The sequence below is a fragment of the Delphinus delphis genome, chromosome X (genome assembly GCF_949987515.2).
Source record: "Delphinus delphis chromosome X, mDelDel1.2, whole genome shotgun sequence".
In the NCBI taxonomy this organism is placed as follows: domain Eukaryota; kingdom Metazoa; phylum Chordata; class Mammalia; order Artiodactyla; family Delphinidae; genus Delphinus; species Delphinus delphis.
In genome coordinates this window covers 69,182,879-69,327,057 of record NC_082704.1, presented here as the reverse complement: position 1 = coordinate 69,327,057, position 144,179 = coordinate 69,182,879, and the positions used below count along the sequence as shown (strand labels likewise).

The 144,179-nt window shown below is 44.5% G+C and overlaps 6 protein-coding genes across 6 annotated transcripts; all 6 read left to right on the top strand.

The window, feature by feature from the left end:
* Positions 1-4,385: 4,385 nt before the first annotated feature.
* LOC132418760 (OTU domain-containing protein 6A-like) lies at positions 4,386-5,261 on the top strand. Its single transcript, XM_060002743.1, has one exon. It carries the CDS (start codon positions 4,386-4,388, stop codon positions 5,259-5,261), a length of 876 nt encoding a protein of 291 aa, XP_059858726.1.
* Positions 5,262-13,330: 8,069 nt separating this feature from the next.
* LOC132418762 (OTU domain-containing protein 6A-like) lies at positions 13,331-14,206 on the top strand. The gene has a single exon (XM_060002744.1). The coding sequence runs from the start codon at positions 13,331-13,333 to the stop codon at positions 14,204-14,206; it is 876 nt and encodes a 291-aa protein (XP_059858727.1).
* An 8,073-nt stretch (positions 14,207-22,279) lies between these two features.
* On the top strand, positions 22,280-23,155 carry LOC132418764 (OTU domain-containing protein 6A-like). The gene has a single exon (XM_060002746.1). The coding sequence runs from the start codon at positions 22,280-22,282 to the stop codon at positions 23,153-23,155; it is 876 nt and encodes a 291-aa protein (XP_059858729.1).
* An 8,055-nt stretch (positions 23,156-31,210) lies between these two features.
* Positions 31,211-32,086, top strand: LOC132418763 (OTU domain-containing protein 6A-like). The gene has a single exon (XM_060002745.1). It carries the CDS (start codon positions 31,211-31,213, stop codon positions 32,084-32,086), a length of 876 nt encoding a protein of 291 aa, XP_059858728.1.
* Positions 32,087-70,197: 38,111 nt separating this feature from the next.
* IGBP1 (immunoglobulin binding protein 1) lies at positions 70,198-108,317 on the top strand. The gene is made up of 6 exons (XM_060002617.1): positions 70,198-70,417; positions 70,799-71,092; positions 79,458-79,653; positions 81,226-81,305; positions 82,018-82,130; positions 107,911-108,317. Exons 1-6 carry the CDS (start codon positions 70,227-70,229, stop codon positions 108,048-108,050), a joined length of 1,014 nt encoding a protein of 337 aa, XP_059858600.1. The 5' UTR covers positions 70,198-70,226; the 3' UTR covers positions 108,051-108,317.
* Positions 108,318-117,891: 9,574 nt separating this feature from the next.
* DGAT2L6 (diacylglycerol O-acyltransferase 2 like 6) lies at positions 117,892-142,436 on the top strand. Its single transcript, XM_060002046.1, is given in 9 exon segments — positions 117,892-117,982; positions 129,476-129,646; positions 130,116-130,163; positions 130,166-130,183; positions 130,552-130,758; positions 132,166-132,340; positions 141,626-141,716; positions 141,719-141,851; positions 142,288-142,436. Coding segments are annotated over 9 exon segments (1,083 nt in total).
* Positions 142,437-144,179: the final 1,743 nt, after the last annotated feature.

Below are 144,179 nucleotides of genomic sequence, written 5' to 3'. Positions count from 1 at the left end.
AGAAAACCCCAGAAAAACAACTAAATGAAGTGGAAATAGGCAACCTTCCAGAAAAAGAATTCAGAATAATGATAGTGAAGATAATCCAGGACCTCAGAAAAAGAATAGAGGCAAAGATCGAGAAGATGCAAGAAATGTTTAACAGAGACCTAGAAAAATTAAAGAACAAACAAGCAGAGATAAACAATACAATAACTGAAATGAAAACTACACTAGAAGGAATCAATAGCAGAATAACTGAGGCAGAAGAACGGATAAGTGACCTGGAAGACAGAGAGATGGAATTCACTGCTACGGAACAGAATAAAGGAAAAAGAATGAAAAGAAATGAAGACAGTCTAAGAGACTTCTGGGACAACATTAAGCACAATAATGTTCACATTATGTTGTGAATAGGGGTCCCAGAAGGAAAAGAGAGAAAGGACCGAAGAAAATATTTGAAGAGATTATACTTGAAAACTTCCTTAACATGAAAAGGAAATAACCACCCAAGTCCAGGAACTGCAGAGACTCCCATACAGGATAAACCCAAGGAGAAACAAGCGAAGCACATAGTAATCAACGTGGCAAAAATTAAAGACAAAGAAAAATTATTGAAAGCAGCAGGGGGAAAACGACAAATAACGTACAGGGGAACTCCCATAAGGTTAACAGCTGATTTCTCAGCAGAAACTCTATAAGCAAGAAGGGAGTGGCATGACATATATAAAGTGATGAAAGGGAAGAACCAACAACCAAGATTATTCTACCCAGCAAGGATCTCATTCAGGTTCGATGGAGAAATCGATTAGCCCCACAACTATTAAGGAAAACAATTTTGTAATTTTAATGCTCCCCCAACAGCAATCTTTTGGCCCAGATGTTTTCACTGAAGAATCCCACCAAACACTGAAAGCATTAACTCTGTTACATAATCTCTTCTAGAAAAACAGAAGAGGAAGGAAGACTTCCAAATTCATTTTATGAAGCTAGTATTACCCTAATATCAAAACCAAACAAAACAGTACTGAAAGAGAAACCTACAGGCAAATATCTCTCATGAAGGTAGATTTTTAAATCCCTAGTAAAATCTTAGCAAATAGAATTGAGCGACGTATATAAAGAATTGTAAACCATGACCAAATGGGGTTAATTTCAGGGATGCAAGACTGGTTCAATACTTGACAGTACATCAACGTAATCCACCATATTAATAAGCTAAAGAAGAAAAATCACACAAACAATTCAATTGATACAGAAAAAAATATTTGACAAAATTCAATACCCATTCATATTACAAAAAAAAAGTCTCAGAAAAATAGAGAGGGGAATTTCCTCAACTTGATAAAGATCATCTACCAAGAAAACCCAAAAAAACCCTGCAGCTAATTCATACTTAATGTTGAAAGATGAAATACTTTCCCCCAAGACCCAGAACAAAGCGAGCCTGCCCGCCCTCACCACTCTTATTCAATATAGTGCTAGAAGTTATAATCAGTGCAATAAGGCAAAAAAGGGAAATGAAAGGATACAGACTGGAAATATGAAATAAAACTGTCCCTATTCACAGGCAACATGATTCTCTACATAGAAAATTCCAACGAATCTACCAAAAAGAAATAAAATATAAAACACCTAGAAATAGTAAGTCAGTTGAACAAGGTCATAGAATACAAGATGAACATACAAAAGTCAACTGTATTTCTGTATGCTAGCAATGCACATGTGAACACCAAAATTAAAAACACAATACCATTTACAATCACTCAGAGAATGAAATGCTTAAATGTAAATCTAACAAAATATGTGCAGGACATATATGCTGAAAATTATAAAACATTCATGAAAAAAATCAATGAAAATTTAAATAAATGGAGATACATACCCAGGTGTTCATGGATTGGAAAACTCAACGTAGTAAAGATGTCAATTCTCCTCAAATTAATATATGGCTCTAACACAATTCCTATGAAAATCCCAGAAAGATTTGTTTGTAGATATAGACAAGATTATTCTAAAATTTATATGGAAAGACAAAGAATTAGAATAGCTAAAACAATTTTGAAAAAAGAATAAAATTGAAGGAAAGGGTCTACCTATATTCAAGATTTATTCCATAGTAATCAAGACTATGGTGTTGGAGGAGGGATAGACACATTGATCAATGGGAAAGAATAGAGAATCCAGAAATAGACATACACAAACATGCCTAACTGATTTTTGACAAAGATGCGAAACCAATTCAATGGAGGAAGCATAGCATTTCCAGCAAATGATGCTGGAGGAATTGGACCACCACAGGCAAAAGAATGAACCTTGGCTTAAGCCTCAAACTTTACATGAAAATAAACACAAAACAGATCACAGGTTTCAACTTAAAACGCAAAACTATAAAACTTTTAGTAAAAAAAAAAAAAGGACAAATTCTTTGGTATCTAGAGTTAGACAAAGAGTTCTTGACACCAAAACCATGACTTAGAGAGGAAAAAATGGATAAATTGGACTTCATCGAAATTTAAAACTTTTGCTCTGAGAGACACCAAGAGATGAAAAGACAAGTTACAATGTGGGAGAAAATACTTGCAAAGCACATATCCAACAAAGAACAAGTATCTAGAATATAGAAAGAAGTCTCAAAACTCAGTGGTAAAAAACAGTCCAGTTATAAAATGGGCAAATGACGTGAAGATTTTACCCAAGAGGATACAGCACAGATGGCAAATGGGCACATGAAAAGATGAACATGATTAGCCACCAGGGAAACACAAATTAAAACCACAGTGAGATGTCACTACACATCTATCAGAATGACTAAAAATAAAAAATTATGACAACACCAAATGCTGGTGAGGATGCAGAGAAACTGGATTCCGCATACACTGCTGGTGAGAGTGCACAATGGTACAATCACTCTGGAAAATAGCTTCTTAAAAAACTAAACATACACTTACAATATGACCCAGAAATTGCACTCCTGGGCATTTTTTCCCAGAGAAATGAAGCCCTGTGCTCACACAAAAAACCTGTATATGGGTGTTTATAGCAGGGATTGTAACAACCCCAAACTGGAAATAACCCAGAGGTCCTTCAACAGGTGAATGGTTAAATGAACTACAGTACATCCATATCATGGAATACTACGTAGCAATAAAAACGACTGAAGTTTTGATATATGTAAAAACTTGGACAAATGTCCACTTTCCTCCTTTGTAACAAGGAGGAGGTTGTCTCAAGAGCCTTCCCGTTTGGGAGTTCAAGATACAGATGAGCAGAGTGGGGCAGGATGAGAGCATGTTTGAAAGAGCTTAGGGATTTTATTTTACTTTATTTTATTTTATTTTTTAGAACTTTTAGAGATTCAAAATAATCAGAAGGAAGTGGCTTGATGAAGGTCAACTGCCGTGCTTCATGGGAGCCCATTTGGGAAGCTGGGAACCCAGGAGAAGGGGAGTTTAGGGTAGGTGCATTCTGTTGGCACGAGACGAAGTCTGCTCAGCTGTAGTGAACTTTCAGGTTGTTGCTTTCTCACACTGAGATGGGACAGGGTGGATTTGAGGCCTAAACTGAAAGGATTCTGTGTTCCCAGGAACATAAGGAAATATCTTTGTTCTGATACACAAAATTAAGGGTTCAGGGCTTCCCTGGTGGCACAGTGGTTGAGAGTCCGCCTGCCGATGCAGGGGACACGGGTTCGTGCCCCGGTCCGGGAAGATCCCACGTGCCGCGGAGCGGCTGGGCCCGTGGGCCATTGCCACTGAGCCTGCGCGTCCGGAGCCTGTGCTCCGCAACGGGGGAGGCCACGACAGTGAGGGGCCCGCGTACCACACACACACACACACACACACACAAAATTAAGGGTTCATCAGTCAAGGCAGCTAAAGAACTGGAGAGAGCCACATTACCTCCTGAACACTGGGACCAATGACAAGTCCAGTGTCAGAGCACATTCAGCTGGTGTAACAGTATTTGTCATGTGATTCTCAAGCAGGACCAGTGTCTGCATTGTGTTCAGGCTAGGAAGTGAAGTACGCAGTTCAGAGTCCACGAAAACCTCCACAAGCTCAGTTGCTGCACATAACGCACAAAGGTGGGATTTTACATCCGGGACAGGAACCCCGCTGAAACCGGAAGCACGTATTGCCACGTGGTCTAATGGGAGCATAGGTAGGGTCTCCCAACAGCCAATCCTAGTGCCAGGAGTGTTTAGGAGGCGTAGCCGCGGAGAGACAGCGGCCAATGGCAGAGAGGTCCGTTAATAGAGTGAAGGCAACGGCGGGTGAGGGGAACAGAGTACAGCCGCCAGGGGAGGCTGAGGAGCTCTAGGCAGTTCGGTGGTCAGACTGTTCACGTGAAGTGTAGCGGTACTTCAGCCACCAAACTTCGATTCTCGCCCGCCCTTAAACATCATGGGAGATTCACAGAGTGAGCATCAGCGGATGTTACGACGCCACAGCCGCGAGAAGACAGAGCTGCAGGCCCACATTCAGGGCATGAAGAGCTCGATCCCCAAGAGCGACAAGCAGAGAAGAAAGCAGTTGCTCCTCGATGTGGCTCGCCTCGAGGCCGAGATGGAGCAGAAGCACCAGCAGGAGCTGGAGAAGTTCCAGGAGAGTTTCCCTGATAACAGCAGCCTCGATTCTGTCACTGAAGATCTGGCCAAGCTGGATCTCGAGAACAAGCCTCCTCACCTCTGGAGGGCACAGAGAAAGCACAAAAGAAAGGAGGCCTTCAATAGAGAAAGCCAGGATTGGATGGACAAGGCTGAGAGGGAGCATCTGGCCAGCTTGCGCCATGACGAGGAAATGAAGCTCGGCGCCATCCTGCGGGCCAAGCATCTGGAGGTGAAGGATATCCCGGCCGACGACCACTGCATGTACCGCGCCATCCAAGACCAGCTGGTGTTCTCCGTGACCGTGGGGAGCCTGCGGAGGCGCACCGCCGAGTACATGCGGCAGCATGTCGACGACTTCCTGCCCTTCTTCAGCAACCCCGAAACCGGCGACGCCTGCAGCCGCGACGACTTCTTGAGCTACTGCGACGACATCGTGTTCAGCGCGTCGTGTGGAAGCCAGCTCGAGCTGAGGGCCCTGTCGCACGTCCTGCAGACCCCCATCGAGGTGATCCAGGCCAACTCGCCCGCCGTCGTCATCGGAGAGGAGTACACCAAGAAGCCGCTCACCCTGGTCTGCAAGCAGTACTCCTACAGCAGCGCGGAGCACTACAACTCGGTGAAGCCACTCGACACCGGCTCCGGCGGGAGCGTGGCCCGGCGTCTCATCTAGGCCCGCTGCCGCCATCGCCGTGGCGGCCGCCGTTGGAGCCGAATCTGCCGCCGCCGCGTCTCCTCAGCAGGCTCCGCTTTTTTCCTTCGGTTTTCTCAAGGTTTTGTTTATTCATTTTACTTAGAGCTCACCCCTCTCTCCTCCCCCGCCCCCCCCTTCTTCCTCCCTCGCTCTTCTATCCTCCTCGATCGTCCCTGGGTTGCTTCTTTCACGGGGTAGGGGGACCGGAGGCCGGTGACCAGGAAGAGATCTGTACCGTCCTACCCTAGCGGAGTGAGTTTGCCAAGTTCTCACCTTTCTTGCCCTGAAGGGTCTCTGCGCCCGCACCCAAGAGAACTGGTCACGTTGCAAGTAACTTTGGGGTTCAAAAAATGGCAACTTGGTTTGATGTGTTCTTCACTTGGGGAAAAAAATCAGTTTAGCTCAGAATCTTCCGGTTGCCCCGTGAATGTATTCATTACTTAAAGTTGGAGTTGATGTGAATGAAATGATTTGGGAATGCCTTTTGCTTAGTTCTTTGGGGAAAAAAATGTATCGTGGGCTGTTTGGGGGTTTTGCTTTCCACTTCAACAGGGCTACTCAGGAGACGTCTCAAGTTACAAACAAGACCTCCTCTAGTTTTTTTTTTTTTTTTGGCTGCACTGGGTCTTCCTTGCAGTGTGGGGGCTCTAGGCGCGCAGGTTTCAGTAGTTATGGTGTGTGGGCTTAGTAGTTGTGGCTTGCAGGCTCCAGAGCGCAGGCTGAGTAGCTGTGGCTCACAGGCTTAGTTGCTCCGCGGCATGTGGGGTGGGGTCTTCGCTGACCAGGGCTCGAACCTGTGTCCCCGGGATTCTTAACCACTGAGCCACCAGGGAAGCCCTAGTATTTCATTTTGTTTTTTCATAAAACCTTGTATAGTTGCAAATTAATTACAGTTGTTTAGATGTTTCCTGAATTGTAAATAATGTTTGTTAACTTTAGAAGTTAAATGTAAGTGTTAAATGTAGAAAGTAGATTTACCTAAACTGATAGGCTAGATAAGGCTTGCTCTAAGATGTGAACGATCTCAATTTAATTTCCTTTATTAAATATAAGAAAGGACATGACTTTATTCAAGTAGTTGATTCATTTCATTATATCTGCAATTGATGTGAACTAAGAAGAGGCAAACTGATAGGTAGTTTAACTTGCTGTGAGGGGTGACATCAACTACTAAGTTTCCTTTATTCTCAGACATAAAAGGGTATAACGTTGTTCAAGCAGTTGGTCCACTTTGTTCTATCTACAACTGGTATGAATGTGAAAGATCTGAATTTAGTCGTTTTCCTTAATTCTTAGAGATAAAAAGTATTTAAAGAGAGATTTTTAAAAGTATTAAAGTAGTTGATTCATTTTGTTATATCTGCAACTGGTATGAAGCAAAAAAAAAGTGAGCAATAAACTTGTTGATATTTGAGACTTGTTGATATCTTGAATTTGCCAAAAAATGTAAAAGTGAAATGATTTGCAGTAAACAATTAAAAAATTTAACCTTTAGATCCTATATTTCAGTGAGATTACTTAAATTCATTTAAAAATTCTTTGTACACACCAAATGTTCTAAAATGAAATATACAAAGGGGAAAAGGGGAACAGTAGTTTGTTTAAAGAATAAAAGCAGTTTAAAAAAATACCCGGTTTTCCATTTTTGTATAGCTGACTTAGTTCATATAGAGTTTGTATCCCAGGATCGACTTCAGCAAAGGAATCCTGGAGGGTTAGGGAGCAGGAGTGAAGGGGGAGGACACAGTGACAGATGAGGCTTTTGGAAGGAGGAATGGGCCTGCAGTCTTGATGGTGGCCTGGAGTGGAATATCTCCCAGGGAAGGATTTAGGGAGTAACAAGATAGTTGAAGCTATCCTGACTTGATGTTTCACTCAGTGCAAACATCATGAAATGGCTTCAGTTAAGGATGTTCTCATTGCTATGCATGAAAAAGAATTCTCACTTTCAAAAACTTGCCAGTCCAGGGCTAGTTGCAGGAGGGAAAGAAGTGCCACTGTTTTTTTTTTTCTTGAAGGCAGGGGGTGGGGGGGGAATCTGTTTTCAAAATACAAATATAGAAATCCTGCCAGATAGCTCACTGTGTAAATGTGTGCATCACATACATTTTCAGATAGCCAGCTGGCTGAGAAGAGGAAGTCCCTGAGAAAACTAGGTATTTGAATGCATTGTGAGAAGAGAGCCTTTTATAGGGATGAGAATGCTGGCTGGGGAAGGAAGAATAGGCCAGGAAGGGAGGCATAATCTGTAGAAGGGGGCCTGGCCTGGAAAAAGGGTGAAAACTGGGGAAGGGGTCTGTCTAGGGAGATGAATGGGACGTGGCAGGGGAAAGGGGAACAGGCAGAAGAAGGGGAGATGGCTAGGTAAGGACACCTGTGTGGACTGGGGCACAGGGTGAAGAAGGAGGCCAGGCTAGGAAGGGGATAATGGAGAGAGGGCTGCCTATGGAAGGAGGACTTGGCTGGTCAAGGGAAAGAGGCTTAGTTGAGTTAGGAGGCAAAGGATGAGAAAGGAATCCTTGACTGTTCAAGGGGGAAAAGCCTGGGGAATGGCACCTGAGCAGGGAAAGAGATCTGGCTGGGAAAGTAGGCTTAAGCTGGGGAAGAGGGTGAGGCTGGGGAAGGGGCCTGGATGTGGGAAGGGGCCTGTCTTGGAAAAGGAGCACAGACTTGATAGGGTGGCACAAGCTGAGGATGGGAGACTGGCTGGGCTGGGGGAGATTGGGGGATGAAAATATCCTGGCAGGGAAAGGTGGCCTGCCCAGGGAGGGGCTCTGGCAGGGGAATGGGGCCTGGGAGGGAGGCACAGGCTAGGAAAGGAACCTGGTGGCAGGAGACGTACGAATGCTGAGACCGACATAGGCTGGGCATGGGGTAATAGGTGGGTTGATGGACCTGGCTGGAAGAGGGGCATTAGCAGGTGGAGAGGGCCTGCTAGGGCAGGGATCCTGCCTGGGAACGAAGGCGTGTGTCCTGGCTGAGGGAGGGCACGTGGTTGAGGAAAGGGACCTAGCTGGGGCCACAGGCTAGGGATGGGGAGAAGGTCTGGCTGAGGAGGGGGAATAAGCTAGGGAAGGGCTTTGGTTGAGGAAGAGGTATACCGGTTGAGGAAAGGTACCTTACTGGGAAGGAGGCCCGCCTGGGAAAATGAGCTTAGACTGGGGAAGAGGCTGTTAGGTCCCTGGGTGAAGAGAACCTGGCTGTGGGGAGGAGTTTGGCTGGGAAAGAGTTCTCAGCTGGGGGCATGTGTGTGTGAAGGGGTGCCGGCAGGGAAACATCACATGGTTGGGGAGGAGACTTTACCGGTGATGGAGAGCTGAGAGAGGAGGATGCGTGGCCAGGGAAGGAGGCACTGGCTATGAAAGGCCAGTGAAGGGGGAACTCCTTGGAAAAGTGGTCCAGCTGAAAAGGGAGAAGGCTGGGCACAAGCACTTGGCTGTCAGAAGGAGGCCCTTTCTGGAGAAGGGGTCCCGTGAGGGCAAGGGAACAAAGGGTTGCAAAGGGGCTTTGCCCGGGGAAGGGTAGCCTGGCTAAGGAGGCTGTCAACAGGGTCTCAGGTCGGGGAACAGGCCCTGGCTGGGTGAGGGGCCTGCGAGCAGAAGGGTCCTGCATGGGGAATAAGACAGGCTGGGGTTGAGGCCTGCCTGGGGAGGGGAGGCTGGCAGCATAGGATGGTAAAGAGGCTGGGCTGTGGCCCAGGGTGGGAAAACTTCCAGACAAGTGGCTAGAGGCTGGAGAGTTGGACACAGGCTGGTAAGATGGCTGGTTTAGAAAGGGGGCCAATCCAAAGAAGGAGGCATAGGCTGAGGAAGAGGCTCTGGCTGGGGAAAGGGGCCTGGCCAGGCAAGGGGACATAGGCTGGGGAAGGAAAACCAAGTTGGATCAGGGAGCCTGGGCACGGGCTGGCGGGGGTGGGTGGGTAACAAGCTGGGGCAGGGGCCTGGGTAGGGTTGCTGCAAAAGAGGATACTGGCTGGGAATGTGACTCCGCTGGGGTGAGGGTCTAGGTGGGTATAGGGGAAGCCTGCCTAGGAGGGGAAGGGAACCAGGCTGGGGAGCTAGCCTTGGCCAGGGAAGGGGGCATAGGTAGCTGGGGAGGCAGGTATAAACGGACAAAGAGAGCCCGGCTGAGAAGAGGGCCTGGCTGGCTTCGAAGCACAGGCAGGTTAAGGGTTTCTGATGGGGGAGGGGCTTATCTGCTGGGGCAGGGTGCATAATGTGGGGAAATGGGACTACCTGGGGAAGGGGGCTTGGCTCCAAGGGGGTATAGAAAACGACAAATAACGTACAAGGGAACTCCCATAAGGTTAACAGCTGATTTCTCAGCAGAAACTCTATAAGCAAGAAGGGAGTGGCATGACATATATAAAGTGATGAAAGGGAAGAACCAACAACCAAGATTATTCTACCCAGCAAGGATCTCATTCAGGTTCGATGGAGAAATCGATTAGCCCCACAACTATTAAGGAAAACAATTTTGTAATTTTAATGCTCCCCCAACAGCAATCTTTTGGCCCAGATGTTTTCACTGAAGAATCCCACCAAACACTGAAAGCATTAACTCTGTTACATAATCTCTTCTAGAAAAACAGAAGAGGAAGGAAGACTTCCAAATTCATTTTATGAAGCTAGTATTACCCTAATATCAAAACCAAACAAAACAGTACTGAAAGAGAAACCTACAGGCAAATATCTCTCATGAAGGTAGGTTTTTAAATCCCTAATAAAATCTTAGCAAATAGAATTGAGCGACGTATATAAAGAATTGTAAACCATGACCAAATGGGGTTAATTTCAGGGATGCAAGACTGGTTCAATACTTGACAGTACATCAACGTAATCCACCATATTAATAAGCTAAAGAAGAAAAATCACACAAACAATTCAATTGATACAGAAAAAAATATTTGACAAATTCAATACCCATTCATATTACAAAAAAAAAAGTCTCAGAAAAATAGAGAGGGGAATTTCCTCAACTTGATAAAGATCATCTACCAAGAAAACCCAAAAAAACCCTGCAGCTAATTCATACTTAATGTTGAAAGATGAAATGCTTTCCCCCAAGACCCAGAACAAAGCGAGCCTGCCCGCCCTCACCACTCTTATTCAATATAGTGCTAGAAGTTATAATCAGTGCAATAAGGCAAAAAAGGGAAATGAAAGGATACAGACTGGAAATATGAAATAAAACTGTCCCTATTCACAGGCAACATGATTCTCTACATAGAAAATTCCAACGAATCTACCAAAAAGAAATAAAATATAAAACACCTAGAAATAGTAAGTCAGTTGAACAAGGTCATAGAATACAAGATGAACATACAAAAGTCAACTGTATTTCTGTATGCTAGCAATGCACATGTGAACACCAAAATTAAAAACACAATACCATTTACAATCACTCAGAGAATGAAATGCTTAAATGTAAATCTAACAAAATATGTGCAGGACATATATGCTGAAAATTATAAAACATTCATGAAAAAAATCAATGAAAATTTAAATAAATGGAGATACATACCCAGGTGTTCATGGATTGGAAAACTCAACGTAGTAAAGATGTCAATTCTCCTCAAATTAATATATGGCTCTAACACAATTCCTATGAAAATCCCAGAAAGATTTGTTTGTAGATATAGACAAGATTATTCTAAAATTTATATGGAAAGACAAAGAATTAGAATAGCTAAAACAATTTTGAAAAAAGAATAAAATTGAAGGAAAGGGTCTACCTATATTCAAGATTTATTTCATAGTAATCAAGACTATGGTGTTGGAGGAGGGACAGACACATTGATCAATGGGAAAGAATAGAGAATCCAGAAATAGACATACACAAACATGCCTAACTGATTTTTGACAAAGATGCGAAACCAATTCAATGGAGGAAGCATAGCATTTCCAGCAAATGATGCTGGAGGAATTGGACCACCACAGGCAAAAGAATGAACCTTGGCTTAAGCCTCAAACTTTACATGAAAATAAACACAAAACAGATCACAGGTTTCAACTTAAAACGCAAAACTATAAAACTTTTAGTAAAAAAAAAAAAAGGACAATTTCTTTGGTATCTAGAGTTAGACAAAGAGTTCTTGACACCAAAACCATGACTTAGAGAGGAAAAAATGGATAAATTGGACTTCATCGAAATTTAAAACTTTTGCTCTGAGAGACACCAAGAGATGAAAAGACAAGTTACAATGTGGGAGAAAATACTTGCAAAGCACATATCCAACAAAGAACAAGTATCTAGAATATAGAAAGAAGTCTCAAAACTCAGTGGTAAAAAACAGTCCAGTTATAAAATGGGCAAATGACGTGAAGATTTTACCCAAGAGGATACAGCACAGATGGCAAATGGGCACATGAAAAGATGAACATGATTAGCCACCAGGGAAACACAAATTAAAACCACAGTGAGATGTCACTACACATCTATCAGAATGACTAAAAATAAAAAATTATGACAACACCAAATGCTGGTGAGGATGCAGAGAAACTGGATTCCGCATACACTGCTGGTGAGAGTGCACAATGGTACAATCACTCTGGAAAATAGCTTCTTAAAAAACTAAACATACACTTACAATATGACCCAGAAATTGCACTCCTGGGCATTTTTTCCCAGAGAAATGAAGCCCTGTGCTCACACAAAAAACCTGTATATGGGTGTTTATAGCAGGGATTGTAACAACCCCAAACTGGAAATAACCCAGAGGTCCTTCAACAGGTGAATGGTTAAATGAACTACAGTACATCCATATCATGGAATACTACGTAGCAATAAAAACGACTGAAGTTTTGATATATGTAAAAACTTGGACAAATGTCCACTTTCCTCCTTTGTAACAAGGAGGAGGTTGTCTCAAGAGCCTTCCCGTTTGGGAGTTCAAGATACAGATGAGCAGAGTGGGGCAGGATGAGAGCATGTTTGAAAGAGCTTAGGGATTTTATTTTACTTTATTTTATTTTATTTTTTAGAACTTTTAGAGATTCAAAATAATCAGAAGGAAGTGGCTTGATGAAGGTCAACTGCCGTGCTTCATGGGAGCCCATTTGGGAAGCTGGGAACCCAGGAGAAGGGGAGTTTAGGGTAGGTGCATTCTGTTGGCACGAGACGAAGTCTGCTCAGCTGTAGTGAACTTTCAGGTTGTTGCTTTCTCACACTGAGATGGGACAGGGTGGATTTGAGGCCTAAACTGAAAGGATTCTGTGTTCCCAGGAACATAAGGAAATATCTTTGTTCTGATACACAAAATTAAGGGTTCAGGGCTTCCCTGGTGGCACAGTGGTTGAGAGTCCGCCTGCCGATGCAGGGGACACGGGTTCGTGCCCCGGTCCGGGAAGATCCCACGTGCCGCGGAGCGGCTGGGCCCGTGGGCCATTGCCACTGAGCCTGCGCGTCCGGAGCCTGTGCTCCGCAACGGGGGAGGCCACGACAGTGAGGGGCCCGCGTACCACACACACACACACACACACACACACACAAAATTAAGGGTTCATCAGTCAAGGCAGCTAAAGAACTGGAGAGAGCCACATTACCTCCTGAACACTGGGAACAATGACAAGTCCAGTGTCAGAGCACATTCAGCTGGTGTAACAGTATTTGTCATGTGATTCTCAAGCAGGACCAGTGTCTGCATTGTGTTCAGGCTAGGAAGTGAAGTACGCAGTTCAGAGTCCACGAAAACCTCCACAAGCTCAGTTGCTGCACATAACGCACAAAGGTGGGATTTTACATCCGGGACAGGAACCCCGCTAAAACCGGAAGCACGTATTGCCACGTGGTCTAATGGGAGCATAGGTAGGGTCTCCCAACAGCCAATCCTAGTGCCAGGAGTGTTTAGGAGGCGTAGCCGCGGAGAGACAGCGGCCAATGGCAGAGAGGTCCGTTAATAGAGTGAAGGCAACGGCGGGTGAGGGGAACAGAGTACAGCCGCCAGGGGAGGCTGAGGAGCTCTAGGCAGTTCGGTGGTCAGACTGTTCACGTGAAGTGTAGCGGTACTTCAGCCACCAAACTTCGATTCTCGCCCGCCCTTAAACATCATGGGAGATTCACAGAGTGAGCATCAGCGGATGTTACGACGCCACAGCCGCGAGAAGACAGAGCTGCAGGCCCACATTCAGGGCATGAAGAGCTCGATCCCCAAGAGCGACAAGCAGAGAAGAAAGCAGTTGCTCCTCGATGTGGCTCGCCTCGAGGCCGAGATGGAGCAGAAGCACCAGCAGGAGCTGGAGAAGTTCCAGGAGAGTTTCCCTGATAACAGCAGCCTCGATTCTGTCACTGAAGATCTGGCCAAGCTGGATCTCGAGAACAAGCCTCCTCACCTCTGGAGGGCACAGAGAAAGCACAAAAGAAAGGAGGCCTTCAATAGAGAAAGCCAGGATTGGATGGACAAGGCTGAGAGGGAGCATCTGGCCAGCTTGCGCCATGACGAGGAAATGAAGCTCGGCGCCATCCTGCGGGCCAAGCATCTGGAGGTGAAGGATATCCCGGCCGACGACCACTGCATGTACCGCGCCATTCAAGACCAGCTGGTGTTCTCCGTGACCGTGGGGAGCCTGCGGAGGCGCACCGCCGAGTACATGCGGCAGCATGTCGACGACTTCCTGCCCTTCTTCAGCAACCCCGAAACCGGCGACGCCTGCAGCCGCGACGACTTCTTGAGCTACTGCGACGACATCGTGTTCAGCGCGTCGTGTGGAAGCCAGCTCGAGCTGAGGGCCCTGTCGCACGTCCTGCAGACCCCCATCGAGGTGATCCAGGCCAACTCGCCCGCCGTCGTCATCGGAGAGGAGTACACCAAGAAGCCGCTCACCCTGGTCTGCAAGCAGTACTCCTACAGCAGCGCGGAGCACTACAACTCGGTGAAGCCACTCGACACCGGCTCCGGCGGGAGCGTGGCCCGGCGTCTCATCTAGGCCCGCTGCCGCCATCGCCGTGGCGGCCGCCGTTGGAGCCGAATCTGCCGCCGCCGCGTCTCCTCAGCAGGCTCCGCTTTTTTCCTTCGGTTTTCTCAAGGTTTTGTTTATTCATTTTACTTAGAGCTCACCCCTCTCTCCTCCCCCGCCCCCCCTTCTTCCTCCCTCGCTCTTCTATCCTCCTCGATCGTCCCTGGGTTGCTTCTTTCACGGGGTAGGGGGACCGGAGGCTGGTGACCAGGAAGAGATCTGTACCGTCCTACCCTAGCGGAGTGAGTTTGCCAAGTTCTCACCTTTCTTGCCCTGAAGGGTCTCTGCGCCCGCACCCATGAGAACTGGTCACGTTGCAAGTAACTTTGGGGTTCAAAAAATGGCAACTTGGTTTGATGCGTTCTTCACTTGGGGAAAAAAATCAGTTTAGCTCAGAATCTTCCGGTTGCCCCGTGAATGTATTCATTACTTAAAGTTGGAGTTGATGTGAATGAAATGATTTGGGAATGCCTTTTGCTTAGTTCTTTGGGGAAAAAAATGTATTGTGGGCTGTTTGGGGGTTTTGCTTTCCACTTCAACAGGGCTACTCAGGAGACGTCTCAAGTTACAAACAAGACCTCCTCTAGTTTTTTTCTTTTTTTTTTTTTTTGGCTGCACTGGGTCTTCCTTGCAGTGTGGGGGCTCTAGGCGCGCGGGTTCCAGTAGTTATGGTGTGTGGGCTTAGTAGTTGTGGCTTGCAGGCTCCAGAGCGCAGGCTGAGTAGCTGTGGCTCACAGGCTTAGTTGCTCCGCGGCATGTGGGGTGGGGTCTTCGCTGACCAGGGCTCGAACCTGTGTCCCCGGGATTCTTAACCACTGAGCCACCAGGGAAGCCCTAGTATTTTATTTTGTTTTTTCATAAAACCTTGTATGGTTGCAAATTAATTACAGTTGTTTAGATGTTTCCTGAATTCTAAATAATGTTTGTTAACTTTAGAAGTTAAATGTAAGCGTTAAATGTAGAAAGTAGATTTACCTAAACTGATAGGCTAGATAAGGCTTGCTCTAAGATGTGAAAGATCTCAATTTAATTTCCTTTATTAAATATAAGAAAGGACATGACTTTATTCAAGTAGTTGATTCATTTCATTATATCTGCAATTGATGTGAACTAAGAAGAGGCAAACTGATAGGTAGTTTAACTTGCTGTGAGGGGTGACATCAACTACTAAGTTTCCTTTATTCTCAGACATAAAAGGGTATAACGTTGTTCAAGCAGTTGGTCCACTTTGTTCTATCTACAACTGGTATGAATGTGAAAGATCTGAATTTAGTCGTTTTCCTTAATTCTTAGAGATAAAAAGTATTTAAAGAGAGATTTTTAAAAGTATTAAAGTAGTTGATTCATTTTGTTATATCTGCAACTGCTATGAAGCAAAAAAAAAGTGAGCGATAAACTTTTGTTGATATTTGAGACTTGTTGATATCTTGAATTTGCCAAAAAATGTAAAAGTGAAATGATTTGCAGTAAACAATTAAAAAATTTAACCTTTAGATCCTATATTTCAGTGAGATAACTTAAATTCATTTAAAAATTCTTTGTACACACCAAATGTTCTAAAATGAAATATACAAAGGGGAAAAGGGGAACAGTAGTTTGTTTAAAGAATAAAAGCAGTTTAAAAAAATACCCGGTTTTCCATTTTTGTATAGCTGACTTAGTTCATATAGAGTTTGTATCCCAGGATCGACTTCAGCAAAGGAATCCTGGAGGGTTAGGGAGCAGGAGTGAAGGGGGAGGACACAGTGACAGATGAAGCTTTTGGAAGGAGGAATGGGCCTGCAGTCTTGATGGTGGCCTGGAGTGGAATATCTCCCAGGGATGGATTTAGGGAGTAACAAGATAGTTGAAGCTATCCTGACTTGATGTTTCACTCAGTGCAAACATCATGAAATGGCTTCAGTTAAGGATGTTCTCATTGCTATGCATGAAAAAGAATTCTCACTTTCAAAAACTTGCCAGTCCAGGGCTAGTTGCAGGAGGGAAAGAAGTGCCACTGTTTTTTTTTTTTTCTTGAAGGCAGGGGGTGGGGGGGGAATCTGTTTTCAAAATACAAATATAGAAATCCTGTCAGATAGCTCACTGTGTAAATGTGTGCATCACATACATTTTCAGATAGCCAGCTGGCTGAGAAGAGGAAGTCCCTGAGAAAACTAGGTATTTGAATGCATTGTGAGAAGAGAGCCTTTTATAGGGATGAGAATGCTGGCTGGGGAAGGAAGAATAGGCCAGGAAGGGAGGCATAATCTGTAGAAGGGGGCCTGGCCTGGAAAAAGGGTGAAAACTGGGGAAGGGGTCAGTCTAGGGGGATGAATGGGACGTGGCAGGGGAAAGGGGAACAGGCAGAAGAAGGGGAGACGGCTAGGTAAGGACACCTGTGTGGACTGGGGCACAGGATGAAGAAGGAGGCCAGGCTAGGAAGGGGATAATGGAGTGAGGGCTGCCTATGGAAGGAGGACTTGGCTGGTCAAGGGAAAGAGGCTTAGTTGAGTTAGGAGGCAAAGGATGAGAAAGGAATCCTTGACTGTTCAAGGGGGAAAAGCCTGGGGAATGGCACCTGAGCAGGGAAAGAGATCTGGCTGGGAAAGTAGGCTTAAGCTGGGGAAGAGGGTGAGGCTGGGGAAGGGGCCTGGATGTGGGAAGGGGCCTGTCTTGGAAAAGGAGCACAGACTTGATAGGGTGGCACAAGCTGAGGATGGGAGACTGGCTGGGCTGGGGGAGATTGGGGGATGAAAATATCCTGGCAGGGAAAGGTGGCCTGCCCAGGGAGGGGCTCTGGCAGGGGAATGGGGCCTGGGAGGGAGGCACAGGCTAGGAAAGGAACCTGGTGGCAGGAGACGTACGAATGCTGAGACCGACATAGGCTGGGCATGGGGTAATAGGTGGGTTGATGGACCTGGCTGGAAGAGGGGCATTAGCAGGTGGAGAGGGCCTGCTAGGGCAGGGATCCTGCCTGGGAACGAAGGCGTGTGTCCTGGCTGAGGGAGGGCACGTGGTTGAGGAAAGGGACCTAGCTGGGGCCACAGGCTAGGGATGGGGAGAAGGTCTGGCTGAGGAGGGGGAATAAGCTAGGGAAGGGCTTTGGTTGAGGAAGAGGTATACCGGTTGAGGAAAGGTACCTTACTGGGAAGGAGGCCCGCCTGGGAAAATGAGCTTAGACTGGGGAAGAGGCTGTTAGGTCCCTGGGTGAAGAGAACCTGGCTGTGGGGAGGAGTTTGGCTGGGAAAGAGTTCTCAGCTGGGGGCATGTGTGTGTGAAGGGGTGCCGGCAGGGAAACATCACATGGTTGGGGAGGAGACTTTACCGGTGATGGAGAGCTGAGAGAGGAGGATGCGTGGCCAGGGAAGGAGGCACTGGCTATGAAAGGCCAGTGAAGGGGGAACTCCTTGGAAAAGTGGTCCAGCTGAAAAGGGAGAAGGCTGGGCACAAGCACTTGGCTGTCAGAAGGAGGCCCTTTCTGGAGAAGGGGTCCCGTGAGGGCAAGGGAACAAAGGGTTGCAAAGGGGCTTTGCCCGGGGAAGGGTAGCCTGGCTAAGGAGGCTGTCAACAGGGTCTCAGGTCGGGGAACAGGCCCTGGCTGGGTGAGGGGCCTGCGAGCAGAAGGGTCCTGCATGGGGAATAAGACAGGCTGGGGTTGAGGCCTGCCTGGGGAGGGGAGGCTGGCAGCATAGGATGGTAAAGAGGCTGGGCTGTGGCCCAGGGTGGGAAAACTTCCAGACAAGTGGCTAGAGGCTGGAGAGTTGGACACAGGCTGGTAAGATGGCTGGTTTAGAAAGGGGGCCAATCCAAAGAAGGAGGCATAGGCTGAGGAAGAGGCTCTGGCTGGGGAAAGGGGCCTGGCCGGGCAAGGGGACATAGGCTGGGGAAGGAAAACCAAGTTGGATCAGGGAGCCTGGGCACGGGCTGGCGGGGGTGGGTGGGTAACAAGCTGGGGCAGGGGCCTGGGTAGGGTTGCTGCAAAAGAGGATACTGGCTGGGAATGTGACTCCGCTGGGGTGAGGGTCTAGGTGGGTATAGGGGAAGCCTGCCTAGGAGGGGAAGGGAACCAGGCTGGGGAGCTAGCCTTGGCCAGGGAAGGGGGCATAGGTAGCTGGGGAGGCAGGTATAAACGGACAAAGAGAGCCCGGCTGAGAAGAGGGCCTGGCTGGCTTCGAAGCACAGGCAGGTTAAGGGTTTCTGATGGGGGAGGGGCTTATCTGCTGGGGCAGGGTGCATAATGTGGGGAAATGGGACTACCTGGGGAAGGGGGCTTGGCTCCAAGGGGGTATAGAAAACGACAAATAACGTACAAGGGAACTCCCATAAGGTTAACAGCTGATTTCTCAGCAGAAACTCTATAAGCAAGAAGGGAGTGGCATGACATATATAAAGTGATGAAAGGGAAGAACCAACAACCAAGATTATTCTACCCAGCAAGGATCTCATTCAGGTTCGATGGAGAAATCGATTAGCCCCACAACTATTAAGGAAAACAATTTTGTAATTTTAATGCTCCCCCAACAGCAATCTTTTGGCCCAGATGTTTTCACTGAAGAATCCCACCAAACACTGAAAGCATTAACTCTGTTACATAATCTCTTCTAGAAAAACAGAAGAGGAAGGAAGACTTCCAAATTCATTTTATGAAGCTAGTATTACCCTAATATCAAAACCAAACAAAACAGTACTGAAAGAGAAACCTACAGGCAAATATCTCTCATGAAGGTAGGTTTTTAAATCCCTAATAAAATCTTAGCAAATAGAATTGAGCGACGTATATAAAGAATTGTAAACCATGACCAAATGGGGTTAATTTCAGGGATGCAAGACTGGTTCAATACTTGACAGTACATCAACGTAATCCACCATATTAATAAGCTAAAGAAGAAAAATCACACAAACAATTCAATTGATACAGAAAAAAATATTTGACAAATTCAATACCCATTCATATTACAAAAAAAAAAGTCTCAGAAAAATAGAGAGGGGAATTTCCTCAACTTGATAAAGATCATCTACCAAGAAAACCCAAAAAAACCCTGCAGCTAATTCATACTTAATGTTGAAAGATGAAATGCTTTCCCCCAAGACCCAGAACAAAGCGAGCCTGCCCGCCCTCACCACTCTTATTCAATATAGTGCTAGAAGTTATAATCAGTGCAATAAGGCAAAAAAGGGAAATGAAAGGATACAGACTGGAAATATGAAATAAAACTGTCCCTATTCACAGGCAACATGATTCTCTACATAGAAAATTCCAACGAATCTACCAAAAAGAAATAAAATATAAAACACCTAGAAATAGTAAGTCAGTTGAACAAGGTCATAGAATACAAGATGAACATACAAAAGTCAACTGTATTTCTGTATGCTAGCAATGCACATGTGAACACCAAAATTAAAAACACAATACCATTTACAATCACTCAGAGAATGAAATGCTTAAATGTAAATCTAACAAAATATGTGCAGGACATATATGCTGAAAATTATAAAACATTCATGAAAAAAATCAATGAAAATTTAAATAAATGGAGATACATACCCAGGTGTTCATGGATTGGAAAACTCAACGTAGTAAAGATGTCAATTCTCCTCAAATTAATATATGGCTCTAACACAATTCCTATGAAAATCCCAGAAAGATTTGTTTGTAGATATAGACAAGATTATTCTAAAATTTATATGGAAAGACAAAGAATTAGAATAGCTAAAACAATTTTGAAAAAAGAATAAAATTGAAGGAAAGGGTCTACCTATATTCAAGATTTATTTCATAGTAATCAAGACTATGGTGTTGGAGGAGGGACAGACACATTGATCAATGGGAAAGAATAGAGAATCCAGAAATAGACATACACAAACATGCCTAACTGATTTTTGACAAAGATGCGAAACCAATTCAATGGAGGAAGCATAGCATTTCCAGCAAATGATGCTGGAGGAATTGGACCACCACAGGCAAAAGAATGAACCTTGGCTTAAGCCTCAAACTTTACATGAAAATAAACACAAAACAGATCACAGGTTTCAACTTAAAACGCAAAACTATAAAACTTTTAGTAAAAAAAAAAAAAGGACAATTTCTTTGGTATCTAGAGTTAGACAAAGAGTTCTTGACACCAAAACCATGACTTAGAGAGGAAAAAATGGATAAATTGGACTTCATCGAAATTTAAAACTTTTGCTCTGAGAGACACCAAGAGATGAAAAGACAAGTTACAATGTGGGAGAAAATACTTGCAAAGCACATATCCAACAAAGAACAAGTATCTAGAATATAGAAAGAAGTCTCAAAACTCAGTGGTAAAAAACAGTCCAGTTATAAAATGGGCAAATGACGTGAAGATTTTACCCAAGAGGATACAGCACAGATGGCAAATGGGCACATGAAAAGATGAACATGATTAGCCACCAGGGAAACACAAATTAAAACCACAGTGAGATGTCACTACACATCTATCAGAATGACTAAAAATAAAAAATTATGACAACACCAAATGCTGGTGAGGATGCAGAGAAACTGGATTCCGCATACACTGCTGGTGAGAGTGCACAATGGTACAATCACTCTGGAAAATAGCTTCTTAAAAAACTAAACATACACTTACAATATGACCCAGAAATTGCACTCCTGGGCATTTTTTCCCAGAGAAATGAAGCCCTGTGCTCACACAAAAAACCTGTATATGGGTGTTTATAGCAGGGATTGTAACAACCCCAAACTGGAAATAACCCAGAGGTCCTTCAACAGGTGAATGGTTAAATGAACTACAGTACATCCATATCATGGAATACTACGTAGCAATAAAAACGACTGAAGTTTTGATATATGTAAAAACTTGGACAAATGTCCACTTTCCTCCTTTGTAACAAGGAGGAGGTTGTCTCAAGAGCCTTCCCGTTTGGGAGTTCAAGATACAGATGAGCAGAGTGGGGCAGGATGAGAGCATGTTTGAAAGAGCTTAGGGATTTTATTTTACTTTATTTTATTTTATTTTTTAGAACTTTTAGAGATTCAAAATAATCAGAAGGAAGTGGCTTGATGAAGGTCAACTGCCGTGCTTCATGGGAGCCCATTTGGGAAGCTGGGAACCCAGGAGAAGGGGAGTTTAGGGTAGGTGCATTCTGTTGGCACGAGACGAAGTCTGCTCAGCTGTAGTGAACTTTCAGGTTGTTGCTTTCTCACACTGAGATGGGACAGGGTGGATTTGAGGCCTAAACTGAAAGGATTCTGTGTTCCCAGGAACATAAGGAAATATCTTTGTTCTGATACACAAAATTAAGGGTTCAGGGCTTCCCTGGTGGCACAGTGGTTGAGAGTCCGCCTGCCGATGCAGGGGACACGGGTTCGTGCCCCGGTCCGGGAAGATCCCACGTGCCGCGGAGCGGCTGGGCCCGTGGGCCATTGCCACTGAGCCTGCGCGTCCGGAGCCTGTGCTCCGCAACGGGGGAGGCCACGACAGTGAGGGGCCCGCGTACCACACACACACACACACACACACACAAAATTAAGGGTTCATCAGTCAAGGCAGCTAAAGAACTGGAGAGAGCCACATTACCTCCTGAACACTGGGAACAATGACAAGTCCAGTGTCAGAGCACATTCAGCTGGTGTAACAGTATTTGTCATGTGATTCTCAAGCAGGACCAGTGTCTGCATTGTGTTCAGGCTAGGAAGAAGTACGCAGTTCAGAGTCCACGAAAACCTCCACAAGCCCAGTTGCTGCACGTAAGGCACAAAGGCGGGATTTTACATCCGGGACAGGAACCCCGCTAAAACCGGAAGCACGTATTGCCACGTGGTCTAATGGGAGCATAGGTAGGGTCTCCCAACAGCCAATCCTAGTGCCAGGAGTGTTTAGGAGGCGTAGCCGCGGAGAGACAGCGGCCAATGGCAGAGAGGTCCGTTAATAGAGTGAAGGCAACGGCGGGTGAGGGGAACAGAGTACAGCCGCCAGGGGAGGCTGAGGAGCTCTAGGCAGTTCGGTGGTCAGACTGTTCACGTGAAGTGTAGCGGTACTTCAGCCACCAAACTTCGATTCTCGCCCGCCCTTAAACATCATGGGAGATTCACAGAGTGAGCATCAGCGGATGTTACGACGCCACAGCCGCGAGAAGACAGAGCTGCAGGCCCACATTCAGGGCATGAAGAGCTCGATCCCCAAGAGCGACAAGCAGAGAAGAAAGCAGTTGCTCCTCGATGTGGCTCGCCTCGAGGCCGAGATGGAGCAGAAGCACCAGCAGGAGCTGGAGAAGTTCCAGGAGAGTTTCCCTGATAACAGCAGCCTCGATTCTGTCACTGAAGATCTGGCCAAGCTGGATCTCGAGAACAAGCCTCCTCACCTCTGGAGGGCACAGAGAAAGCACAAAAGAAAGGAGACCTTCAATAGAGAAAGCCAGGATTGGATGGACAAGGCTGAGATGGAGCATCTGGCCAGCTTGCGCCATGACGAGGAAATGAAGCTCGGCGCCATCCTGCGGGCCAAGCATCTGGAGGTGAAGGATATCCCGGCCGACGACCACTGCATGTACCGCGCCATTCAAGACCAGCTGGTGTTCTCCGTGACCGTGGGGAGCCTGCGGAGGCGCACCGCCGAGTACATGCGGCAGCATGTCGACGACTTCCTGCCCTTCTTCAGCAACCCCGAAACCGGCGACGCCTGCAGCCGCGACGACTTCTTGAGCTACTGCGACGACATCGTGTTCAGCGCGTCGTGTGGAAGCCAGCTCGAGCTGAGGGCCCTGTCGCACGTCCTGCAGACCCCCATCGAGGTGATCCAGGCCAACTCGCCCGCCGTCGTCATCGGAGAGGAGTACACCAAGAAGCCGCTCACCCTGGTCTGCAAGCAGTACTCCTACAGCAGCGCGGAGCACTACAACTCGGTGAAGCCACTCGACACCGGCTCCGGCGGGAGCGTGGCCCGGCGTCTCATCTAGGCCCGCTGCCGCCATCGCCGTGGCGGCCGCCGTTGGAGCCGAATCTGCCGCCGCCGCGTCTCCTCAGCAGGCTCCGCTTTTTTCCTTCGGTTTTCTCAAGGTTTTGTTTATTCATTTTACTTAGAGCTCACCCCTCTCTCCTCCCCCGCCCCCCCCTTCTTCCTCCCTCGCTCTTCTATCCTCCTCGATCGTCCCTGGGTTGCTTCTTTCACGGGGTAGGGGGACCGGAGGCTGGTGACCAGGAAGAGATCTGTACCGTCCTACCCTAGCGGAGTGAGTTTGCCAAGTTCTCACCTTTCTTGCCCTGAAGGGTCTCTGCGCCCGCACCCATGAGAACTGGTCACGTTGCAAGTAACTTTGGGGTTCAAAAAATGGCAACTTGGTTTGATGCGTTCTTCACTTGGGGAAAAAAATCAGTTTAGCTCAGAATCTTCCGGTTGCCCCGTGAATGTATTCATTACTTAAAGTTGGAGTTGATGTGAATGAAATGATTTGGGAATGCCTTTTGCTTAGTTCTTTGGGGAAAAAAATGTATCGTGGGCTGTTTGGGGGTTTTGCTTTCCACTTCAACAGGGCTACTCAGGAGACGTCTCAAGTTACAAACAAGACCTCCTGTAGTTTTTTTTTTTTTTTTTTTGGCTGCACTGGGTCTTCCTTGCAGTGTGGGGGCTCTAGGCGCGCGGGTTCCAGTAGTTATGGTGTGTGGGCTTAGTAGTTGTGGCTTGCAGGCTCCAGAGCGCAGGCTGAGTAGCTGTGGCTCACAGGCTTAGTTGCTCCGCGTCACGTGGGGTGGGGTCTTCGCTGACCAGGGCTCGAACCTGTGTCCCCGGGATTCTTAACCACTGAGCCACCAGGGAAGCCCTAGTATTTTATTTTGTTTTTTCATAAAACCTTGTATGGTTGCAAATTAATTACAGTTGTTTAGATGTTTCCTGAATTCTAAATAATGTTTGTTAACTTTAGAAGTTAAATGTAAGCGTTAAATGTAGAAAGTAGATTTACCTAAACTGATAGGCTAGATAAGGCTTGCTCTAAGATGTGAACGATCTCAATTTAATTTCCTTTATTAAATATAAGAAAGGACATGACTTTATTCAAGTAGTTGATTCATTTCATTATATCTGCAATTGATGTGAACTAAGAAGAGGCAAACTGATAGGTAGTTTAACTTGCTGTGAGGGGTGACATCAACTACTAAGTTTCCTTTATTCTCAGACATAAAAGGGTATAACGTTGTTCAAGCAGTTGGTCCACTTTGTTCTATCTACAACTGGTATGAATGTGAAAGATCTGAATTTAGTCGTTTTCCTTAATTCTTAGAGATAAAAAGTATTTAAAGAGAGATTTTTAAAAGTATTAAAGTAGTTGATTCATTTTGTTATATCTGCAACTGGTATGAAGCAAAAAAAAAGTGAGCAATAAACTTGTTGATATTTGAGACTTGTTGATATCTTGAATTTGCCAAAAAATGTAAAAGTGAAATGATTTGCAGTAAACAATTAAAAAATTTAACCTTTAGATCCTATATTTCAGTGAGATTACTTAAATTCATTTAAAAATTCTTTGTACACACCAAATGTTCTAAAATGAAATATACAAAGGGGAACAGTAGTTTGTTTAAAGAATAAAAGCAGTTTTCAAAAAATACCTGGTTTTCCATTTTTGTATAGCTGACTTAGTTCATATAGAGTTTGTATCCCAGGATCGACTTCAGCAAAGGAATCCTGGAGGGTTAGGGAGCAGGAGTGAAGGGGGAGGACACAGTGACAGATGAAGCTTTTGGAAGGAGGAATGGGCCTGCAGTCTTGATGGTGGCCTGGAGTGGAATATCTCCCAGGGATGGATTTAGGGAGTAACAAGATAGTTGAAGCTATCCTGACTTGATGTTTCACTCAGTGCAAACATCATGAAATGGCTTCAGTTAAGGATGTTCTCACTGCTATGCATGAAAAAGAATTCTCACTTTCAAAAACTTGCCAGTCCAGGGCTAGTTGCAGGAGGGAAAGAAGTGCCACTGTTTTTTTTTTTTCTTGAAGGCAGGGGGTGGGGGGGGAATCTGTTTTCAAAATACAAATATAGAAATCCTGCCAGATAGCTCACTGTGTAAATGTGTGCATCACATACATTTTCAGATAGCCAGCTGGCTGAGAAGAGGAAGTCCCTGAGAAAACTAGGTATTTGAATGCATTGTGAGAAGAGAGCCTTTTATAGGGATGAGAATGCTGGCTGGGGAAGGAAGAATAGGCCAGGAAGGGAGGCATAATCTGTAGAAGGGGGCCTGGCTGGGAAAAAGGGTGAAAACTGGGGAAGGGGTCAGTCTAGGGGGATGAATGGGACGTGGCAGGGGAAAGGGGAACAGGCAGAAGAAGGGGAGACGGCTAGGTAAGGACACCTGTGTGGACTGGGGCACAGGATGAAGAAGGAGGCCAGGCTAGGAAGGGGATAATGGAGTGAGGGCTGCCTATGGAAGGAGGACTTGGCTGGTCAAGGGAAAGAGGCTTAGTTGAGTTAGGAGGCAAAGGATGAGAAAGGAATCCTTGACTGTTCAAGGGGGAAAAGCCTGGGGAATGGCACCTGAGCAGGGAAAGAGATCTGGCTGGGAAAGTAGGCTTAAGCTGGGGAAGAGGGTGAGGCTGGGGAAGGGGCCTGGATGTGGGAAGGGGCCTGTCTTGGAAAAGGAGCACAGACTTGATAGGGTGGCACAAGCTGAGGATGGGAGACTGGCTGGGCTGGGGGAGATTGGGGGATGAAAATATCCTGGCAGGGAAAGGTGGCCTGCCCAGGGAGGGGCTCTGGCAGGGGAATGGGGCCTGGGAGGGAGGCACAGGCTAGGAAAGGAACCTGGTGGCAGGAGACGTACGAATGCTGAGACCGACATAGGCTGGGCATGGGGTAATAGGTGGGTTGATGGACCTGGCTGGAAGAGGGGCATTAGCAGGTGGAGAGGGCCTGCTAGGGCAGGGATCCTGCCTGGGAACGAAGGCGTGTGTCCTGGCTGAGGGAGGGCACGTGGTTGAGGAAAGGGACCTAGCTGGGGCCACAGGCTAGGGATGGGGAGAAGGTCTGGCTGAGGAGGGGGAATAAGCTAGGGAAGGGCTTTGGTTGAGGAAGAGGTATACCGGTTGAGGAAAGGTACCTTACTGGGAAGGAGGCCCGCCTGGGAAAATGAGCTTAGACTGGGGAAGAGGCTGTTAGGTCCCTGGGTGAAGAGAACCTGGCTGTGGGGAGGAGTTTGGCTGGGAAAGAGTTCTCAGCTGGGGGCATGTGTGTGTGAAGGGGTGCCGGCAGGGAAACATCACATGGTTGGGGAGGAGACTTTACCAGTGATGGAGAGCTGAGAGAGGAGGATGCGTGGCCAGGGAAGGAGGCACTGGCTATGAAAGGCCAGTGAAGGGGGAACTCCTTGGAAAAGTGGTCCAGCTGAAAAGGGAGAAGGCTGGGCACAAGCACTTGGCTGTCAGAAGGAGGCCCTTTCTGGAGAAGGGGTCCCGTGAGGGCAAGGGAACAAAGGGTTGCAAAGGGGCTTTGCCCGGGGAAGGGTAGCCTGGCTAAGGAGGCTGTCAACAGGGTCTCAGGTCGGGGAACAGGCCCTGGCTGGGTGAGGGGCCTGCGAGCAGAAGGGTCCTGCATGGGGAATAAGACAGGCTGGGGTTGAGGCCTGCCTGGGGAGGGGAGGCTGACAGCATAGGATGGTAAAGAGGCTGGGCTGTGGCCCAGGGTGGGAAAACTTCCAGACAAGTGGCTAGAGGCTGGAGAGTTGGACACAGGCTGGTAAGATGGCTGGTTTAGAAAGGGGGCCAATCCAAAGAAGGAGGCATAGGCTGAGGAAGAGGCTCTGGCTGGGGAAAGGGGCCTGGCCGGGCAAGGGGACATAGGCTGGGGAAGGAAAACCAAGTTGGGTCAGGGAGCCTGGGCACGGGCTGGCGGGGGTGGGTGGGTAACAAGCTGGGGCAGGGGCCTGGGTAGGGTTGCTGCAAAAGAGGATACTGGCTGGGAATGTGACTCCGCTGGGGTGAGGGTCTAGGTGGGTATAGGGGAAGCCTGCCTAGGAGGGGAAGGGAACCAGGCTGGGGAGCTAGCCTTGGCCAGGGAAGGGGGCATAGGTAGCTGGGGAGGCAGGTATAAACGGACAAAGAGAGCCCGGCTGAGAAGAGGGCCTGGCTGGCTTCGAAGCACAGGCAGGTTAAGGGTTTCTGATGGGGGAGGGGCTTATCTGCTGGGGCAGGGTGCATAATGTGGGGAAATGGGACTACCTGGGGAAGGGGGCTTGGCTCCAAGGGGGTATAGAAAACGACAAATAACGTACAAGGGAACTCCCATAAGGTTAACAGCTGATTTCTCAGCAGAAACTCTATAAGCAAGAAGGGAGTGGCATGACATATATAAAGTGATGAAAGGGAAGAACCAACAACCAAGATTATTCTACCCAGCAAGGATCTCATTCAGGTTCGATGGAGAAATCGATTAGCCCCACAACTATTAAGGAAAACAATTTTGTAATTTTAATGCTCCCCCAACAGCAATCTTTTGGCCCAGATGTTTTCACTGAAGAATCCCACCAAACACTGAAAGCATTAACTCTGTTACATAATCTCTTCTAGAAAAACAGAAGAGGAAGGAAGACTTCCAAATTCATTTTATGAAGCTAGTATTACCCTAATATCAAAACCAAACAAAACAGTACTGAAAGAGAAACCTACAGGCAAATATCTCTCATGAAGGTAGGTTTTTAAATCCCTAATAAAATCTTAGCAAATAGAATTGAGCGACGTATATAAAGAATTGTAAACCATGACCAAATGGGGTTAATTTCAGGGATGCAAGACTGGTTCAATACTTGACAGTACATCAACGTAATCCACCATATTAATAAGCTAAAGAAGAAAAATCACACAAACAATTCAATTGATACAGAAAAAAATATTTGACAAATTCAATACCCATTCATATTACAAAAAAAAAGTCTCAGAAAAATAGAGAGGGGAATTTCCTCAACTTGATAAAGATCATCTACCAAGAAAACCCAAAAAAACCCTGCAGCTAATTCATACTTAATGTTGAAAGATGAAATGCTTTCCCCCAAGACCCAGAACAAAGCGAGCCTGCCCGCCCTCACCACTCTTATTCAATATAGTGCTAGAAGTTATAATCAGTGCAATAAGGCAAAAAAGGGAAATGAAAGGATACAGACTGGAAATATGAAATAAAACTGTCCCTATTCACAGGCAACATGATTCTCTACATAGAAAATTCCAACGAATCTACCAAAAAGAAATAAAATATAAAACACCTAGAAATAGTAAGTCAGTTGAACAAGGTCATAGAATACAAGATGAACATACAAAAGTCAACTGTATTTCTGTATGCTAGCAATGCACATGTGAACACCAAAATTAAAAACACAATACCATTTACAATCACTCAGAGAATGAAATGCTTAAATGTAAATCTAACAAAATATGTGCAGGACATATATGCTGAAAATTATAAAACATTCATGAAAAAAATCAATGAAAATTTAAATAAATGGAGATACATACCCAGGTGTTCATGGATTGGAAAACTCAACGTAGTAAAGATGTCAATTCTCCTCAAATTAATATATGGCTCTAACACAATTCCTATGAAAATCCCAGAAAGATTTGTTTGTAGATATAGACAAGATTATTCTAAAATTTATATGGAAAGACAAAGAATTAGAATAGCTAAAACAATTTTGAAAAAAGAATAAAATTGAAGGAAAGGGTCTACCTATATTCAAGATTTATTTCATAGTAATCAAGACTATGGTGTTGGAGGAGGGATAGACACATTGATCAATGGGAAAGAATAGAGAATCCAGAAATAGACATACACAAACATGCCTAACTGATTTTTGACAAAGATGCGAAACCAATTCAATGGAGGAAGCATAGCATTTCCAGCAAATGATGCTGGAGGAATTGGACCACCACAGGCAAAAGAATGAACCTTGGCTTAAGCCTCAAACTTTACATGAAAATAAACACAAAACAGATCACAGGTTTCAACTTAAAACGCAAAACTATAAAACTTTTAGTAAAAAAAAAAAAAGGACAATTTCTTTGGTATCTAGAGTTAGACAAAGAGTTCTTGACACCAAAACCATGACTTAGAGAGGAAAAAATGGATAAATTGGACTTCATCGAAATTTAAAACTTTTGCTCTGAGAGACACCAAGAGATGAAAAGACAAGTTACAATGTGGGAGAAAATACTTGCAAAGCACATATCCAACAAAGAACAAGTATCTAGAATATAGAAAGAAGTCTCAAAACTCAGTGGTAAAAAACAGTCCAGTTATAAAATGGGCAAATGACGTGAAGATTTTACCCAAGAGGATACAGCACAGATGGCAAATGGGCACATGAAAAGATGAACATGATTAGCCACCAGGGAAACACAAATTAAAACCACAGTGAGATGTCACTACACATCTATCAGAATGACTAAAAATAAAAAATTATGACAACACCAAATGCTGGTGAGGATGCAGAGAAACTGGATTCCGCATACACTGCTGGTGAGAGTGCACAATGGTACAATCACTCTGGAAAATAGCTTCTTAAAAAACTAAACATACACTTATAATATGACCCAGAAATTGCACTCCTGGGCATTTTTTCCCAGAGAAATGAAGCCCTGTGCTCACACAAAAAACCTGTATATGGGTGTTTATAGCAGGGATTGTAACAACCCCAAACTGGAAATAACCCAGAGGTCCTTCAACAGGTGAATGGTTAAATGAACTACAGTACATCCATATCATGGAATACTACGTAGCAATAAAAACGACTGAAGTTTTGATATATGTAAAAACTTGGACAAATGTCCACTTTCCTCCTTTGTAACAAGGAGGAGGTTGTCTCAAGAGCCTTCCCGTTTGGGAGTTCAAGATACAGATGAGCAGAGTGGGGCAGGATGAGAGCATGTTTGAAAGAGCTTAGGGATTTTATTTTACTTTATTTTATTTTATTTTTTAGAACTTTTAGAGATTCAAAATAATCAGAAGGAAGTGGCTTGATGAAGGTCAACTGCCGTGCTTCATGGGAGCCCATTTGGGAAGCTGGGAACCCAGGAGAAGGGGAGTTTAGGGTAGGTGCATTCTGTTGGCACGAGACAAAGTCTGCTCAGCTGTAGTGAACTTTCAGGTTGTTGCTTTCTCACACTGAGATGGGACAGGGTGGATTTGAGGCCTAAACTGAAAGGATTCTGTGTTCCCAGGAACATAAGGAAATATCTTTGTTCTGATACACAAAATTAAGGGTTCAGGGCTTCCCTGGTGGCACAGTGGTTGAGAGTCCGCCTGCCAATGCAGGGGACACGGGTTCGTGCCCCGGTCCGGGAAGATCCCACGTGCCGCGGAGCGGCTGGGCCCGTGGGCCATTGCCACTGAGCCTGCGCGTCCGGAGCCTGTGCTCCGCAACGGGGGAGGCCACGACAGTGAGGGGCCCGCGTACCACACACACACACACAAAAAAAATTAAGGGTTCATCAGTCAAGGCAGCTAAAGAACTGGAGAGAGCCACATTACCTCCTGAACACTGGGAACAATGACAAGTCCAGTGTCAGAGCACATTCAGCTGGTGTAACAGTATTTGTCATGTGATTCTCAAGCAGGACCAGTGTCTGCATTGTGTTCAGGCTAGGAAGTGAAGTACGCAGTTCAGAGTCCACGAAAACCTCCACAAGCTCAGTTGCTGCACATAACGCACAAAGGTGGGATTTTACATCCGGGACAGGAACCCCGCTGAAACCGGAAGCACGTATTGCCACGTGGTCTAATGGGAGCATAGGTAGGGTCTCCCAACAGCCAATCCTAGTGCCAGGAGTGTTTAGGAGGCGTAGCCGCGGAGAGACAGCGGCCAATGGCAGAGAGGTCCGTTAATAGAGTGAAGGCAACGGCGGGTGAGGGGAACAGAGTACAGCCGCCAGGGGAGGCTGAGGAGCTCTAGGCAGTTCGGTGGTCAGACTGTTCACGTGAAGTGTAGCGGTACTTCAGCCACCAAACTTCGATTCTCGCCCGCCCTTAAACATCATGGGAGATTCACAGAGTGAGCATCAGCGGATGTTACGACGCCACAGCCGCGAGAAGACAGAGCTGCAGGCCCACATTCAGGGCATGAAGAGCTCGATCCCCAAGAGCGACAAGCAGAGAAGAAAGCAGTTGCTCCTCGATGTGGCTCGCCTCGAGGCCGAGATGGAGCAGAAGCACCAGCAGGAGCTGGAGAAGTTCCAGGAGAGTTTCCCTGATAACAGCAGCCTCGATTCTGTCACTGAAGATCTGGCCAAGCTGGATCTCGAGAACAAGCCTCCTCACCTCTGGAGGGCACAGAGAAAGCACAAAAGAAAGGAGGCCTTCAATAGAGAAAGCCAGGATTGGATGGACAAGGCTGAGAGGGAGCATCTGGCCAGCTTGCGCCATGACGAGGAAATGAAGCTCGGCGCCATCCTGCGGGCCAAGCATCTGGAGGTGAAGGATATCCCGGCCGACGACCACTGCATGTACCGCGCCATCCAAGACCAGCTGGTGTTCTCCGTGACCGTGGGGAGCCTGCGGAGGCGCACCGCCGAGTACATGCGGCAGCATGTCGACGACTTCCTGCCCTTCTTCAGCAACCCCGAAACCGGCGACGCCTGCAGCCGCGACGACTTCTTGAGCTACTGCGACGACATCGTGTTCAGCGCGTCGTGTGGAAGCCAGCTCGAGCTGAGGGCCCTGTCGCACGTCCTGCAGACCCCCATCGAGGTGATCCAGGCCAACTCGCCCGCCGTCGTCATCGGAGAGGAGTACACCAAGAAGCCGCTCACCCTGGTCTGCAAGCAGTACTCCTACAGCAGCGCGGAGCACTACAACTCGGTGAAGCCACTCGACACCGGCTCCGGCGGGAGCGTGGCCCGGCGTCTCATCTAGGCCCGCTGCCGCCATCGCCGTGACGGCCGCCGTTGGAGCCGAATCTGCCGCCGCCGCGTCTCCTCAGCAGGCTCCGCTTTTTTCCTTCGGTTTTCTCAAGGTTTTGTTTATTCATTTTACTTAGAGCTCACCCCTCTCTCCTCCCCCGCCCCCCCTTCTTCCTCCCTCGCTCTTCTATCCTCCTCGATCGTCCCTGGGTTGCTTCTTTCACGGGGTAGGGGGACCGGAGGCCGGTGACCAGGAAGAGATCTGTACCGTCCTACCCTAGCGGAGTGAGTTTGCCAAGTTCTCACCTTTCTTGCCCTGAAGGGTCTCTGCGCCCGCACCCAAGAGAACTGGTCACGTTGCAAGTAACTTTGGGGTTCAAAAAATGGCAACTTGGTTTGATGTGTTCTTCACTTGGGGAAAAAAATCAGTTTAGCTCAGAATCTTCCGGTTGCCCCGTGAATGTATTCATTACTTAAAGTTGGAGTTGATGTGAATGAAATGATTTGGGAATGCCTTTTGCTTAGTTCTTTGGGGAAAAAAATGTATCGTGGGCTGTTTGGGGGTTTTGCTTTCCACTTCAACAGGGCTACTCAGGAGACGTCTCAAGTTACAAACAAGACCTCCTCTAGTTTTTTTTTTTTTTTTTGGCTGCACTGGGTCTTCCTTGCAGTGTGGGGGCTCTAGGCGCGCGGGTTCCAGTAGTTATGGTGTGTGGGCTTAGTAGTTGTGGCTTGCAGGCTCCAGAGCGCAGGCTGAGTAGCTGTGGCTCACAGGCTTAGTTGCTCCGCGTCACGTGGGGTGGGGTCTTCGCTGACCAGGGCTCGAACCTGTGTCCCCGGGATTCTTAACCACTGAGCCACCAGGGAAGCCCTAGTATTTTATTTTGTTTTTTCATAAAACCTTGTATGGTTGCAAATTAATTACAGTTGTTTAGATGTTTCCTGAATTCTAAATAATGTTTGTTAACTTTAGAAGTTAAATGTAAGCGTTAAATGTAGAAAGTAGATTTACCTAAACTGATAGGCTAGATAAGGCTTGCTCTAAGATGTGAACGATCTCAATTTAATTTCCTTTATTAAATATAAGAAAGGACATGACTTTATTCAAGTAGTTGATTCATTTCATTATATCTGCAATTGATGTGAACTAAGAAGAGGCAAACTGATAGGTAGTTTAACTTGCTGTGAGGGGTGACATCAACTACTAAGTTTCCTTTATTCTCAGACATAAAAGGGTATAACGTTGTTCAAGCAGTTGGTCCACTTTGTTCTATCTACAACTGGTATGAATGTGAAAGATCTGAACTTAGTCGTTTTCCTTAATTCTTAGAGATAAAAAGTATTTAAAGAGAGATTTTTAAAAGTATTAAAGTGGTTGATTCATTTTGTTATATCTGCAACTGGTATGAAGCAAAAAAAAAAGTGAGCAGTAAACTTGTTGATATTTGAGACTTGTTGATATCTTGAATTTGCCAAAAAATGTAAAAGTGAAATGATTTGCAGTAAACAATTAAAAAATTTAACCTTTAGATCCTATATTTCAGTGAGATTACTTAAATTCATTTAAAAATTCTTTGTACACACCAAATGTTCTAAAATGAAATATACAAAGGGGAACAGTAGTTTGTTTAAAGAATAAAAGCAGTTTTCAAAAAATACCTGGTTTTCCATTTTTGTATAGCTGACTTAGTTCATATAGAGTTTGTATCCCAGGATCAACTTCAGCAAAGGAATCCTGGAGGGTTAGGGAGCAGGAGTGAAGGGGGAGGACACAGTGACAGATGAAGCTTTTGGAAGGAGGAATGGGCCTGCAGTCTTGATGGTGGCCTGGAGTGGAATATCTCCCAGGGATGGATTTAGGGAGTAACAAGATAGTTGAAGCTATCCTGACTTGATGTTTCACTCAGTGCAAACATCATGAAATGGCTTCAGTTAAGGATGTTCTCACTGCTATGCATGAAAAAGAATTCTCACTTTCAAAAACTTGCCAGTCCAGGGCTAGTTGCAGGAGGGAAAGAAGTGCCACTGTTTTTTTTTTTTCTTGAAGGCAGGGGGTGGGGGGGGAATCTGTTTTCAAAATACAAATATAGAAATCCTGCCAGATAGCTCACTGTGTAAATGTGTGCATCACATACATTTTCAGATAGCCAGCTGGCTGAGAAGAGGAAGTCCCTGAGAAAACTAGGTATTTGGATGCATTGTGAGAAGAGAGCCTTTTATAGGGATGAGAATGCTGGCTGGGGAAGGAAGAATAGGCCAGGAAGGGAGGCATAATCTGTAGAAGGGGGCCTGGCTGGGAAAAAGGGTGAAAATTGGGGAAGGGGTCAGTCTAGGGGGATGAATGGGACGTGGCAGGGGAAAGGGGAACAGGCAGAAGAAGGGGAGATGGCTAGGTAAGGACACCTGTGTGGACTGGGGCACAGGGTGAAGAAGGAGGCCAGGCTAGGAAGGAGATAATGGAGAGAGGGCTGCCTATGGAAGGAGGACTTGGCTGGTCAAGGGAAAGAGGCTTAGTTGAGTTAGGAGGCAAAGGATGAGAAAGGAATCCTTGACTGTTCAAGGGGGAAAAGCCTGGGGAATGGCACCTGAGCAGGGAAAGAGATCTGGCTGGGAAAGTAGGCTTAAGCTGGGGAAGAGGGTGAGGCTGGGGAAGGGGCCTGGATGTGGGAAGGGGCCTGTCTTGGAAAAGGGTCACATACTTGATAGGGTGGCACAAGCTGAGGATGGGAGACTGGCTGGGCTGGGGGAGATTGGGGGGTGAAAATATCCTGGCAGGGAAAGGTGGCCTGCCCGGGGAGGGGCTCTGGCAGGGGAATGGGGCCTGGGAGGGAAGGAGGCACAGGCTAGGAAAGGAACCTGGTGGCGGGAGACGTACGAATGCTGAGACCGACATAGGCTGGGCATGGGATAATAGGTGGGTTGATGGACCTGGCTGGAAGAGGGGCATTAGCAGGTGGAGAGGGCCTGCTAGGGCAGGGATCCTGCCTGGGAACGAAGGCGTGTGTCCTGGCTGAGGGAGAGCACGTGGTTGAGGAAAGGGACCTAGCTGGGGCCACAGGCTAGGGATGGGGAGAAGGTCTGGCTGAGGAGGGGGAATAAGCTACGGAAGGGCTTTGGTTGAGGAAGAGGTATACCTGTTGAGGAAAGGTACCTTACTGGGAAGGAGGCCCGCCTGGGAAAATGAGCTTAGACTGGGGAAGAGGCTGTTAGGTCCCTGGGTGAAGAGAACCTGGCTGTGGGGAGGAGTCTGGCTGGGAAAGAGTTCCCAGCTGGGGGCATGTGTGTGTGAAGGGGTGCCGGCAGGGAAACATCACATGGTTGGGGAGGAGACTTTACCGGTGATGGAGAGCTGAGAGAGGAGGATGCGTGGCCAGGGAAGGAGGCACTGGCTATGAAAGGCCAGTGAAGGGGGAACTCCTTGGAAAAGTGGTCCAGCTGAAAAGGGAAAAGGCTGGGCACAAGCACTTGGCTGTCAGAAGGAGGCCCTTTCTGGAGAAGGGGTCCCGTGAGGGCAAGGGAACAAAGGGTTGCAAAGGGGCTTTGCCCGGGGAAGGGTAGCCTGGCTAAGGAGGCTGTCAACAGGGTCTCAGGTCGGGGAACAGGCCCTGGCTGGGTGAGGGGCCTGCGAGCAGAAGGGTCCTGCATGGGGAATAAGACAGGCTGGGGTTGAGGCCTGCCTGGGGAGGGGAGGCTGACAGCATAGGATGGTAAAGAGGCTGGGCTGTGGCCCAGGGTGGGAAAACTTCCAGACAAGTGGCTAGAGGCTGGAGAGTTGGACACAGGCTGGTAAGATGGCTGGTTTAGAAAGGGGGCCAATCCAAAGAAGGAGGCATAGGCTGAGGAAGAGGCTCTGGCTGGGGAAAGGGGCCTGGCCGGGCAAGGGGACATAGGCTGGGGAAGGAAAACCAAGTTGGGTCAGGGAGCCTGGGCACGGGCTGGCGGGGGTGGGTGGGTAACAAGCTGGGGCAGGGGCCTGGGTAGGGTTGCTGCAAAAGAGGATACTGGCTGGGAATGTGACTCCGCTGGGGTGAGGGTCTAGGTGGGTATAGGGGAAGCCTGCCTAGGAGGGGAAGGGAACCAGGCTGGGGAGCTAGCCTTGGCCAGGGAAGGGGGCATAGGTAGCTGGGGAGGCAGGTATAAACGGACAAAGAGAGCCCGGCTGAGAAGAGGGCCTGGCTGGCTTCAAAGCACAGGCAGGTTAAGGGCTTCTGATGGGGGATGGGCTTATCTGCTGGGGCAGGGTGTGTAATGTGGGGAAATGGGACTACCTGGGGAAGGGGGCCTGGCTCCATGGGGGTATAGACTGAGAAGCAGGGTTAGGGAAGTGAGGAAGAGCGAATAGGCTGGTGACAAGGACCAGGGGCCTGGTTGTTAAAGGGTATGCATTGGTATAAGGTGAAAAAGGGATTCCTGGCTTTTGGATGTGGAAGGGCTAGGGAGTGGCACCTGGCTAGGGGAGGAGGCACTCACTAGGGAAGTTATGTGCACATAAAGTTGGGAGGGGCTGGATGCAGACGGGGCACTGTTGTGAGGGCAGGCTGCACTGGCCAAGGAAGGGGGCATGGGCCGGGCAGAGGCCCAGAATGGGGAGGAGGGCATAGGTTGGTGGAGAGGGCACTGCCTGGATAATGTGGGCCTTGCTGGGAGTGGGGGGAGGGCCTGTGCTGCCCACTGAATTCTTTGGCAGAAGGCAGCAAACAAACCAGCAGAGTCCCATTTTACAGGCTTCTTTCTCCCTAAATACAAGAGAAATAACTATTTCTGTCTAGGGAGCCCTTAAGATCTCACTGGGCCTGTTCCAGCTTCCTCCACTGGGTTTGCCTTCAGCTGGAAGGATGGGGAAGAGTAAACCCAGGCCAGATTCCAACCAGGCCCAGAGCACAAGCCAAGAAGGGGCCTTCGCTGTGGGATCTGGCAGGGCATGAGGGATTTGCAGTCTGTTCCATTTTGTAACAGTGACCACAGTCACTGAGGACAGTGACTGTTCTGGGCAATTGTGTGCAAAAGCCATGGGGTACTGTTCCCAAAGGGATTCAATTCCAGAAGCAACTTTCATTCATTTACTTACTATTCTTCATTTACTACTCATTAACATGCCCTTTTGCCTTAGCAGCCAAAGACAAGGACATCTATCTGGATTTGAAGCCCAGCTCATATGCCCGCTTCCTAGCTTTGTGACTTGGATTAAGTCATCTAATCTTTCTGGGCTTCAGTTTCCTCATCAGTAACATGGGACAGTTAATGCCTGTCTTAGAGGTATCTCTTGGGATGTTAGGTACATTAAATGAAAATATGTATAAAATGTGCAATAAATGTATCATTACCTAGGAGCCTAAGACAATAACACTATCAGCTGTGGCAGCAACCACCCCTTCATTCTGTCTACAGTAACTTTTGGAGCCACTTGGCCTCTTCCCACAGGTCCTACAGTGGAAGCCAGAACTTCTTGGGCTGTAGCGTGAAAGCAAAAGCCACTGGAGCTTACCAGAGTGCCCTCTTGGGGACAGGGTGGCCTGTGTGCAGGGACTCCTCAGGCCAGTCAGTATCTTCCTTCCTTCCACGCTTTTTCTACACACACACGTAGACATGCATATTTTAAAAAACCAAACTGGTATCATTCTATCTGAACTACTTTTTTTTTTTACTTAACAATACATTATAAGCATTTCCCTCTGTCCTTAGTCTTCAATACGATGATTTTAATGCCTGCATTCTTAGCCTGTGAATGTACCATAATTTATTTGTCCTCTTCTATTGCTGGACATTTAGATTGCTTTCAATTTCTCACTGCTACAAATATGCCACTGTAATATCCTTGTAGCTGAGTCTTTGTCTATATTTCTGATTATTTCCCTTTGATAACATTTCTAGAAGTGATCTAGGTCAAAAGGAGAGGCTTTTAATGCATACTGGTAAATTGCCCTCCAGAAAGAGTGAGCCAATTTGCACTCTCAGGGTGTGAGAGTGTTATTTTCCCATATAGTTGCAAACACTGAAAATTATCATCTTTGCTAATTTGTTAGGTGAAAAATGCTGTATTAGTTGACCCTTTGTTGATCACTAGTAAGGTGGAATATTCCTCTAAGTATGTATTAGCATGTCTATTTCATTCATGCTGGAACAAATAATTCTTAATTTATTGCCTTTTCATGACATTTGCTTAATTTTCTATGGGTAAGTTTGTCTTCTTCTCATGGATTTTTAATAGGTCCTTCCACTTTTCATTCGGATTTTTTTTTTTTTTTTTTTTTTTTTTTTTTTTGCGGTACGCGGGCCTCTCACTGTTGTGGCCTCTCCCGTTGCGGAGCACAGGCTCTGGACGCGCAGGCTCAGCGGCCATGGCTCACGGGACCAGCCGCTCCGCGGCATGTGGGATCCTCCCGGACCGGGGCACGAGCCCGTGTCCCCTGCATCGGCAGGCGGACTCTCAACCACTGCGCCACCAGGGAAGCCCCCAGATATTTTTTAAAAATAGTTTTTCCCATACATTATTACCCTTTCAGTGTTATTTCTGACTTTTTGCATATGCTAAAGTTTAAAATTGTAATGGAGTCTATCTATCGATCTTTTTCTTTATGGTTTCTGTCTCGGTATCTTGCTTAGAAAAGGCTTCCCCATCCCGAGGTTGGATCAATATTCGTATATACTTTAAAGTTTTTAATGCTTTCTCTTTATATTTGACACTATTTAATATATCCACCTGGAAATTACTTGGGTGTAAGATAAGGACATAAATTGATTTTCTCCAGTTATGGTAATTAACCAGTTAGCCCAACACCACTTACTGAACAATCCACCATTTCACCACTGATCTGAAGTGCCACCTTCCGCATATATTACATTCTTATGAGAGGGTAAATCTCGTTTCAGCCAGTCACACAGAATGACTGCATTCCAGTGACCTCCATGTGAAACTGCCAGCTGTCCATTCATCCATTCACTCCATATTTACTGAAGAGAATGGTGATGAACAATAGAGGTAGAGAGATAAAGATCCAGTCCCAGTGCTCACCATCTAGTAGAGATGGCAGATAGGAAAATAGACAGAAATAAACAGAAAGCAGCATGACCAGTGCTGTGATGAAAGGAAGCACAGAGGAAGGACACTTCATCAGACCTGGGGTGACAGGGAGGCTTAGGAGGAGCTCGCAGAGGACAGAGCCAGAGCAAAGGCAGGAGTGAAAGAACAGGGTGTCTCCGTGTTCAGTGGAGCTGGAGGATAGAGGTGACAGGTGGGAAAGAGGCTGCAGAGGGAGGCTGGCATGGTCTCCCAGCTTTAGTAACCATCGGTTTTACTCATAATATTACAAATTAAACAAATACAAATTAAATGAGATACCATTTTTCATCAGTCAGATTAGCAAAGAAGTCAAGTTTGATAATATGCTGTGTTGATGGGAGAATGCAGAAACAGGCATTCTCAAACATACTGTTTCCCTTGTACATGACTAAAGAATATATTTTAAATGATACTATTGGTTGCTTTTGAGGAGGGGAACCAAGTTGCTGGGGGAAAAGGATGGGACGGAGCTTTACACTGTGTAATCTCTTAAACGGCTGATATTTTGAACTATATGAGTTAATAAATAAATCTAAACCTAACTAACTCACTAAATAAAACGCACATAGCTTTTGAACTGGCAGTCTATATCCAGAGATCTATACTACAGATATATGTATTATACAGCAGTATATTTCAAGGCTATTCCTTAGAGTGTTGTTTGTGCAAGTAAAACTCTAGATACAACCTAAATATCCTCAGTAAGGACTAGCTGAGTAAATTTTGGATCATCCATATGAATTGTTTCCTCTAGGGAGAGGGAAAGAAATGGGTGGGTGGAAGGAGGAAGGTGTTGAGCTTTTTACTTTTAAACTATGTACTTCGATATAGTTGGATTTTTTTGTTGCAAGGCTATATATCTCCTCATTCTCTCTCCTGCCAGCCCCTGGCAACCAACACTCTACTTTCTGTCTCTCAATTTGACTACTCTGTGTACCTCATATAAGTGGAATAATACAATATTTGTCCTTTTGTGACTGGCTTATTTCACATAGCATAATGTCTTCAAGGTTCATCCATGTTGTAGCAGGTGTCAGAATTTTCTTTATAAAGCTGAATGATATTCCATTGTGTGTATATACCACATTTTGTTTATCCACGATATCACTGAATTTTTAAGTAGAAATTTGTATCTATGTATCATCTAAAAACTAGAAAAAAACTATTTCCTTTCTTCCTCTTCCTCTGGGATAATTTAAATAGCATAGGAATTATCTGCTCCTTGAAAATTTGAAATAGTCCATTCACTTGTGAAACTGCGCCTGGGCCTTTTTTTGAAGTCAGACTCTTTGACAGTCAGGTACAGTCCTTGGAAGAAAAGCTATGCTGTGTAAAACAACCATAATTTATCTAAAATAGATAGGGACAAAAATTAGACAAAAAAATCAGGAGGTAAAGAGTAAATGTGAAATTTTTCTTATCTCTCAGAGGGTGAATCAAAGATACCATTTCAGTTTTGAAGTTGAAAAACTAAGAATTATAGGCTTAAGCATGGTGCTTACCATCAAAAAAATAACCACCAGTAGAACTAAAAGCGAATTGCCTATGCTCCCATTTAGAAGATTAAAAAAAAAGAATAAAGGAAAGAGAAAACCTAGCCCTTGGAACAACAGATAGAAAACAAAGGAAAGAGAAATAGTGAACTGGCCTTTTGTCATGGGGTCGGGGAGGGCGTGGGAGGAGCCAGGTAGCTTGTGCCTTTTTTTCCTGGTGTCTTCATTTTTACTTTGGTTTAAATTATTTTGCATATGGAGATACCAAGGTTGTGCTCTGTGTCTGTGGTCTGTTCCTAGTTTGAAAAAGAAGACATCTTCTTATCTCATTTTGATTCTTTTTTATTTCGGTGGGTATCTCCTAGGGGGATTAGGCATATGCTCATTTACTCAACCATCACTTGACTTTGAATCGGAAAAATGTGCCCCCTAAATATGTTTACTGCTCCTGAATTAATCTTGCCAAAACACTTTGTTAACCACTGACCGAGATGATCTCTGTAGGCCCTTCCAGCTCCCTCTGTGTCTGTTTTGGTTTCTCTGTCTATCTCTCTGCCTCTGTCTCTGTCTCCTTCACACACACACACACACACACACACACACACACACACGCACACACACACACACACAAATCTAGGACCTGTCTCTGAATATTGTGTATGACCCCACAACACTACATGGCAGAAACAATAGGGAAGCAGTCTTGGTTTGGCGTAAGAAAGAATGTTTTGATAATCAGAGCTATTCAAAGATATGGAAAACCATCTCACAAGGTGTTGAGTTCTCTGTTATTGGAGATGTGTAAGCCCAGGCTGGATAACCACCACCTCAGAGGTTTTCAGGCCATTCAAGCACCTAATGGGGATTTAGAAGAAATCTGAAAACAAAAGAGGTTTCTTTTACTTAGAGGTGGGGAGTGAGCCAGAAGAGAACCACAGAAGCCCCAGGGCATGGGGAAGCCTGGGCTGGGAGCTGGGGGAGCAGTAAAGGAGATTTGCTAGCCCTCTTCTACTCAGTTGAGTCCTCTTTCTAGAACCACAGAAATGTTCATCCCTCCCCCAGGCCCTGATCAGTCTTGAGTTTGGAAACACAACAGTATTGTGGAGCTGCAGGAATAGCCTAAGGTGGAGACACCACAGCTGCAATGTTGACTCCAGCCCTTGTTCCTAAGTGCAAAACTACTGGTTCAGCGGGCTTGGAGAGTTGCCCAAGGGACCTGTTCTAATGAATAGTCTAGAAACACTGGAATACATTCTCAAGTGTGTAAACAGTGCTTCTGACATATTTGAGGGGGCTTGAAAACAGTTTAAGTTTTAAAACAGTTTAACTGATCCTAATCAGTTCAACCAAATACACTGAGTATCTCTAATAGCAGGCACTGCTGGCTGGGTAGGGGCCCAGGAAGGCCAGGGTAGGGGCCCCAAAATAATTAAGACTGAGTTTGTGCTTTCCATGGCAGCCTCACAGCCTGGGAGATGAGAACCACACAAATCCAAGTGACTGCCAACCCAAGGCCCACCCTTAAGTGCTGTGGTCCAGTAAGAAGATGAGGAAATGAAGTAGGAATGCTCTGGGCCAGCTTGGAGTAGGGAGGAAGAGGGCAAGGGAAGCTTGGAAAGTTCATCTCAGATTTAGGGGGGAAGCCCTAAAGGGAAGAGCATCCCAGGCTGTGAGGACCTCAGTAGGCAAACACCAGAGGTGGCAGTGGGCGAGACACGAGTAAAGAAGGGTTGTTCGCATCTCCAGCGTCTGTTTCCCTCCATTACCACAAAAGCCTCCAATCTCCTTTCTGGGGGTGCGAACCCCTGTCACCCTCTTGGGGTGACAGCGGTTCACCTCCAGGACCCTCCCCTTTCAGGTCTGCCAATCAAAGCACCGATTCTTCCAGGCTACAGTGATTGGCTCAAGGTGAATCTATGGCTTGGGCCTGCCCAATCAGAGTGAAGCCCATGAGCACACGCGCTTTGTTGCTCCTTTGAACCTGTGAGAAACAAAATCCGGAGCCCCTGCCATCTTGCGTCTGTGGGAGCTGGCGGGGGAGGGACTGCAGTGACCAGGGTGGCCGAGGTGAAGCCACCAAGGTTCATCACCAAATTGAATCACCTCCTAGAAAGAGGCTAATAAGGCCTTCCTGGAATTGGAGGTGAGTTCAGAGTTCTTGGAAAATCACGTCAGAATTTTGTTTGAAACAAAAGAAGAAGGAAATGGGTAGCGGCAACAGTGTTTTCCCATGTCCACGAAGCCGCTTTATCTGGGTTTCTCAGCTACCTTGAAACCAAGAACGGGCTACTCGGGGTATTCTAGCCCCTGGGGAGTGGGCTCTCTAAGAAGTAAGTGAGAACTCGGGGGCCTGTGGCAGTCTGATGTGAATTAGTGTTTGTCCATTCCCAGGAATGCAAGCATCACTGAGGGGTCCTGGGAGTAACCGGTTTCTGATCCCGGTCAATGAGTTTCTGATCATGAGCTGCCTTCCCGTAGGGCCCAGATTCAGTGACCAGCCACACCCGAGAAGAGAGAATGTTTCTGCCACTTGCTCCATCCTTTGTGGAAAAAATCTTCTGTACAGAGGAGTTAGAATGTTAGCCTAGAGGCAGTAGAATCCATTAAAAGTTTGTTTTTCAGAAGGAATGAGACATCAGAGCTATGCTTTAGAGATAAGGAATCTTAGGGGAAAGAATGGATTGCAAGGAGAGAGATTGGAGGCAAGAAGATGATTTGAGAGGCTGTCTTTTAATCCATGACAGACAACGCTGACCTGGCCTGGGGCTGTGGCAACAGGGAGAGAACAGAGGACCAAAGTGATGGACATTGGGAGTAGAATTAACATTTGTTTTATGTGGAGGGTAAAGACAAAGACAGGATCAGAGGTGATTCCCTGGTTTCTGGCTGGAGTAACTCAGGAAATGGTCCACTGAGATAGGCCCTTAAAAATCCCTTCAATTACCAGTCAAGTAGAGCGTCCTCAGTTTCACGTATACAACCTTTGTACACTAAAGCTTTTTGTACCTCTGAGCCAAACTGAAAGGAGCATGTGAGTGAGCACAGACTACCTTAGCAAGGATACACAAGAAACTCCAAGGAGACAAACTCAGCGGCTGAGAATAGGGTGTGAATGCACTGATTATTCAAAATATAAATATAGTTTAAAATTTTAACTATATAATCAAATTTTAAGAATAAAAGCAGTACGGGATTTCCCGGGTGGTCCAGTGGTTAAGACTCCACGCTTTCACTGCCAAGGGCCCGAGTTCAATCCCTGGTCAGGGAGCTAAGATTCCACAAGCCGCGTGGCACAGCCAAATAAATAAATAAAAGCAGTAGCAAGACAAGCGTGTATCACCCATCAGTACTGTCACCAAGCTCAGAATTTTTCAGTTGATAATAATAAGACAGGAGCTTCAGCAGGACAAGGCAGGGAGGGCTCTACATCCTTCCTCCTGTAGTTCTCTAGTAGGTAACTATTTGACCACAGTTCACAGCCTCTCTCTTTGTCATACACACATCCCACTGCTTTCAAGGAAAGCAAATAATCCTCAGAGACAGTAAAGTCTAAATTCCACATCTTTTGGTTAAAATGGTAAATTGTATTTATTTTACTGTAATAAAAATCATATTATATATACATATGTATACATATACATTTATACAGTACATATACATACAGATACATGCATATATAAATGAAACACTAAAAAGCTACAAGCCAAATGTCAGCAGTGAATTGTGAAGTCTGAATTGTGAGATTATGAGATTTTTACTTTCTTTGCATTTTTCTGCATTTTAAAATTTTTCTATCATGAGCACATTACTTTTTTTTTTTTTTTTTTGGCTGCATTGGGTCTTTGTTGCTGCACGCGGCTTTCTCTAATTGCCCTGAGCGGGGGCTACTCTTTGTTGCATTGCAGTGTGCAGGCTTCTCATTGCGGTGCCTTCTCTTGTTGTGCAGCACGGGCTCTAGGCGTGCGAGCTTCAGTACTTGTGGCATACGGGCTTAGTTGCTCCGTGGCATGTGAGATCTTCCTGGACCAGGGCTTGAACCTGTGTCCACTGCGTTGGCAGGTGGATTCTTAACCACTGCACCACCAGGGAAGCCCAAACACATTACTTTTTCAGGGAAAAATGTGTGTTTCTTTAAATCCACTTGAGTTTGCTTGAACAGGCTCTTTGCTTTGGCCAAGGAGGAAGCAGGCCCTAGGGGCAGATGCACGTGTGTTCCACACCAGGAATTTCTCCTCTCCAGGCCTGCCCTCCACATTTACAAGGTGATTTCAGGCTTGCAGAGCTCATAAAGAGTCTCTCGCCCACACATGGGCATTGTCGGAGGACATGTGCAAGGTCTCTTTGAATCTCATAGATGAATTTACGGCCGTTTCACGAGGGATTCCTCCCGATGGCTCCAGAAGCTATGTTGGGACTGTTCTACCTGACTTACAGCCAACATGTCAAGGCTGCGTGTGGCAGCAGCACAGGGCAGTGGGAAAAGTGACACAGACGAGTCAGCCGTGGAATTCTGCAGGGTGACCATCAGCCCAACACTCCCCCTCTCTGGCCCTTCCTTCCTTCATTGATAAGATGAGGGGATCATTAATTCCACATTTTAAAAGCAGTATAATTTTTTCTGAAATCGGACCCACAGTGGATTTTGAGTTGTGCATCATTTGCAAAGCAGTTTCTGTTTCTTTCTTCTGCTTCTACTGATGCAGAGACCTGAGGCCCACTACAATGCCTTGTGTAAACGCAGAACCACTAAACCTTGGTGACACAAAGAAATTGCCACAGAAACTTGGAAATTTAAGAACTTTCTGTATTGCTTTGTTGTTTGTTTTTTTGATTTTTTACTTTGAGCCAGGTCAAATTTTTAGCCTTGATGTATTTCCCTCACTGATCTTTGAAGATAGAAGGGAAGTTCCCAGAGGCCAAGGTGGGGAGGGTGATAGGCAGACAGGATGGCGGGGAGCACGGCTTAGAGTTCTGTTAAAAAACAAAATTCACCTGAGTAAATTTGAAGATCAATTGGCTTTATTCAGCAATTCATAAATCGGGCAGCATCCCATCTAGCAAGTAGAGAGGAGCTCCAAGGAATTGTACAAAATGGAAGGTTTTGAAAGGCAGAGAAGGGGTGGGACAAAGAAGTCATAAACAAAATAAAGGGTTATTTCAGGTGACAAAGGTCACCTTCCTTTTGGGGAAGGCAGGGGTCTATGTGGCAGACTACCTCACTAGTGCTGGCCAGGAAATTCCAGACTGACTGGTTAAAGTCACTTTCATGGGATGGGTTAAAACTGCATTTTGGTTACATATTAAGTCTTGGTTTACTGATGTGGGGCATAGCACAAGTGACTTCATTTTGGGCCTGTTGTTTCTTTGTTTAACAGTTCTATTTGAGTAGAATAGGCATGGCAAGAATAAACACAAAATGTTAACAGAGGTTTTCTCCCAGTGGAATTATGGAATTTAATTTCTCCAGATTATTGACAGTGAGCATATACTACAGTTTTATTTTATATTGTATTTCAATAAAAACAAATCAGTGTAAAGATTCCTAGATACTGTGAGACTCATTAAAATCATTTTGTAGTATTTTTTTTTTGCAAACAAAAGATGTTTTTTCAATTAAGAAAAAAATCATTTAAAATTGCAAATGGGGCTTCCCTGGTGGCGCAGTGGTTGGGGGTCCGCCTGCCGATGCAGGGGACGCGGGTTCGTGCTCCGGTCCGGGAGGATCCCACATGCCGCGGAGCGGCTGGGCCCGTGAGCCATGGCCGCTGAGCCTGCGCGTCCGGAGCCTGTGCTCTGCGACGGGAGAGGCCACAGCGGTGAGAGGCCCGCGTACCGCAAAAAACAAACAAAAAAAAGATTGCAAATGCTTTTCTTTTTTTAATGAAAAAACAATTAGCCATGATTTTTTTCCAGTGAATATAAATTTCCCTAACAGGCTTGCTCTAAATGTTAAATTAAAAAATTTCAGTATTGTAGTGCTACCTCCATACACAATAGCTAGCGTGATTAAGAGTTAAAATCTTTCTTGAAACACAGAAAATCATTATAATGAATAATTCAAATTAAAATTTTTTTAATTCATTGTTTTCCTAAAAGTAGCTTCATATTTTAAGTACTCATTAGAAAAATGAAGCTGTAAAGTAATTTGTAAAATGAGACCATGCAAGTAAATAGGTAATTTACAAGAAAATTAATTGTCCTTCTAAATTTTTAGGTGTCATATAAAAACAAAAAATGTTAAAAATAAATTTTTACAATGGCAGAAGTGTCTAAGAGAGTGGGGGGAGGCTTCTGAGGGTAATGATACTACTACTGTATTTCTTAATCTGAGCACTAGTAATACAGGTATATTCACTTGAAAAAACTCATGGAGTTGTGCCCTTATGAAATGGGCACTTTTCTGTATGTGTGTTATTCTTCAGTAAATAATATTAAAAACAAAAAGAGGGAAGTCAATCAAAATTGAAGGTCACAGAATTTCAGGATGAGGACTGAGACTAGATTTTTCACTATTGTGAATAATCATAATAGCTAGCATGTACATGGCTGATAATTATTATATTGAACACTTACCACGTGCCAGGAATTACTCAAAGCACTTTGCATATATTCATAAATTTAATCCTTCCTTATCCTATGAGGTATGTACTATCATAATCCTCATTTTACAGATGAGAAAACTAATGTAAAGAGTGGTTAAGTAACTTGTCCAAGGAGGTTATAAAGTACTCTTTCTAAAAGTGTATAGTGAATGAGAAGAGAGAACAGTAATTCATGTAGAAAGCAGAAAGGTTTTTTTTTTCTGTTGTTCTAGGCAGGGTTGAGTGCATTTATGGTTCGAGGAGAGAAGCCAGAGAGAGTAGGGGAAAGAGAGCAAAAGTGCTCGATCCTCCCCTGGAGGCCAGAAGGGGATGGATCAAGAACCCATACTTGTACAGTTTTGCCCAGGGAAAGACACCTTCTAAGATCTGAAGAAAGGAGAGGTCTGTGCAGTGGAGAGCCGAGAGAGCCTCACATCAGGAGATGGTGAGAGCCTTTGCTGAGCCAGAAGGAGGCCCAGAGTGGGTAAAGAAAGCTGGAGAAAACCTGCAGTGAGGATTACTCAGTGTTTATGACAGTTAAAATGATGGCAATTGCTCATTTCTGGATCCCACCTCAGGCCTGCTGAATCAGACTCTCTGGAGGTGGAGCCCCAGTGCCTGTGTTTTTAACAAGCTCTGAAGGGGGTTCTGATAACCCCTGAGTTTGAGACATACTGGCTTATGAGATCCACAGGCCTCAGAAGATGAAGGAAAGATGCGTCCATCCACCCTGTGAGACAGCATGAAGGCATAGTTTTCCCTGGGATTGGAACTTTTTAATAGGCTCTCCAAGTGATTCTGATATAGGTGGTCTGTGGATACACTGGGGAAATTTTACCTCTATAGTGACAGTGACTAAGCATGTGGGCTTTGGAGCTAGATTCTACATACTACTATATATCTCCCATGCCACCTTTGGCAAGTTAGTTAACCTTTCCATGCCTCAATTTACTCATCTGGAAAATGGGGCTAATAATAGATAGTACCCACTTCGTAGGGTTGTTGTGAGGATTAAATAAGTTAATGTATGTAAAATGCTTGAAACATAATAAACACTTAATGCTCAATAAATATTAGCTATTAATGTTGCTATTTTTATTATTCACCGTAGTTGGGGGGGCCCAAGGCCACTGAAAGTATGATCTATGAAAAGTAGCTTAGGCAATGGGATGTTCAAGCAGATTCATGAAAATCACCCAGAGAGTAGAAAAGACAGTCTTGTGACCAGAGAAGAGCTCACGAGGAGACAGGAGAACGGTGGCAAAATGAGGCCTGTACCCTCTCCTGGCTGGTCTTACTAGGGTTCCTGGCTGGCAAAGACAGTCACTGACCAGGTGTACTGGAGCTACATCCTACAGAGGTAGTGAAGGAAGGCGCAGTGGGGATAGTGGGAGTGGCAGAGAGATAAAAGTGCTGGTATACCCTCTCCAGGTGGATAGGAACCAGTACTGCATCAAGGACTAACTACTTAAAACCTGCCTTGTTTTGCCTCTGGTGGGAAGTAGCAGGCTCTAAAAATGTTCTCAAAAGAACAAAAGTCCTTTATTATTCAACTGACTAAAGGCCTGCTGTTAGATTCTAAGCCGAGCCTCTTGGACGTGCACTTGGATCCCTATCTTCAGCCATGGGTTTAGGCTGATGCTTAGCCTCTTGATCTCTCTTTTTGCACATTTGCACTTAATCTTGCTAAGGTTCCAGTTAAGGGGAGCCCAGATGGCTGGGGAGAGAACTGGAACCCAGGTCCCATGAGGAGCAGTTGAAGGAGCTGGAGCTGTTTAGCTTGGAGAAGAGAAGACCGAAGGCAGTGTGGTTTCCATACCTCTGAAGGGCTGTTATAGGACAGCAAGAGCAGATGGGGTACAGGCCCCAAGGGGCAGAGCCAGGACCCATAAATGGATAGAAACCGTGGGAAAGCATATTTCAGCTCAACACAAGGAATTGACTTTCTAACAGAACTGGTCACCCATGAATCAGAATAGATACCTCATGAGGTAATGAGCTCCCTGTCACTGGAGTACAAGCTGAGATTGGATGACAACTTGATAGCAGAGAACACTGAAATGTCTGGTTAATCTTTATAGCTAAAACACTTGCTCTGTGCTTGTGTTCAACAACCTGATTTCATTCCATAACCATTGGTGTTCTTAACCTTGCTTTAGTATCCGGTAACCAGGTCATATCTAAATATACTAGGGAATGGTTATTGGGGAGCACTCTGAGTTTCTCGTAGGCCCCATGTGGGTCCATGCGTGTCTCTGCCTTCTAGCTACCATCACCTCTCCCCGCCCAGACTGCCTACAAAGTCAGATACGCTGCTCGAGTTCCCAGCTTTTTTGCTGTCCCTGAAACAGACTCATAGGCTCTTTAGGATATAGGGTATAGAGTCAATGATAGAAGGTGACAAAACAGGAAACATGGCAGGTAATCCAGAGGCCCAAGAACTTTGACCAGGTTCCCATGGCAGTTGTTAATGGTCTACTAAACAAGTGCTTCTCAAGCTTTAGTGTGCATCGAATCACCTGGGATCTTGTTAAAATGTAGATTCTGGGACTTCCCTGGTGGCGCAGTGATTAAGAATCCGCCTGCCAATGCAGGGGACGCGGGTTCAATCCCTGGTCCAGGAAGATCCCACATGCCGCGGAGCAACTAAGCCTGTGCGTCACAACTACTGAGCCTGCATTCTAGAGCCCGCATGTCACAACTACTGAAGCCTGTGCACGTAGGGCCCGGGCTCCACAACAAGGGAAGCCATTGCAACGAGAAGCTTGCACACCGCAACAAAGAGTAGCCCCCACTCGCCGCCACTAGAGAAAGCCCGTGCGCAGCAACAGAGACCCAACGCAGCCAAAATTAAATAAATAAAATGCAGATTCTGGTTCAGGGAGCCTGAGATTCTGCATTTCTAACAAGCTTCCAGGTGCTGCTGATGCTGACGGTCCATGGATCTAAATCATTATACAAATAGGAGGGTCGTTGCTGTGGTTATAGTTATCATTGTGATTATCATTCATTGTTCTGTGGCAGAGGTATAATAAGAGTTGCAAACTCAAATGCCCATCAGCATTAATATAAATGGGTGAGAGAAGGCAGGTGTAAGACAATGAATTCTAAAGTATTTGGATTGAGACCCAGCATAGCACCAAATACAGAGGTAAGCCACCAGTCCAGGAGCTCTGTGAGTCTACATCCACTCTGCATGTGTGTGTAATTCTTTGTGAGAAGCTTCTCATCTTGATGTCAGTTTGGTAGAGGTCCCAGGGGTTCTGAGAGGGAAACAAAAAGTGAAATCAGTTGCTCTTCAGGTGCCGCTGGACTCCCTGGGGCCTAGACCACCCCCTTTTTGGCCCAAGTGATGGCCTCCTTGGTACTTTGCTCAAATTCCTCCCTTTGAAACAGAGGGCTCATTTTTCTTCATTCAACACAATGAGCAATGGGTGTCTCTATTTCAAGCCCTCCCCCTCCTACACGTACATTAAACAGAAGGTTTGCTGCAGTCATTTTTAGCCAGTAGACTACAGGATAGAACCTAGGTCAGAGGGCTAAGAGGCGAACTGGGCAAAGGCCAGAGTCAGGCTCTGGGCCACAGGAGAGTCCCAGACCAGTACTCTGTCCCTAGGTTTGGGGAGAGAAACTCCTCTGGAAAGGGACATGATGATTTCTCAAGCTGTCACTCAAGCCAGATCAAAGGATCCCTGTGAACATTTGCCTTTGCTCTGAATCTCCCAGATGGAGGAGATCTTAGAGAGTGCCATTTAGTCCAGCTCACCACTGCCACCTCCCACCCAGCAACACCTTAATGTCTTCTCTATTCCCCAAGCATATTTTTGAGTTGGCCTTTATTTTCCTGAGTGAGCTTTCTTCCCCAAACAGAATTTTATCTGCCAGGAAAACACTGTTCTTGGGCTCAGTTCTTGGGTGTAAGTTAGTCTTCAGGGAGTGTGAGCTCTTTAAGATTTCAGGGCCTAATGTCTCTGTCAGGGTCAGGTGCTAGAAGTCACAGTTCTCAGTGAAAGTATTGTTCTTCCACAAGAGGCCCATCCAGTAAGAAAAATGGCAGTAGGGCAAAAGACTTAAGCCCAGGTGTATAATCAGGGATAGGAAACCCCACCTCAACCCCCTTGGTACCCTTGGGAAGTGGCCCTGGAGAGTAAAACCCAGCTTATTCTACAGAAGAGACAGGACGTTCGTTGTGCTTCATTTTCTCACACAGCCCCCAACCCTCTTTCATGACGCAAGCACCAATACCTCCCCGAAAGGGATTGTGCTGACTTTCAAGAGTGAGCATCCCATCATTGCACACGAACTGGGCACAAAGCCAAATGAGCCAAGAGTGGGAAATATGGAGGATGGCAAGAAGGGAGAAGCACTCGGAGAATTAGCTGCCTCCCCCGAGGAGAAGGAAGGCTGCTTCCAAGGCTCTAGGGCATATGCCTCTCACGCTTTGTTCTGGACACATAGGAGGAGTCTATCCCCCCAGGGGCATCAAGTGAGACCTCTACCAGCCTGTCTCTCCACACCCTTCCCCTTAACTTGCACCTCTGTGCTGGATCAAGGCTGATTAGAACTTAGAGGAGCTGAGGTCTCTGCCAGCTGGCCCTTCACAGGTGTGATGAGAATAGTGATGGCCGCCCCAGCTGGGCATGAAGGTAGGCCCCAGGATGGAGAACCAGAAGGACCCAGTTGGGTCTACTCCCAGGTGGACTGCTGCTTGGTAGGAACGTCCAGCTGTTGCAGAGAGACTGAGTTGAACTGCGGGAAAAGCTTGCTTTGGGAATCAATCCCATTATGTTGCAGTTCAGCTCCCCCACTTTCTAGCTCTGCGACCTTGACCAAGTTACTTCACTGCTCTGTGCCTCAGTTTCCCCATCTGCGAAAACAAAGAGGTACCTACCTCTTAAGTGTACCGTGAGGATTTAATGAGGTATTTGTAAAAGCACCTGACACGGAGCATGTGCTCAATAAGTGTTTCTTCCCTTTCCTTGGCTTGGCAGAATATGTTTACTGAGGACAGGTGAGATCCACAGAGGCCAGCCCTATCCCTTGGACTGTTGTCAAACTGGAGGCCTCTAGATGCCATGCCCAATAAACAAAGATAAGACCAGAAGAAGGCTAAGTAAAGCTGCTGTCTGCCTGCCTGCCAGCATAACAGTGTCCTGCCCATCAAATCCATAGTTGATCCTCTTGGATCCATCCATGGGCATGTTTGAGGGAGTAATACCTCTATGCCAGGCTTGTCATAGTCTGGTCTTCTGGTGACCAAAAGCAGTCATTTGCAAGACAGCTGGCCTGAGGAGCGGCTTTTCTATGTGAAGTTAACTAGTCCATGAAGTAGTTGGAACTTTGCTCCCTCCTGCATTGAGCCCCCACAAATCCCCACCCCACACCCTTCTCCTAGCTAACCCCTCCTCCTGCTGGCCTCGACCTGAAACATTAATTCTGCAGGGAAGCCTTCCAGACTACTAAACTAGGCCGAGTAGCTGTACTTTCCCTGAGAACTTTGCACACCGACAAGTAATGAAACAATTGCACATTTCTGTATAAAGACTGTTTTCCCCGCTAGACTGGAAGCTCCTGAGGGAGGGACAAGGCCTGTTTTGTTCAGCTCTATAACCCCAGCATCATGGTATGTGCTCAAAACATTTGTTGACTGATTAGACGATGCCTGCAGTCCCTCTCAGTCTTAGGATTCTAGGGTCACACAGGTAGGCTGTTCCTCTGCAACCCGCAATGGCAAGGCCGTGGCTAACTAGCCAGAGTCAAGTCTGAGAAGGGTTTGGGATACCCTGAAATATGACCTTTTTTTCCCCTCTTTTTCTCTCCTTTCTCATCACCATCTCTATTGAGGTGGTGACAGAATCTTGAGCAGCCATTCAGCCTCTGCCACAGTGGAGGCGCAGAATTAGCCAGCAATCCTAACAGGTCTTCTGAGCTCTGACAAAGGAGAGCAAGCCAGGATACACACAGCACCAGCTCTGGGTGTTTCGGATCCCAGATCAAGGTCCTAAGTCCTGGGTGACAAAGATAAAGTCCCTAATTGCCCAACCTGGCATACAGTCTGTGGCTGGCAGATGTGTAGGAGAGGCCTGGATCAGAGAGTCACGATAGCTCAGACTCTGACTGCCGGGAGAAATGTGGTTTCTGGAGTCAGAGGTCAAGAAGCTTCCCTCCCGCTGAGAGCTGGAGGAGAGTTCCAGAATGAACAGGAAGTTCAGCACAGAGAGAGCCAGCCGAGAGGCAGCCCTGAAGGAGCCATCCATCAGAGGCTCAGATTGCAACTGCTCTTCTGTGCGTTGGCTTAAAAAATCAAATTCCATTCTAGACAAATTTCCTTATTGCATGCAAGCTGCTCTAATTTCAAGAATGTCAAATATGTGGCCAAACGCAATTACACTTTAAGCACAGCACTCACTTGAAGTATAGCACAAATTTCTAAACCAATTTTAATCACATTACAGAGAGGGCAGACATGCTCAGAAATCTGAAATTCCACCTTATCCAGAGAGCCTCTCCTGATTAGTTAGAAGAGTGGCCAATTTGCTGGCTCTGCCCTGCCTATTCTCTTGTTCTCTCTCTGCTGTCAGGTATGCATTTATCTATCCTTATTCTTGTACGTAATGTAGATGTGTTTGTCGATTATTCATTCTGCCCTGGTTACCTGTTGGCTTGGTTAATCACATGGCTTTATGCCTGAGCAGCCTTTTGGCTGTTTGTTTCTGGTTCCCCTCTGTGAGCCTAGGCCTGGCTGTGGATTCCTTTCATGCAGGGCTTGCCCCAGCCCCAGCCCTGCCCAGGTGTTTAATAAGGGTTCTTTGAGAATGAAAGCTCTAGGAGCCATAGACCAGACCAGGTGGTGTCTGGGCCAATACGTGGCAGTGAGTCCAAGCTCCCCAGAATGTAGGCATAGGTGATTTCTGTCTGGGCATTGGGTCCAAGCACCTTAGCATCGCTCTGGTCTTGGAGACTGGCACACTCCTTGTGGGCCACCATCACTAGAGATGCCTGTATATATTTTTCTGCCATGGGGTGGCTGGAGAAAGGACCATCTGGGTGCTCCCTACGATTCCCAACCCACTGACCAAGACCTGAAGGAATCACACTCGGGGCGGGGTGGGGGGGCGGGTGGCTGATAGTAGGGAGACCAGAAACTAGCCAGTTACAGGGTCTGCAACTGACCTTTGGAGTTCTTCCAGGTGGAAAAATCTAGGTTGCTGATCGCTGGGTTGCCCCAAAGGCTTCAGGACAATCATTCAGGTGGGAAAGGACTCCAGGCTCCACAGACAGCTTGAATCTCATGCTCACTTGTTCTTACTGGCTCGTGTGTGTGTGTGTGCGTGTGTGTGTGTGTGTGTGTGTGTCTGTCTGTCTGTCTCTGTCTCTCACTTGCACTCTGTTTCTGCCTTCAACTGTATGTGTGTGTGTGTGTGTGTGTATGTGTGTGTATACTTATATACCGTCGTCTTCTCCTTTCTCTCTCTCTTTTCTCCCTGTCTTTCTCTGTGTCTCAGTCTCTCCTCTCTTGCTTCATTTCTATTTGTGTACATGTGTCTCTTTAGTTTCTCTGTGTCACTATCTCTTGCTCTCTCTTCTCTCCCCCTGTCTCTTCCACCACCACTCATTCCTCTCTCTGTCTCCTCTCTGTCTCTTTTCATCTGTCTCTCTCTCTCTGTGTCTGTCTGAGTGTGTGTCTCTCTCTCCTCTCTCTCACTCTTTGTTCACTGCTTACTTCACATGCCCAGATACAGAAACACCCATTTTTTCCCTTTGACAAACCCACACATTTAAAAAGGTAATTTCACTTAGAAATGAAGGGAAAGGAATCTGACCCAAAGCACAGATGCTGCCTCAGTCAGGATGCTAAACCAAGCCCCTTAACTCTTCTTTTTCTTTTTTTTTTTTTTTCTAGTACGCGGGCCTCTCACTGTTGTGGCCTCTCCCATTGCGGAGCACAGGCTCCGGACGCGCAGGCTCAGCGGCCATGGCTCACGGGCCCAGCCGCTCTGCAGCATGTGGTATCTTCCCGGACCAGGGCTCAAACCCGTGTCGCCTGCATCGGCAGGCAGACTCCCAACCACTGCGCCACCAGGGAAGTCCCCAACTCTTCTTCTGGTGTGTGTTGAGATCACAGGGCTTGAGCTCCCACAGAAACTGCTGTCCTCCCAGAACCTGGCTCACTGGGGTATTCACGCATTGGATGACAACTTCCTGGGGCCGGTATAATCAGATGGAGGAGTTGGGAGATGAAGGTAGACTCGATGGAGTAGATAACAGACTTTTAAAGTCCATCCCTGATGTGAGATTCTGGGATTCTGGGATTTTATGCCTGTAACTTACTTGAACCTGAAATAATCCGACAGTATTCAGTTCTGGGCTTCATACATTAAGAGGAACAAACTAGAATATGTCCAGAGGAGAGTGAGTAGACTGGAACAGGGACTCGAGACCATGTCACCATCTCACAACTGACATGAATTAAGTGTCTACTGTGTGCAAGACACTGGACTAAGCACTGGCCATACAGAGATTAATAAGGCGCAGGCTTTTGACTTCACAGAGTGACCCAATCTAGCAATATGAGTTTAATAATAATAGCCCACACTCACCAACTGCTTCCAATATGCCAGACACTGTTATAAGATTTTTGCATGTATTATCTGGTTTAGTCCCCATTTTACAGGTGAGGAAACTGAGACACAGAGAAGTTACATGTGGTGACAGTTTAGTACCTGAAGATTTATTGAAAGAGTTAGGGCTGTCTAGCCTGGAGAAGAGAAGATTCATGGGTCTCTTGTCTTCAGACTTCTGTCAGAGTCGAAGAGAATTTGGATGTGGACCCAAAGGGCAGAGCTGGAACCCAGGAATAGAAGCAGACTTGGACTCAATACAAGGAAAAAAAATCTGTCTTAGGAATCACAGTGGTCCGTGGCTAGAACAGGCTTCGTGGGGAGGGAGAGGGATGTCTAAGCAGAGGCTGCATGGCCATTCAGGAAGTGGGGAGGGGAGGATGTGTCTAAAGTTCTCTTGTAGTGCCAGTGGGCTGGCACATCTCCATTTTCTGGCTGCACAAATGTGGGGACTTCCATGGTGGTGCAGTGGTTAAGAATCCACCTGCCAATGCAGGGGACACGAGTTCGATCCCTGGTCTGGGAAGATCCCACATGCCACAGAGCAGCTAAACCCGTGCACCACAACTACTGAGCCTGCACTCTAGAGCCCACGAGCCACAACTACTGAGCCTGCACGCCACAACTACTGTAGCCTGTGTGCCTAGAGCCCGTGCTCTGCAACAAGAGAAGCCACTGCAATGAGAAGCCCATGCACCGCAATGAAGACCCAACGCAGACAAAAAAAAAAAAAAAAAAAAAAAAAAAAAAGACCCAAATGTGATACCTTTAAAGTCCTCTGGGAATCCACACTTCAGCTGCTAGAGAGAAACATGTCTCCCTCTGTACACAGGAAGCCCCCTGTGGCCTACTTATGGTTATCTTCCTTCACATGTTTCTCAATTCTCTTAGCCCCCTCCAAGAGGTTTGGGCCGTGCCTTGCAAAAGAATCCCACCCACAGTCTTTCCCGGTAGTTTCCTACTCAGGCCTTGGGCTGATATTGTTGCTGTGGAACTGCAGACCAAGAGCCAAGCAATGACTCTTTCTCAATAGGGTGGTCAGACCACACCAGATGACCAACAGGCCAGTCACCACCAGCCAGGTCCACATAGCCCAAAGGCTCCCATGCCTCATACACAGTAAACTATGGTCACCCATTAGTCAAGCCCAGCAGCTGTTCTGCTACCAAGATAAATACTATGGCCTTCCTCTAAGTCTGGCCCTAAGCAGAGCATCCAGCAGTGGAGAAGATCGCTAGAAGTGGTCAAGCTCGTGAGGTGGTCAGGCACAACCCTCAGGGTCACCCCTTTCACAGCTTGCAGGCTCTGGTAATGAAGGTCCAGACTGGCCAAGGGATAGAAGCCAAGGCCCTTGGTTGGGAAGGCTGTTCAGCTTGTATCCAGAGAAGTCAAGGCACTGAGCTCCTGTAGGCAGGGAGGCTATGCCTGGGAGTCCCTCATGCTATTGTCGTACAGAGAGAGCTTCCACGAAGAGAAGTGCAGGCCTCGGAATGTCCCTGCAGTTAAAGTCAGCCCCGTATTACCCGAGAGATCCAGGGATCAAAGGGTGGCAGGGGCAGATTCCTGAATGTAAGACCCTGGGCTTCGTCCACAAAGGCCCAGATGCTTCACTAGGAAGACTGCCCTGAAAAGACTTTGGGCGGGGGGGCTTTTGAGGGGCTCTTCCCCCATGGCCCCATGCCTCCAACACAGGTGCAACCCCTTGTTCCCCAAGTCCATGGCTCCCAGCCTGGGCATAATCTCAAAGAACCAGGTGGGCAATGACTAAATAATATTCCCCCAGAGATCCAGAGATGTCAAGGGCAGAAGGACACTGGAAAAGTAGGGACCAGCCTCAGAACTGGTGATGCCATGGGGCAGTGGGTTATCACATTCTGGAAACAGTTCCAGGCCATTATGAGGCGCTGGAAGGGCAGGAAGCCTACCAAGGAAGTCTCCTGGGAATGCTGCCTACTTAGGTCAAGTGGGATATGCCAAGATAATGTGTTCAGGTTGGATGTTATATCATGGTACCAACTGCAACCCCCAAAGCTGGGGATAGGGGATTTGATTCTAGGAAGGCCAGGGAGTTGTCAGAGAGGTTAAAATAGAGGAGATGGTATTGGGTGGGTAGAAGTGGGAAGGTACTCAGTCAGTTATGACTCGGGTCTAATACCTGAGACTGGTGTGCCCTCAGGTATGGATAACTGCAGGCCACTGGGGCTCAAGTGGAGCTGCCACAGGTTGGGAGGCTGAAGGTGGAGATGCAATGAAGAGAATTCCTGGCCGAGATGAGCTCCTACAGCACGGACAAGCCAGCAAATTTCCAGAATGTAGCTGTTGCTCAGGTGGATGCCCAACAGAAAAGGGGATCCAAGAAGGCACCCCAAGCCAGGTGAGTCATGTGGTTGTCTGAGAGATTTAGGCTCTCCAGTGAGCTGAGTTTGGTCACCTGGTAAGCAGTCATGTCACTGATGAGGCAATTGGCTGAGAGGTCCAGAACCTGAGGGTGACACAAGAACTGGAGTGCTCTGTCATTAGCCAGGCAGTTATGGTCCAGGAGACTGGATGCCAGGGTGAGGGAGCTGAGCCAACAAAGCTGGTCGAGGGCCTCTGAGGCCAGAACCTCCAGCTGGCTACACCTAAAGTCCAGGCTTTGGTCGGGTCTCAGTTGCACCATCCCCTCTAGGGCTTTTACAAGGTTGTGAGAGAGGTCGAGTTGTTCCACACTCACTGATAACCCTGCCAGAAAAGTTTGGAAGCCAAGGCCCTGGCAGGAAACACTCAGCCTGGCTGTCAGGGTGGAGGAGAGAAAAGAATATCCTGTGAGCTAGACAGAGTGGGGTGGAGTTGGGGAGGAAGAGCCAAACCCCATTTACACACACACATACACACACACACACACACACACACACACACAAGGTCTTGAATACCTCCCTTGGCACTGTCATATACATTACCTCACTCCAAGAAACAGGAGTAGTTTTTCCTGCTTTATAGATGATGAAAGAAGTGCAGAGAAGCAAAGTGACCTGCCCAGTGTACAGGATTTTAACCCAAGTCTGGCTGACTCAAAGCCTATGCCCTTTCCACTATTTATCTTGCCTCCTTGAGCGAATCTTTTTCGAGTTCAAAAAGCCCTTGTTCTCTATGGCAACAGGAAATTTGTTTCTATACATGAATGAACCAGGCAATCCTACAGTACAGTACGATCAATACAATCCTTGAATGTTAGAGCTGGAAGAGACCTTAGAGACCATTTCTCTCTGACAATACTCTCATTTTATAGCTGGAACAACAAAAGGCTCAGAGAGGGGAAGAGGCTTGTCCAAGGGGACAGCAAACCTGAGTCTGAGTCTGCCCGCTCACCCTGTTTTCCAGGAGCTCACCAAGTGGGGGTGAAGAAAGGAGGGAGAGGCAACAATGAATCCATGTATAGATTCCTTAGGTACACCGCCTACCCCTGGTTACTCTTTTTTTTTTTTGGAGATGGGGCATCCACCCAGGACAGGAGAAACCTATTTCTAGCCTTTTCTCTTGGAAAAAAGGTCAACCAGGGGGGTTCTCCTCCCACCCCCCAACCCCACCCCACTCCCCACCCCAAAATAACTTACTGGGTACAAATGCATTTTGAGGTTAAAAACACATGGGTCGGGCTTCCCTGGTGGCGCAGTGGTTGAGAGTCCGCCTGCCGATGCAGGGGACACGGGTTCGTGCCCCGGTCTGGGAAGATCCCACATGCCGCGGAGCGGCTGGGCCCGTGAGCCATGGCCGCTGAGCCTGCGCGTCCGGAGCCTGTGCTCTGCAACGGGAGAGGCCACAACAGTGAGAGGCCCGCGTACCGCAAAAAAAAACAAACAAACAACAACAAAAAAAAACCACATGGGTCTAATTCCTGACTTACCACTAACTAACCTAATAATCTTGGGTAAATTCTACCATTTCCCTGAGCCTCAGTTTCATCTGTAAAGTAATGACACTAATACCTCCCTCATTGAGTTGTTGTGGAGATGCAATACAATGACATCTACAAAGCACTTAACACAAAGTACCCGTATATAAGTATTCATTTGTCCCTTTCTTACCCACCACAAACTCCTATGTTTTCACCCCAGATTTGCCAGGAAGGCAAAAGTCCCCAGCATGGAGAAGATAGCAGCCTTGGGGCAGAGGGGCAGAATTTCTACCACTGCCCATGAGGTGCACAGACAGCAAGGCCAAAAGCAGGCTGAGTTTTGAATGGCCCTTGCTGTTGGACTCCTTTAGTTTTCTTCCAAACTGTGGGCCTGGGCTGGACCTTGGGTAGTTTTAAATAGTCCCATGCCGAGTAGGAAGTACTGATAAAAGGTGGGAGAAGCAAGAACCAACAATTCTCCCTGGGGAAAGATAATGCAGAGAAGGGGGTGAAGGTCTTCGAAAGTGAAAAGGAAATAGAGGAGAATTGCTGGGCTTTCCTACCGTATTGGCGTGCCAGGAAATGAACAAACTGGGATACCTTCTCTGACTAGCTTATAAGTTTCCCTCAGTCCTTGGGGACCATTATAGGGAAACCCCTGAAGTGGAAGGGAAATCCAGGCTCTGAGTAAATTCACCAGCCTCTCAGCGGTTGTGTCATGGGACCCCGGCTTAGGGATGAGAGGGAAGTCAGAGGATGGGGTCCACGCTGAATCTGGGATAGGCCCCTACCACTTGGCAGGTATTGGGCTAGGTGCCCCTCCCTCCAGTCATTCAATTAATTGGTGCCAGGTGCTACGGGGAATAGAAGCGCCTCAAGTCTCACCTGTATTTAAAAAAAAACACAACTGTACCATAATTTCCTTCTCTGGACCTAGCACTCCTTCCTTTTTCAGGCAAGCTTTTAGAAAAACCTGGTTGCTGATTTCTTCCTCTGAAAAAAATCCATGGTCTTCATCCATTGTTCTCTATCCCCACTACTTCTCCAATCTAAGCCCAGCTAATCTCTCACCTGCCTCCAGTCTCTGGCCTCCTTCAAGGCAGCTGACTCTCCAAGCCAGCAAGTGTAACCATCATTTCCTTGCTTTAAATTCTTTGATGGCTCCCCACTGCATGCAGATCAGGTCCCAATCTTCTTCTCCATGAGGCCCTTTGTGATCTGGCCCCTGTCTTTATTTCTTGTCACTTCCCCACAGGAAACATGCATTTCAGCCATATTAACTACTTACAAGTTAGTCAGGGATATACACATACTGTTTCACGCCTTTCTTTATTTGCACATACCATTCTTTCTTCCTGGGATTCTCCTTCCAGCTTGACTGTCTGGCAGATTTTGACCTGACCTATGAGCTACAGCTGAAACGTAGTCTCTTATGCAAAGACTTCCTGGATCTCTCACCTTTTCTTGGCTTCAGCCTTCTAGTCACCTAAGCGGCACCCTCCTCATACTCCCTAGTCAGTTCCTGTCATGTCAGGTCTTATTTATCCCCACCCCTGCCCCTGATTTTTCTTCAATTGAGCCTTCTTCCATACCAGGCACTCTGCTAATGTTGTATACATACATTATTCCATTGAATCTTTCTATCACCCAGTGAGTTTGGAACCATTATTATCCTCATTTTGCAGCTGAAAACACTAAAGCTTGAAGAATCTGGGTCAGTTACCCAACATCACCCAGGATACAGGGTTAATAAGCAGCACGGTAGAGATTGAAACCCAGGCTGACTCAAAAGGCTTAACCCTGGCACTAAAGTACCTAGCCTTTACCCCTTTAAGGAGTGTAGTAACACCCCTTAAGGGAGAGGCTTGCTGGGCTGGGCAGAAGTGGAGACGAAATCTCTTTAGGTCCATGTTCCCTGATGTCCTAGAGGCTGCAGACAGTGACCTTGGAGCAGCCCAGTGGCTGCTATCTATGGTTTCTTCCATTTGAGACAGAAAGCAGAGGGGGATAGGAAAGAAACTAGTACCTTTCTAAGGAGAAAAAGATGCAAAGCTTCAGGTACTAACACTGCCTACTTCAACAGCTCACACAAAATCCCCTGGCCAAGCCTTGGCAGAGAAGGTCAAACAGTCCTGGGCAAGACTGACAGGCGGCAGGGAGAAAGCTGGAGGTGGGGAGCGGGGGCGGGCGGGTGTGTGTGTGTGTGTGTGTGTGTGTGTGTGTGTGTGTGTGTGTGTGTGTGTGTGTGTGTGTGTGTGTGTGTGTGTGTGTGTGTGTGTGTGTGTGTGTGTGTGTGTGTGTGTGTGTGTGTGTGTGTGTGTGTGTGTGTGTGTAAGCAAATGAAGCCAGAGTTCAGGCTCCAGCTGCCACCTGGTGGTCAGCCTTAGAAAGGCAAGTGGATGGGGGCTGGCTGGAGCCCTGTCTTGGCACAAGCTACAGGGCAGAGAGACTGCTCAAGTGAGCTGGCCCTGGCTCACAGCATTCTTTCAGTCACTCATTCATCCATCCATCTGTCCACTCATTCCTTCATTCATTCAACAAAGGTGTATTGTACCAGGCACAGTGTAGGCACTGGAAATACAGCAGTGAACAAAACAAAAATGCCTGCTCTCCTTGAGCTCGTAGTCTAGTGGTGGGAGACAGACAAAGAATAAATACGTAGATGACATTGTGTATTAGACGGTGATGAATGCTGTGGAGGTAAAAACACATGGGAAAGGGGAGAGGCAAAAGCTTTGCCATTTTAAGTAAAGCCTCGCTGAGAAGATGAAATTTCAGAAAAGACTTGAAGGAGGTAAGGGAGGTAGCAATGGAGATGTCTGTGGAAAGAAGGTTGTGGGATAAGGAAATAGCCCAAGAAAGATTCTAAGGTGGGAACATATGTGATGTGATTAAGGAGCAGTTAGGAGGCCAGTGTGGCTGGAACAGAGTGAATAAGAGGAGGAGTAAGAGGAGATACGCACAGAGAGGTAGGCTGGGGTTAGATCAGGCGGGGCTCTGTAGGCCTTCTTATATACTGAGTGAGATGGGAAGTCATGGAAGGGTAACTTGCCCAGGATCACCCAAGCTAAAAACTGGCACTAGGCATTCTGTCTCAAAAGCCTGTGCTCTGCACTGACAGGGATATACACATAGACCAGTGGAAAAAAGAACCTAGAAATAGACTCATACAAATCTCCCCAGCTGAGTTTTGACAAAGGCACAAAGCAATTCAATGGAGGAAGGATAGTCTTTCCAACAAATGGTAGTAGGGCAATTGGACAACCATAGGCAAAAAATAAACCCCAACCTTATACAAAAATGAGCTCAGAATGGATTACAGACTTAAACGTAAAACATAAAATTATAAAACTCTTAGAAAAAAATGGGAGAACATCTTTTGGACCTAGGGCTAGGCAAAGAGTTTTTAGGCTTGACTTGAAAAGCACAGTCCATAAAAGTAAAAATGGATAAATTGGACCTCATCAAAATTAAACATTTTGCTCTGTGAAAGACATGTTTGACTTACACAAAAAGACATGGATGTTCATAGCAGCCTAAAACTGGAAACAATCCAGATGTCCTTCATCAGGTGAATGGTTAAACAAACTGGTACATCCGTACCATCAGATACTTACTATTCAGCAATATAAAGAATGAACTCTTGATATATGCAACAACTCGGATGAATCCCCAGGGAATTATGCTGAGTGAAAAAAACCAATTCCAAAAGGTTATATACTATATGATTCCACTTTTATAAAATTCTTGAAATAACAAAACTGTAGACATGGAGAACAGATTTATGGTTGCCAGGGATTAGGGATGAAGGGAGGGAAGTAGGTGAGTGTGGTTATAAAGGGACAACACAAGGAATTCCTTGTGGTGATTGAACAGTGCTGTGTCTTGCCTGAGGCTGTGGATACATGAATCTCCACATGCGATAAAATTGCATTAGAACTACACACACACACAAATGAGTTCATGTAAAACTGGTGAAATCTGAATAAGCTCTGTGGATTGTATCAGTGTCCGTTGACTGGTTTTGATATTATACTGGTAGTTAGGATGCCAACATTGGCAGAGGTGGGATAAAGGATGCACAAGACCTCCCTGCAGCTTCCTGTGAATTACTTCAAAATAGAAATTTCAAAACAAACAAAAAACCTTAGAAGAAACCATCAGAGATTCTAAACAATAAACTTATAGAGTATTCAATCCTAAAATTTTGAAGACCTCCACTATGTCAGTTTAAAAAAACAAAAACACCTTAACAGATTTATTAGCATTCATACCTAAAAAAAATCAGTTCCTCAAGAGAAGATCAGAACTACTTATGATCTGACATTAATAATGGGATATTCAAGGTGACAATTAGTCCAATACTGTTATTTTACAGATGGGGAAAATGAGGCTCAGGGACAGGAGGCTACTTGCCCAGGGTCATATAGGAAAGAAGAATGGTGGAAATAAAATCCTCTTGGTTCCCGGTTTCAGTGAGGATGATAAGAGGCTCAGCAGAGGAAACAAGGTCAAGTGCCTCCCCCTCTGTGAGCCTTTCTCCCTTAAACTCTGTAAAATGTCTGGTTTGAGTATGTAAAGTGCCTAGCCCAGTGCCTGGCACCTAATTGGTACTTATAAACTGTAATTTCCCTACCGCCTTTTTTGAGAGAGGGGCCCCCATGCCTTCATTCAAAGCCAGAGGGAAAGAGACAAAGACTGCAGCCACAGCAGGGAGTCACCCTCACCTTCCTTCCAGCGCCCCCTGATTTCTAGACCTCTAGTAGGGATTGATTCTGGTTATGTCCTGGGGGTAAGCTTGAGGGTCACCATGGAGATGCCTGGGGGGATGGGGACGACATTTCTGTTTCTATGGTGACAGCCTGAGAAGCAGGATGTGATTTGGAAGAAAGGTTGGGGAGAATGGAGTTCTTTCCATGGAGATGGGGAGGGGGCTCTCTGAGTCTCACCTAGGGGTGGAGGTAGGGGAATTAGAGAAGTGAAGCCACTCATCTCCATGGCAACAGATGGGGAAGGGGTGGAGTCACCTAGGGAACAGCGGGAGGTGAAGCTTTCTATCTGTGATGCTAGAAGGCTGCTAGGGGTATCGCTTAGAGCTATTTAAATGTTATAAGTGGTCCTCCATGTACCACCTAAATTCATCTCTCATATCACCAGTATGCCTCCACATTTTGGAAAGCCTGACCAGTATACCTACTGTAGTCTCTGTCAGAGCTACTGTGGGGCGCAGTTAAGACATTATCTAAGTTCTTTGGAAATAAGTGCTATACAAATGGGCATGCAGTAGTAGCTCCTGCTTGCCTTGCGATCCACAAGGGCAGGGGTTTTGTCTGTCTCATTCACTCCAGCGCCTAGAACCGTGTCTTGCACATAGCAGGCATTCAATAAATACATGTTGAATGAATTAATTACCTACCTCTTGTTGCTTCCAACTGTAAGTTCCAATAATAGTGAAATGCTTCAAGTTCCCTACACATCCTATCACCATTCAAGACTCAGTTTTGGCATCATCACCTCTGAGATGTATCACTCTCAATGTATCACTAGAAAATCATATACCACTTTACATTGACTTGTTGTCTGTCTCCCTCACCTGGCAGTTAGAGCTTCGGGAAAAAAGACTATGCATCTTTACATCCCAGCAGCTAGCACAGTGGCTGGCACATAATAGGTCCTTAATAAATATTGAATTAAACCAAATGCCTCCCTATTGCTTACAGCACATCAAGTCTACCCACTTCTGGCTGACTCCACATCCTCCATAATGTGGGCCAGCCTACTGATTCAGCCTTGCTTCCTTTTACTTTTTAGCACAATCTGTTACATGTTCATTTCCCCTTTCGTTCTTCACTAGGTCTGTAACTTCCCCCCTCTTTTGTAGTATAGTATAGTGGTTAAAAGCATGGGCTCTGGAATAGGATCTGGATTCAAAGGAGTTGGGTTCAAATCCCGTGGTAAGGAAACACTAAAGGGCCAGTTACTTTAACCTCTCTGAGCCACAATTTCCTCATCTGTAAAATAAGGATATAACAACACCTATTTCTTACGGCAGTTGTAGAGAGTCATTGAGAAAATGCATATAAAATACTTACCACATGGGCTTCCCTGGTGGCACAGTGGCTGGGAGTCCACCTGCCGATGCAGGGGACGCAGGTTCGTGCCCCGGTCCAGGAGGATCCCACATGCCGCGGAGCGGCTGGGCCCGTGGGCCATGGCCACTGGGCCTGCGCCTCCGGAGCCTGTGCTCCGCGGTAGGGGGGGCCGTGGCAGTGGGTAGGCCCGCGTACCGCAAAAAAAAAAAAAAAAAAAAAATACTTAGCACAGTCATCTGGCAGGAAATGAGCACTCAAAGAAGGTAAGGTATTATTGTTTTGTAATTCATTTAACATTGAGTCCCTACCTAATGACCCCACAGCGTAAGGTGCTGTGCTGAGGTCAACAAAGTCAAACAAGACACTCTCCCTGACCTCAAGGAGCTCTCAGGCTACTGAGAGACAGCTGTGGATAAAGAAAACCATAGTCCAGTACTGTCATAAGAAGATGAATAAAGTCCTGTAAGAGCTAAGAGGAGGGTACCTCACCTGGGTAAACGATCAGGAAATGCTTCCTGGAGGAAGTGATCCTTCAGCTAAGTTGTCAGTACTAAATATAAATTTGCCAGGCAGACAAGGGAGAGAAGGACATTGCAGGCAGAAGGCACGACCCATGTAAATGCATGAAGGCCTAAGAGGACATGATAGTTTGGAGAACTAGGAGAGTCCGCTAAAGGTGGAGCTTAGGGTCCATGGGTGAACAGAATGAAAAGGATGTCAGCAGCAGGTCAGAAAGGATCAGAAAGTCAGGTATGGAGTTTGACCTTTAACAGAATGCCCCCCTCAGGGCTAAAGTTATTCCCTCCATTCTTACCAAATTCCTATTTGATTATTTGTTCACTGGTCTTTCCCATTGAACTGTGGGCCCCTTAAGGGCTCAAACCCAGTGTCTTGTTCTTTGAATTTCCAGTGCCTAGAATTTAGGTAGCACATAACTAATGTGGAAAGGAAGGGACTTCTGCAAGGTCACACAGCTACTCAGTAGCAGAGGTAGGACTCAAATATCAGTCTCCAGAGTGTTTTTAACTGTTTTACCACACTCCTCAGAGTTGGATATAAAAGTAGGAATTTAAATCTTTCATTTAATTCAGTCTTCACTGTACTGGAGTTTTTCCTTTCATGGCTTAATGAACTTCTTGCTACTAGTCAGGCAAATTCAAATCTCAGAAATACTTAGTGAAGATAGTTTGAACACTAGGGATTAAGTCATTACTCCATATATAATTTTTGGCAAGTTACAGCCTGCTCTTGGCTTTACACTGTGCACAATTTGATCTCATCTAGTGTTACTGCTGGCATTACAGGTACAAATAACAGTAGAACATTACTCACTCAAGACAAAACAGCAGTAGACCAAAGAAGGTCTAAATTGCCAAGCGCCTCAATTCGGACAGGCAGGAAAAGGTCTACTATACCATTTCTCTCATGACTCACAAAATTTATCTAAGAGAACAAATCTGTGTTGATCCAAACATGACAAATGAACATCCATCATTTCGATCGGGGAGTCACAACAGGAAATACTTGAAAGGTCATCTCATTTCTATAGCTATGCACAGATTACTTAAAATGCTTTCTACTCCTTTCCTGGACTTTAGTTTCTCCCCATTCCGACTCACTCTATATACTGTTGACCAGTTAGTCATCCTAGCTCTGCGACTTCGGACAAGTTACCTAACTTCTCAGGGTCTCAGTTTCTTCATCTGCTAAATGAGGGGGCTGTGCTAGATGAGTGCTTTTTATACTGTGTTACTTAGAGCCCTCGAGTCCCTCAGAAGTGCTTTGGTGCCTTGGGTGCCACTGCACAAGTTGGGGAAAAGATGGGCTGAGTTGGCAGGCTTCTGTGTATCTACTTCAAACACAGCAGCCCTTTTAAAAACTATGGGCCTGTCTAAAATTTGGTTTGGAAAAAGAGTTCTGCTATTACAAAAAGTTTAAGTGACATTATACTTACAAGATTTCTAAGGGCCCTTCTGGTTCCCCTAAACTAGGATTTTTTAAAAAATCTCTCATACACAACTGGGATTTAATGTGATAAAGTGTTTACACACAGAAACACAATAAATGACTCATTTTTATTATTACTTTTTTCTAACCACTTTTTAATCTTGGTATTATCTCAATAAGATGCAATTCAATATTTAAAATGATGATGTGAATATATGATATGCACTCTGAAAGTAACTGGCGATTCTCATGAGGACTGTCATTTTGAAAGCCATAGAAAAATGGCTTACAAAGTTCAAGACCAGATTCAAATTCTGCATATTTTTTTTTCTCTTAGGCAACAGTAAAGCTATGTCTTAATCCAAGCAAACGTGCAGGAACAAATTATCTTTAGTCTCACAATTACTGTTTCTAAGTCTCCTTCACAAGTACTATCTTTCTTCTTTGTATTCTTGGCCAAGGCTGACCCTGAAAGTTCAGTTTACAAGACTCATTAGAAGCACCAGACAAATCAAATTGGTGATTCACCAGAGCTTCCTTTCCTCCTCAGCTTCTAAAGCAGGTTGCAAGGGAAGGCGTATTAGAATCACTTGGGAAGCTTTTTCAACCCACGCTTATGCCCCACTCTCCTCTCCTTCTTGCCAAGCACTGGTTTAGCTTGGGGCTTCATTCTGTCCCACATGAAAGGCCTCTCCATCTTTTTAAATCCTACTCAATTTAAGATAGATGGAGTAAAAACAATTGAACTTAGAAGACACTGGCTTTGTCACAAATCGTTGGGCAAGTCACTTATCTGATCTCAGGTTTTTTTCCTCTGATTTTTGAGATCCTCTTCCAACTTTGAAATTCTGTGACTGCATGTCATGTCTAAGAAGCTTTCTGACTACTAACATAAAATGACTTGTCATTTCTTGGGTTTCCAGAAACCTATGCAGTACAACATATCCCCTAGTTATATACTGTCCTATATTGCCCTCTAGTTGTTTTTACATGAAAAATTTTTTCTTCTCAATGATAGTGTAAACTACATTTAGTTTAAAAGCTTATTTTCCAGGGCAGGCAACATGCATTTTACTTAAATTAAATCTCCTAGGACAACTCGGGGTGTGTCCTATGGTAATCAGTACATATTTATATTGATTTGTTCAAAGCAATGAGGTCCCTTCTTTCAAAGTCCTGGAATTATATTTTTACATCAGCGCTGTACAGTAGCTGTTAGCCACAAACGTGAACCTAATATGTAATTCTAAGTTTTCTAGTAGGCACATTATAAAAGTGAAAAGACACAAGTGAAATTAATTTTAATAATATGTTTAACCCAATATATACAAAACATTAGCATTTCAACATGTAGTCAGTGTAAAAATTATTGAGATGTTTTACATTATTTTTTCGTAATAAGTTCTCAAAATCCGGTGTATATTTTACATTGAAAGCACATCTCAATTCAAAATAGCCACGTTCAAGTGCTCAATAGCCCCATGTGGCAAGTGGCTACCGTGTTGAACAGCGCAGTTCTGCGTAATTGAGCTGCTTTCCAAACCGATCACTTATTTTTCTATTCATATAATGACACTGGGCACTTAATAAGTACCAGGCACTGGGCTAGCCGGAGAGGTGCAAAAATTAATCAGACTCATAGTGGTAAGGGAGACAGATTTGTAAGTCACTAGCTGTAATACAATGTGGTAGGTGTTCTGATAGAGATGCACAGAAAATTTTCATTTGGCGGGGGAGGCTCAAGGAAGCTTTCACAGAGGAAGTGTGTGTGTGTGTGTGTGTGTGTGTGTGTGTGTGTATAGGAGGGGTAACAGTAACTTTTGAATGTGTGTGTGTGTGTGTAAAAGGGGTTGGTAACAGTAACTTTTAAATGTGTGTGTGTGTGTAAAAGGGGGTGGTAACAGTAACTTTTAAATGTGTGTGTAGGAGGGGTGAAGCGACGGGAAAGAGAGCAGGCGAGGATTGGCTGGGAGGAACCCAGAGCTCCAGCTGCTGGGTGTACGGAAGCCGGAGGGGGGCGCTACTTGCACGACCCTGGCCGCCCCAGCCCCTCAGGCAAGGGACAGCCTTGCGAGGTAAGGCGCACGCCTGGCCGACTCCGTGGGCGCGCCCGCGCCTACCCTCTCGCGCCCGCCCTAGCTCCGAATTCAGCCTCGTCACACCCGCGCTTCAGAGCCTACGGCACTGCCCAGACCCGGATCGGCGACGAGTAGCCACGCGAAAAGCAGCACCTAGGGTTTGCTTGTTTGCGCGTTGTGTGTCTGTAACAGATGCCTACTACCGGTAATAGGCAGCCTGGTAAAATGAGTCTATGGAAACAGTTGCTCGGTTTAGCTAACAGCCGCTTCTGGCAGTTGTCCGACGCTTAGTTAACAGTGGAGCCGCTGGACCGATGCTGCGCCCCTTCCGGTTTCGTTGCTGGCAGCCCAGCCCATCTGTCCCAGGGCCGGAAGTGAGCTCTTCCCGTGTTCGTCCCTTCCCCAAGATGGCAACAGCCGGAGACGAGTTACTGCTGCCGCGGCTCCCCGAGCTGTTCGAAACCAGCAAGCAGCTTCTGGACGAAGTGGAAGTCGCGACTGAACCCACCGGCTCCCGGATTATCCAAGATAAGGTGTTCAAGGGACTGGACCTCCTGAAGAAGGCTGCCGAAATGTTACTGGAGCTCGACTTGTTCAGGTATGGCGAGAGGGTAGTATGACTGAGAACGTAGGTAATAACAGTTACCAATGGCGGAACCATTGATCCTGGGTGCAGGAGACCTTTAAAACCCGGAGCCTTTCTTTCCTACCTCCCACTGCGACCTTGTGTACATTGTTTACATTCTCCACCTCTCTTCCGAGATACTTAGTATCACACGATTGTGCTCCCTAGTGTTGGCTATTTGCATAGGCATTGGGTGTGAGCGCACAGCCACTGTCAGTGAAGAAAACTGGCAGCTGTTCCCGGTGCCTCCTCCCTTTGTCCCACCCACACCCCAGCCCTTCCCTCCCCCAGGAAGCCAGGGCCACAGTTTGAATGCCCAGCCAGACTTCACAGCCTCCTCTTTGCTCTTTCCAGCCGAAATGAAGATTTGGAAGAGATTGCTTCCACCGATCTGAAGTACCTGATGGTGCCAGCATTTCAAGGAGCATTCGCCATGAAACAAGTCAACCCCAGCAAGCGTCTAGATCATTTGCAGTGGGCTCGAGAACACTTTTTAAACTACTTAACTCAGTGCCGATACTATCATGTGGCAGAGTTTGAGCTGCCCAAAACCAAGGCCAACTCTGCTGAAAATAACACTGCTGATTCCTCCATGGCCTATCCTAGCCTCGTTGCTATGGCATCTCAGAGACAGGCTAAAATAGAGAGGTGGGTCATTTGAAGACTGCCCAATGGCAGTGCTGTTGGCGGGGAGGGGTGCATGTTTTTTTTTTCTGGGGGGGTGGGAAAAAAATGGTGTGTGTCACTCTTTGGGTTCGTATTTAGCATAGGCCCTGGTGATAGAAAACTCCTGAGTTTTTCAAGAAGCCTCTGCCTTGGTTGAAATGACTATACCTAACTGTCAGACCCCTAGCACCTTATGGTTGCCAGCAACAGCAATGTAGTTTAGCAGAGTGTCTCCCAGTCTCTCCCACATCACAGCATAGCAATACTCACATGGTACAGTGAGATAAGTATCTCTGAAGGGCACAAATATCTTGTAGCTATAGTCCATTTATGGTCAATTGATTGAGAAACTCTGTTCTAACAATATTGGATCAGGTGTATAACATCCTGAACTAATCTTAGTACTGGCATAGCTTCATTATGTGACCTTGAACACCTTGCTTACTCTCTTAGTTTAGTTTTTTAAAAAGAGTGCTCACAGTGTTTAGGAGCTATGCTAGGCACCGGGGATTCAAACTGAGTATGGGCGTTTGTATGGATATGGGTGGTGTCTGCCTTGGAGGAGCATACAGTGTGGTGAGGAAAAGAGGCATAGAAACAGTATAAATTATAAAATGATGTGATAGGGAAATGTACAAGGTATTGGGAGAGCAGACAGGAGGGGCACCTAACCAAAGAGGGAGCAGGAGAGACCAGAAGGCTCCCTGGACGAGGTGACTCCTGTGATGAGTTGTTTAAGGATGCATAGGAGTATCATCTAGAGGAAGAGGAAAGGAGGGCCAGCAGAGATAATAGCATTAGTAAAGCTACAGGGACATTGAAGACCACAGTGCTGGGGTGGGGAACAACCGTAAGCAATTAGGTGATGCTAGAACACAAAGTGGGTGGTGAAGAAGGGGAAAGAATGATGCTGAAGAATGTTGTAGGGTTCAGACCAAGGAGAGCTTGGGGTGTGAGGAAGGTGAAAGAACGACCTTGTTCCTGAGAACTTGGGAAGGGGGTTTGAATCCCAGCTCCAAAATTTAATCTTTCTGATTTTGGGTAGGTTGCTTAATCCCTCAGTGCCTTAATTTCCCCAGATGGCAAATTGGATAATCATAGGTCCTATAAAATAGAAGAGAAATGCATAAAAAGCTCTTACCACATTGTCTGATACAGTAAGCACTCAAAGTCAGCTATTGTCGTATCTTTGTAGCTGAGTACAGGTCGTGGAATGAGAGACCTGGGTTTGAGACCCAGCTTTACTTATAAGCCATTGGATTTTGGGTAACTTGTGTAACCTGTCTGAGCCTCAGGTTTCCTCATATGTGAAGTCTAAGTAACAGTGGTACCTATCTCATAGGGTTAAGAGGCATTAATAAAATAAACCACATAAAACAGCTAGCACAGTATCTGTTACATAGTAAATATTCTATAAATGTTACCTATTATTAGGCCATGCTAAAGAGCCTGAGATTTGTTTGGTGACTAGGGATCCACTGGAGGTTTTTTTTTTTTCCTTGAAGAGTCGGAAGGTCATATTTGCATTTTAACTAGCATACTCTAGCAGCAGTTAGGAAGCATTCTGAGGGAGAAATTAGATCCAGTTAGGTCACAGAGGTGATGAGACTTTACTACTGCAATGGCAGAAGGGATGGAGGGGATATATTTATTTATAGGGTTGAATCTGCAGAAAACGATCAGTTGGTTGTGACAGGTAGGGTAGAATGAAGCAGCAAGGAAGATGTCCATGTTTCTGATGTAGGTGGGTGGCTGTGGAACTCATTGAGATGGGGGAATAGAAGAGGAAGAACAGATAGGGGAGAGTATGAATTGTATATTGAGACATGTTGCATTTAAGGTGCCTGGGAGACATCCAAGTCAAGGTATCTGTAGCATGAAGCTCAGTGGAGAGGCCTGGTCTAGAGAGCTGTAAACTGATTGATTCATTTAGCATATTTATTGAGCCTTTACTGTGTGCTGAGTAATGGAGACCCAGACAAAGTCCGTGCCCTCATGGAGCTCTTGTTTTGGTGGAGGAGACAGACAGTAATCTAGTAAATAAAAATGTGATTTTAGGTGGTAAGGGCTTTAAAGAATAATAAAGTATGGTTAAGAGCTGGTGAGTGACAGAGAATGATTTTTGAGGAAATAGACTGATATGAAGTGGAATTCAGTATCATGTCCTTTGTGAGAAGGTAGGGGCAGCCCGTTGGCATATAACAGATAGTTTAAACAGTGAATTTGGTATCCAAATAATCGTAATATATCCAAAAAAAAAAAAAGACTGTAAATGCACTAGAGAGATACAAATGGTGTTGTGGACAAAGACCAGGGAGTGATCACATCTGGTTGGAGGGTTAAGGAAAAGGTTTCCGAATGTAGTAGCATTTGAGGTGAGACTAGAAGGATGCAAATTAAAAATGCAAATTACAGGTTAGCCTGAATGTAAAAGTAATAATACTCATTGTAGAAAGTTGGAAAACAGAACATTTTTTAAATTAAAAATAAGTCTTCATCCTAGCACTCAGATGAGCTTTGTTAACTATCTGATGTATTTCCTTCCAGATACATAGTTATTTTAGTTAATAAATTTGGAAGAATACCATAAATATAGTTTTTTATCCTTTTTTTTAAACCTAACATCCTGATTTCCCCATGTCTTTTGAAGCCATGGTATTTAATGGTTAAATAGTATTTCAGCTTACAGTCATATCATAATTATTTAAACTAATCTTTTATTGTCAAATGCTTAGCCTGTTTATGGGTTGATTTTTTATTTGCTATTCTAAGTAATGTTATGAGGAAACATAACTGCATCTGTCACTGTTCCTGTAGGACAGATTTCTAGAAGGACCAGTGCCTAAATCAAAAGGTTTGAATATTTTGACTCTTGATGGTAATTATATTGCTTTCCACAATAACAAAGTTTCAAAGTATGTCCCACTGCAATAGTACTGAATGGCAACACTTAGAAAATCCAGATGGGCAAGCAGGAAGGATACCTCATTGTTTTGATTTGCATTTCTTTGGTTAGAAAGCTTGATCTTTTTTTTTTTTTCTGTATGCGGGCCTCTCACTGTTGTGGCCTCTCCCGTTGCGGAGCACAGGCTCCAGACGCACAGGCTCAGCGGCCATGGCTCACGGGCCCAGCCGCTCCGCGGCATGTGGGATCTTCCCGGACCGGGGCACGAACCCATGTCCCCTGCATCAGCAGGCGGACTCTCAACCACTGCGCCACCAGGGGAGCCCAGAAAGCTTGATCTTTGAATTTTTTTTTTTTTTATGCCTGACAGACGGGATACCAACACTATCTTTTCGCTAATGGCTCCCATATTTATATCACTAACCCAGACCTCTCCTGACTTTGAACACCATACGTGGATGTTTCACAGACATCTCAAACTTAACATGCCCTAAATTGAACTGCTGGCTTTTTAATCCCCCAATGTGCCCCCACACTCATGTCTTTACCATCTCAATAAACAGACCACCACTCACCCAGGTTTTAAGCTAGAAACCTAGGAGTTAGCTTCAGTTCCTCTCTTCTGAATTGCCACATCCAGTCCATCAACAAGGCCTGCCATTTCTAGCTACAAAATGTACCTTATGTCCTTCTGTTTCTCTCTTTCTCCACTATCATACCTTCATCTAGGCCACCAGCATCTCTCACCTGAAATATCCAAGCCATTAACTATAAAGACCTGGATGATCTGGCATCTGCCTCTCTCCAATCTCGTCATATATCACACTCCCCTTGTTCACTAGACTGCTGCCATAATAGCCTTCTTTCAGTTCCGAACAGATCCAGTTCTTTCTTTCTACAGAGTCTTTGTACATGTTGTTCTCTTTGCATGGAATGCTCTTCATTTATCTGTCTTTCTGGGTTTTGTCTTTCTCCCCTACTAGAATGTATACTCCATGAGAGCAGTAGCCATTTCTCTCTTGTTCTCTGTGTGGTATGTCTAGCACAGGGCTTGGTATATAGAAGGTGCTCAAAAAATATTTATTCTTGACAAGCAGGGGGGAGCAACATGAGCAAGAGCCCAAGGCAGGGTAGTTGGAGGTATGTACAGGAAATGGAGAATAGTCTGATTTGGCAGAAGGTAAGAGTAGTATGGTTGGAGGACTGTAAGGAAGTGATGTGTATGGAACATTGAAAAGGAAGAGAGGGGCAGAAAGACAAGCTAACGTGTTATAATAGTACTTCAACTGGGAAGAAGTGATAAAAATGAAGTTACAACTATCAGAGATATTACTTTTGCAAGAAGCATTTATATGATTAGAAAACAAATTGTTCAAATCCTTATTTAATTTCTGTAAGTCCTCCATCCCCCACCTCATGACTTTACACAGTGAGGCCATCCGACATAAAACACCTAAATGGTATGTCCTCTCTCTCCCTCAAAACCTGTTTCTTCACATATCTTCTCTACTCTAATTCCCATCTTTGAGGCGTAAGTGTAAGTCTTGATTAACTGTACCTACATTCTTTTTTTTTTTGCAATACGCGGGCCTCTCACTGTTGTGGCCTCTCCGGTTGCGGAGCACAGGCTCCGGACGCGCAGGCTCAGTGGCCATGGCTCACGGGCCCAGCCGCTCCGCGGCATGTGGGATCTTCCCGGACCGGGGCACGAACCCGTGTCCCCTGCATCGGCAGGCAGACTCTCAACCACTGCGCCACCTGGGAAGCCCTGTACCTACATTCTTTTGACAGAAATGGAGAAGTAGAAGCTGGGTAAGTAATGAGTCTAGTTTTAGATTTACTGAATTTAGGTCCTAAAGTGACAACTGGACAGCCATGTCCATAGACAGATGGAAACGTGTAACTAAAACTTATCAGGCTGTTTTGCTGCTAGTGGTAAAAATTCAGGAGTGTTGCTGGGTGTGGATAGTTTGCCAAGAAAAAACATGTAGAGAGAAAAAAAAGCCAAGGATAAAACCTTGGGGCAAATTAAGGGAGAAGGAAGAGGAAAGAAAGAACAGAGGTAAGAGACTCAACAAGGTACAGGTAAAAGTACTTATAGAAAGAAGCCTGGGGAAGAGAGAGGACAAATGTCATGTCCTCTATGAAGCTTCTCTCTACCTGTCTCCCCTCCCAGATATTGTAGCACTTAGTTTATGTTACTTATCAGGCCATAACAATCTGTTATGTTCTAGACTTGGAACTTCTAAAGGTCAGAGACCTTGACTAATTATATCCTTAATATCCTAATTATATCATCATATCCTTGGTACCCAACCAGTAATTGGATCATAGTAGATACTTGAGGTATCTTTGGGAAGGACAGATAGAGTGGTCATCAGAAAGATGGAAACAATATGGTATAGCAGAAAAAGCCTGGGCTTTGGAGTCAGACCTGGGGTGACCAGTCCAATTTCTGCCACCTAGTAGATGGGGCATTATCTAGCCCCCCTTAACCTCAATTTTTCCCATCAGATAACAATATATTGCTGCTTACAAAGCACTTTCATGAGTATTGTTCATTTGGTCCTCTTAACAGCCCCATGAAGCAGATATTATCCCATTTTAGAAATAAGGAAATGGGCTCTGAGTACTGACTTGTCCATAGTTACATGGCTGGTAAGTGGCCAGGCTTTAAACTCAGGTCTTCAAATTCCCAGTTCTAGTGCTGTTTAGAAAAGAGAGAAGAGTGGTCATTTGAAAAGGCAGAACATGGATTGAGGGAAGGTGTTTCTAGGATAGGGGAAAGGCACCAGTAGGGTGAAAAATTGTAACTGCTAATGACAGGGAGGATGATTGATTGAGTGAGGCTTGGAAGAGTGTGGGTGGAGACAGGATTGATAGCCAAAGTGGAATGGTAAAGACAACATAAGCTCCTTAAAGGCAAGAGGAGAGGAGGAAAGGTGAAGCTATAGAGATTTTAAGGTAAAAAGGGAAATTGAATTTCTACATTGGCTGGCCATCTGGTGAGCATGATGTTGGCATGGATCCACAAAAGATGAGCAAAAAGATAGCTGAACAAGAGTGACCGTTCCGCTGAAGTTTGATCATATGAATTTGTAGTTGACTCATCTGACACAAATTTGTAGTTCGTTACCTCTCTTCAGCAGCTTGGGAACAGAAAAGGGGAATGAATGATGAAAGTGGCCCAGAGTCAGAAGGGTGACAAGCACTGGGGGATTCTAGGGTGATAGGGAGTGTTTGCATGCAACAGCTCACCATAGGAAATCTAGAACAGTGACAAAGGTCTAGGACAGTGGTTTACAATCTGTTCCTTCGAGCCCTAAGATTTTACCACAGTGCCTGGGTAGGGGGCATGTTGGGAGCCCTCCTCTGATTTAACCAAGGCGGATTTTATCTTTTATTACTTTCTGGAGTTCCAAATAAGCTCTCATAAGAAGAAAGGGTTCTTCTGCTAAGACAGAAAGGTTTAAAAAACACTGGCCTCAAAGAATAGGAGTTCAGGAACTTAGAAGTCCCAAAGATGACTAGGAGCAAAGTCATAGAAGCAAAGGAAGTAGAGAAGAAGGAAAGACCAGAGAGTGTGACTAGACCACATGCATGCAGAGGATGGGAAAGGAAGCACAGGAACCGAGTGGCACCAGAGTTAAATGTTCTCAAGTGATATCTGTAATAGCATTCATGAACTAGGAATTGACCTGTGTAGTGTTTTACTCAGAAGGCCACCTATGATGGTGCTGTGACAGTTATTTATAACATTACATAAAGTGCCCACTTGTTGATTAAAAGGAGCAGAAGAGCCTAAAAGTTTTTATAGTAAAGAATGTTTCCAGAGTGGAGGTTCTTGACTTTTTGTGGGTCATGGACCTCCTTAACCTCTCCCCAGTAAAAAAAAAAGAAGAAGAAACATACATGTAGAATTCTATACAAAATTTGGGGGAGTTCAAGAACACCCCTCCCTCCAAACTCTGTCCGTGGACCTCAGGTTAAGAACTTCAGATTTGGGTGAACACCCACAGAGGAGCATCTGATTCTGGAGGTCTAGAGTGGGGTTCCAGACATAGACATTTCAAGATACTTCTCTTGGGAGTTGTGGAGTTTTCCCTTGATTCCTCTCTTTGCCTCAAGACCTTATGTCCAATAAACCAACAAATACTGTTATATTTTAATTATGTCCACATCTCACCACCTCCCTATTTCAAGTCGCTGTCTCTCACCTGGATTGTGGCAATATCCTCTTAATTGATTTTCCTGCTCCACCCTTGCCTCCCACCACCCCCCACAGTCTACACACAACAGAGTAGTCCATTAAAAAAAAGTTCATTTCATGTATTCTATTTTAAAGCTTCCAGTGGCTTTCTCTTCTCAAAATATCATGACATTTGATATTTCGTGTATTCTTGGCCTACAGGATTCTACAAATTATGGCCCTGGCTATCTCTCTGACCTCACTTCCTATTATTCTTCACGCCATGCCAGCCACACTGACCTCCTTGCTATTTCTCAAACATGTCAGGCCAGCACTCTTCCACCCCAGGACCTTCATATTTGCTTTTCCCCCTTAGAACACTGTTTCAGATACCGGCATGGCTTCCATCCTTATTTCCTTGAAGTCTGTGCTCAAATGTCATCTCTTCAAAGAAGTCTCTCCTGATCACCCGTACTTTCACACCATCACTCTATCCACTTTACCTTGCTTTTTTTGCTTCTTCAGAGCACTTCACCACCACCTGACTCATCTATTTCTTTTTGTCTGTCTTCTCACACTAGAATGAAAGCTTCAGGAGAGCAAGGACTTTCTTGTATGCACTGTTGTGTCTCAAGCACTGAGAACAGTACCTGTCACACAATAGGTACTCGGTAAATAGTTGTCCAATGAGTGATAGATGACATACTAGAATGCATCTTGAAAAGGGCAGGCAGGGTAGATATGAGTCTTCAAATTATACTAGGATGAGTTAGAGGAGCTGGAAATGTTTTGCCCAGAAGAAAAGAAGAGATGACCATTTTTTAGGCTATTTCACAAGGAATTCCTGCATCAATGGCAGGTAAATGACCCCTAAGATCCTATGACTATTTGAAGCTGTAATTCCCAAGTGGACATTGTATATACTAAGCACCCAACCTAGTAAAGGTTGATGTCATAGAATTACTAAGGCACTCCCATCTCAAAATACGATGGGAAGAGTTGCTCATATCAGGTTATTTCGATTTTTTTCTGGTTTCAGGATGTATTTCTCAGCTTCTGCTGATCCCTTCCTTGCCTTGTAGTCTTGAGAGAACTGACTTGGTGGCAAATTCTGAGGTATAGAATCTGTATTTTTGCCTAAATGGAAATCGGTGTACCTGGTCATTTGTAAAGGTAAAATTGTATTGTGTCCTTCTTTTGAAGGAACACCTCTTTATTTTTAAGTTCATGGCTAATGCGTTTCTGTGGAACAGATACAAGCAGAAGAAGGAGGTGGAGCATAGGTTGTCTGCACTGAAATCTGCTGTGGAAAGTGGTCAAGCAGATGATGAGTGTGTTCGTGAATATTACCTCCTTCACCTTCGAAGGTGGATTGGTATCAGCTTAGAAGAGATTGAGAGCATTGACCAGGAGATAAAGATCTTGAGAGGAAAAGACTCTTCAAAAGAGGTAAGCCTGGTCACTGCCTATATCCCTAAAAAAGCTACTGTCAGAGATTTGGATGTTCTACAAGAGAGTAATCGAATTAAAATCCTTTTAAGTCTCCATAAAATCATTGTTCTTATTAAGATTAGTGGAGGAAGGCTGAAGGTTCACTAGGATAGCTTTCTTTCTAGTTTATAGTATTGTTCCCCAGTGCTTTCTAACCTGTAACACACTTCCAGTCTTTTGTAATTTTGTGACATGCCAGGAGGGAAGGAGGCTTCTCTGAAGTGAAAATTGGTTTGGGCTGTGAGCACTCATGACTCCTGAAAGAAGGCATAGGGAGGTGGGCCTTGAAAACCTGTGCTTGACTGTAATAAACAGGAAGAGGGATAGGATGGGAATGAAGAAGAAGAGTGTAACTGGAGAAGAGAGAGAAAAGAGTAAAAAGATAAAGCAAAAAACATGGAATGTGTTTAGGTTGGGGGAGAAACCAGGATTTAACATTACACAATGATACACCCTCACACCTTAGGTCACCCAAGTATGAAACACAGCAAGGACATCTCTGCACAAAATGTCGGGCATATTGGTAAAGAAAACTTGGTGTAACCCCACTTTGGCTGTCTCTGAAGGTCATAACTGTGTTTTGGAGCTGCTACTTCAAAATATTAGGCTCTGCTGCCACTTATTTTTTGGTTCAGAATATAACATGAATTGAGTTGAATTTATCAGTTAGTCACAGGCATTTAAGTCCTCAGAGAAACCTCTTGCTAATTCGATTTGCACTAATTAGCCCAGGAGCTTTTGCCTCAGGGTAACATCAACCTAGTTTCTCTGTGTGAAGGGATCAAAGAATGAACAATTAGTATTCTAAAGCCTTAAGGCCCCTTGGGCATATCTAGATGAGTGGTTTTCAAGCATCATGAGGCTGGACTCCTCTGGATCCTCCCATCTCCTTAGTTTTTTGTTTTTATGCTCTCTCATTTGGTATTGGGATTGGCTCTGGAAGTGATGGAGTTTAGAACCAAGTGAACATTTTTCTTGACCATAGTTTGTTTTGGTGTGCCCCCGGACAGCCAAGTTTCCTTGAAACATTTCTGTGCACCTATATATGAAAGATACTAACCCATTCTTCCCCCCTTGCATTTAGGAACATCCACTTCTAAAACACCCTAGGGAGCTCATGACAATTAATAGCAAAATTACATTGGACAGGGTTTTAGCAGAAGGGTCTTCATAATTCAACTTTAGCACTGAAGGCCAGGCTAAGGAAAGGGGCTTCAAATTGAGCTCAAGGGTTTTAGATGGAACATGGAAGAAGGCTTTGGAATCTTCCTCTTTGGAGGGGAGTATTTTAAAGTCAGGTAATTTTTCACTTGTGGTGAAATGATTCCTGGGAGAGCTTTCTCTTGCTCCCTTTCCAGCAAGATACTTGGGCCACCTCAGGAGAGCTAACCAACCTCCACCATTAGTATTCTGCAAATATATCTTAGAGACTGATAAATAGGGCTTTTCAAGCACCTAAAGACATAAGAGCCTGCATAGTGGGATGGGCAGAATGACAAGTACACTTCTGATAATTAATTTCCTTTTTAGGCATCAACTTCTCACTCATCTCGTCAGGACAGGCCTCCAATGAAACCGTTTGTTCTCACTCGGAACATGGCCCAAGCCAAGTAGGTAGTATTAAAAAGTGGGTTGCCTTTGCAAGCCCCCTGCTTTTATGGTTCATTTACAGTGCATGAGTAACAGAAGGTAATGGCTTCACCTGGGGAGGCTGTTCTTGCATCAGAGGTATCTCCTCTGATACTTTCTCTGTCTGTCTTCATCAGACATTTCCCTCACAAACTTGAGCTTAAAAATAGGCTAGAAAGGAAACCAACAAAAATTAATTAATTAACTAATTAAAAACAGAAAGAAGAAAAGAATCTAAGGGAGAATTGTAGACCTTAAAATTGTTTCCCACTGTTTCCTTCAGCTGCAGTTCTCAAAAGGACATGTTTGCCTATCTAGGTTTTAATTCTGAGTTTTGGGATGCTTTTCCGTAGGGTGGCAGAAGAGTCTTCTTCCTCTGTGTATCTTTTATACCCTCCAAGTATAAATACTCCTTCCATCGTATCATCACTCCTCTGTGGGGCATTAGCCTCCAGGATTGCTTACTGGGAGATGATTCTGGGCTATTTATCTTCTCATGAAAGCTCTTGCCTTTAATTCTCCTTCCTGGATGCCTCATTTTACATATCGTAACAGGAGTTTTCACAAATCCTCAGAAGATAGCTGGGTAGGGGAGCAAGGATGAAACAGACACAGGCTTTATCACTAAAGAGAAAAGACTTTTTAATAGAGCTCTTTATGTTTACTTTTCTAAATGCAGTGTGATTCTTGCAGAGTATTTGGAGCTGGTTATCCAAGTCTGGCATCTATGACAGTGAATGACTGGTATGAACAGCATCGGAAATTTGGAGCATTACCTGATCAGGGTATAGCCAAGAAAACATCAGGTATGGAGGGGTGGGAGGAGAGTCGTTATACTACTACACTACCGGTCCCTAACTCTCGAGCAATTAAATTCAGACCAAGTATTGTTGCCCTTTAGATGCAAAAGAAATCTGGACAAAGATTCTGAGTAATAGAAAGATTCTAGTCAGTATTTTGTTTCATTTATTATTAAATAGCACATGATTTTGGGAGGATGGGGGCAGTGGGACAGCATAGTTTTTTAGTTTCTCCAAATATCATGGCATAAAAACAGACTGAGCAGCTAGACAGCAAAGCCAAACATCCATAAATAGCAGTTCTGCTTCTGGTAACAGCAGAGTAGGTTGTATCAGACCAACCCCTCCTATAGATAACAATTACAGACTGGACAGAATATATCAAAACAGCTATCTGAAGGCCCTGAGAGTGACCAAAATCAGACATAGACTGTAGGGCAGTCAACACTTATATAAGAAGGGAACGGTACTTGGAACTTCCTGAGGGCAAGGACTTTGGCTTACTGTGTTCTTGGTGCTCAGTTTGGTAATTAGATCATGGTAGGTACTTGGAGGTGTCTTTGGGAGGGAAAGGTGGAGCTGGTAGTCATTAGAAAGATGGAAGCAATATGGCATAGCAGAAAAAGCATGGACAGATCTGGAGTAACCAGTTACTCCTACCACTTAGATAGGACATCATCTAGCCCCTCTGAGCCTATTTTCCTTATCTCATGTATGATCTCACTTGATACTCTTTAACAACCCCATGAAGCAAACATTCTTATTCCCATTTTAGAATGAGGAAATGGTGTCTGAGGACTAACCCAAAGTAAACATAGCTAGAAAGTGGCCAGGCTAGGATGTTAATACAGGCCCTAAAATTCCCACTTCCAATGCTGTTTCCACTGTAGCAAAGAGAATAGTGGTCATTTGAAAAGGTTTCCTGGTTTTTTTTATAGCTTTTCACCCATGGGCAGGCTGCACTTGCTGTAATATGGAGGTGGGTAAAACTTGGATAGAAACCAGTCTTATCGGATGAGGAAGGAGAGAACTGAGTTCAGGGTGACTGTAGCAACTGAAACCTGAGAAGATATCCCAGGAGAGAATCACAGAGGAGGAGCCCTAATTGTATAAAGCCTGCCCAAATCTCTGGCAGACTACTAAGCTATACAGGATCGACTCCAAGCACCCTAGATAGAGCTAAAATAACTGAATGGATAATCCAGCTACTGCCCAATGCAGAGGAAACAGAATTTTGAATTTTCGTTCTAGACAAATGAAAACTAACTAAAATGAAAAATCAGTATGTTTTAGAGGAACAAAACGGAATTCATAATCTCTACAACATAACCATTCAAAAAGTCTGGGATTCAGTCCTCAACTACTATACGTATGGGAAAAAAAAAGAAAGAAAACGTGACTTATACTCAAGAGGAAAAGCAATCAATGAAGACCAACCCGAAGATGACTCAGATGTTGAAATTAGCAGATAAGGACTTTAAAGCAGCTTATTTCTATGCTCAAGGGCATAGGGGAAAATATACTTGTAATGAATGAAAAAGTAAGAAATCTCAGAGAAGTAGAAACTATGCACAAAAAATTCTGGAACTGAAAAATACAATATCTGAAGTTTAAAAATCAAACCAGCCTCATAGATACAGACAAAAAAACGGGTGGTTGCCACAGGAGAGGGAGGTTGGAGAGGGGAAATAGGTGAAGGGGATTAAGAGCTATAAACCTCTAGTTATAAAATAAATAAAGCCACGGGGGTGTAATATACAGCATAAGAAACGTGGTCAATAATATTGTGATAACTTTGTGTAGGCACAGATGGTTACCAGATTTATGATGGTGATCATTTCATAATGTATGCAAATGTCAAACCACTGTAATACACCTGAAACTAACATAATATTGTACATCAACTATATTTCAATTTTTTTAAATTGGATGAGATTAATAGCAGATTGGCAATGACAGGAGAAAGGGTTGGTTAACTTGAAATAAGCCAATCTGAAGAAAAAAAAAAGATTGGTTAAAAATGAAGAGCCTCAATGACCTGTGGAACAATGTAAAAAGGTCTACCTTATGTACAATTGGAATACCAGTAGGAGAGAATAAAGAGAGAGAAGGGGCCATTAAAAAAAATTGAAGAAATAATGGCTGAAATGTTCCCCAAATCTGTGAAACACAAATTTAGAAATTTAGAAATAGCAGTAAGCCCTAACTAAGCAGGTTTTAAATACAGTGAAAACCAAGCATAGAGACATCATAGTCAAACTGCCGAAAACAAAAGAAAAAGAGAATCTTAAAAGCAGCCAGAGATAAAGTACATATTACACACAGAAGAACAGTGATATGAATTGTTGTCACCTTCGCATTTGAAAGTGGGTCCCAGAGATAGTGAAGTAATGCCTCAATTAAACACCCCAATTTTATTTATTTATTTATTTATTTTTCATTGTGTTGGGTCTTCGTTGCTGTGCACGGGCTTTCTCTAGTTGCGTCGAGTGAGGGCTGCTCTTTGTTGTGGTGCGTGGGCTTCTCATTGCGGTGGCTTCTCTTGTTGCGGAGCACAGGCTCTAGGCACTTGGGCTTCAGTAGTTGTGGCACGCGGGCTCCGTAGTTGTGGCACAGGGGCTTAGTTGCTCTGCGGCACGTTAGATCTTCCCAGACCAGGGCTCGAACCCGTGTCCCCTGCGTTGGCAGGCAGATTCTTAACTACTGCGCCACCAGGGAAGTCCCTAAACACCCCAATTTAAAAATGAGTAAAAGACCTTAGACACCTCACCAAATAAGATTATAAAGAGGGGAAATAAGCATATGAAAAGATGCCCAACATCATATGTCATTAGGGAATTGCACATTAAAACAACAGTGATCCCACTACACCCCTATAAGAATGGCCAAAATCCAAAATACTGACAACACCAAATGCTGGCATGGATAATGGAGCAACAGGAACTGTCATTCATTGTTGGTGGGAATGTAAAATGGTACAGACACTTTGGAAGACAGTTTGTCAGAACTAAACATTCTCTTACCATACTATCAAGCAGTCATGCTCCTTGGTATTTACCCAAATGAGTTGAAGTTAGGTTCACACAAAAATTGCACACAAATGTTTATAGCAGCTTTATTCATAATTGCCAACATTTGGAAGCAACCAAGATGCCCTCAGTAGGCAAATGGATAAACTGTGGTACATACAGACAATGGAATAATATTCATTGCTAAAAACAAATGAGCTATCAAGACATAAAAAGACATGGAGGAACCTTAAATGCGTATTACTAAGTGAAAGAAGCTAATCTGAAAAGGCTACATACTATAGGATTCCAGCTACATGACATTCTGGAAAATGCAAAACTATGGAGAGAGTAAAAGGGTCATTGGTTGCCAGGGATTAGAGGAAAAGGAGGGATGAATAGGCAAAACACAGGATTTTGGGGGCCAGTAGACTATTCAGTATGATGCTGTAATGGTGAATATATGTCATTATACATTTGCCCAAATCCATAGAATGTACAACACCAAGAGTGAACCCTAATGTAAACTGTGGACTTTGCATGATAATGATGCATCAGTGTAGGTTCATTGATTATAACAAATGTACCACTGTGGCTCGATGTTGATAGTAGGGGGGAGGCTGTGTCTGTGTGGGGCAGGGGGTATATAGGAACGCTGTGTTCTTTTAATTCAGTTTTACTGTATACCTAAAACTGCTCTAAAACTAAGGTCTATTTTTTAAAAATAATGCAAAGAGAGAAAGCTATAAAGTCAATGGAGAAATTAAAAGGGAGGAAGGCAAGAAAGAATGGAGAAACAAAAAACAGATGAGATGAACAGGAAACCAATAGCAGAATGGTAAATCCCAATCCAGCCATGTCAGTAATTATGTTAAATATAAATGGAGTAAACCTTCAAATTAGAAATCAGAGATTGATTACCAGACTCAACTGCATGCTGTCTACAAGAGGTGCATTCTATTTGGTTCTTTTTGGGTTTTTTTTTTTTTTGCGGTGCGCGGGCCTCTCACTGCTGTGTCCTCTCCCGTTGCGGAGCACAGGCTCCGGACGCGCAGGCTCAGTGGCCATGGCTCACGGGCCCAGCCTCTCCGCGGCATGTGGGATCCTCCCGGACCGGGGCACGAACCCGTGTCCCCTGCATCGGCAGGCGGACTCTCAACCACTGCGCCACCAGGGAAGCCCCTCTATTTGTTTTTTAATTGAAGTATAGTTGATTTACAATATTAGTTTCAGGTGTACAGCAAAATGATTTAGTATTTTTGTAAATTATGCTCCATTATAAGTTATTACAAGATAATGAGTATCATTCCCTGTGCTATACAATATATCCTTGTTGATTATCTATATTATACATAGTAGTTTGTATCTGTTAATCCCATACCCCTAATTTGTCCCTCCCCACTTTCCTCTGCCCCCTTTGGTAGCCACAAGTTTGTTTTCTGTATCTGTGAGCGTGTTTCTGTTTTTCATATCCGTTCATTTGTATTACTTTTTAGATTCCACATATAAGGGATATCATACAGTGTTTGTCTTTCTCTGTCTGACTTATTTCACTGAGCATAATACCCTCTAGGTCCATCCATGTTGCTGCAAATTTCAGAATTTCATTCTTTTTTATGGCTGAGTAGTAGTTCATTCTCTGTGTGTATGTATGTATACATATATACATATATATATACCACATCGTCTTTATCCATTCATCTGTTGATGGACACTTGGGTTGCTTCCATCTCTTGGCTGTTGTAAATAGTGCTGCTATAAACATTGGGGTGCATGTATCTTTTCGAATCAGTGTTTTCATTTTTTCTAGATATATACCTAGGAGTGGAATTGCTGGATCATATGGTAGTTCTATTTTTAGTTTTTTGAGGAACCTCCGTACTGTTTTCCATAGTGGCTGCACCAATTTACATTCTTACCAACAGTGTAAGACGGTTCCCTTTTCTTCACATCCTCTCCAACATTTGTTATTTGTAGACTTTGTGATGATAGCCATTCTGACAGGTGTGAGGTAATACCTAATTTTGGTTTTGATTTGCATTTTTCTAATAATTAGTGATGTTGAGCATCTTTTCATGTGCCTGTTAGCCATCTGTATGTCTTTGGAAAACTGTCTCTTCAGGTCTTCTGCCCATTTATTGGGTTCTTTGTTTTTTTTGATGATGACTTGTATGAGCTGTTCATAATATTTTGGATAGTAATCCCTTATGGGTCACAGCAGTTGTAAATATTTGCTCCCACCATCTAGGTTGTCTTTTCATTTTGTCAGTATTTTCCCTTGCTGTGTAAAAGCTTTTAAGTTTAATTATGTCCCATGTGTTTAGTTTTGCTTTTACTTCTTTTGCCTTAGGAGACAGAGCCAAAAAAAATATTGCTACAATTAAGTCAGAGTGTTCTGCCTATATTCTCTTCTAGGAGTTTTATGGTTTCAGGTCTTATATTTAGGTCTCCTAATCCATTTTGAGTTCATTTTTGTATATGGTGTGAGGGAATGTTCTAATCTCATTGTTTTACATGTAGCTGTCCAATTTTCCCAGAACCACTTGTTGAAGAGACTGTTTTTGCTTCATTGTATATTCTTGCCTCTTTTGTCATAGGTTAATTGACCATAGCCTATTTCTAGGCTCTCTATTCTGTTCCATTAATCTGTATGTCTGTTTTCGTGCCAGTACCATGCTGTTTTGATTACTGTAGCTTTTTAGTATAGTCTGAAGTCTGGGGGCACTATACCTCTGGCTTTGTTCTTTTTCCTCAAGATTGCTTTGGCAATTCAGGATCTTTTGTGGTTCCATATGAATTTTAGGGTTATTTGCTCTAGTCCTGTGAAAAATATCATGTATATTTTGATAGGGATTGCATTAAATCTGTAGATTGCTTTGGACAGCATGGCCATTTTAATAACATTAATTCTTCTAATCCAAGAGCACAGGATATCTTTCCATTTCTTTGTATCATCTTTAGTTTCCTTCATAAATGTTTTATAGTTTTCAGAGTATAGGTCTTTCACCTTCTTAGTTAAGTTTATTCCTAGGTATTTTATTCTTTTTGATGCAATTTTAAGCAGGATTTTTTTTTTTACTTTCTGGCATTTTATTGTTAGTGTATAGAAATGCAACAAATTTCTGTATATTGATCTTGTATCCTACAACCTTGCTGAATTCATTTATTAGTTCTAATAGTTTTTGGGTGGAGACTTTAGGGTTTTCTAGATATAGTACCACGTCATCTGCAAATAATGACAGTTTTACCTCTTCCCTTCCGATTTGGATGCCTTTTATTTCTTTCTTGTGTGATTGCTGTGACTAGGACTTCTAATACTGTGTTGAATAGAAGTAGCGAGAATGGGCATCCTTGTCTTGTTCCAGAATTTAGCAGGAAGGCTTTCAGCTTTTCACCATTAAGTATGACATTGGTTGTGGGTTTGTCCTAAATGGCCTTTGTTATGTTGAGATATGTTCCCTCGATACCCACTTTCAGAGTTTTTATTATTAATGGATGTTGAATTTTGTCACATTGGTCTTTCTGCATCTATTGAGACGATCATGTGATTATTATCCTTCCTTTTGATAATGTGGTGTATCACACTAATTAATTTGCATATATTGAATTACCCTTGTGACCCTAGAATAAATTCAGCTTGATCGTGGTATATGATCCTTTTTATATATTTTTAGATTTGGTTTGCTAATATTTTGTTGAGGATTTTTGCATTTATATTCATCAAATATACTGGCCTGTAATTTCCTTTTTTTGTAGTGCCACACTGTGGCATGGAGTGAGCAGGGCCAGAACATTCAGCTTGGGCTAGGGTACACACGCAGCAAAGCGGCTGTGGGAAACCCAGCAGCTCTGCTGCCATCAGAAGTCTGGGCTGCTTCTGGGGCACCTCTTGAGTAAATTCCAGCAATGGTCACCACTGCTGCCCCACCTGGGCTCCACCCCAGAGCTGGGTCACCTCTCCATCTCAAGGTCAAGTCTCTTCCCAGGTCCTGGCCACCTTAGATCCAGTGTCATGCTTGTGGCATGAAGTGAGCAGGGCTAGAACATTCTTTCAGCTCTGGCTTGAGAGCGCAGCATGGCTGTTGCATGAAACCAGTAGCCTAGGACAGCAGGCTACTGGTTTCTCTACCCTACCTGGGGGCAGTCTACCCACACAGTACTCATGAGTGGAGCCCAGACTTCTCTGTGGACTTCTGTGTATCTTTCTTACAACCTTGGTTGTACAGGAGTCTTTCTGCCAATTTCCAGTTAGTTTTTGGTGAGAATTGTTCCACACGTTGATATATTTTTGATGTGTTCATGGGGAGAGGTGAACTCCACATCTTCTTACACCACCCTCTTGATCTCCTATCAAGAGATGCATTTAAATATAAAGGTACAGATTGGTGGAATGTAAAAAGATTTTTTAAATATACCATGCTAACAGTAAACATAAGAAAGCTGCAGTAGCTATATAATGTCAGATAAAGTAGACTTCAAGACAAAAGGTGTTACTGGACTTTCAAAAGGACATTTAGTGCTGATAAAAGGGGCAGTTTATCTGGAGGACATAGCAATCATAAACATGTTTGTGACTAATAACAACCTTCAAATTACATGAAGAAAAAATTGACAATTAAATGGAGAAATAGAGAAATCTTTAGCCATAGTTAGAGATTTTCATACTTCTCTTTCAATAACTGAAAGAATTTCTGGACAGAAAATCAGTAAGGACATAAAAGATCTGGAGAAAACTCGCAGCCACCTTAACCTGTTTGACATTTATAGAAAAATATATCCAATAGCTGCAAAATACACCTTTTTTCAAATGCACATGGTACGTTCACTAACTTAGACCATATTCTGGGCCACCAAATAAGTGTCCATAAACTTTCTTTTTTTAATTAATTAATTAATTTTATTTTTTTTTTAATTTTTTTTCTGGTATGCGGGCCTCTCACTGTTGTGGCCTCTCCCGTTGCGGAGCGCAGGCTCAGGGGCCATGGCTCACAGGCCCAGCCGATCCGCGGCATGTGGGATCTTCCCGGACCGGGGCACAAACCCGTGTCCCCTGCATCGGCAGGCAGACTCTCAACCACTGTGCCACCAGGGAAGCCCTAATTAATTTATTTTTAAAATTAATTAGTTAATTAATTTGGCTGCATTGGGTCTTAGTTGTGGCACGTGGGATCTTCGTCGCGGCACGCGAGATCTTTCGTTGCGGCGTGTGGGCTCTTCATTGCAGCGCTTGGGCTTCTCTCTAGTCGTGGCGCATGGGCTCTAGAGCACGTGGGCTCAGTTCTGGCGCACAGGCTTAGTTGCCCCGTGGCAGGAGGGTTCTTATTTCCCCAACCAGGGATTGAACTCCTGTCACCTGCATTGGAAGACAGATTCTTAACCACTGGACCACCAGGGAAGTCCCTCCATAAACTTTCAAAGATTGAAATTGCCCTGTGTTCTCTGACCACAACCTAATTCAGTTAGCAATCAATGACATAGGAAGTCCCTAAATATTTTCAAATTAAACAACATACTTATAAATAACCCATCAGTCAAAGAAGAAATCACAAAGAAAATTAAGAAGTATTTTTAACTGAATGATAACGAAATACATTAAAACTTGTGGGATACAACTAAAGCAGTGCTGAGAGAGAAAGGTATAACTTTCAGTAGTTATATTAGAAAAAAGAAAGGTAAAATCAGTTACTAAGGTACTAACTTAAGAAGTTGGAGAAAACAAGAACAAAATAAGCTTAAAGTATATGGAAGAAAGGAAACAAAGATGGAGAACCTCGGGGGGGTTGGTGGTCGTAATGTTGCACAAAAGTCAAACATATGTATACCCTCATGACCTGGCAGTTTCACTCCCACGTATATACCTAAGGGGAATGAGACCATATTTCCTCAAAAGGCTTGTACAAGAATGCTCATAGCAGCATTATTTGTAATACCCCAAACTGAGCACTACTTAAATGCCCATACATAGTAGAATGGATAAATACATTTTGGCATATTCACACAGTGAAATACTATTTAGCGATAAGGTTAAACAGACTATAGTTCTTTACTCATAAGTAACAAATATAGCTAAGTTTTACAAACATCATTTGAGTAAAAAAAGTCAGACACAAAAGAGAATAAAGTTCAGACATGGCTGAAACTTGTATATGCTGGTTAAAAGCCAGTATGGTGCTCACCCTTAGTGGGAGATCATGAATGGAACTGGACCTGAGGGGAACTTCTGAAGAGTTAGTAATGTTTTGTATCTTAATCTGGGTACCGATTACATGGATGTGTTCAGATGTGAAAATTGACTGAGCTATACTGTGTCTGTGTATTTTTCTGCATGTATGTTACATTTCAGTAAAAAGACAAAAGAAAAAATTCATGGGTAATATTTACAGCAAAACTAAGTGACAGTGTATCCCCATGAAACTCAAAATAAAAACAGTTAAGGGCAAATCATTCATAGCCACAAGATCAACAAGGAATGGACATCTGTGTAGGAGAAAGCAGAAGGAGTTGACAGACCATGTGAAAGACCTGACAAACAGGAGAATTCCAAAACAGCAAACAGGTATTCACTAAAAAGCGTGGCATTCTGACAAGTGTGAGGTGGTATCTCATTGCATTTGAGGTGGTTTTGATTTACATTTCCCTTATGATTAGTGATGTTGAGTACCTTTTCATGTACCTGTTGGCCATCTCTATGTCTTCTTTGGAAAAATGTCTATTCAGGTCTTCTGCCCATTTCTTATTCAGATTGTTTGTACTGAGTTGTATGAGTTCTTTATATATTTTGGATATTAACCCCTTAACAGACATATTGTTTGCAAATATCTTCTCCTATTCAGTTAAGTTGCCTTTTTGTTTTGCTGGTGGTTCCCTTTGCTGTGCAAGTGTTTTAGCTTCATATGGTTCTGTTTGTTTATTTTTGGTTTTGTTGCCGTTGCCTGAGGAGACAGATCAAAAAAATATTGCTAAGACCAGTTTCAAAGAGCATACTGCCTGTGTTTTCTTCTAGGTGTTTTATGGTTTCAGGTCTTACATTTAAGTCTTCAATTCGTTTTGAGTTTATTTTTGTAAATGATGTGAGAAAATGGCCTAGTTTCATTCTTTTACTTGTAGCTATCCAGTTTTCCCAACAACACTAACCCACAAAAAAGAATGAAATCTTGCAATCTGTGACAACATGGATGGACCTGGAGGGTATTATGCTAAGTGAATAAGTCAGACAGAGAAAGATAAAACAAATGAGTCCTAGGCTTCCCTGGTGGCGCAGTGGTTGAGAGTCCGCCTGCCGATGCAGGGGACACGGGTTCGTGCCCCAGTCCGGGAAGATCCCACATGCCGCGGAGCGGCTGGGCCCGTGAGCCATGGCCGCTGAGCCTGCGCATCCGGAGCCTGTGCTCCTCAACGGGAGAGGCCACAACAGTGAGAGGCCCGTGTACTGCAAAATACAAGCAAACAAACAAACAAACAAAATAAATGAGTCCTAAACAACCCAGAAACAGACTCATAGATACAGAGAACAAACTAGTGGTTGAGAGAATGGGAGGATGGGTGAAATAGGTGAAGGAGATTAAGAGATACAAATTACCAGTTATAAAATAAATGGGTCACAGGGATGTAATGCACAGCACAGGGAATATAGTCAATAATATTATAATAACTTTGTATGGCACATAATTGATACAAATATAGAATCACTATGTTGTACATCTGAAACAAATATATTGTAAGTCAACTATACTTCAATTAAACATTTTTAGTGAAAAAAATAAAAGTGTGGCAGTTCAGTTTAAGAACATTAGTTGAAATGGGGAGGGGTTTTTCCCTCCAATAAAAACTGAATACAAGGAACCTGTGGTCAGAAGGTCTGAAAGGGATGGAGCAGGCTAACCCTTAATGAACTCCTGAAAATGAGCCACCAGATCTCCCTACTCATACACGGTCCCACACTGAGGAGAAATTGCTGAGAACAGAATTCAAATTGAGCAGAACAGGGACAATAAAGAATAAGGAAAGAAAAGGTCTAGATAAGAATGGGATAGAGGACCAGAACCAAGAACTCTCATCAAGCAAGTCATCTTATTCCTTTAACATACATAAAAACAGCAGAAAGGGAGCCTCTGTGAAGTTAGAAAAGCCACCCTGAACCATACTTCTTTCTAAAAGTTCAGGAAAGCTTAGTACACATAAGAATGAGCAACAGATTGTGATGATGGTTGCACAGTTCTGAATATACTAAAAACCACTGAATTGTACATTTTAAATGGGTAAATTTTATGGTATGTGAAAAATATCTCAATAAAGCTGTGAGAAAAATGAATGGAAAATTAATCAAGGTCAGATCCCACACAAAATTATTATAAGGAGAAAAAGGAGAGAATCAAAAGCATTCCATGTTCCTTATCTATTTTATGTATAGTAGTTTGTATCCGTTAATCCCATACTCCTAATTTGTCCCTCCCTCCCTCCCTCCCTCCCTCCCTCTCTGCTTTGGTAACCATAAATTTGTTTTTTATGTCTGTGAGTCAGTTTCTGTTTTGTATATAGATTCATTTGTATTATTTTTTAGACTCCACATGTAAGTGATATAAAGGATATAAACTGAAAAAATATATGTATATAACTGAATCACTTTGCTGTACACCTGAAACTAACACAGTATTGTAAACCAACTATACTTCAATTAACAAAAAAGAGAGAAAAAGGGGGGAGAAAAACATTCCAGAAAGACACACTCAAAAAACAACAAATTTAAAATATACTGTTTAAAAGTGAGTTGGAAGACATTAAGAAAATTAAATAAGACATGGAAGAACAATACAAAGCAGGATTAGAAAAACTCAGAAATGTAGTGACAGCTTGGGGGAAGTAAGAAGAAAGAATCACTTTAGAAATGAAGGCTGAGGGACTTCCCTGGTGGTCAGTGGTTAAGAATCCGCCTTCCAGTGCAGGGGATGCGAGTTCGATCTCTGGTCGGGGGACTAAGATCCCACATGCCGTGGGGCAACTAAGCCCATGCACTCTAGAGCCCATGAGCCACAACTAGACAGCCCACGTGCCGCAACAAAGAGCCTGCGTGCCACAACTAAGATCCAATGAAGCCAAGTAAATTAAAAAAGAAATCAAGGCTGGGACTTCCCTGGCGGTCCAGTGGTTAAGACTCCATGCTTCCACTGCAGCAAGCGCAGGTTCGATCCCTGGTTGGGGAATTAAGATCCCACATGCCATGTGGTGTGGTCAAAAAATAAAAATAAAAAAAATAGAGATGAAGGCTAAGGCAGAATGCTCTTTGACATAAATCATAGCAATATTTTTATGGATCTGTCTCAGACAAAGGAAACAAAAGCAAAAGTAAACAAATGGGACCTAATTAAACTTAAAAACTTTTGCACAGCAAAGGAAACCAACAGCAAAATGAAAAGGCAACCTACAGAATGGGAGAAAATATTTTGCAAATGATATGCCCAATAAGGGGTTAATATCCAAAATATATAGATAGCTCATATAACTCAAATAAAGAAAACTTAAAAATGGGCAGACAACCTGAGTAGACGTCTTTCCAAAGAAGATATACAGATGGCCAACAGGAACATGAAAAGAGGCTCAACATTGCTAATCATCAGAGAAATGCAAATCAAAACCATAATGAGATAACACCTCACACCTCTCAGAATGGCTATCATCAAGAAGTCTACAAATAACAAATGTTGGCGAGGATGTATAGAAATGGGAACCCTAGTACACTGTTGGTGGGAATATAAATTGGCGTAGCTACTACGGAAGGCAGTGTGGCAGTTTGTCAAAAAATTGAAATAGAACTATCATATGATCCAGCAATTCTACCCCTGGGGGGTTTTTTTGCGGTACACGGGCCTCTCACTGCTGCGGCCCCTCCCACTGCGAAGCACAGGCTCTGGACGTGCAGGCCCAGCGGCCATGGCTCACGGGCCCAGCTGCTCTGCAGCATGTGGGATTCTCCCGGACCGGGGCACAAACCCGCGTCCGCCGCATCGGCAGGTGGGCTCCCAACCATTGTGCCACCAGGGAAGCCCCTACCCCTGGGTTTTTATCCACAGAAAATGGAAACGCTAATTCAAAAAGATACATGCACCCCAGTGTTCATAGAATCATTGTTTACATTAGCCAGTATATGGAAGCAACCAAAGGTGTCCATCAGTAGATGAAAAGATATAGAAGATGTGGTGTATATATATACAGTGGAGTATTAGCCCTAAAAAGACTGAAACTCTGCCATTTTCAACAACATGGATGGCCCCTAGAGGGTATTAATGCTTAGTGAAATAAGTCAGAGAAAGAAAAATACTGTATGATATCATTGATATGTGGAATCTAAAAAATAATCTAATAAAAGTATAACAAAACAGAACCAGACTCACAGATATAGAGGACAAACTAGTGGATACCAGTGAGGAGAAAAAAGGGAGGGAAGGGCAAGATGATAGGAAATTGAGGTACTAGCTACTATGTATAAAATGAATAAGCTACAAAGATACATTGTACAGCACAGGGAATATAGCCATTTTTTTAACATCTTTATTGGAGTATAATTGCTTTACAGTGGTGTGTTAGTTTCTGCTTTATAACAAAGTAAATCAGTTATACATATGTCCCCATATCTCTTCCCTCTTGCATCTCCCTCCCTCCCACCCCTCTAGATGGTCAAAAATCACCGAGCTGATCTCCCTGTGCTATGCTGCTGCTTCCCACTAGCTATCGGTTTTACATTTGGTAGTGTATATATGTCCATGCCACTCTCTCACTTTGTCCCAGCTTACCCTTCCCCCTCCCCATGTCCTCAAGTCCATTCTCTAGTAGGTCTGTGTCTTTATTCCCATCCTGCCCCTAGGTTCTTCATGACTTTTTTTGTTTTAGATTCCATATATATGTGTTAGCATATGGTATTTTTCTTTCTCTTTCTGACTTACTTCACTCTGTATGACAGACTCTAGGTCCATCCACCTCACTACAAATAACTCAGTTTCGTTTCTTTTTATGGCTGAGTAATATTCCATTGTATATATGTGCCACATCTTCTTTATCCATTCATCTGTCAATGGACACTTAGGTTACTTCCATGTCCTGGCTATTGTAAATAGAGCTGCAGTGAACATTGTGGTACATGACTCTTTGAATTATGGTTTTCTCAGGGTATATGCCCAGTAGTGGGATTGCTGGGTTGTATGGTAGTTCTATTTTTAGTTTTTTAAGGAACCTCCATACTGTTCTCCATAGTGGCTATATCAATTTACATTCCCACCAACAGTGCAAGAGGGTTCCCTTTTCTCCACACCCTCTCCAGCATTTATTGTTTGTAGATTTTTTGATGATGGCCATTCTGACCGCTGTGAGGTGATATCTCATTGTAGTTTTGATTTGCATTTCTCTAATGATTAACAATGTTGAGCATTCTTTCATGTGTTTGTTGGCAAACTGTGTATCTTCCTTGGAGAACTGTCTATTTACATCTTCTGCCCATTTTTGGATTGGGTTGTTTGTTTTGTTTGTTTGTTTTTAATATGTATAATTGTGATAGAAATTTTTTTAATTAATTAATTTATGGCTGTGTTGGGTCTTCGTTTCTGTGCAAGGGCTTTCTCTAGTTGCAGCGAGTGGGGGCCACTCTTCATCGCGGTGTGCATGCCTCTCACAGTTGCCGCCTCTCTTGTTGCGGAGCACAAGCTCCAGACGCACAGGCTCAGTAGTTGTGGCTCATGGGCCTAGTTGCTCCGCGGCATGTGGGATCTTCCCAGACCAGGGTTCGAACCCGTGTCCCCTGCACTGGCAGGCACATTCTCAACCACCAGGGAAGCCTGGGTTGTTTGTTTTTTTGATATTGAGCTGCTTGTAAATTTTGGAGATTAATCCTTTGTCATTTGCTTCATTTGCAAATATTTTCTCCCATTCTGACGGTTGTCTTTTCATCTTGTTTATGGTTTCCTTTGCTGTGCAAAAGATTTTAACTTTCATTAGGTCCCATTTATTTTATTTTTGTTTTTATTTCCATTTCTGTAGGAGGTGGGTTAAAAAGGATCTTGTTGTGCTGTATGTCATACAGTGTTCTTCCTATGTTTTCCTCTAAGAGTTTTATAGTGTTTGGCCTTACATTTAGGTCTTTTATCCATTTTGAGTTTATTTTTGTGTATGGTGTTAGGGATTGTTCGAATTTCATTCTTTTACATGTAGCTGTCCAGTTTTTCCAGCACCACTTGTTGAAGAGGCTGTCTTTTCTCCATTGTATATTCTTGCCTCCTTTATCAAAAATAAGGTGACCTATGTGCATGGGTTTATCTCTGGGCTTTCTATCCTGTTCCATTGATCTGTATTTCTGTGTTTGTGCCTGTACCATACTGTCTTGATTACTGTAGCTTTGTAGTCTAATCTGAAGTCAGGGAGCCTGATTCCTCCAGCTCTGTTTTTCTTTCTCAAGATTGCTTTGGCTATTCGGGGTCTTTTGTGTTTCCATACAAATTGTGAATTTTTTTGTTCTAGTTCTGTGAAAAATGCCAGTGGTAGTTTGATAGGGATTGCGTTGAATCTGTAGATTGCTTTGGGTAGTAGAGTCATTTTCACAATGTTGATTCTTCCAATCCAAGAACATGGTATATCTCTCCATCTATTTGTATCATCTTTAATTCCTTTCATCAGTGTCTTATAGTTTTCTGCATACAGGTCTTTTGTCTCCTTAGGTAGGTTTATTCCTAGGTATTTTATCCTTTTTGTTGCCATGGTAAATGGGAGTGTTTTCTTGATTTCACTTTCAGATTTTTCATCATTAGTGTATAGGAATGCAAGAGATTTCTCTGCATTAATTTTGTATCCTGCAACTTTACCAAATTCATTGATTAGCTCTAGTAGTTTTCTGGTAGCATCTTTAGGATTCTCTAGGTATAGTATCATGTCATCTGCAGTGACAGCTTTACTTCTTCTTTTCTGATTTGGATTCCTTTTATTTCTTTTTCTTCTCTGATTGCTGGGGCTAATACTTCCAAAACAATGTTGAATAATAGTGGTGAGAGTGGGCAACCTTGTCTTCTTCCTGATCATAGTGGAAATGGTTTCAGTTTTTCACCATTGAGGACGATGTTGGCTGTGGGTTTGTCATATATGGCCTTTATTATGTTGAGGTAAGTTCTCTCTATGCCTACTTTCTGCAGGGTTTTTATCATAAATGGGTGTTGAATTTTGTCAAAAGCTTTTTCTGCATCTAGTGAGATGATCATATGTTTTTTATTCTTCAATTTTTTAATATGGTGTATCACATTGATTGATTTGCATATATTGAAGAATCCTTGCATTCCTGGGACAAACCCAACTTGATCATGGTGTATGATCCTTTTAACGTGCTGTTGGATTCTGTTTGCTAGTATTTTGTTGAGGATTTTTGTATCTAGGTTCATCAGTGATATTGGCCTGTAGTTTCCTTTCTTTGTGACATCTTTGTCTGGTTTTGGTATCAGTGTGATGGTGGCCTCGTAGAATGAGTTTGCGGGTGTTCCTCTCTCTGCTATAGTTTGCAAGAGTTTGAGAAGGATAGGTGTTAGCTCTTCTGTAAATGTGTGATGGAATTCGCCTGTGAAGCCATGTGGTCCTGGGCTTTTGTTTGTTTGAAGGTTTTTAATCACAGTCTCAATTTCAGTGCTTGTGATCCGTCTGTTTATATTTTCTGTTTCTTCCTGGTTCAGTCATGGAAGGTTGTACTTTTCTAACAATTTGTCCATTTCTTCCAGGTTGTCCATTTTATTGGCATATAGTTGCTTGTAGTAATTTCTCATGATCCTTTGTATTCCTGCAGCGTCAGTTTTTTCTCCTTTTTCTTTTCTAATTCTATTGATTTGAGTCTCCTTCCTTTTTTTCTTGATGAGTCTGGCTAATGGTTTATCAATTTTGTTTGTCTTCTCAAAGAACCAGCTTTTAGTTTTATTGCTCTTTCCTATTCTTTCCTTCATTTCTTTTTCATTTATTTCTCATCTGATCTTTATGATTTCTTTCCTTCTTCTAACTTTGGGGTTATTTTGTTCTTCTTTGTCTAATTGCTTTAGGTGTAAGTTTAGGTTGTTTATTTGAGATGTTTCTTGTTTTTTAAGGTAGGACTGTACTGCTATAAACTTTGCTCTTGGAACTGCTTTTGCTGCATCCCATAGGTTTTGGGTCGTAGTGTTTTCATTGTCATTTGTTTCTAGGTATATTTTGATTTCCTCTTTAATTTCTTCCCTGATCTCTTGGTTATTAAGTAGTGTATTTTTTAGCCTCCACATGTGTGTATATTTTACAATATTTTTCCTGTAATTCATATCTCGTTTCATAACGTTGTGGTCGGAAACCATACTTGATACGATTTCCATTTTCTTAAATGTACCAGGGTTTGGTTTGTGACCCAAGATATGATCTATCCTGGAGAATGTTCCAATACACTTGAGAAGAAAGTGTATTCTGTTGTTTTTGGAAGGAATGTCTTATAAATATCAATTTAGTCCATCTTGTTTAATGTATCATTTAAAGCTTGTGTTTCCTTATTTATTTTCATTTTGGATGATCTGTCCATTGGTGAAAGTGGGGTGTTAAAGTCCCCTACTATGATTGTGTTACTGTCTATTTCCCCTTATATGACTATTAGCGTTTGCCTTATATATTAAGGTGCTCCTATGTTGGGTGCATAAATATTTACAGTTGTTATATCTTCTTCTTGGATTGATCCCTTGATTATTATGTAGTGTCCTTCTTTGTCTCTTACAATAGTCTTTGTTTTAAAGTCTATTTTGTCTGATATGAGAATTGCTACACCAGCTTTCTTTTGATTTCCATTTGCGTGGAATATCGTTTTCCATCCCCTCACTTTCAGTCTGTATGTGTCCCTAGGTCTGAAGGGGGTCTCTTGTAGACAGTATACATATGGGTCTTGGTTTTGTATCCATTCAGCCAGTCTATGTCTTTTCGTTGGAGCATTTAATCTATTTACATTTAAGGTAATTATTGGTATGTATGTTCCTATTACCATTTTGTTAATTGGTTTGGGTTTGTTATTGTAGGTCTTTTCTTTCTCGTGTGTTTCCTGCCTAGAGAAGTTCCTTTAGTATTTGTTGTAAAGCTGGTTTGGTGGTGCTGAACTCTCTCAGCTTTTACTTGTCTGTAAAATTTTAATTTCTCCGTCAAATCTGAATGAGATCCTTGCTGGGTAGAGTAATATTGGTTGTAGGTTTTTCCCTTTCAGCACTTTAAATATGTCCTGCAACTCCCTTCTTGCTTGCAGAGTTTCTGCTGAAAGATCACCTGTAACCTTATGGGGATTCCCTTGTATGTTATTTGTTGTTTTTCCCTTGCTGCTTTTAATATGTTTTCTTTGTATTTAATTTTTGATAGTTTGATAACTATGTGTCTTGGCGTGTTTCTCCTTGGATTTATCCTGTATGGGATTCTCTGTGCTTCCTGGACTTGATTAACTATTTCCTTTCCCATATTAGGATAGTTTTCCACTTTAATCTCTTCAAATATTTTCTCAGTCCCTTTCTTTTTCTCTTCTTCTTCTGGAACCCCTGTAATTCGCATGTTGGTGCGTTTTAATGTTTTCCCAGAGGTCTCTGAGACTGTCCTCAGTTCTTTTCGTTCTTTTTTCTTTATTCTGCTCTGCAGTAGTTATTTCCACTATTTTATCTTCCAGGTCGCTTATCCATTCTTCTGCCTCAGTTATTCTGCTATTGATTCCTTCTAGAGAGTTTTTAATTTCATTTATTGTGTTGTTCATTATTGTTTCTTTGCTCTTTAGTTCTTCTAGGTCCTTGTTAAATGTTTCTTGTATTTTCTCCCTTCTATTTCCAAGATTTTGGATCATCTTTACTTTCGTTACTCTGAATTCTTTTTCAGGTAGACTGCCTATTTCCTCTTCATTTGTTTGGTCTGATGGATTTTTACCTTGTTCCTTCATCTGCTGTGTGTTTCTCTGTCTTCTCATTTTGCTTAACTTACTGTGTTTGGTGTCTCCTTTTCGCAGGCTGCAGGTTCTTAGTTCCCATTGTTTTTGGTATTTGCTCCCACTGGGTAAGGTTGGTTCAGTCGGTTGTGTAGGCTTCCTGGTGGAGGGGACTAGTGCCTGTGTTCTGGTGCATGAGGCTGGATCTTGTCTTTCTGGTGGGCAGGACCATGTCCGGTGGTGTGTTTTGGGGTGCCTGTGGCCTTATTATGATTTTAGGCCGCCTCTCTGCTAATGGATGGGGCTGTGTTCCTGTCTTGCTAGTTGTTTGGCATAGGGGTCCAGCACTGTAGCTTGCTGGTCGTTGAGTGGAGCTGGGTGTTGGCATTGAGATGGAGATCTCTGGGAGATTTTCGCCATTTGATATTATGTGGAGCTGGGAGGTCTCTGGTGGACCAGTGTCCTGAACTCGGCTCTCCCACCAGAGAGGCACTGGCCTGATGCCCTATGGAGCACCACGACCCTGTCATCCACACGGCTTAGAATAAATAGGAGAAAGAAAGGAAGAAAGAAAAAATAAAATAAAGTTATTAAAATAAAAAATAATTATTAAAAAATTTTTAAATTTTAAAAAGTAGTAAAAAAAAAAAAAAGGAAAGAAAGAAGCAAGAGAGCAGCCAAACCAAAAAACAAGTCCACCAATGATAACAAGCACTAAAAGCTATACTAAAAAAACCCCAGAAAAACAGACAGACAGAACCCTAGGACAAATGGTAAAAGCAAAGCTATACAGACAAAAATCACACACGGAAGCATACACATACACACTCACAAAAAGAGAAAAAGGAAAAGTATGTATATATCATTGCTCCCAAAGTCCACCGCCTCAATTTTGGGATGATTCGTTGTCTCTTCAGGTATTCCACAGATGCAACGTACATCAAGTTGGTTGTGGAGATTTAATCCGCTGCTCCTGAGGCTGCTGGGAGAGATTTCCCTTTCTCTTCTTTGTTTGCTCAGCTCCTGGGGTTCAGCTTTGGATTTGACCCCGCCTCTGCGTGTAGGTTACCTGAGGGCATCTGTTCCTGCCCAGACAGGACAGGGTTATAGGAGCAGCTGATTCAGGGGCTGTGGCTCACTCAGGCCCAGGGGAGGGAGGGGTACGGATGCTGGGCGAGCCTGCGTTGGCAGAGGCTGGTGTGACATTGCAACAGCCTGAGGCGTGCTGTGCGTTCTCCTGGGGACGTTGTCCCTGGATCAGGGGACCCTGGCAGAGGCGGGCTGCACAGGCTTCCGGGGGGCGAGGTGTGGATAGTGACCTGTGCTCGCACACAGGCTTCTTGGTAGCTGCAGCAGGAGCCTTAGCGTCTCATGCCAGTCTCTGGAGTTCGCGCTGATAGCCCAGGCTCGCGCCCATCTCTGGAGCTCCTTTAAGCAGCATTCTTAATCCCCTGTCCTCGCACACCGCGAAACAAAGAGGCAAGAAAAAGTCTCTCGCCTCTTCGGCAGTTCCAGACTTTTTCCCGGACTCCCTCCGGCTAGGACTCCCTCCGGCTAGCTGTGGCGTACTAGCCCCTTCAGGCTGTGTTCACGCAGCCAACCCCAGTCCTCTCCCTGGGGTCTGACCTCCGAAGCCCGAGCCTCAGCTTCCAGCCCCCACCCGCCCCGGCGGGTGAGCAGACAAGCCTCTCAGGCTGGTGAGTGCTGGTCGGCACCGATCCTCTGTGCGGGAATCTCTCCGCTTTGCGCTCTGCACCCCTGTTGCTGCGCTCTCCTCCGTGGCTCCAAAGCTTCCCCCCACTCCACCCCCGTCTCCGCCAGTGAAGGGTCTTCCTAGTGTGTGGAAACCTTTCCTCCTTCACAGCTCCCTCCCACTGGTCCAGGTCCCGTCCCTATTCTTTTGTCTCTGCTTTTTCTTTTTTCTTTTGCCCTACCCAGGTACGTGGGGGGTTTCTTGCCTTTTGGGAGGTCTGAGGTCTTCTGCCAGCATTCAGTAGGTGTTCTGTAGGAGCTGTTCCACATGTAGATGTATTTCTGATGTATTTGTGGGGAGGAAGGTGATCTCCACTTCTAACTCTTCAACCATTTTCCCAATATTATTAATAACTCTAAATGGAATATAATATATAAAATATTAAATCAACATGTTGTACACCTGAAACTAATATTGTAAATCTATTAGACTTCAATTTGAATAAAAGAAAAGAAATGAAAGCTAAACTAGAAGAAAACAAGAATGAGTGAATATAACAGAAAATGCCTTTCTAAAGTAAAAAGGAAAATGTTTTAAATCAAAAAGAAACAAAGATGAACAGATTTCTAGAAAAAGTGACAAATATGAAAGATAGCAAAGAAGACCTGACATGGATAATAAGATTATCTGAAGAAGAATACTGAAGCAAGGAAAAAGAAAAAAATGCTTAAAACTAATATTGGATGGACCTAGAGACTGTCATACAGAGTGAAGTAAGTCAGAAAGAGAAAAACAAATACCATATGCTAACACACATATGTGGAATCTAAAAAAACGGTACTGATAAACCTAGTGGCAGGGCAGGAATAAAGATGCAGATGTAGAGAATGGACTTGAGGACATGGGGAGGGGGAAGGGTAAGCTGTGACAAAGTGAGAGAGTGGCATGGACATATATACGCTACCAAATGTAAAATGGATGGCTAGTGGGAAGCAGCCGCATAGTACAGGGAGATCAGCTCAGTGCTTTGTGACCACCTAGAGGGGTGGGATAGGGAGGGTGGGAGGGAGATGCAAGAGGGAGGGGATATGGGGATATATGGATACATATAGCTGATTCACTTTGTTGTACAGCAGAAACACACAACATTGTAAAGCAGTTATACTCCAATAAAGATATTTTTTTAAAAAAACTAATATTGAGGAAACTTTAGATTGGCTTTTAAAAAGCACACTGTGTACCTACGAATTTTGACCCAGAATGACCAGCAGCAAGACACATTCTAATAAAATTACTAGACTTTTTTTAAAAAAAGAAATGCCTTGGATACTTCAGCAAAAACAGCAGGTGGGTTGTAAAGGAAGGAAAATCAGATCATCTTCAAACTTTTTGACACCAACACTTTATGCCAGAAGAAAATGGAGTAACATTTAAGATACTCAAGGGGAAAAAATGTGAGCCAAGGACATTATATCTGGTAAAAGTGGCTTTTAGGTATAAAAGGTACAGGTATTTATCAACATGCAGGAACTCAGGAAATATTCGTCCCATGATCCCTTTCTGAGAAATTTGCTAGAGAATGAGCTTAAGACAACCAAAGTGATGAGAGAGACATTGATATAAGGACTATCAGTCAGCATTAAATATATAGTTACTTGTAGAACTAAGACTAAATGAGATTTGAAAGAGAGAAAGTATTAATGCTTATATGCCCAGTGCTCTGGTAATGTAGATATAGTGTAACTTTTAATGGAGAAATGGGGAAAGAATATGCAAAAAAAGAACTGTTCTCAGCAATTATATTGGTAACAGTATTAGTGTTATTCCAGGACTGTGTAACGTGAGATAATGTTAACTGAGTAATTATGAGATATTCAAATTCCATCATCCTCTGTCTTTGAGAGCTAAGACTTTTAATGTGGAAGAATACAGATGTAATTCAAAAGAATTTGAGTTAGAAACAAAACACCCCTGTAGTCCTGAATATGAACTCATGAGAAATTTTATTGAAAAGTACACACACACACACACACACACACTTTTGCTTTATCCACTGAAAAGGCTTGAAACAATGACCAGCCCAGAAGCAATGAGCACACCTAGTAACCCAGGTTCTGTTCTTGAAATACCATTCCCATTAAAAGAAGCCAGGATGTCTTAGAGAAATAGCTAATTCCAAGCTTGCAGCAGGAAATAAATAAGATGAGCTTGGAACATCTTGTCATAAAGGATAGGAAAGAAGCTTTCAAAGACTACTATGGTCATATCAAAAGGACTCACAAGCCACTTTGAAGACGTTTCCACTGGCCAGAGACAGTTTGGCTTGAAAAAGGATAATTGCCAGTAGCAACGAGCACGTCTAGTGCCCAAATCTTGGTTTCTAATACTATTCTCCAATTAAAGGGCTCCTTAGAGAAATGGATAATTCTAAGGCTGGACAGGGAATATACAAGATGAACCTGAAATATTTTGTAGTACTAGAAAATAAAGAAGCACTCAAAAAACAACAACAGCAAAGAAAAAACTATTGAGGTATGTTAATGTGACACAGGGCCTTCTGAAAGAACTGTTACTGGCCAAAACTGGAAGAATATGAGCAGGAAAATAACAGTATTGGATTATAACACAAGGAATAAAATGTGTCCGTGAGTCTATAGTGATAGAAATAAATGATTACATAAATAGATGGGGGCGAAGAGACGAATCTCCCCTACAGAAAAATTCTAAATAATTTGTGTGTATACACCTGTCTCAAGGAGGTGCAGCACAACTCCTCACCCCTTAAGTGTAGGCTATGTTTAGTTACTTGCTTCCAAAGACTATAGTATAGAAGGAGGGGGGAGCAGTTGGGAACCCTACAAACACTACCTGAAGTGATCCCAGTTAACATCAGCAGTGATGTCATGTTGGTGGTGTGTAGCCTTGGTCTGATGTGATAAGGAGGAAACTTCACTGTTATTCTCTTCCAAAAGTCATAACCCTAGTCTAATTATGAGAAAAATAGGAGGCAACCCCAGGTTGAGGGACATTCTGCAAAATACCTGATGAGTCCCCCTTAAAACTGTCCAGGTCATCAAAAACAAGGAAAGTGAGAAATTCTCACAGCCAAGAGGAGACAAAGGAGACAGAGGACTAATGTAATATGGAATATTTGATGGGATCCTGGAACCAAAAAAAACGGACATTACGTAAAACCCAAGGAAATCTGAATAAAGTATGAACTTTAGTTGTTAGTTATATATGTATCAGTATTGGTTCATTAGTTATGACACACAAACCATAGTAATGTAAGATGTTAACAATAAGGGAAATTGGGTACGGATGTATAAGAACTCTGTACTATCTTCTCAATTTTTCTGTAAATTAAAACTAAAGTTAGAAAGCTTATTTGGATATTTTTTAGAAATCATTGCAATTCATCGAAACCCATCAAATATGTTTAAATCCATGAGTTCATAACTATAGTTAAAACAAAAATTGTTCAATTTCAGAGGATGATAAGGAACCAATTTATTACCTTGAGAAATGGTAAATTAAAGCAGAAGAATCAAGCATTAATCTTGTTTTCTTTTCCTGGGTGACTAAATAGTAGTAGATGAGGGAAAGCCTCTCTTTATAAAAGCATTCTACTTAATAAAAAAAGAAATGTTAAAGAGTATCACCATTTTGAAATCCTGGGAAAATTAATGAATCTAGGCATTGAGCATCAACAGCTGCTAACATCACAACATATGAGACACAGATACTATGTGCCACCTGCTGGGGGAGGACAACACCACCTGTATTCATGAGAAGGGATCAACCCTGAGTCATATCAAGCTCTGTGTCCACTTGCCAATCTGCAGAAATACAGAAGAACATGTTGGACTCCATCATGACTATGCGGTCGGCAAAATCCAGATTTGGGGAAACTACAGGTCAAATGCCCCAGCCTCTTCAATAGAGAACTTGTAAGGAAAGAAAGGGATGGAAGAAGAAACCTGTAGATTAAAAATATATCAAAATATTTGAAAATGGATAAGACTAACCTCAAAAGCATTATGCTAAGTGAAAGAAGTCAGACACAAAAGACCACACGTTACTTGATTGCATTTATGTGAAATGTTCAGAATAGGCAACTCTATAGAGATAGAAGGTAGATTGGTGCTTTCCAGGGAGGGAAGGAATGGGGATTAACTGCCAGTGAGCACAGGGTGTCATTTGGTAGATGCTCATGGAGAAGCTTTGGGGATGGGTACAGAAAATCTATATCTTGACCCAAGTGAAGGCTATAAAGGTATAGCCTCCTTATCAACTTTTAAGTTATATATATTTTTGTATGATTTCCAGTATCTTTTATTTTACAGTAAAAGGGTTTAAAAAAAAAGAAAAACAGAACACAAGACTCCTAAGCTGTAAGGAGAGGTCAGATTCCCCACATATTTCATTCTTTATCATGGTAATGAGAGTATTTCTTGTGGGCAAATTCAAGGTAGCTAGGAAATGTTCCTTTACCTCACAAAGGAAAGAAAAAAAATAGTGCAAAAGAGACCTAGTATTTGGTACACTGCATGACAAGTGCCATTTGGACCTCAGACCCTGTTCCAAACGTGCAAAATAACACACATTCTTTTCTGGTAGGTTCAACTGCCCTGTGATTTCCAATTTTATACACACACAGAATTGTAGAACTGTAATAAAGGAAATGGATGAAGGAGGAGAAGTCACCTATAGTCCCACCTCCCTGGCAAATCACAAATCATAAAATCATAAATATTTTTTACTTCAGTGTTTTTGTCAGGCGAGTGTGATAACCACTATACTATGGAAACACTTCAGTGTTTTTGGTTTGCTGGGGTTCTGTTGGTCAGTTGGTGTTTTCGTTTTCTGTTATGAGGGGTTGGCCATTTTAGCAAGAATTCTTTCCCAAAATAGAATTCATTTTGAGGGGCAACTTTTATGTTTTTGCCTTCTCGTGAAAACCACTCAGAGGATCCTGTCTTACTATTATTTAACATGTCACCTGTTAAGTAATAGTAAGTACTCTCCCCAGTTCTGCTGGCCCCAGGGTAGGCAGCTAGGTATATATTCCTTGTTCTCTTGTTACGTGGTCGTATTCAGAGTGGAGCTGGGGCCCGTGACAGTCACTCTTTCCCTCACCCCTGCTTTCTCATTTTTCCACTTGGGCAGAGTTCAAAACAGCAGCTCAGCAACAAGATCAGGAACAGGAGGAAGAGGATGATGAACAGGCAGTCCACAGAGCTCGGGAGTGGGATGACTGGAAGGACACCCATCCTAGGGGCTATGGCAACCGACAGAACATGGGTTAGTCTCCCCACAACAAGACAGGACTACAGGGGCTTCTGTCTTCCCCACCAAGGAAAGCTGTGCAGTCTTCCCCTCCCTGGGCTCCTGCTTCAGCCATGTACAACGAAGGCAGAGATGCTTAATTAATCATGCTTTGCGTTCATTAAAATGTCAATTAAGTGTGTATTTGTACCCTACATGATGAGCCAACAATCTTGTCTTGGAATTATAATCCTATCATGGTATATTCCACTTTTCTTAAGTGGAAATAAAAGAGTACTGAGAAATGGTTCTGTATAATCAATGGCTATATGAATTCTCTTTGAAAAATGAAAGTCCCCTCTATCATGTGAGCCTGTGCAGAAATACGAGTATCAGCTGCTTTCTTCCAGGGGGTGAGGGGAGGGGGTCAGCTGTGGGTCCCTGGGCTTATGGAGAGATCCTCGTCATCTCCCTTTGATGTGGGCAGTGAGTTAGCCAGCATCAGAGCTGCCCAGGCTGGCTGGAGCTTGCTTTCTCCTTTCTACCCCAGTGCTGTGAACTAACCCAACACTTGCTTTACAAGGGACAAGCACAAAAGCCAGGACCTGCCCTGCCACACGGCTCTATTTTCAGGAATTATAGCTGTAAGTGAACAGAACAATCCTATCTACCCAATCTTCCTTGCTTCAGCCATGAGAAATGAGGAAACCGATAAGGCACTATGAGAGCCATCCTTGTATGAGCATCTGAGGCCAGGGCCTTTACTCTGGAACTACCCAGAACCCTGAGGGTAAGAGCAGCTCAGGCCGTAGCCTAGCTCCTAAGTGGGCTGCTGGAAGACCATTTTGGCCCTCTTTGCCCATGCTGTGCCATACCTGGCACAGTCCCAAGCGGTCAGTGTGCCATGGCAGTCATTTTGCTAGTTAATAAGGTACCTGCAGTCATGCCAATAACTGGGAGTGGAGGAGGGGAGACAGCACAGATGACAAGGGAGGGTACCTACTTTCTGCGGTAAAGAGAAGACACGTCCTCAGCTCCCGGGTTGATACCCTAGAAAAGCAGCCATGTGTTAAAACAAACGATCTAGAAAACATACTTTTGTTCTATGTGGCTTTGGTACACTTCATTTTCTTTTAAGATGACTCAGCCTTCCTATTCTAGCTTCTGCAGCCTAGCTTAGGACAGGGGTTTGAAAAGGAGACTCAGATCCCTCTCCTTTGTAGGGTGGTAAATGGAGGGCTGTCAGACGATGAGTAGGACGTTATGTTTAGTGGAGATGACAGAAGACCACCAATAATATATTTATTGCTAAATACATACTGCTTAATAAAGGATTCATGGTACCCTCACAGCATAAGCTCCTGAAACTGGTAGAGCACAGATTAACTTCCCCACAGATTTGGGAAGCAAACATTCATTTGTAGTTCTCTTCCAGTTATTGCCAGGCTGCCTCTAGCAATGGCCTATTTCGTGCCCCTGAAACTCCACCCTGAGCTCATTCCCCAAATGGGCCAGGTTGGGGTTATCCCCTTGGCCTGAGTCTACTTAAAGATGGTCCTTCCAGAAGATCCAGCCTGATGAAGCCCCCTCACATTCTGATATCTAAGAGGCAAACTAGACAAAGTGGGTTTGAATCCTGGCTTTAAAAGTTGAAAGCTGTGTGACCTTGGGCAATATAACTTCTCTGAACTGCTCCTCTGTTTCCTCTATGTTTATAGATGAGCTGTTTCATAGGGTTGTTGTGAGAATTAAATGAATAATGGCAGCCATTATAATAGGCTGAAGAATAAGTATTTTCGTCTGAGCTCAGTGACTATGGTCTGTCCACTAGGAAGGGAAAGGAAATGGACAGGTAGGTGTTGGAAACTCTGTTCTGTGCCAGGCACCAGACCCGGCACTTTCACACGCTATTAATACTCACAATGACCCTGCAAAATAGGTAGCATTATCCCCATTTTACAGATTAGAAAACAGGCCCGGAGAAGCTGAGTGATTTCTTCAAGTTCACATTAGCAACAAGCTGTGCTGCTGTCATTTTCCATGTGCTTCCCAATTGCGTGTGCTTTTAGTTCTGCATCTTAAAGCAGCTTAAAAAGAGGGAGCAGCTTGAAAAATCCAAACCCAAACCACCACTTATACGTTATTGGAGCTCAAGAAATTTCTTTTTAGCTGACTCACCGAAGAAAAGGTTATGACAGCCCGCTTCCCCCCTGCCATTTCCCCCTCAGCTGGGGGATAAGACTGAGGCAGTGAGCAAACCCATCTCCCTCCATTTTCCTCCCCAGTTCAGGAGAAAACAAAAAGAGAACCACCTTCTTTACTCCCACCGGAACAAGGCGTTTCAGGGTCCTAGAGTGAGCTGGGTTTGATGGACTTCGGGAAGCTAGGACTCAGAGCATTCCACGGATAACAGTACTGCTTCATCGTTTGCACTATGCTTATTTCACATATGCTGCATGTTTCATTCTCACAACCCATCAGGCAGGAGATGATGCCTTCGTTTTACAGGGAAGGAAACTGGCTTGGGAAATGCAGTGAGTGACTTACTTCAGCACACAGCTAATACATAGACCATGCAAACATATCAGTGTAGCCAAAATATTTGCCCTCTGTAGCTCTCACATGGAGGCCAATTAGTTATTTGGAAAAGGTGAACGCTGGGCACTACTTCTTTTAATGCCATCATGCGGTGATTTGTCCTTTCCACTCTTATTCTTTTCAACACCCCTGTGAGAAAGACAGGGCAGGGGACCGAATGAGCTGATTTCAAGCCCAAGAAGTTGGAGTTAAGGTTTCTGAATTGAGTCTCAATCCTCAGGGCTCTGCCCCTCCCTAGCCGGGTGAGCCAGGGCCACCCAGGTCACCGGGGTCACTGCTGTCATCTAAAACAACGTGCAAAGGATAAAACTTTTGAACCTAAATCCACCTCTCTTATGGCAACTGAATTCCAAAGTCCTCCTCTGCTTACTGTGGGCCTCCGGTTTGCTCATCAGCACAACAGATACACTGCCACCCGGCTCTTTCAGACACCCAACAACAAGACGGCACTGTGACCTTCCTTTGTCTCCTTGCAAAACAGCTCCCTCCAACACCTGCACATCATTTCCTCACAGATTGCTTTTCACCCATTCATCCAAGGTTTAACCTGGCTCAGTTCACTCATGCTCCATAGCAAGGAGGTATGGGTTCTAATACCAGCTCTGTCAGTTTTAGCCCCTCCCAGATGCTGACAACATCTGGCCTACTTACCTCACAGGCCAGAGAAAGGAGCAAATGAAATCAAATATGGAAAAGGACTTTGAACAATTAGAAAACATGGCACAAATGTAAGTTTGGCGGCCAGAGGAGGGGATGCATTGTTTTTTAAATTCAGTATTTCACAACTTATTTTAACCCCTGCCCCCCTATTGCTTTCTCAGTCTTCTATCTATATCACCACCAGCGAAAAGGTTTGTGAACATGCTTTTCTTTGTGTGCTAGAGATGACCAGCTCAGGAGAGAATTGTTACATGCAGTGGAAATTGAGAACCGGTTTTTACTTATCTGCCCACCAGGCCGCCTTTGACAAATGTATGTGAAAAGATGGTAAACAAAAGATTTCAGTTTCTTGTCCCAACTGGCAATAAATCCCTCCAAGAGAGGACAACTCAGCAATGACTTAGGCCATCCTATTCCCATGTGGTAGCACAAATAACAGGAATTCGTGTATTGAGCACCTACTGTATACTAGGAGTTGACTATTTCTAATCCTCACAACGTCCCAAGGTAGATATTATTATTGCCTCAATTTGTAAATGAGGAACTTGAGGCTCAGAGAAGGGATTTCCCAAAGATCACTCAGCCCTAAGTGTCGAGCTGGGCCTGGATTCCAGGTGGGCCTGATTCCACAGGCCACGTCCTTCCAGTCTGCCACACTCCCCGGGAAGCACAAAGCACAGGGGACATAGGAAGGTGGGCGAGATACCCCGCTGGCACACTGCTCTGGGGATCACCCCTCCCCTTTCTCTGTCTAAATTTTGAGCAACGATTGTATCAGCTTTGCCGGCCAGGCCCTTTAAGGGCACATCTGAGAGCTGCTCACTGGGGGAATACCCCGGACTCAGAACTCTCCCCTTCCTGGGGCCCTACATCCCTCAACCTGTAGAAGATTCCTGCTCCCAGTGCCAGGCCCACCTGTTTCCAGCCCTATCCGATCTTGGTACAAGTGAATCTTTTAAACCCTCTCTCTATTCCACCCTCTCACTTAACGGTTCCTACACATTTTCTGAGCCCGTCAAAGCCCCCGCTCTTGATCTACCAGGCCCTCCTGGACAGCTAAGACCAGACCCAGGTTGTGAGCGCATGAGACTTGGCAGCCAGGGGCTGGGAGGGAGGATTTCTGCCTGAACTCTGAGGCCCTTCCACAACTCAGCGACAGATACCGCCTCTGCTACCCTGGTGCCCTTGTCCCCGGCTCAGGGACATTGAGTGATTGGCAGAAAGACTCCTCACCCGCTTTATGGAACCTGTCTTCTCCTTTCCTTGTCTACCTTCTGCCTGGGTGAGCTCACCCCACCTCCGGCTTCCATGACTCACCACATGTATGCTGATGGCCAGTGCTAGCCCTGACCCTTCTGCTGAGCTCCCTGACCCATATCCTGTCATCTACCACACCGCTCCTCTTGATGAACAAAAACTCAAATTCAACAGCCTGGCAATGAACTCATCACACTCCCCACCCCTCTGGCTCCATTAGAGTTTCTTAGGGCCTGTTGCCTACTTAGTGCTCTTCCTGGGAAACTCAGCACTGTTTCTGGCCTTCTCCTGACAAAGCCGGCATTCAGTGTCTGCAGAATGAATTACTGAATGAATGAGTCCCATCATGAATCACGCTTCTTCGTCAGGCAGATTCACAATAATGCAGCCTCTTTCTTTTCATATTCAAACAACCTTACATAAAAGGAAACCCAGAATCCCTTCACCTTAAAGCAGCAATCATTTCTCTCTCAGACCCCCTTTCATCCTATCACGGAAGGGACCACATTTTCACAAAGTGTATTCAGTGGAGAGGTCTGCTTTATACTCTGCTTTGAAAGCTTACCATATCACATACTACAGAGTCTACCTTATAATAATTTTAATGACTGCAGATTGTCTATAAGATTGCTATATAATAGCTTACTTAGGCCCCCCCAGATTTTGACCATTTGGATCATTTCCCGGTTTCTACTGTTATTTCCTTTATTCATTTAACAAAGCAAATTACCTTATTTGCTTGGGCACGCATAAAATTTCCCTGGAGGAGGAGGAGGGGTGTGGGATTGTTAGAGGCCAGGAGTGGGAAGGAGACTTTTCACTGAATTTCCCTATAGACCCTTTTGAATTTTGAATCATGTGAATATGCTGACTATTCAAGATATATATACCAAAAGCTTACTGTACATGAAGCATCTCACTAGAAGCTGGATATAGCAGTGGGGTCTACACTCTCAAACTAACTTCCTGATATGTGCTCTCCCAAAAGTATGTATAACGTACCTTGGGAATCCAGAGGAGAGAGCAGGGTGGAGAATCTCAGACAATGACATTTTCACAGTCACTTGAAGCATGCGTAGGACTTAGGCTGATGAGAGACCACCGTGGGCAAAGGCCCAGAATAGCAAAGGGCACTTCCTGGTTGGGAAAGGAGGCTGTATCTGGTGGGGTGTGAAAGTTATGGGAAGTGAGACTTTCAAGAAGGGCAGAAACCAGTGGAGCAAGGGCTCTGGAGGCCAGGCTCTGGGCTTCGAACTTGATCCCAGAGGCCATGGGAACCTTTGGAGGGTTAGAAACAGGGCAGAGGGTAAGAGCTGTGTTTGATAGCAATCCTCTAGCAGCAAAGGACCAAAGGAAGGTAGAGCAGCTGGGAGCAGCCTTCTGGAGTCCAGGAGACAGTGACAAAGGCCTGAACTAGGGGACCAGCTGTCCCAATGAGCCCCAAACCACCCTGGTTTTAGCACTGAAAGTCCTGCATCCCGGGCAACTCCTCAGCCTCTGGCAAATAGACATAGTCAGTCATTCTAGCCTGAACCAAGGCGCTAGATGCTGCTGTTCCCCAGAGCCTGCCTGCCCTGAGAAGTGATCCAATGACTTCCAAGAGATTTTGAAATACCCTGTTCTGTCCCACCCTCCACCTCCTCGGTCCCCACCTCCAGCCACTACTCCTGGGTTCATTTACTTCTGTAGGTTCCTTCTAGAGCTGCTGATCTGCAGACACAAAGGGATTTATGAGGAAGACATCCCCACTTACCAACGTCCAGTCTTCTTTCCTTCTGCTCCCCTCCACAAACCTGAGGCTCCCGTCAAACGAAACTAGTCCCTGTGCCAAAGCAAACCTGCAGACTTTTGTGTCTCCCCAGCCGTCACAAGACAGATCACTCTCCCTACTTCTCTGCCTGTTGAAGCCCATTGCAAATGCCACCCCCCCACACACACAGCTGAGTACCAGTACCATGGAAAAGCTCCTGGGTGGCAGACACTGCCTGAGAACTTTTCAAACATTACCACTACTCCTCACAGCAAATAAATATGATTAGTCCCTTTTTCCAGAGGAGGAAACCAAGACTCAGAGAAGGGAAGTGTCTTGTCCAAGGTCACACAGCTACTAGCCTTCCCCTCCATCTTCTTTGTACTTCTCTGATGGCCCCAATCCTTGTATTGATGATGTGTGTACTTCTTTCACTCCCTGCCAGCCCCCTGACCCACCACACACACGATTGTCAACCTAGAATAATGCCAGGCTTGTAGTAGAACCTCAATAAAAATTTGGTAAAAGAAGGGACTATGTATGTCCCTTGTATAGTACCTAGCCCATTGACTGGCATTAAATAGGTTCTCCTGTTCAGGTATTGCTGAAATTGCAGTACCGAACCAAGTAAGAGTATGATTGAAGGGGAACGATCAGAAGAAAACACATTATGGCAAAACCTCAGCTATCCAAAGCTTTCTAGAAATGAGTCATTCTGAAGACTGAGGGTGAACCTTCAGAATCCAGGAAGAAGAATCCTAGGGCTGCTTCTTTCTCAGAGTTTACCTTGCTTCCACCCACTTCTTCTGAGCTCCCCGGTCCCCTCGCTCTCCTTTTCCTTCCAGTCTTCTTTGGTTTTCTGTTGTTCCTGCAAAGCTTCTTAGCTTCTGGTTTGGCGAGCTAATTGCAGTCTTCCCCTTGCTGTCCTTCCATGCCTTTTGCACCCTTTCTCCTCACCACAGCACCCCCGCTTCCATAGAGGCTTCCCTGCCCTCCTCAGGCTGGTGGATGCTTCTCTCGTCTGCGTCTGCACACCCCACGGCACCCCATACGGGTGTCTGTGATTCCATCCACCTCACATGCTGGACTGTGGGTTTCTTGAGGGTTAGAATCATATCAGCCCTAAATGTCTGTGAATGAAATTACCAGACCCTTTTGTGCTTCTTGGCCACCTCTCCTTTGGTACTGCTTACTCCGAGGCAGCTAAGGGTTTGCTTGTTGGTTGGTTGGATTGTAATTGGGAAATCATGAGTGCTGGTTATTCAGGATTTGTCTGCTCACCTACTTCTCTTCTTCCTGCTTTTACTACATTCACTGGTGTTCATGTTATACTTGTCCAGTTGGCTCAGGAAGGCTCCAGCTCAGACAGTATGCTCTTTGTTTTGGAGGGGAAAGGGCTGGCAAATCAGGGTCATGGCCCAGCCCTGCCAGTCCATCTTGCTTAAGGAACCAGGAGACCAGACCTCATTATTTGTTCCACAAGCATTTACTTGAATGCCTACACTGTATCAGGCTCTGAGCCGGACATTAGGGAGACAGAAATGGAAATCGGTGTGTCCTTGCCCTGCATCTAGCACCCTGTGTGAGCCCTTTCTAGGCCTCTTCCATTTACCCATCTGAAAGTGAAGCGGGGTAGAGACCTGACTGGTAAGCAGCCTTGGAGCTGGCAGCACTGTGGAACTCGTCTATCCGGGATACTCTCGCCCTCCCCACATCTGTGCTTTGCCCTGGAAGAGCCCAGACCCACCTCTTTCCTCTCTCCCTTCTCCCCTGCAGATTCTGAGCAGACGTGCTCTAATACGTCTCACCCTGTATGTGGCCAACTAGCCCCCAAGAAGCAGCTTGGTAACCCCAGCTAGCCAGGGGGAAGAAAAGAAAGAGGAAGAGGAGGAGGGGTGGCATGTCACGTGGCCACGGAGGGTACACTGGGGGAGGACAGTACATCCCATGGGGCACCAAAACCGTCCCCTAAGCTCAACTCTGAAGATTCATATTAGTCAGTCTAATCGAGGAGGCCCAAGCCAGAGTGGGAGGTAGGGAGGGAGAGAGAGTTCCACTAATATTCCTGGAAAAGGCTAAGGAATCAATATTTCCTTGTACTTGTAGGACACTTGATACCTTTTTGTATTTAATTTTCCCAGCAACCTTTTTGATTACATTCAGAAGATTTTTTTTGAGCACCTACATTAGAGGCCTTGTGCTGAGAATTACTGGCCTTTTCCTTTAGGGCACTTATCAGAAATTCAAGTGTATAGACAGTTTTGTAAGGTTTTTTTTTGTTTTGTTTTGTTTTTTTTGCGGTACACGGGCCTCCCACCGCTGCGGCCTCTCCCACTGCGGAGCACAGGCTCCAGACACACAGGCTCAGCGGCCATGGCTCACGGGCCCAGCCGCTCCACAGCACGTGGGATCCTCCTGGACCGGGGCACAAACCCGCATCCCCTGCATCGGCAGGCGGACTCTCAACCACTGCACCACCAGGGAAGCCCCTTTCGTAAGTTTATAATGTCTGTCTCCTCCACTAGACTGTGAGTTCAATGAAGGCAGGAATCATGCCCATCTTCTTCCCCAAAGAATCCTCAACACCTAGAACAGCACCTGGCAAACGGTAATCACTCAACAGATAGTTACCGAAAAAAGGAATCCACAGGCCTGGGACCTGGAGACAATCTTTAATTTTGAAAGGGCTGGTGTGCAGAAGCAAGCCTTTTAGCCTGAAACATAATAGATGTTCAGTAGACATTCATTTTATTAAACGAAGAATAATAATAGGAAACGCTTACAGTAATACCTCCTGTGTGCCAGGCCCAGTGCCAAGTGCTTTACATTCACCCACTCAATCCTCAGAACAATCCTATGAAGCAGGTACTATTATTATCCCCATTTTACAGTTGGGGAAACCGAGGCACAGCAGTTTGCCAACTTGTAAGTGGCAGAGCTGAGATCTAAACCCCAGCTATCTGGCTCTGAAGTCCATGCCTTTAGCCGCTAGATTGCCTCCCAACAACAGATCTAGAGAGACAGAGCGATTCCCCCACAGCGTCCGGGGAGGAACTTGGCGGAGCCAGGACCAAAAGCCAGGTCTGCTCTCTGTGCAATGCTTCTCCCATTGGCCACTGGTACAGAACCCCTGGGAACAGAGGCACAAGGAGGGATCTGAGAAGTCTAGATATTCATGCAGAAGAAGGCTCTAGTCGACTAGGTGGCTCTCAGCAGAAGACAGGAGGAGTCAGAGAGCATCCACCAGGGCAGACTGCTTTTCAGAGATCCTATTTGAGGCCTAAGCCATTCCCTTTTCCTGCACTAATATATCAGGGACCCCTCCTCACACACACACACACACACACACACACACACACACACACACACACAGGGCGCTAGAACCAGCCCGAGGCAATTGAGCACCTGGGGGGAAAGGATGCATATTAGAGAGATTAGAAAGTATGATCTAAAGCCTGGTGTGTGCATAGGAAGTTGTGGGGAGAGAACAGGGAAGACTGGAGAAAAGGCTAAAACCTCCAGCAGATGAAGGGACTCAGTGATGACATTAAAGCAAAGCACCTGCAATCAGCTCAGCTCTGGAGGCACCAGCCTTCTTAACACAACAGAACAGCACCATGGCCATGGCCTTCCTCTCCCATCTGGATCTTCAGGAAAGCCTCCAAACACTCTCTGTTTTGCAGTGGATCTCAGTCTATGTCTTTTTAGGTGAGTGAACCCCAGGGGCTGGAAAGCACAAGGGAACAGATGAAGAAAGAGACCAGGAATCTCCAGATGAGGAGGGCTCCAAAGAGATCATTTGGTTGGTCCCCTCTCTCTGGGAAGGACTGTGCCTCTCCACCCAGAGAGATGGCTACTGTTGAGTCCATTAGATTTCTCTCCTCCCATCTGAGGGGCATGAAGGCCAGGAGTGAGGCTGCAGGTTTCCTGGTTTAAAGATCACCCCAGCCCTCTCTCAGGACTGCCCCCTGTGAACTAGCTGAAAAGAGTCCTATTCGGGGGCAGGGGCAGAGTTGGTGTTACTGGGTAGATGTAAGGTGATTTTCCAGTATAAGACTATGATGAGAGAATTATGGAAAATCTGCGGGCTGCGTGAGTGACTCATTAGACAGAATTTTGAGAAAGGGCCAGTTCTTCAATGGACTCAGAGAATGACAGTCATCAGTGCCGGGCAAATGGGCTGAGAGCTCGAAGCTTTTCTCAGTCAGAAACCAGGGCTTTGTGAGCAGCCAATTACAGGGGCAAGTTTGGAAACTGGACGTGGAGAAATGTCATCCTGAAGGATGGGACAGGTTAGGAGGCTGCCAAGTCCAATCTGTGGGAGGCTATATGACCCCGTAGAGCAGTGGTTCTTAACTAGGGACCTATAGACCTAGAATGAGGCAGGGAGGGACAACGTTGAATTTGGATGGAAAAAATTACCTGTTTGTTTTCACTAACCTCATATTGAAATGATGAATGTAGGCAGCAAACCACAGAAATAACCTGTGAATTTGTCAGTAATAGACATCACAGAGATTTACATTTCACATGCCAGTTGTTGCAGTCATCTCAAAAGTTCATTTATGGGCTTCCCTGGTGGCGCAGTGGTTGAGAGTCTGCCTGCTGATGCAGAGGACACAGGTTCGTGCCCCGGTCCGGGAAGATCCCACATGCCGTGGAGTGGCTGGGCCCGTGAGCCATGGCCACTGAGCCTGCGCGTCCGGAGCCTGTGCTCCGCAACGGGAGAGGCCACAACAGTGAGAGGCCCGCGTACTGCAAAAAAAAAAAAAAAAAAAAAAAGTTCATTTATGCTCGTTACCACTTCCAAATTCCAACAGTTATTGGAACTACCATTAGGCGTGGTTATTTAATGCATAAATCAAGAAGCCCATGTTACTGTACGACATTTTTGGCAATATTTTGATAACGGTGTTTTACTATGATGAGTTTCCTTTGTAAGTCTGTGTATTTTATTTTATGCATTTAAAAATACTATTCAGAAAAGGGCTTCACCAGACTGCCAAAGGGGTCCATGGCCTGTTTCCCAGTAAATACTCCTTACAGAAAAGTGTCCTTCCTTCCTTCCTCCCTCCCTTCCTCCTTCCTAATTCTTTTCTTCCTTCTTTTTCTCACCCTCTTTCCTTCATTCTTTCTGTCTTGCTCAGAGCCTCCCTCAGCGCTTTTCCTCCTTCCTGAATGATGTTCAGAATCATGGCTGATTACTGAGCACAACTGGGAGTGATGGGGGAAAACGTAGGGAAGAGGGGGAGAGAAAAGGCAGAGAGAGGGACAAGAAGGAGGAAAGAAGCGATGAGAGAAGAATGAAGAGATGGTTTGGGGGAGATGTGGAATATAAATATTCATGACCCTTGGAATTAGGCAATTCTCCTGAGAGCCCCTCTGAGGCCCAGCTTCCAGTTAAAGGATGGCTCTCCATCTGTCTCTTCTTTTCTGGGCTTGTATTGCCATCTATCTAAACTGTTGCAATATCCTCTTTCCTGGACTTCTATTCTCCACCCTCTCCCATATATTCCACTGCCTACAGCCAGAAGAGTCTTTCAAAGGCATCTTTGATTATAGCCCTCTGCTGCTCAAAAATAGTCAGCGGTTTTCCCTTGCCTTCTTGATGAAGTACAAATGAGTTATTGTGGGCATTCAAGGCCCTGCTCCACTCTCTGCCTCAAACTTTTTTTTTTTTTTTTTTTTTTGCGGTACGCGGGCCTTTCACTGTTGTGGCCTCTCCCGTTGCGGAGCACAGGCTCCGGACGCGCAGGCTCAGCGGCCATGGCTCACGGGCCCAGCCGCTCCGCGGCATGTGGGATCCTCCCGGACCGGAGCACGAACCCGTGTCCCCTGCATTGGCAGGCAGACTCTCAACCACTGTGCCACCAGGGAAGCCCCCTGCCTCAAACTCTTTACCAGCTCCTCCCCCTACTCTTCCCCTAGGTGAAGCTCGTATTCCAGGCAATCTATTCACAGAACAAAAAGAGCTACCATACGACCCAGCAATCCCACTACTGGGCATATACCCTGAGAAAACCATAATTCATAAAGAGTCATGTACCAAAATGTTCACTGCAGCTCTATTTACAATAGCCAGGACATGGAAGTAACCTAAGTGTCCATCGACAGATGAATGGGTAAAGAAGATGTGGCACATATATACGATGGAATATTACTCAGAAACGAAACTGAGTTATTTGTAGTGAGGTGGATGGACCTAGAGTCTGTCATACAGAGTGAAGTAAGTCAGAAAGAGAAAAACAAATACCATATGCTAACACATATATATGGAATCTAAGAAAAAAAAAGTCATGAAGAACCTAGGGGTAAGGCGGTAATAAAGACACAGACCTACTAGAGCATGGGCTTGAGGATATGGGGAGGGAGAAGGGTAAGCTGTGACAAAGTGAGAGAGTGGCATGGACATATATACACTACCAAATGTAAAATAGATAGCTAGTGGGAAGCAGCCGCATAGCACAGGGAGATCAGCTCGGTGCTTTGTGACCACCTAGAGAGGTGGGATAGGGAGGGTGGGAGGGAGGGAGATGCAAAAGGGAAGAGATATGGGAACATATGTATATGTATAACTGATTCACTTTGTTATAAATCAGAAACTAACACACCATTGTAAAGCAATTATACTCCAATAAAGATGTTTAAAAAAATGCCAAGGTTACTTACTCTCTCACTCCTTCACTCCTGCTCTATTTCCTACACTTAAAAGATTCCCTGGGTTTCCCTGGTGGTGCAGTGGTTGAGAGTCCGCCTGCCGTTGCAGAGGACACGGGTTCGTGCCCCGGTCCGGGAAGATCCCACATGCCGCGGAGCGGCTGGGCCCATGAGCCGTGGCCGCTGGGCCTGCGCGTCCGGAGCCTGTGCTCCGCAACAGGAGAGGCCACAACAGTGAGAGGCCCGCATACCGCAAAAAAAAAAAAAAAAAGATTCCCTGATCACCCTTCCTGGACTATCCCTGGACAACCCTTCCTTTGAGATACTGCTCAAGTCATACCTTCTCTGCAACATTGTCCTGGCAACCTGAGACTACATTATCTGTGAAAGTCCAGAGCACTTTGGAAAATTCGGTTGCATAGCAGCCTTTATACCCTTTGCCTCCTCTACCCAATAAGCTCCATGAAAACAGGAGCCACGTCTTGTCATTGTTCTATTTCTTGCAACACCAGGCTTGACACTGTTGATTCTTCCAGATTTCTTCTCCTCAGTAAAGACCTTTAAGTCCACCTCTTGTTCTTTTTTCTCTCTCATGGACATCTTTTTTTGTGTGTGTGTGGGTCTGCCTCGTATCTCTGGTTGCTGATAATACAAAAAATAGAACATACTCTTGGGAGTCAGACAGACCAGGTCTGCCATTTACTTGTTATGTGAGCTTGTGCAAGTAAGTCGTTCACCCTCTACCATTGTAGAACAGAGCTCTCAAGACCATTCTGATAATCAAAGAGGAAAGAAAACCCTCAGTCGATGTTCATTTTCTTTCTGTGATAGAAATTGACATCGGAGCCCAACCACCCCACCTCAGAAGACGTTTGATCAACAGAAGAGTGACTACCACTTCTAAGACAGGCACCTTAGACTCTGATTTCATTGCACCTTCAGGAAGAATAATGAGTAACTAGATCCTAGAAAATGAGGCAGATACTCTGATACCTTCCAAGCATTCCCACAGGCCCTTTCAAGGCATCGTTCACTTCACTACTCCCTCTCCTTCACCCCCTACATCCAGTCAACTGCAAACCCCGGAACATTCTGCCTCCATAGTATCTTTCAAATTGATTTCAGAAGTAGTAGCCTATTTCAGGTTCCCATTGCCTCTCATCTAAGTCACTGCAACTCTTAGCTGACCTCCCTGCCTACCGTTTCTCCTGCTCGCACAGTCATCTCAAATGATCTCACTGATACACAGATATGATCACGCTCTTCCTCTGCTAAGAACCATCACTGGCTTCTCATTCCATTCAGTATGGGACCTGAGCTCCCCTGCTTCCTTCCCAGTGTCATCTCCTGTTCCATGGCTTCCCATGCTCCCTGTACTTTTGCAGGTTATGGTATTACTCACAGACCTTGGACTCTTCCATCTCCAGGCCTTCGTTCGAGCTCTTCCTTGTGCGTGGAAGGCCCTTCCACCACTAATCCGTCTGTCAAAATCCTACTCTTCCTTCAAGATTCAATTTAAATCTTACCTTCTGTAAGAAGCCTTTCTAGGTTGCCCGGTAGTAAAGAATGGCCTTCTCCTTTCGTCCCCATATAATGACATTTGAACCCTAACTGTATTGTTCTCACCCTCTAGGATATATCCATTATTTATGGTATCAGTTTTCCCCTCTAGACCATGAGTTTCTGGAAAGCAGGAACTTTATTTTTTACATGTCTTAATATGACTTAAATTAATTAAGCATACACAAAGTGCTTAAAGTAGCTCTTGGTTCATAATAAAGACACAACAAATGCTACATACTTTTTTTCCCAAAGCTTGAAATGAAGATACATGACCTCTCTGAGCCTCAGTTTCTTCATATGTAAAATGGGGATAATAAAATTATCTACCTCTCAGGGTCGTGAGAAGATTAAATGAGATAATGTACATTAAGTGCTGAATAGAGTGCCTGTTGACAATAAATGCTCTATACAAGGTATCAGTAACCATACTTACATTATTTTCATCGTTTTCATACTTATGCTCTTCACCCTCCTCCTTCCAGGCCCCAAGCCTGCCCCCATTGCTTCTAGCACAGGGATTTCACACGAGGTATGCTCAGTCTATGTTTGCTGAATTACTAAATTATCTTTTTTTTACTCCCGCAGGTTCTTACATTTATAGTAATACAGATCCAATAAGTAATCACAAAGCCACAGAAATTCGTCTTTGACAAACCAGTCACGTTCTTGGATTTCTGAAGGCTTTGAGCCAACTGATTAAGACGCCAGGTTTTCACTTTACACTAGAAATGACAGGCTGCCCATAGCCTTACACACTCATGCACACCCTGGAACCTCAGAAGGCCTTTCTTTATTTATTTGGAATAAGGGCATTGGTGGTTTCTTTCCCTGTTACCATTCACCTGCCACTTAGAGAATTTTGAAATCAAACTTCCCTGTGCTACAACTGAATGTAACAAATATATTTATCCTGAATCATCCTCCTGTGCTTGGCATTATGCTGAAGGCTGTTTTCAAGAAGCTTACTGTCTAGGGCTTCCCTGGCAGCGCAGTGGTTAAGAATCCACCTGCCAATGCAGGGGACACGGTTCGAGCCCTGGTCCAGGAAGATCCCACATGCCACGGAGCAACTAAGCCTGTGCACCACAACTACTGAGCCTGCGCTCTAGAGCCCGCGAGCCACAACTACTGAAGCCCGCGTGCCTAGAGCCCGTGCTCCGCAACAAGAGAAGCCACAACAGTGAGAAGTCCGCGCACCGCAAGAAGACCCAATGCAGCTAAAAATAAATTTATTAAAAAAAAAGAAGCTTACTGTCTAAAAGGCAAAGGGCCAGACATGTAAGGTGCTAACTACACAAGCAGCAAAATGAAACAGGGCCAAATAGATGCAGAAGTAATGTGCTGTGGGTGTGTAGAGGAGGGAACTCTTCATTCTGACCAGAGAATAAGCAAAGATATCATCAAGGAGGTATCATTTGAGCTAAGCCTTGACGGCTGAGAGAATTTTGATATAGACAGAAAGTTGGAGAGAGGGTAGTCAGAATAAGGGAACAGCATCACCAAAGGCATGGAGAAGTGAAATTGCATGGTGGGTTGAAAGAATGGGGAGTAGACTAAGGTGGTTGGACCCCGTTTCCCATTCTTCAGCCGTTTGCCTCCCACTTTCTGGTTCTTTCCACAGCTGAGTACCACCTGTGCTATTATTACTTAACATTTTTTCCCCAAATTGACTCATTCCTGTAAGCTAAATTAATATATTCTTTTTTTAAAAAATTATTTATTCATTCATTTATTTAATTTTTGGCTGCATTGGGTCTTCGTTGATAGGCGTGGGCTTTCTCTAGTTGCGGCGAGCAGGGGCTACTCTTTGTTGTGGTGCACGGGCTTCTCATTGCAGTGGCTTCTCTTGTTGCAGAGCACGGGCTCTAGGCACACGGGCTTCAGTAGTTGTGGCACGCGGGCTGTAGAGCACAGGCTCAGTAGCTGTGGCGCACGGGCTTAGTTGCTCCACGGCATGTGGGAACTTCCCGGACCAGGGCTTGAACCCGTGTCCCCTGCATCGGCAGGCAGATTCTTAACCACTGCACCACCAGGGAAGCCCCTAAATTAATATATTCTAACAGGAAACTTTACATTACCACCATGAATTCACTTTTATTCCCTACACATTAAAATAACTTTCCATCCATGAGCCACTTCAGATCACCCCATGTCCTTACAGTGGTCTGGGTATGATCACCTCATGCTAGATCATAAGGGGTATGAGTGCCGGTGCTGAGAGATGAGGCCAAGAAGGTGTATGTGGCCGGCCCATGGAGGGCCTTAAACACCAGGCTAGGGCTTCCCTGGTGGCGCAGTGGTTGAGAGTCTGCCTGCCGACGCAGGGGACACGGGTTCGTGCCCCGGTCCGGGAAGATCCCACATGCCACGGAGCGGCTAGTCCCGTGAGCCATGGCCGCTGAGTTTGCACGTCCGGAGCCACAACAATGAGAGGCCCGCGTACAGAAAAAAAAAAAAAAAACCACCAGGCTAACATGTTCAGACTTTATCCTGTCAGCAGTGGGAAAATACTGAAGGCTTCAGAGGAGGCAAACAACATTATGACTGTGCCTTAAAAATATATCTGCGGCATGGAAAATAGACTGGAGGGGAAGAGACCAGCAGGCAAGAATAGACAAAAGCCTGCAGTCCAGACCAGAGGAGATCAAGTTCTAGACCACAGCAGTGACAGTGGAGACAGAGGCAGGAGGATGAATGGGAGAGATTTTTTTTTGGAAAGGGAGAGAAGTTAAAGATAGCTCCAAAATGTTGAAACTGTGACATTTATCCTGAGGCCTGAAATATGAATAGGAGCTAGCCAGGCAACGAGCTGAGGAAAGAGTCTTCCAGGCAAAAGGGACAATATGCACAGAAGCCCGGAGGCTGGGGAACAGAATGAGTTGAAGAAACTGACAGAAGAACAGTATGGTGGCATGCAGAGAACTAGGGGGTGGCCAGGGGCTCCATCACGGAGGACCTTCAGAACCAAGTTTATGAGACTGGACTGGATCCTAAGAGTCATGGGAAGCCATGTGAGTTGTTGAATTATTGAATTACCATTAACCCCCAGAGGTTCTCATATTTATCATTAAGTTTGATCCGTTAAGTAATCACAGAGCCACAGAAATGTCTCTTTGACAAACCAGCCATGTTCTTGGTTATATGCTATAGAAGGACAGAGATTTGCATTTAACATGCTGGCTGCATCATGGCTCAAATCGAAGCAGGTAACCTGTTTAGAAGACATTGGCAGTCGGCTTAGAGAGAGAGAATGGTGGCTTGGACAGGATGGTAGCATGGAGGTGGGGAATAGAATAATTTGAAAGATGTTTGGAGGACAGAACTGACGGGAATTAACAATTGACTAAAGGAAAGCGATAATTAGAGCTCAGTGGTGAAGAGTACAGTCTCTGGAGGAAGAGTGTGAGTTCTCAACTCTGGCTCACCCACTAGCTGGCTGTGTGACCTTAAGTGGTTATTTAACTTCTCTGAACCTGGGTTCCTCATTCACAAAATGAGAATGCTTATTGTCCTAATGGGGGCTTTATGAAGATTTAATAAAATACACATGTAAAATACTTAGTTTTACATGATGAGTGTACAGTAAATGTTGGCTATTACTATATGGGGAAAGTGAGCAAGAAAGATGAATCAGAAAGATTTGAAGAAAGGACCCAGTTAGATTCATACTGGTACCATCTTTAACTTAAGCTAGTAATCATTAGTAATTTGAGGGTGTACAGGTTTACATTTATTTTTTTTAAGTCAAGACCAAGGGTGAAAAAGGATATTACATAATGGTAAAAGGGTCAATTCACCAAGAAGACATAACTATCCTAAATGTCTATGCACCTAGCAATAGAGCTTTAAAATATATGAAGTGAAAACTAACAGAACTGGAAAAAAAATAGACAAATTAACAATTACATTTGAAGACTTCCTTGAAAACCACAAACAACCAAAACTCACCCAAAATGAAACAGATAATGTGTAACTATTAACTAAATTAAATTTTAATTTTGGAAGGTTATAAGCCTTCCAAAACAGAAATCTGAAGACCCAGTTGGTTTCAACGGCATATTCTTCCAAACATTTTAAAGATGATATATCACAAATTCTACACAATCTTTTTCAGAAAATAGAAGACGAAAGAACACTTGCCAACTCATTTATGAGGCCAGACCCTGATACCAAAACCAGACAAAACAGTACAAAAAAAAAACTACAGACCAATATCCCTCATGAATATAAATGCAAAAATCCTCAAAAAAATACTGGCAAATCAAACAAATATACCATGACCAAGTGGGCTCTATCCCAGAATGCAAGGATAAATATTTGAAAATCAATCAACGTAACCTAGCATATTAACCACCTAAGGGAGAAAAAACACACACAATTATATCAATTGATGTAGAAAAAGCATTTGACAAACTTTAATCCATGATAAAATCTCTCAGCAAACTAGGAATAGAAGGCAACTTTCTCAACTTGATAAAGAGTGTCTGTAAAAAAAAAAAAAAAAACCCTGCAGGTAACATCATACTTAATGGTGAAAGACTGAAAGCTTTCTCTCTAAGATGAGGAGCAAAGCAAGTATGTTCACTCTCACCATTTGTATTCAACATCATACTAAAAGTCCTAGCAAGTGCAATAAAGCAAGAAGAAAAAAAAAAGAAAGAAAAGCATACAGATTGAAAAGTAAGAAATACAACTGTCCTAATTCACAGATGACATGATCACCTGTGTAGAAAATCCCATTAAATTAAATACTTTTAAAATCTACTAAAAAAAATCCCTCTAAGGGTGTGGAGAAAAAGGAACCCTCTTGCACTGTTGGTGGGAATGTAAATTGATACAGCCACTGTGGAGAACAGTATGGAGGTTCCTTAAAAAACTACAAATAGAGTTACCATATGATCCAGCAATCACACTCCTGGGCATAAATCCGGAGAAAACCATAATTCAAAAAGACACATGCACCCCAATGTTCATTGCAGCACTATTTACAATAGCCAGGTCATGGAAGCAACCTAACTGTCCATTGACAGATTAATGGATAAAGAGGATGTGGCACATATATACAATGGAATATTACTCAGCCATAAAAAGGAACGAAATTGGGTCATTTGTAGAGATGTGGATGAATCTAGAGACTGTCATACAGAGTGAAGTAAGTCAGAAAGAGAAAAACAAATACCGTATGCTAACACATATATATGGAATCTAAAAAAAAAAAAGGTTCTGAAGAACCTAGGGGCAGGACAGGAATAAAGACGCAGACGTAGATAATGGACTTGAGGACATGGGGAGGGGGAAGGGTAAGCTGGGACGAAATGAGAGAGTGGCATGGACATATATACACTACCAAATGTAAAATGGATAGCTAGTGAGAAGCAGACACATAGCACAGGGAGATCAGCTCAGTGCTTTGTGACCACCTAGAGGGGTGGGATAGGGAGGGTGGGAGGGAGATGCAAGAGGGAGGGGAGGGGATCTGGGGATATATGTAAATGTATAGCTGATTCACTTTGTTATACAGCAGCAACTAACACACCATTGTAAAGCCATTATACTCCAATAAAGAAGTTGAAAAATAATTAATAATGATTCATATTTAACTTTATCTGAGTTTTCTTCTGAAGCTTACCCAGCAAATTTACTCTCATCTTTTTTAAAAAATAAATTTATTAATTAATTTATTTATTTTTGGCTGTGTTGGGTCTTCGTTTCTGTGTGAGGGCTTTCTCTAGTTGCGGCAAGTGGGGGCCACTCTTCATCGCGGTGCGCAGGCCTCTCACTGTCGCAGCCTCTCTTGTTGCAGAGCACAGGCTCCAGACGCACAGGCTCAGTAGTTGTGGCTCACGGGCCTAGTTGCTCCGTGGCATGTGGGATCTTCCCAGACCAGGGCTCGAACCCGTGTCCCCTGCATTGGCAGGCATATTCTCAACCACTGCGCCACCAGGGAAGCCCCCTACTCTCATCTTTTATGAGGGTCAGAGGTAGCAAGATTTGTATCCATGGCAATCTTCCCATAAAATTCCTCCCCCTGCTATTTCCTATTTAATTAGTATGCTTACAACAACCACTTCAGCCAGCTCTTGTAAGGGGAATTCAGCCTATCACTAAGGTTTCTTCTACTCCATAACACAACTTTTTTTTTAAATGCCCATTCCATCTTTTTCCTGTTATTTTCATCTAAGCCCAAAATGCTAGAGACAAACCTGCTGGCAGGTAACTCTTGAGTTTCTTCCCCTTCTCTGAAACTTTTATCTACTATGATGTTATCTGGTCAAAGAAGTCATTCCTTTAGCTGGGTATTTTTAAATTCACAATATGTGTACTGAGCCCCTCTTTCTCATGAATGCATATTTTAAAATGGAATTCAACTCCCACTGCTGTAAGATGTACCATGTCTGCACTTCACAGCCTGCTGTGACCCTTTCTTTGCTAACAGAGATGATTTTTTCCCCTTCTGAACTTTTGAGACATTTTGAATGGGACAAAATCGAACAAAGTAAAGCAGTTTCTAATATGTGTTTTCTTCTCAGCATCAAACAGCCCGTACACTGCAGGCCGCCCCTCTCCACTGAAATGTGCTGACAGAGCAGTTCCACAAAGGAAGGAGGGCTGAGCTTTCAGAAAGGACTTCCTGAGGTCCCAGAACGGGGATGTAAGCCACCGGCCCAAGATGCTGTTTCCTTCCAATTGCCAAGTAGTGCTGTCCTTTGACCCCAGCTGAGGACCTACTCTGAGAACGTCATGGTTCTGCTGTCCTCAGTTAAGATCTCAGCCACCAAGGGGACCCAGATCCAGGGACTCAGAGGTCCTCCCGGACAACAGCAGAGCTAGGAGGGGGTTAGGGGGTCGGGGGGGATGAGGAGAGAAGAGTCTCACACCGGCCTCAACCTGCTCCTTCACTACAGAGCAGAGATCGGGGTTATGAGAGGTGTATTAAACTTGAAGGGAACTGAAGGGCATGAACCCTTTGCGTCCCCTCAGGAGCTATTCCTATTCTTCTTATACCCTACTTTTTGGTGTTCACTAAGTTCGGCATGCTGTCCGTGCTCGCCTTAGCCTGGCTCTCCTATGACGAACACCCACAGTCAAGGAAAGAAACAGGGGAAGAGTGGTGGTCCCTGTCTGTACCAAGGATGGAACCACAGGGCTGGGGTGGGGGTGGAAGGAGAGAGTGAGAGAGACAGAGGGAGAAGAGGTGGGGAGAGGAAAGAAGAGGAAAGGGAAAGGAAAGGAGGTCAGGGAGGCGAAGCGAAGGAGAGAGGGAGAGGAGCACAGGAAGGTAGAGGGAAGGGGTGGGAGACAGGAGGGCAAAGCTCAGCAAGTAACAGAGGTCTCTGCCAGGATGCCCAGGAAGAATTGAGGCTGGTTTCTGGGTGGGTGCTCCCAGCCTCCTGCTATTTCCCTCCCACCTTAATGACTGCTCCAGAGGAGCAGGGGCTTCCTGTGTCTCCTTGAGGGTTGGATTCAGGGACAGTACCTATAGCTCTGTGCCCGATATGGAAATGTGAGAAAGAGGCCCCTCTAGTGACCTGAATGTTTTAAGAAGAACCCTCCACCTCCAGGAGAAGTAGAGGGATTGGCAAGATCTCACCCAGTCTTTCCTTCCCTTCTGTACCTGCAGGTGGTAGGCGTTCAACTTGGGTACGAAACTGGACCCTCTGGAAGTATTTCCAAATTTCTTCCCAGTAAAGATGACTACGCTTCCTCTGGGTGCGCTCAGTCCCTGTTGCCCAGACACTCCCTCCCCATTCAGCCCTATGTTTTCAAAGGCTTTGGTGGCCAGCAGTGGACATCAAGGCCCAGAGGCATAATGCAGAGCAGGGACCCAAGATGGATGGGCAGGTGGGGAGACAAATGGATAGCACCTTGCCTCAGAGTGGCAGACCCAGGTCAGCCTCTCTGAGCATCATAACCCCTGGCAATCATGTGACAGTGAAGACATCCCAGTGAATAGGGATTTGGAGCTCCCCAAGGGAAACACAGGCTACCTACCGGGATCTGAGTCCACATGTCCTCTCTTCCTTCTATCCACTACTCTGATTCAATCTCCCTCTAACAGCTGGTGAAGACTCATGACCTCTGTCCCAAACACAACTATATCATTGCCAACCACCCCCATGGCATTCTCTCTTATGGTGTCTTCATCATCTTTCCCACTGAGGCCACTGGCTTTGCTCGGATTTTCCCAGCCATCACTCCTTATGTAGGGACCTTGGAAGAGATCTTCTGGATCCCAGTTGTGCGAGATTATGTGATGTCAATGGGTGAGTACAAGAAATCATTCCATTCTCTGACCTACCTCAGGGCTCCAACTTCTATAAGCCTTGACAGTCAGTCCAGTTCTCACTCCCTGCTGGAAGAGGACTTAGTAGAAAATGAGTCCAGAACACACTGAGCCAGTAACAGGAATATGTGGCCAAGCCTCAGGTTCTGTCCAAGATCTGGGAGGCGGGGTTTGATTAGGCAGCAGGATAAGTTATAGGCATTCATAAGAGTTGCCAAGGATCCTTTCAGAAGAGGAAGCAGAAGCCTGGAGTTCAGGATCAAAGCCAAAGTGGAAAGCAGAAAGCAAAAGCCAAATATCAAAACCAAATATAAGGAAAATGAGGCATGAATGGTACAGCTCAGATGAACTTTGCCTGACTCTTGGGGGATGTCAACTGGCTTCTTTTGGCCAGTCATTTACGTAGCAGCTCTCATCTCAGGGCGTCTCAAAGACACTTTCAAGTCTTTCATACTAGCTGGTACCCTCCTGGCCCATGACCCTCATCTCCTGCGAACCCCTTTGAACTTGCGTAAGACATCAAGGGATAAAGGATAGGCATCCGTCAGAATCCAGGACAACTTCCCCATGCCAGGCTTCAAGCCGGGGTACTGTGCCAAATGTCCTTCTCTTTGGATGAATATCCATCCTTCTTGACACCAGAAAACAACTGAAGCCAAACATTAAAAGGTAAGATACATTGATATCTGGAGGGGCCAGGTGGCACCACTAGAGTCCCAGAGGATGGTTCTGCTCCCCTCTGAGGTTGGTATGAACCTGGATCTCAAGGACTGTGGCCTGGAGCCAATGTCTTCCATCCCAGGAGGGAACAGAAGGTGAGCACAGGGCAGAGTTGGGAAGCAGAGGTGAGGAAAGACTCTGTGACTGTTGTAGAGCAGCAAGATGTCATTCCATGGTTCATCTACATTTCAATTTGGCTTGGACAGGATCCTGGGTCTGCCTACTCTCCAGAACCCGCAGCCACTGGCTTCCCTTTGCCGGGTTGCTCTAAGGAGGAAGCAGGATGGTGGTGGCTATTCCTCATTACTCCTAGGGAAGAGAACTCTGGAGAGCCTCAATTGCCATCAGCCTGGGGAGAGTGGAAGACAGCTGTAGTTCCTGGGTAGAGAAGGAAGGGATGGGCTTAAATACTATAGAGCTAAGAGAAAGTAGGCAGAAGAACTCAATGTAGCCCCAACTGTTGTAGCACAGAGCTGCAAGGCAAGCAGCTGACCCTAAGGACCAACCTCAGGGCTAACCCAGGATGTGGAGGTTAAAGACAGAAGAGTGGAAACAAGCACAGTCTGGTGACAGAAGAACTGTCTCCAGCAGGAAGACCCTGGAGGAACCCCTTACCCCGTCCTCAAGCACCAAGTTTGTTATACCACTTGACTCTTTGGTTTCACAGGTGTGTGCCCAGTGAGTGAGTTGGCCTTGAAGTATTTGCTGACCAAGAAAGGCTCGGGCAATGCTGTGGTTATTGTGGAGGGTGGATCTGCTGAAGCCCTCTTGTGCCACGCAGGAGCCTCTACCGTCCTCCTTAAACAGCATAAAGGTTTTGTGAGGTTGGCACTGAAGACAGGGTGGGTCCCTAGGTTCTGGTGCCCTATCATCAGGGTGCCATAGGTCCCCTGTAGCACCTATCCAGAATGGTGCCCTTCCTTGGAAACCTGTTAGAGTGGGTTCCCTCTTCATTCTGACTGCTTCTCTCTACTCGCTCACACTGTGCCTTAAGGGTGTTTGGGCCTCCAGACACATTCTGGTGGGTACTTTTAAAGCTTGAAGTTAGAGAAAAAACAGTAAAAGACCTTTACCTTCTGCCCATTAGCCTGGTAGGCTGGGGGTCTGGGGAAGTGGGGCTTCAGTCTATATCAACCCATGAACTGCGAGGCCCATAGAACTTACCCAGGGCAAGGAAGGCACTGGGCTTGATGCTGTGGGGATTGCAAACATGCAAAAGACATGGATACTGCCCCCAAAGAGCATATAATCTGGTTTGAGAAATAGAATGCATTCATTCCACAGTTACTGAACAGCTACTGTGTGTCAGGCATAGTACTAGGCATTAAGGATATAAAAATAGATAAGACCTGGTCCTTGCCTTTAAGGAACTCAGAGTCCAATGGAAGACAGACATATTCACATATAATTACAAAATATTTCCAGAAGCCAGCCACTTACCATCTCAACTATCGCCCCCTGGTTTACCACCCCATCGTCTCTCCCCTGGATTATTACAACAGTCTCCTAAGTGCTCTCTCTGCTTCTACCCTTGCCTCCCTCACATCCAAGAGTCTATTCTCAACCGTGGCCAGGATGATCCTATTCAGCGTGAGTCAGATCATGTCACTACTCCAAATGCTCCAGTGGCTCCCATTTCACACCGAGAAAAACCAAAGTCTTTACAAGGGCCTGCAAGACCCTAACTTATCTTGCCACATCGCTGATCTCATCAGCCACTGCCCTCCCCCTTGCTCACTCCATTAGAGCTACACTGGCTTCCTTGCTGTCCCTCAAACAAGCCACACGCTCCTCCCTTAGGGCCTTTGTTCTACTTGCCCCCTCTGTCTGGGACATTATTCCTGCAAATAACTCTTTGGCTTATTCCTTTACCTCCTCCAGGTCCTTGCTCAAATGTCTCTTCTCAATAAGGTCTATCCTGACCATCCTGCTGGATCTTTTTCCCATTGCGCTTATCATCTCCTCATACATCATCAATTTTATTTCTTTACATATATGGTTTTCTATTTGTTCATTATTATTGTTTATTGTCTGTCTTCTCTCAATAAAAGGTAAGCTCCATGAGGACAGAGATTTTTTTTTAATCCATTCTGTTCACTGATGTGTCCCCAGGGCTTAAAAAAGTGCTGGCACGAAGAGGTGGTAGGAGATCGAGAAGATGGCGGAAGAGTAAGACGTGGAGATCACCTTCCTCCCCACAGATACACCAGAAATACATCTACACGTGGAATAACTCCTACAGAACACCTACTGAACGCTGGCGGAAGACCTCAGACCTCCCAAAAGGCAAGAAACTCCCCACGTACCTGGGTAGGGCAAAAGAGAAAAGAATAAACCGAGACAAAAGAATAAGGACGGGAGAGCGCAGGGGGAGGACTGAGGTTGGCGGCGTGAGCACAGCTGGCAGGGGGTTGGTGCACCATGGCTGGCAGGGAGGGAGTCCGGGGAAAAGTCTGGACCTGCCGAAGAGGCAAGAGACTTTTTCTTCCCTCTTTGTTTCCTGGTGCGCGAGGAGAGGGGATTGGGAACGCTGCTTGGAGGAGCTCCAGAGACGGGCGCGAGCCGCAGCTGACGGCACGGACCCCAGAGACGGGCATGAGATGCTGAGGCTGCTGCTGCCGCCACCGGGAGGCCTGTGTGCGAGCGCGGGTCGCTGTCCGCACCTCCCTTCCAGGGAGCTTGTGCAGCCCGCCAATGCCGGGGTCCCGGGATCCAGGAACAACTTCCCCGGCAGGGCGCACGGCGTGCCTCGTGGTGGTGCGGCATCCCGACGGCCTCTGCCATCGCAGGCTTGCCCCGCATCCGCGCCCCTCCCTGCCCCCGGCCTGGGTGAGCCAGAGTCCCCGAGGCAGCTGCTCCTTTGACCCCGTCCTGTCTGAGCGAAGAACAGACGCCTTCCAGCGACCTACACGCAGAGGCACAGCCAAATCCAAAGCTGAGCCCCAGGAGCTGTGCGAACAAAGAAGAGAAAGGGAAATCCCTCCCAGCAGCCTCAGAAGCAGCGGATTAAAGCTCTACAATCAACTTGATGTACCCTGCATCTGTGGAATACATGAATAGACAACGAATCATCCCAAATTGAGGAGGTGGACTTTGAGAGCAAGATTTACTATTCTTTTCCCCTTTTCCTATTTTTGTGAGTGGGTATGTGTATACTTCAGTGTGAGATTTTGTCTGTATAGCTTTGCTGTCACCATTTGTACTAGGGTTCTATCCATCCATTTTTTTTTTCTTTTTAAAAAATTTTTTTTCTTAATAATTATTTTTTATTTTAATAACTTTATTTTATCCTTTCTTTCTTTTCTTTCTTACTTGCTTCCCTCCTCCCTTCCTTCCTTCCTTCCTTGCCTCCTTCCCTCCTTCCATCCTTTCTTTCTTTCTTTCCTTCTTTCCTTTCCTTCTTTCTTTCTTTCTACTTTTTCTCCCTTTTATTCTGAGACATGTGGATGAAAGGCTCTTGGTGCTGTAGCCAGGAGTCAGTGCTGTGCCTCTGAGGTGGGAGAGCCAACGTTAGGACACCGGTCCACAAGAGACCTCCCAGCTCCACATAATATCAAACGGCAAAAATCTCCCAGAGATCTCCGTCTCAACACCAGCACCCAGCTTCACTCAACGACCAGCAAGCTACAGTGCTGGACACCCTATGCCAAACTAGAAAGACGGGAACGCAACCCCACCCATTAGCATACAGGCTGCCTAAAATAATAATAAGTCCACAGACACCCCAAAACACACCACCAGACATGGACCTGCCCACCAGAAAGACAAGATCCAGCCTCATCCACCAGAACACAGGCACTAGTCCCCTCCACCAGGAAGCCTACACAACCCACTGAAACAACTTTAGCCACTGGGGACAGACACCAAAAACAATGGGAACTAAGAACCTGCAGCCTGCAAAAAGGAGACCCCAAACACAGTAAGATAAGCAAAATGAGAAGACAGAAAAACATACAGCAGTTGAAGGAGCAAGATAAAAACCCACCAGACCTAAGAAATGAAGAGGAAATAGGCAGTATACCTGGAAAAGAATTCAGAATAATGATAGTAAAGATGATCCAAAATCTTGGAAATAGAATAGAGAAAATGCAAGAAACATTTAACAAGGACCTAAAAGAACTAAAGATGAAACAAGCAACGATGAACAACACAATAAATGAAATTAAAAATACTCTAGATGGGATCAATAGCAGAATAACTGAGGCAGAAGAACGGATAAGTGACCTGAAAGATAAAATAGTAGAAATTACTACTGCAGAGCAGAATAAAGAAAAAAGAATGAAAAGAACTGAGGACAGTCTCAGAGACTTCTGGGACAACATTAAACGCACCAACATTCGAATTATAGGGGTTCCAGAAGAAGAAGAGGAAAAGAAAGGGACTAAGAAAATATTTGAAGAGATTATAGCTGAAAACTTCCCTAATATGGGAAAGGAAATAGTTAATCAGGTCCAGGAAGCACAGAGAGTCCCATACAGGGTAAATCCAAGGAGAAATACGCCAAGACACATATTAATCAAACTGTCAAAAATTAAACACAAAGAAACATATTAAAAGCAGCAAGGGAAAAAACAACAAATAACACACAAGGGAATCCCCATAAGGTTAACAGCTGATCTTTCAGCAGAAACTCTGCAAGCCAGAAGGGACTGGCAGGACATATTTAAAGTGATGAAGGAGAAAAACCTACAACCAAGATTACTCTACCCAGCAAGGATCTCATTCAGATTTGATGGAGAAATTAAAACCTTTACAGACAAGCAAAAGCTGAGAGAGTTCAGCACCACCAAACCAGCTTTACAACAACTGCTAAAGGAACTTCTCTAGGCAACAAACACAAGAGAAGGAAAAGACCTACAATAACAAACCCAAAACAATTAAGAAAATGGGAATAGGAACATACATATCGATAATTACCTTAAATGTAAATGGATTAAATGCTCCCACCAAAAGACACGGACTGGTTGAATGGATACAAAAGCAAGACCCATATATATGCTGTCTACAAGAGACCCACTTCAGACCTAGAGGCACATGCAGACTGAAAGTGAGGGGATGGAAAAAGATATTCCATGCAAATGGAAATCAAAAGAAAGCTGGAGTAGCAATTCTCATATCAGACAAAATAGATTTTAAAATAAAGACTATTAGAAGAGACAAAGAAGGACACTACATAATGATCAAGGGATCGATCCAAGAAGAAGATATAACAATTGTAAATATTTATGCATCCAACATAGGAGCACCTCAATACATAAGGCAAATACTAACAGCCATAAAAGGGGAAATCGACAGTAACACATTCATAGTAGGGGACTTTAACACCCCACTTTCACCAACGGAAAGATCATCCAAAATGAAAATAAATAAGGAAACACAAGCTTTAAATGATACATTAAACAAGATGGACTTAATTGATATTTATAGGACATTCCATCCAAAAACAACAGAATACACATTTTTCTCAAGTGCTCATGGAACATTCTCCAGGATAGATCATATCTTGGGTCACAAATCAAGCCTTGGTAAATTTAAGAAAATTGAAATTGTATCAAGTATCTTTTCCAACCACAATGCTATGAGACTAGATATCAATTACAGGAAAAGATCTGTAAAAAATACAAACACATAGAGGCTAAACAATACACTACTTAATAACGAAGTGATCACTGAAGAAATCAAAGAGGAAATCAAAAAATACCTAGAAACAAATGACATTGGAGACGCGATGACCCAAAACCTATGGGATGCAGCAAAAGCAGTTCCAAGAGCAAAGTTTATAGCAGTACAGTCCTACCTTAAAAAACAAGAAACATCTCAAATAAACAACCTAAACTTACACCTAAAGCAATTAGAGAAAGAAGAACAAAACAACCCAAAAGTTAGCAGAAGGAAAGAAATCATAAAGATCAGATCAGAAATAGATGAAAAAGAAATGAAGGAAACGATAGCAAAGATTAATAAAACTAAAAGCTGGTTCTTTGAGAATATAAACAAAATTGATAAACCATTAGCCAGACTCATCAAGAAAAAAAGGGAGAAGACTCAAATCAATAGAATTAGAAATGAAAAAGGAGAAGTAACAACTGACACTGCAGAAGTACAAAAGATCATGAGAGATTACTACAAGCAACTATACGCCAATAAAATGGACAACCTGGAAGAAATGGACAAATTCTTAGAAATGCACAACCTGCCAAGACTGAATCAGGAAGAAATAGAAAATAAGAACAGACCAATCACAAGTAATGAAATTGAAACTGTGATTAAAAATCTTCCAACAAATAAAAGCCCAGGACCACATGGCTTCACAGGCAAATTCTGTCCAACATTTAGAGAAGCGCTAACACCTATCCTTCTCAAACTCCTCCAAATGATAGCAGAGGGAGGAACACTCCCAAACTCATTCTATGAGGCCACTATCACCTTGATACCAAAACCAGACAAGGATGTCACAAAGAAAGAAAACTACAGGCCAATATCACTGATGAACATAGATGCAAAAATCCTCAACAAAATACTAGCAAACAGAATCCAACAGCACGTTAAAAGGATCGTACACCGTGATCAAGTGGGGTTTATTCCAGGAATGCAAGGATTCTTCAAAATACGCAAATCAATCAATGTGATAAACCATATTAACAAATTGAAGGAGAAAAACCATATGATCATCTCAATAGATGCAGAGAAAGCTTTCGAAAAAATTCAACACCCATTTATAATAAAAACCCTGCAGAAAGTAGGCATAGAGGGAACTTTCCTCAACATAATAAAGGCCATATATGACAAACCCACAGCCAACATCATCCTCAATGGTGAAAAACTGAAAGCATTTCCACTGAAATCAGGAACAAGGCAAGGTTGCCCACTCTCACTACTCTTATTCAACATAGTTTTGGAAGTTTTAGCCACAGCAATCAGAGAAGAAAAGGAAATAAAAGGAATCCAAATTGGAAAAGAAGAAGTAAAGCTGTCACTGTTTGCAGATGACATGATACTGTACGTAGAGAATCCTAAAGATGCTACCAGAAAACTACTAGAGCTAATCAATGAATTTGGTAAAGTAGCAGGATACAAAACTAATGCACAGAAATTTCTGGCATTTCTATACACTAATGATGAAAAATCTGAAAGTGAAATCAAGAAAACACTCCCATTTACCACTGCAACAAAAAGAATAAAATACCTAGGAATAAACCTACCTAAGGAGACAAAACACCTGTATGAAGAAAATAATAAGACACTGATGAAAGAAATTAAAGATGATACAAATAGGTGGAGAGATATACCATGTTCTTGGATTGGATTAATCAACATTGTGAAAGTGACTCTACTACCCAAAGCAATCTACAGATTCAATGCAATCCCTATCAAACTACCACTGGCATTTTTCACAGAACTAGAACAAAAAAATTCACAATTTGTATGGAAACACAAAAGACCCCGAATAGCTAAAGCAATCTTGAGAACGAAAAACAGAGCTGGAGGAATCAGGCTCCCTGACTTCAGACTATACTACAAAGCTACAGTAACCAAGACAGTATGGTACTGGCACAAAAACAGAAATATAGATCAATGGAACAGGATAGAAATCCCAGAGTAAAACCCATGCACATATGGTCACCTTATCTTTGATAAAGGAGGCAGGAATGTACAGTGGAGAAAGGACGGCCTCTTCAATAAGTGGTGCTGGGAAAACTGGACAGGTACATGTAAAAGTATGAGATTAGATGACTCCCTAACACCATACACAAAAATAAGCTCAAAATGGATTAAAGACCTAAATGTAAGGCCAGAAACTATCAAACTCTTAGAGGAAAACATAGGCAGAACTCTCTATGACATAAATCACAGCGAGATCCTTTTTGATCCACCTCCCAGAGAAATGGAAATAAAAACAAAAGTAAACAAATGGGACCTATTGAAATTTCAAAGCTTTTGCACAGCAAAGGAAACCATAAACAAGATGAAAAGACAACCCTCAGTATGGGAGAAAATATTTGTAAATGAAGCAACTGACAAAGGATTAATCTCCAAAATTTACAAGCAGCTCATGCAGCTCAATAACAAAAAAACAAACAACCCAATCCCAAAATGGGCAGAAGACCTAAATAGACATTTCTCCAAAGAAGATATACAGACTGCCAACAAACACATGAAAGCATGCTCAACATCATTAATCATTAGAGAAATGCAAATCAAAACTACAATGAGGTATCCTCTCACACCGGTCAGAATGGCCATCATTAAAAAATCTAGAAACAGTAAATGTTGGAGAGGGTGTGGAGAAAAGGGAACACTCTTGCACTGCTGGTGGGAATGTGAACTGGTACAGCCACTATGGAGAACAGTATGGAGGTTCCTTAAAAAACTACAAATAGAACTACCATATGACCCAGCAATCCCACTACTGGGCATATACCCTGAGAAAACCATAATTCAAAAAGAGTCATGTACCAAAATGTTCATTGCAGCTCTATTTACAATAGCCCGGAGATGGAAACAACCTAAGTGTCCATCGTCGCATGAATGGATAAAGAAGATGTGGCACATATATACAATGGAATATTACTCAGCCATAAAAAGAAACGGAATTGAGCTATTTGTAATGAGGTGGATGGACGTAGAGTCTGTCATACAGAGTGAAGTAAGTCAGAAAGAGAAAGACAAATACCGTATGCTAACACATATATATGGAATTTAAGGGGAAAAATGTCATAAAGATCCTGGGGTAAGACAGAAATAAAGACACAGACCTACTAGAGAATGGACTTGAGGATATGGGGAGGGGGAAGGGTAAGCTGGGACAAAGCGAGAGGGTGGCATGGACATATATACACTACCAAACGTAAAATAGATAGCTAGTGGGAAGCAGCTGCATAGCACAGAGAGATCAGCTCGGTGCTTTGTGACCACCTAGAGAGGTGGGATAGGGAGGGTAGGAGGGAGGGAGATGCAAGAGGGAAGACATATGGGAACATATGTATATGTATAACTGATTCACTTTGTTATAAAGCAGAAACTAGCACACCATTGTAAAGCAATTATACTCCAATAAAGATGTAAAAAAAAAAAAAAGAAGAAGAGGTGGTAGTGTTCTTCCTCAAAAAAAAAAAAAGTGCTGGCACATAGAAAGAACTCAATACATATTTGTTGAATGAAAGATGTGCCATAATGGATATATGTATAAAGCACTATGGGAGCACCAACTGATGGAAAGCCTTCCACCCAAAGTAGAGGTTTCATAGGTGGGTGACATCTGAACTGTGAATTGAAATATCAGTAGGCATTACCAGTTAGACCAAAAGGGAGAAAAATACAGGCATTCAGTGAGGTCCTATGATGACATGTCTGGCACTATGCCAGGCCCTGGGCTTCAGAGATGAATAAGACATAGTTCCCCCTTTTGATTAGCTTGCTGTCTACTGGGAGTCAGCCAGGCAAGGTGATGACTGTAGTACAGAGTTGGGGTAGTGTTAGTGTAGGAAAGAGGTAAGCACCAGATGAGGGAGGTGGGAGTGGGAGGAAATGGAGGGGCTCAAAGAACTGGAGGTGGTTCAGGGGATGAAATTGGAGCTGAGTAGTGAAGGGCGAAATAGAATTAGTCACGTGAAGGCAGAGGGAAGGCGTTTCTGGCAGAGGGAGCAGGATGTACTAAGGCGCATAGGCAAGCAAGAACGTAGCACACTTAGTATGGCTAAGCAGATTGCAACAAAGGGCTGAGGAGAGGGGAGGCTAGCCAGGTAGGCAAGGCTAGAGCACAAAGGCCTTGCTAAGCAGCGTGGCACAAAGTGAGGAGCTCTGGAAGAGTTTTAAAGAGAAGAGTGACATGTCCAGATACACAGTTTAGGAAGATCACTCTGGATGCTGGGTACAATAAGGGCTATTAGATTTCCTGAGATTACTTTCCTCCCATCACAAGACAAGGTGCAGCAACTCCCCTCCAAGGGTTCACTTGTGGGAGGTGGGTGTGGAGCATAGCAAGAATGAGACACAAGGCTGGAGATGCTTGGGTTCTTGGACTCTTGTCCTATAATGGGGAGATTGTAGAGGTTTCCTACCTTGGAGAGGGTTTCACTGCGGGGAGCTTCCTGGGAGAACTCACACTCCTGCACGTCTCTTTGCAGATCATACCTTGTTCCCTCCTATTCCTTTGGAGAGAATGAGGTTCACAATCAAGAGACCTTCACTGAGGGCACGTGGCTAAGGTTCTTCCAAATAAACCTTGCAGGACAGAATCAAAAAAAACCCTGAGACTAAGTTTCTGTACCTTCCACAGCCGGGGCCTCACTCGAGGATCCTGGGGCTTCTTGCCTTTCAATCGGCCCATTACCACTGTTGTTAAGTTTTTCAGCATCTTTGGACCACTCTGGTTCTTGATTCCCCCCATTCAGGTCATCCCTCAAGTCTCAGGGGACCTGGCACACAGCTGGGACAGGCAATGGGAATTCCAGTGGCCGTGGTTGAGGGCAGGGTGGGGAGGACAACTAAACAGATCAGAGTTGTGGCCATTCACGGGAGGGACACAGTTCAGCAGCTGCCATGAGGGCATCATTACTCGCATACATTCCTTCAGCACTCTCTGAGTTTACTCTCATTCTCTTAAGCATGCACGAGATTAGGTATTTGGAGAACATGGGACAGTATGGGGTTGGAGCAGAGGGAAAGAACAAAGGAAGGGGAGGGGACCCAGATACTGAGTTTCAGTATGTGGCTCCCTCTGAGGAATGGGTAATTTGAGTTGGGTGGGGGGAAAGGTCTGATGCTTGTCTCTCCTCCTTCCCCACAGCTGGGGAGCCCCTGCCAATTCCCAAGATTAAGAAGCCAAACAAAAAGATGGTGGACAAGTACCACGCACTCTACATCAGGACCCTGTGCAAGCTGTTTGACAAAGTACAGTATGGCCTCCCTGAGACCCAGGAGCTGACAATCATATAATAGGAGCTGGATTTCCCCATTATTGAACCCCCAACGCATTAAGGGATCCAAGTAGGGCCACATGGAAAGTAGAATCTGGGGAGAGGGGGAGATCTCAGGGTTGAGTGAGGAGGCCAACCAAGCCAGAAAGTACTTAATGAGTCCAGCTTACAGGAAGGAACCAGAGGGATGGAGAAGAGTGGGCAACAACCCAGTTTAGTAAGCAGAGTCTTGTGAGTCCACAGATATTTTCTGCCTCCCTGACTCCAGCCAACTCTGATCAGAGGAATGAGAAGTTAAAGAACACCATGCCCTTTCCTCCTGAGCCTTAGTGACACCATCACTATTTAGGTTGAAGCTTAGAAGCCTTGTTGAGAACAAGGATGGTTTGTTTCCTCCTAGGCCCTTGGCCCTTGCCTTACAATTTGGGGGCCACCACAAGGTAAACCAGGGACCTGAGCTATGCTTTCCTGATCCAAAGCAGACACGACTCCCTCAGCTGTGTTACAGTTCTACACTGCCAAAAACTTTATTAAAAATAATTATGCCATTTCTTCTATAAAAATAAAGCTCTAGGGGCTTCCCCAGTGGCTCAGTGGTTGAGAGTCCGCCTGCCGATGCAGGGGACATGGGTTTGTGCCCCGGTCCGGGAGGATCCCACATGCCGCGGAGCGGCTGGGCCCGTGAGCCATGGCCGTTGAGCCTGCGCGTCCTGAGCCTGTGCTCCGCAACGGGAGAGGCCACACAACAGCGAGAGGCCCGCGTACCGGGGGAAAAAAAATAATAAAGCTCTAGATATATAAAACAGGATATGACTATTTCCTAATTACAGTGTGGTTCACTACTGGGCTTCCCTGAAATCTAGCCAGAAAGCTGGTCTGTGGAGAGCCATTTTCCTCTTCTTTATCCACCCTTTACTCTGTAGCTGACAGAAAAGGTGGAGGAGTGGAACCAGAACTGCTGTACAGTGTAGGAGACAGGACAGAACCATGGGAACTGGCACAGGCATGCCCTGAGTAGCTCATCTCTCCTGATCCTACATAACCACCCTGGGTGAGGAGGGAGGGCACCTACAAGACCATGTACCGGCTGTGAGTCTACTTTATGTCAAAAACCTACTGCAGGGAATTCCCTGGTGGCCCAGTGGTGAAGACTCTGTGCTTTCACTGCCGAAGGGCTGGGTCTAATCCCTGGTCAGGGAACTAAGATCCCACAAGCTGCATGGTGCAGACAAAATAATAATGATAACAACAACAATAATAATAAAAAAGCCTACTGCGTACCAGAGACTATGCCATCATTTTCTCAGCCTCTGTCTCTGAATGCTAACACAGCCCCATGAGATTGCCATCATCTCCATTTCACAGTAGCTAAAACTCCTAGAGGTGAAGTAACTTGCCCAAAGCCACAAAATCCAGGTTTTGCTAGCTCCATTCCAAAGCTCTTTCTAATTCAAAAAATCACCACACCTCTCATTCCTCATTTCTTGGAGACCTATTAATCAGCTTCATTTTCCTAAATGTGGTCCTGCGGCACCCTACTTAAATTAGCTCGTAAGTGTGGGTAAAAATTACATGGATTCTACTCCAAGTGGTCCCAGGTTAGGCCTCACGGAAAATAATGTATTAATTAAATAAACTTTTTATAGCGACAGAATGGAATTGAGAGTCGAGAAACAAACTCTACATTTATGGTCAATTGATTTTTGCCAAGGGTGCCAGGATAATTCAATGGGGGGAGGGGAGAATAGTCTTTTTAATAAAT

Bases quoted from the DNA above. Each gene is read 5' to 3' on its own strand.
- LOC132418760 (XM_060002743.1), top strand. From the start codon at position 4,386: ATGGGAGATTCACAGAGTGAGCATCAGCGGATGTTACGACGCCACAGC.
- LOC132418762 (XM_060002744.1), top strand. From the start codon at position 13,331: ATGGGAGATTCACAGAGTGAGCATCAGCGGATGTTACGACGCCACAGC.
- LOC132418764 (XM_060002746.1), top strand. From the start codon at position 22,280: ATGGGAGATTCACAGAGTGAGCATCAGCGGATGTTACGACGCCACAGC.
- LOC132418763 (XM_060002745.1), top strand. From the start codon at position 31,211: ATGGGAGATTCACAGAGTGAGCATCAGCGGATGTTACGACGCCACAGC.
- IGBP1 (XM_060002617.1), top strand. From the start codon at position 70,227: ATGGCAACAGCCGGAGACGAGTTACTGCTGCCGCGGCTCCCCGAGCTG. The intron at 70,418-70,798 runs GTATGGCGAGAG...TGCTCTTTCCAG, and splicing joins CTGGAGCTCGACTTGTTCAG to CCGAAATGAAGATTTGGAAG. The intron at 81,306-82,017 runs GTAGGTAGTATT...TGATTCTTGCAG, and splicing joins CGGAACATGGCCCAAGCCAA to AGTATTTGGAGCTGGTTATC.